General features: G+C 47.3%; 3 protein-coding genes across 8 annotated transcripts in view; 2 read left to right on the forward strand and 1 right to left on the reverse strand.

Annotated features, from left to right (window-relative positions):
- The first annotated feature begins 30,715 nt into the window (after positions 1-30,715).
- LOC144601952 (protein FAM107B-like) lies at positions 30,716-99,424 on the forward strand. Of its 3 annotated transcripts, XM_078414581.1 has the most exons (5): positions 30,716-31,094; positions 64,028-64,091; positions 88,145-88,319; positions 95,295-95,451; positions 97,019-99,424. In XM_078414581.1, exons 1-5 carry the CDS (start codon positions 31,071-31,073, stop codon positions 97,133-97,135), a joined length of 537 nt encoding a protein of 178 aa, XP_078270707.1. In that variant the 5' UTR covers positions 30,716-31,070; the 3' UTR covers positions 97,136-99,424. The 3 variants fall into 3 exon arrangements, with proteins under 3 accessions (XP_078270707.1, XP_078270704.1, XP_078270708.1); XM_078414578.1 differs by lacking the exons at positions 30,716-31,094; positions 64,028-64,091 and adding an exon at positions 64,311-64,332; XM_078414582.1 differs by lacking the exons at positions 30,716-31,094; positions 64,028-64,091 and adding an exon at positions 74,653-74,840.
- Positions 99,425-103,711: 4,287 nt separating this feature from the next.
- On the forward strand, positions 103,712-140,134 carry LOC144601953 (peroxisomal acyl-coenzyme A oxidase 2-like). Its single transcript, XM_078414583.1, has 14 exons — positions 103,712-103,916; positions 108,058-108,220; positions 109,372-109,526; positions 110,827-110,934; positions 114,955-115,074; positions 116,143-116,258; positions 117,250-117,422; positions 118,644-118,809; positions 120,851-121,041; positions 122,469-122,630; positions 124,865-124,970; positions 126,469-126,686; positions 133,220-133,352; positions 139,883-140,134. The coding sequence occupies exons 1-14, from the start codon at positions 103,745-103,747 to the stop codon at positions 139,943-139,945; spliced, it is 2,046 nt and encodes a 681-aa protein (XP_078270709.1). The 5' UTR covers positions 103,712-103,744; the 3' UTR covers positions 139,946-140,134.
- Positions 140,135-142,470: 2,336 nt separating this feature from the next.
- LOC144601664 (BTB/POZ domain-containing protein KCTD6) overlaps positions 142,471-144,179 on the reverse strand; it is a 3,531-nt gene continuing 1,822 nt past the window's right edge. For all 4 annotated transcript variants that reach the window (XM_078413903.1, XM_078413902.1, XM_078413901.1 and 1 more), the window contains one exon: positions 142,471-143,419. In XM_078413903.1, coding sequence (XP_078270029.1) covers positions 142,733-143,419 — 687 coding nt within the window. In that variant the 3' untranslated portion in view covers positions 142,471-142,732. The remainder of the gene's footprint in view (positions 143,420-144,179) is intronic.

Consider the following 144,179-nt stretch of genomic DNA (forward strand, 5'->3'; position numbering starts at 1 on the left):
TCTAGGACCAGAGGGCACGGCCTCAGAATAAACGGACATTATGGCGAGTCGTAGGCGAAGTACGTTGAGGTAGACGTTTATTGTAAGACTAACAACCGTGACAAAACCAACGCACCAAACGACAGACAACCATAAATCTTACTGTCTCTCTCGGAGTTCTAAACCAGACTGCCTTGTACCTTTACCTGCGCACCACCTCACCTCTTCTACCAATCAGAGGGTTCGATGGTCTGGACCAATCCCTGTGTCTCTACATGACCCCCCAGAACCCTCGGCGCGGTACCGGGCAGGTGCCCGGACCACCCGACTGGAGCGGGTGCGGAGAGGAGAGGGAGGCCCCACCGGGGGTGGGGACGGGGAAACCGGCACCGCGGGAGGAGGGGGAACTGACGGAGCCGGAGGCGGCAGTGGCAAGGCGACCGGGGGAAGAGGAGTCCCGAACGGGGGCAGCGAGGGGGAAAACTGCTGTTCGGGAGCCGCGGCCGGAGGGCGGCCCCGGCGAGGAGGTTGAGCCGCTGTGACGGGCTGGTCTGGGTCCAAATAGGCAGGCTTGAGGCGGGACACCGAGACGACCTCTTGTCGTGTACCCACTTCTAACGTGAAGGTGACTGTGCCTTTCTTCACTACCCTGAACGGACCCTGGTAAACCGTCCGGAATGGGGGACGGTGGGCATCGATGCGTCGGAACACAAACTCGCAGTCGCCCAAGGCCGGCGGGACATGTGAAGGGGGATCCCCGTGACGAGAAGCAGGGACCGGGGCCAGGGACCCTACCCGCGCTCGGAGTGAAGCTAAGAGTGCTGGCATGGAGGGAGGGGGGGTAGAACATTGAGGGAGAACGTCGCCTGGTACCCGCAGGGGCGAGCCATAGACCAGGTCTGCCGAGGAAGCTCCGAGATCGTGCTTCGGAGCCGTGCGGATACCCAGGAGAACCCATGGGAGCTGGTCGGCTCAGTCGGGGCCGGACAGGCGGGCAGTGAGGGACGCTTTAAGCTGCCTGTGGAACCGCTCCACCATCCCGTTGGCCTGGGGGTGATAGGCGGTGGTTTGCTGTAATCGGGACCCGCACAGCTGAGTCAGAGCCACCCACAGGGACGAGGTGAATTGGGCGCCCCGGTTGGTAGTGATGACGTCCGGGACGCCGAAACGGGCAACCCAATTTAGTGCCAGAGCCCGAGCGCAGGAGGCTGCTGAGATGTCGGACAACGGGAGCGCCTCTGGCCACCGGGTGAACCGCTCGACTACCGTGAGGAGGTGGGCGTAGCCCCTGGAGTGGGGTAACGGGCCGACGAGATCCACATGGATGTGGAGGAATCGGACTACTGGGACCGTGAACTGCTGGATGGGGGGCCGAGTGTGCCGGTGTACCTTGGAGGTTTGACACGGAATGCAGGAGCGGGACCAGGCGGCCACCTGCCTCCGCAGCCCGTGCCAGACAAAGCGAGCCGCAACCAGAGCCGAAGTGGCCCGGATGGACGGATGTGCCAGGCCGTGAATAGTATCAAAAACCTGGCGCCGCATGGAAGTGGGCACTATCGGGCTGGGCGCGTGGCAGAGAAACATCGCACCAGAGTTTGGTACGAGTGAGACCACAGGCTACCTGTGCCAACCGCAACCCCGAGGTGGTGTGGGGGTACAGGGAGGGGGTGTCTTCCAGGCGCTGAGCCTCCGCGAGCTCCTGGAAATCCACCCCGGAACTTACCTCGGCAACCGGGGAAACCGCTGGTCTGAACAGGGCATCCGCCACGGCGTTTCGTTTTCCCGCAATGTGCCGAACGTCGGTGGTAAATTCCGAAACGTAAGTGAGGTGTCTCTGCTGGCGGGCCGACCACGGATCGGAAACCTTCAAAAAAACAAACGTCAGTGGCTTGTGGTCAGTGAAAGCCACGAAAAAGCGACCCTCTAAAAAATAGCGAAAATGACGGATCGCCAGGTAGAGGGCCAGGAGTTCCCGATCAAAGGCACTGTAAGCTATCTCGGGGCAAGTGAGCTGGCGGCTGAAAAACGCCAAAGGGTGCCAGAGGCCGTTAACATGCTGTTCTAAGACGCCCCCCACCGCCACGCTGGAGGCATCGACGGTGAAGGCGGTGGGGGCAGAGGAGCGCGGGTGGACGAGCATGGTGGCGTTCGTGAGGGCCAGCTTGGCTGCCGCGAAAGCCGCGTCGGCAGCAGGGGACCACACGAGCTCGGTGGGGTTACCCGCGAGGCATTGGAAAAGGGGGCGCATGATCCGAGCTGCCGCCGGGACGAATCGGTGGTAAAAATTCACCATGCCTACAAATTCTTGTAACCCTTTGATAGTGTCGGGGCGGGGAAAAGAGCGGATAGCAGCCACCTTCTCGGGCAAGGGAACGGCACCGGCCTGTGTGATCCGATGACCCAGGAAATCGACTGAGGATAGTCCGAATTGGCATTTGGACGGGTGTAGGATCAGACCGTGGTCCTGCAACCTTTGGAATATGGAGCGCAGGTGGGACCGGTGTTCGTGAGCCGACCGACTTGCCACGAGAATATCGTCCAGATAGATGAACACAAAAGGCATACCCCGACCCACATGATCCATGAGGCGTTGAAACGCCTGGGGGGCGTTTTTGAGGCCGAAAGGCATCCACAGCCACTCAAAAAGCCCGAACGGGGTGATCGTGGCGGTCTTAGGGATGTCTGCCGGGCGAACCGGGATCTGGTGATACCCTCGGACTAAGTCCAGTTTTGAGAATACCGTGGCACCCTCTAGGCTGGCGGAAAAATCCTGAATATGCGGGATCGGGTATCAGTCAGCCGTGGTGATGGCGTTCAGACGTCGGTAATCACCACACGGTCTCCACCCCCCAGATGCTTTAGGGACCATGTGTAACGGTGAGGCCCACGGGCTGTCTGACGGGCGCACGATCCGCAGCCGTTCCAAAGTGAGGAACTCTTCGCGAGCGACTGCCAGCTTATCAGGGGGTAGGCGTCGGGCTCGGGCGAAAACAGGCGGTCCCTCCGTAGGGATGAAGTGCACGACTCCGTGCTTGGCGGCAGGTGTGTCGAAACGCTGGACTAGGTGCTCCGGGAATTCAGCGAGTATCGCAGCAAACGGGTCGGAGGTCGTGGTGACGGCCTGGACGGTCGGGCTGGATGACACGGAAACCGAAGGAGCGGGAGGGTCAACGCTACTGAACGACGGCTGCAGGCTCTTCCCGCGGACCTCAGGGATCAATGAAAAAGCCCAAAGGAAATCTGCTCCCAGGATTGCCTGGCCTACATCCGCGATGATGAAAGTCCAGTTGTAGGTCCTGGAACCAAAGGACAGGGACATGTCCCGTGTTCCGTAGGTACGGACAGGGCTGCCGTTCACCGCAATGAGTGGGGGGCCGGTCTTTCCTGATCGCGCTTCCTGGCAGGGTGGAGGCACAATGCTGACGATCGCCCCGGTGTCTACGAGGAAAACGGTACCTGTATGTTGCTCAGCGAGGTAGAGGCGATGGTTCTGGCCGATCGAGATTGCCTCTACATTTGATCGGCCGAGGCATTTCCCGAGAATGTGCAGGGGCTTCTACAGTTGCGTGCCGCTGCTCCCCACCGTTTATGAAAGAAACACCAGCCGCGCTGGTGTGTTTCTATGTCGCGGGCCTGTTTCAAAATGGCCACCGTCAACGTAGCAGCTTGGCGGGTTTTTTGAAAAGTGGCGGGCGGATGGGCGCCATCTTGGCCGCGCGGTCGGTCGCTCACCGGTGTGGAAACCCGATTTACTGAGCCGGGGCGCCTCGTCTTTGCCGCGACCAGTGCGTCCGCCTTTTCTGCGAAATCCATCGGGTCCCCGAAAGTAACGTCTGCTAGGACTACGCAGACGTCCTCTGGCAGCTTCTCGCGGAATGCCTCCTCAAACATGAGGCATTTGGTGTGCTCTCCCGCTAGAGTCATCATCTCCGTCATGAGGACCGAGGGCGGTCGGTCCCCGAGCTCAGGTAAGTGCAGGAGTGTGCTCGCCCGCTGTTGTTGGCTGCGGCCGAAGGTTTTCAGCAGCAGTGACTTGAGGCCCACATACTTGCCGGTTTCTGGCGGGTCGGTGACGTACTGCGCGACCCGTGCGGACGTCTCCGACGGCAGGACGCTCAGTAGATGGTAGAACCTGGTTTCGTCCTCCTGTACTCCCCGGAGGTGGAACTGTGCCTCCGCTTGGGCGAACCACAGGCGTGGTTGGTGGGCCCAGAACGGGGGCAGATGAACGCCGACTGCGTTCGGCGTCGATGCCTCCCGATGGGACATCTTGGTGATCTGTGATCACGTCGGGGTCACCACTATGGCGAATCGTAGGCGAAGTACGTTGAGGTAGACGTTTATTGTAATATTAACAACCGTGACAAAACCAACGCACTAAATGACAGACAACCATAAGTCTTACTGTCTCTCTCGGAGTTCTAAACCAGACTGCCTGGTTCCTTTACCTGCGCACCACCTCACCTCTTCTACCAATCAGAGGGTTCAATGGTCTGGATCAATCCCTGTGTCCCTACAACATAACCTTTAGTGAGGAGATGAGGAGGAATTTCTTTAGTCAGGGAGTGGTGAATCTGTGGAATTCTTTGCCACAGAAGGGTGTGGAGACCAAGTCAGTGGATATTTTTAAGGCGGAGATTGACAGATTATTGATTAGTGCGGGTGTCAGGGGTTATGGGGAGAAGGCAGGAGAATGGGGTTAGGGGGGAGAAATAGATCAGCCATGATTGAATGGTGGATTAGACTTGATGGGCCGAATGGCCTAATTCTGCTCCTGAAACTTATGAAGTAAGAAGGAACACATGATTCAGAGAGGGAGAAGAACAAACTTGCACCAGAATGCTCACTGGAATGGCAGGAGCATTGTGTGAAGAGAGATTTAGCCGACCAGACCTGTTGGCATTGGTTTATAACTATCACGTGCACCAAGATACATTGAAACAGTTTTATTTAGACAATAGACAATAGGTGCAGGAGTAGACCAATCGGCCCTTCGAGCCAGCACCGCCATTCACTGTGATCATGGCTAATCATCCACAGTCAGTACTCCGTTCCTGCCTTCTCCCCATACCCCCTGACTCTGCTATCTTTAAGAGCTCTATCTAACTCTCTCTTGAAAGCATTCAGAGAATTGTCCTCCACTGCCTTCTGAGGAAGAGAATTCCACAGATTCATAACTCTCTGGGTATTTGCGTGCTACCCAATTAATGCACACTGTTCATGGGTACCAACAAGCCATGAACAAGTATAACAGGTAGTCATAGAGTCATAGAGCACAGAAACGGGCCCTTCAGCCCAACTTGCCCATGCCAAACAAGATGTCCCATCGACACCATTCCAACATGCCATGTTTGGCCCACATCACTCTAAACATTTCCTGTCCACGTACCTGTCCAAACGTCTTTTAAACGGTGTTATAGGACTTCCCCCAACCACCTCCTCCAGCAGCTCGCTGGTCGGTGGGGACTTGATGGGTCGAAGGGCCTGTTGTATCTCTAAATTAAACTAAAAATAATAAATGCAGCAAGAGAGGTGTCACTTCCTGAGTAACCACGAGATGGCGCTATGATACCATGCAATAGACATTGGAACCAGGGTAATGTGTTGCTGGAGTAACTCAGCGGGTCAGCCAGCATCTGTGGAGAACATGGATAGGTGACGTTTCACAGAGTGCTGGAGTAACTCAGCGGGTCAGGCAGCATCTGTGGAGAACATGGATAGGTGACGTTTCACAGAGTGCTGGAGTAACTCAGCGGGTCAGGCAGCATCTCTGGAGGACATGGATAGGTGACGTTTCACTCCTGGACCCGTCTCCACAGATGATGCCTGACCTACTGAATTACTCCAGCACTTTGTGTCTTAGACAATAGACAATAGACAATAGGTGCAGGAAGAGGCCATTCGGCCCTTCGAGCCAGCACCACCATTCAATGTGATCATGGCTGATCATTCTCAATCAGTACCCTGTTCCTGCCTTCTCCCCATACCCCCTGACTCCGCTATCCTTAAGAGCTCTATCCAGCTCTCTCTTGAATGCATTCAGAGAATTGGCCTCCACTGCCTTCTGAGGCAGAGAATTCCACAGATTCACAACTCTCTGACTGAAAACGTTTTTCCTCATCTCAGTTCTAAATGGCCTACCCCTTATTCTTAAACTGTGGCCCCTTGTTCTGGACTCCCCCAACATTGGGAACATGTTTCCTGCCTCTAACTTGTCCAACCCCTTAATAATCTTATACGTTTCGATAAGATCTCCTCGCATCCTTCTAAATTCCAGTGTATTCAAGCCCAGTCGCTCCAGCCTTTCAACATACGACAGTCCCGCCATTCCGGGAATTAACCTAGTAAACCTACGCTGCACGCCCTCCATAGCAAGAATATCCTTCCTCAAATTTGGATTTTTTTTTTAACCCAGCATCTGAGTTCGTTGTGTATCTTATGTTTTATAAAGCTGTATCATAACATTCCTGTTCTTATACTCTGCTAATAATACATATTATATAGAGTAGATGTGGAGAGGATCTTTGCACTTATGGGAGTGGCTAGGACCAGAGGGCACAACGTTAGAATTAAAGAATGTACCTTTGGAAAGAAGATGAGGAGGAATTTCTTTAGTCAGAGGGTGGTGAATCTGTAGAATTCATTGCCGCAGGTGGCTGTGGAGGCCAATGTGTATTTTTAAAGCGGAGATTGATAGATTCCTGATTAGTACGGGTGTCGGGGGTTATGGGGAGAAGGCAGGAGAATGGGATTGAGAGGGAAGATAAATCAGCCATGATTGAATGACGGAGTAACCTCGATGGGCCGAATGGCCTAATTCTGCTCCTTTGACCTTATGAACTTATAAAGGATGGTTTCCTGTACACCATCTTCAGGCAACCTTGGATTTGTGGATCAAATCCCTCCGTTCCTTTATATTTCCGCAGCTTGTGTTAAGGATGAATTGATTAAATCCCCTTGGCAAGAAGGGTCTCGACCCGAAACTTCACCCATTCCTTCTCCCCCGAGATGCTGCCTGACCTGCTGAGTTACTCCAGCATTTTGTGAATAAATCCCCTTGGGAATCATTTTTCCACACTATCCCAAATAATGGTCTCCCCTTCTTTAAATAATGCTTACCTCCCATTCACCCGCAGTGAAGCCGAAGAAAGCCTCAACTAACGCAGCAGCTACAACATTTACAAGTACATCAGGCCCGGCCAAAAATTTGTTTAGTTTAGAGATACAGTGCGGAAACAGGCCCTTCGGCCCACCGAGTCCGCACCGACCAGCGATCCCCGCACACTGACACTATCCTACACCCACTAGGGACAATTTACACTTACACCAAGCCGATTAACCTACAAACCTGTACATCTTTGGAGAGTGGGAGGAAACCTACGCGATCCCAAGGAGAACGTTCAAACTCCGTACAGATAGCACCTGTAGTCAGGATCGAACCCGGGTCTCTGGCGCTGTAAGGTAGCAACTCTACCGCTGCGCCACCATGCCGCCTATTAAAATTGATTTTGAGTTTCTGGTGTTGAACCTAAATCCCTGTTGTTTCTCAGGCCCAAGAAGAATGAGTCTTTCTACTTTAGTTTAGTTTAGAGATACAGCGTGGAACCAGGGCATTCGGCCCACAGAGTCCTTGCCGACCAGCGATCCCCGCACATTAACGCTATCCCACACACACACACGAGGAACAATTTACACTTGTGCCAAGCCAATTAAACTACAGTCTGAAGAAGGGTTTCGACCCGATACGTCACCCATTCCTTCTCTCCTGAGATGCTGCCTGACCCGCTGAGTTACTCCAGCATTTTGTGAATAAATACCTTTGATTTGTACCAGCATCTGCAGTTATTTTCTTACACTTCGCACCCGGTAGTGCAGTGCCGGGGATATATTACCCATGAGGCTGTAGCCAGGGTGATCCTGAATTAAAATGGTTGAACCCAAGACTGGAGTGTAAAGCCTCTGTTAATTAGTTGTGTAGCTGTACTGTAGCAGGTTACAGAAAGGAAACACAATAACAAAACATGGTGTCAGATCGGGGCCTGCTTCAGGATCAATCGAAAGGACAACAGCAGACGATGTTTGTGAGTAATTACTGCTGAGAGACGACTGTGGGGTCGACATTGTTTCCATTGATAGAGGGACGGATTTATCAGGAAAATGGAGCAGCTGAAGCCCCCGAGGCAAATGAATTTTGAGGCAAGGGACCTGCCAATGGAGTGGAGACAATGGAGGGATGAGTGCAGAAATCAAGGACTTCATACAAAAATGTGAGACATGTCAAGCTCAAGGGAAAGAGCAACCAAAAGAAACGCTGCATTCCCATGAAATTCCAGAGAGACCATGGGCGAAGGTGGGTGCAGATTTGTTCCACTTGGACGGAAGGAACTATTTGATCACTGTGGACTATTTCTCAGGATATTGGGAAATAGACTATCTAGAGAAAACACTGGCAGTGAATGTCATCCATAAAATGAAAGGCCAGTTCGCAAGATATGGAATACCAGATCAGCTCATCACAGATAATGGGCCACAGTTCACAGCTGAGGAGTTCAAGAGATTTACCAAGAAGTGGCTATTATCCACAGAGTAATGGAAAGGCGGAGAGCAGTATGAAAGTTGCGAAGTCATTGCTGAGGAAGGCTAAGGCTGCCGGAGCTGACCCTTACCTGAGCCTACTAGCTTTTCGCAACACACCAACACAATAGACAATAGACAATAGACAATAGACAATAGGTGCAGGAGTAGGCCATTCAGCCCTTCGAGCCAGCACCGCCATTCAATGTGATCATGGCTGATCACTATCAATCAGTACCCCGTTCCTGCCTTCTCCCCATACCCCCTCACTCCGCTATCCTTAAGAGCTCTATCCAGCTCTCTCTTGAAAGCATCCACTGCCTTCTGAGGCAGAGAATTCCACACCTTCACCACCCTCTGACTGAAAAAGTTCTTCCTCATCTCCGTTCTAAATGGCCTACCCCTTATTCTCAAACTGTGGCCCCTTGTTCTGGACTCCCCCAACATTGGGAACATGTTATCTGCCTCTAATGTGTCCAATCCCCTAATTATCTTATATGTTTCAATAAGATCCCCCCTCATCCTTCTAAATTCCAGTGTATACAAGCCCAATCGCTCCAGCCTTTCAACATACGACAGTCCCGCCATTCCGGGAATTAATCTAGTGAACCTACGCTGCACGCCCTCCATAGCAAGAATATCCTTCCTCAAATTTGGAGACCAAAACTGCACACAGTACTCCAGGTGCGGTCTCACCAGGGCCCGGTACAACTGTAGAAGGACCTCTTTGCTCCTATACTCAACTCCTCTTGTTACGAAGGCCAACATTCCATTGGCTTTCTTCACTGCCTGCTGAACCTGCATGCTTCCTTTCATTGACTGATGCACTAGGACACCCAGATCTCGTTGAACTCCCCCTCCTCCTAACTTGACACCATTCAGATAATAATCTGCCTTTCTATTCTTACTTCCAAAGTGAATAACCTCACACTTATCTACATTAAACTGCATCTGCCATGTATCCGCCCACTCACACAACCTGTCCAGGTCACCCTGCAGCCTTATTGCATCTTCCTCACAATTCACACTACCCCCCAACTTAGTATCATCTGCAAATTTGCTAATGGTACTTTTAATCCCTTCGTCTAAGTCATTAATGTATATCGTAAATAGCTGGGGTCCCAGCACCGAACCTTGCGGTACCCCACTGGTCACTGCCTGCCATTCCGAAATGGACCCATTTATCCCCACTCTTTGCTTTCTGTCTGTTAACCAATTTTCTATCCATGTCAGTACCCTACCCCCAATACCATGTGCCCTAATTTTGCCCACTAATCTCCTATGTGGGACCTTGTCGAAGGCTTTCTGAAAGTCGAGGTACACCACATCCACTGACTCTCCCTTCTCAATTTTCCTAGTTACATCCTCAAAAAATTCCAGTAGATTTGTCAAGCATGATTTCCCCTTCGTAAATCCATGCTGACTCGGAACGATCCCGTTACTGCTATCCAAATGCTCAGCAATTTCGTCTTTTATAATTGACTCCAGCATTTTCCCCACCACTGATGTCAGACTAACTGGTCTATAATTACCCGTTTTCTCTCTCCCTCCTTTCTTAAAAAGTGGGATAACATTTGCTATTCTCCAATCCACAGGAACTGATCCTGAATCTATAGAACATTGAAAAATGATCTCCAATGCTTCCACTATTTCTAGAGCCACCTCCTTAAGTACTCTGGGATGCAGACCATCAGGCCCTGGGAATTTATCAGCCTTCAGTCCCATCAGTGTACCCAAAACCATTTCCTGCCTAATGTGGATTTCCTTCAGTTCCTCCATCACCCTAGGTTCTCCAGCCCCTAGAACATTTGGGAGATTGTGTGTATCTTCCTCAGTGAAGACAGATCCAAAGTAACGGTTTAACTCGTCTGCCATTTCTTTGTTCCCCATAATAAATTCCCCTGCTTCTGTCTTCAAGGGACCCACATTTGCCTTGACTATTTTTTTCCTCTTCACGTACCTAAAAAAACTTTTGCTATCCTCCTTTATATTATTGGCTAGTTTACCCTCGTACCTCATCTTTTCTCCTCGTATTGCCTTTTTAGTTAACTTTTGTTGCTCTTTAAAAGAGTCCCAATCCTCTGTCTTCCCACTCTTCTTTGCTATGTTATACTTCCTCTCCTTAATTTTTATGCTGTCCCTGACTTCCCTTGTCAGCCACAGGTGTCTCTTACTCCCCTTAGAGTCTTTCCACCTCTTTGGAATAAATTGATCCTGCAACCTCTGCATTATTCCCAGGAATACCTGCCATTGCTGTTCTACCGTCTTCCCTGCTAGGGCCTCCTTCCAATCAATTTTGGCCAGCTCCCGCCTCATGCCTCTGTAATCCCCTTTGCTATACTGTAATACCGACACTTCCGATTTTCCCTTCTGCCTTTCCATTTGCAGAGTAAAACTTATCATGTTGTGATCACTGCCTCCTAATGGCTCTTTTACCTCTAGTCCCCTTATCAGATCAGGATCATTACACAACACTAAATCCAGAATTGCCTTCTCCCTGGTAGGCTCCAGTACAAGCTGTTCTAAGAATCCATCTCGAAGGCACTCTACAAACTCTCTTTCCTGGGGTCCATTTCCAACCTGATTTTCCCAGTCTACCTGCATGTTGAAATCTCCCATAACCACCGTAGCATTACATTTTTGACACGCCAATTTTATCTCCTGATTTAACTTGCACCCTAAGTCGAGGCTACTGTTTGGGGGCCTATAGATAACTCCCATTAGGGTCTTTTTACCCTTACAATTTCTCATTTCTATCCATACTGATTCAACATCTCCTGATTCTATGTCACCCCTTGCAAGGGAATGAATATCATTCCTTACCATCAGAGCAACCCCACCCCCTCTGCCCACCTGTCTGTCTTTTCTATACGTTGTGTACCCCTGAATATTCAGTTCCCAGCCCTGGTCCTCTTGTAGCCATGTCTCAGTGATCCCTACAACATCATACTTGCCCATGACTAACTGAGCCTCAAACTCATCCACTTTATTTTTTATACTACGCGCATTTAAGTACAACACTTTAACTTCTGTAATTACCTCCCCTCTCACATCGTTCACAATTGGCCCTGCCCTTAATTTCTTTTCCGCTCTAGAACTTCTGTTCCCATTCTTCCGAGAGTCTTTTGCAATATCTCCTGTATTCCCTTTTACCTCATCTTCATATTCACAATTTGTTAACCCCTCCCCCCCACTACTTAGTTTAAAGCCACAGGTGTCACACTAGCAAACCTGCCTGCCAGAATGTTTGTCCCCCTGCTGTTAAGATGCAACCCGTCCCTTTTGTACAAGTCACCCCTAGCCCAGAAGAGATCCCAGTGGTCCAGAAATCTAAACACCTGGCATGAGTAGCAGTCCAGTTCAAAGATTGATGAACAGACGTACCAGGACCATTCTACCGACTACTCAGAGGCTGCTCAAACCTGAAATTCCAAAAAAAGTAAGAGATGAGTTGAGAGCAGCTAGAGACAGACAAGCAGACTACTACAACAGAGGATCTCAAGATCTGATTCCCCTGAAAGCTGGCCATCCAGTTCGAGTGAAGCCGACCGATAATCGACATCAGTCCTGGAGGAAGGCTGTGGTTGTAGGCCGTGTTGCGCAACCCAGATCTTATGAAGTCAGAACCGAGGACGGCGTCATCTATCGTCGGAATCGGCGCCATCTGAGGAAGACCAACCAGCCATTTCATCGCGTTGATGTTGACCTGGATGACCTGGTGACGTTGCCTGAACCGGAGCGAGAAAATCGACCTATGAGCCGATCACCGGTCCCCAGGGAGCATCAAACCCTGACAACAAGATCTGGTAGATGCGTTCGAAAACCACGCTATCTGCAGGATTATGTGCCCACATAAGGATAGGGCCTGTACATGTAGTTAAATATAGATGTAAAGGATATTAGGTTATGTTAAAAAAGTTAATGTTATATTTTCGGGTATAGTTTGATATGCATTGTTTTATGTAATGGCTAATAAAACTAAATAAATAAACAAACAAATTAATAGATAAAAAGGGAAAGGGAATGAGGAACCAGACATGTGTTGTTCAAAGTTTAGATAATTCCAAGCACTGAACTGTCGCAGATCCAAGGGAGGAAAATTTGGAAGCTACCACGGAAATGGATTGTCAAAGGCATGTTGGAAAATGGACTGTTGGAGACATGTTGGACAGTGAAATAAGATACCATGGAAGAATTTAATTTATGGCTATACATGTAAAGTTCCTGTACATATCTGTTATGTATATAAAGGGGGATGTTATGGGAATAGCGCACCCGGTGGTGCAGTACCGGGGATATATTACCCATGAGGCTGTATTAAAATGGCTGAACCCAAGACTCGAGTGTAAAGCCTCTGTTAATTAGTTGTGTAGCTGTACTGTAGCAGGTTACAGAAAGGAAACACAATAACAAAACACCGCACATTAACGCTATCCCACACACACACACGAGGGACAATTTACACTTGTGCCAAGCCAATTAAACTACAGTCTGAAGAAGGGTTTCGACCCGAAACGTCACCCATTCCTTCTCTCCCGAGATGCTGCCTGACCTGCTGAGTTACTCCAGCAATTTGTGAATAAATACCTTCGATTTGTACCAGCATCTGCAGTTATTTTCTTACACTTTAAACTACAAACCTGTACGTCTTTGGAATGTGGGAGGAAACCGAAGATCATGGAGAAATCCCACGCGGTCACGGGGAGAAAGTACAAACTCCGTACAGGCAAGCACCCATAGTCAGGATTGAACCCGGGTCTCTGACGCTGTAAGGCAGCAACTCTACCACTGTGCTACCCTTTAACCATCTGTCTTTGAGTTCCAGGAAAATACTTATTCCTAATTGCTACATTCAATGTGGAAAATGTACAGGGGTTGGTGGGAGTAAGAGATAGATGGCATGACAAGGCCACAGTTGGATCAGGAGGATGACATCCAAATGGCTACTATTGAAACTAAGGAGATTAATAATCCCTTTACGAGTAACATTTTCTAACAGTTCAGTTTTGCAGTTTCTTTGTGACTCAGGAACCGTGCCTTCCCTTCTGTTATCAGGTCTCTAAATAGTTCTTCCATCAACTAGGGTGTAGCCCTGATCTTCCAACCTACCTCATTGTGGACATTGGACTTTTTCTCTGAAACTGTAACATTACAATGCAGCAAAAATATATTCTGCACTCTGGTATTTTGTTTTCTACCTGCTGTACTTGTGCATGGTTTGATTGTATTTGTGTGCAGTAGGATCTGATTTATTTATATAACTACCTCTACGAATAGGGGAAAAAATACTGCAGATGCTGGTCTAAATCGAAGGTAGACACAAAATGCTGGAGTAACTCAGCGGGCCAGGCAGCATCTCTGGAGAGAAGGAATGGGTGACGTTTCGGGTCGAGACCCTTCATCAGACTGATGTCAGGGGAGGAGGGGCGGGACAAATGTCCCCTGACATCAGTCTGAAGAAGGGTCTCGACCCAAAATGTCATCCATTCCTTCTCTCCAGAGATGCCGCCTGGCCCGCTGACTGACTCCAGCATTTTGTGTCTACCTCTCTGATTAGGCAGGAAGTAGATCCTTAGTAAAAGCACACCTCCAGATTCCAGGAGAGTTTCTTCCCAACTGCTCTCAGGCAACTGGACCAGCTCGAGTGTGGTCCTGACCTCCAATCTGCCTCATTGGAGACCATTGAATTTTCTTTAATCGGACTTCGATGCTAGATCTTTGCACCAAGTGTTGTTCCCTGTGACCTTTATCTGTGCACAAAATGCTGGAGTAACTCAGCAGGTCAGGCAGCATCTCGGGAGAGAAGGAATGGGTGACGTTTCGGGTCGAGACCCTTCTTCAGACTGCATCTGCATCTGCAGTTATTTTCTTATCCTTTATCTGTGCGCTGTGGCAGGCTGGATTGTGATCGTGTACAGTCTATTCTTTGACAGGATAGCAGCCAAACAAAAGCTTTTTCTCATACCTCACTACAGTCGACGATAATAAACAAATATAAATTATTCTCACCCAGTTTGCTTTGTGTGGCAGCAACGATCCCTTATCCTCGTGACAAGGTGGCATGGTGAGAGAGGTTGAACAGTGATTCAGTCTTACTCGTTAGATTCTGCCTCCCACTGGCAAGTAGGCCCGGCCTCTGACTGTGCCCAAGTCATGCAGTGCGTCATCTTGCTGGTTTGTTCATTCTGAAGCAGATGAAAAGCAACATGGTGCTGATAGATGGTCCTAGTTTAGTTACGGTCGTAAGGAATAGGAGCAGAATTAGGCCATTTGGCCCATCAAGCCAACTCCGCCGTTCAATCATGGCTGATCTATCTCTCCCTCCTGACCCCATTCTGCCTGCCTTCTCCCCGGGGTGGCGGGACTGTCCTATGACGAAAGATTGGAAAGACTGGGCTCGTATTCACTGGAGTTTAGAAGGATGAGAGGGGGATCTTATAGAAACGTATAAAATTATAAAAGGACTGGACAAGCTAGATGCAGGAAAAATGTTCCCAATGTTGGGGGAGTCCAGAACCAGGGGCCACACAGACTAAGAATAAAGGGGAGATCATTTAAAACTGAGGTGAGAAGAAACTTTTTCACCCAGAGACTTGTGAATTTGTGGAATTCTCTGCCACAGAGGGCAGTGGAGGCCAATTCACTGGATGAATTTAAAAGAGAGTTAGATAGAGCTCTAGGGGCTAGCGGAATCAAGGGATATGGGGAGAAGGCAGGCACGGGCTACTGATTGTGGATGATCGGCCATGATCACAATGAATGGTGGTGCTGGCTCAAAGGGCCAAATGGCCTCCTCCTGCACCTATTTTCTATGTTTCTATCCCCCTTCCACCCATATCCCTCCCTCCAGCTTTACATTTCACTCTTCCTGGTCCATCCTTATCAATGGTTTAGTTAATGTCACATATACAGTGGAGTCCATTTCTCATATCCAGCTCAGCAAGACTCTACCTCCACAGAAGCACAATTATCTCACGTCCTGCTGTCTCCTTCCCACCTCTAGCCTTCTCACGCACCACCCATCCTCCTGTATCCACCTATCACTCGCCAGGCTTTGCCCCACCCCATCTCTCATTTCCACCTTTCTCCCCCCCCCCCACCCCCACCCCACTCTTAACAGAAGAAGGGTCCCAACCTGAAACGTCGTTTGTCCATGTCCTTCCACAGATGCTGCCTGACTCGCTGAGTTCCTCCAGCCCTCTGTGATTTGCTCATTAGATTTCCCATGTGGAGAGAACGTTTCAACTTGTGGTAGAATCTAGGACTAGGGGCCACAGCCTCAGAATAAAAGGCATACCTTTAGAGAGATGAGGAGGAATTTCTTTAGTCAGAGGCTGGTGAATCTGTGGAATTCAGTACCGCAGGTGGCTGTGGAGGCCACAAGTCAGTGGACATTTCTAAGGTGGAGAGTGTCATATTATAGACAATAGACAATAGGTGCAGGAGGAGGCCATTCGGCCCTTCGAGCCAGCACCGCCATTCAATGTGATCATGGCTGATCATTCTCAATCAGTACCCCGTTCCTGCCTTCTCCCCATACCCCCTGACTCCACTATCCTTAAGAGCTCTATCTAGCTCTCTCTTGAATGCATTCAGAGGACTGGCCTCTACTGCCTTCTGAGGCAGAGAATTCCACAGATTCACAACTCTCTGACTGAAAAAGTTTTTCCTCATCTCCGTTCTAAATGGCCTACCCCTTATTCTTAAACTGTGGCCCCTTGTTCTGGACTCCCCCAACATTGGGAACATGTTTCCTGCCTCTAACGTGTCCAACCCCTTAATAATCTTATACGTTTCGACAAGATCGCCTCTCATCCTTCTAAATTCCAGTGTATACAAGCCTAGTCGCTCCAGTCTTTCAACATATGATAGTCCCGCCATTCCGGGAATTAACCTAGTAAACCTACGCTGCACGCCCTCAATAGCAAGAATATCCTTCCTCAAATTTGGAAACCAAAACTGCACACAGTACACCAGGTGCGGTCTCACTAGGGCCCTGTACAACTGCAGAAGGACCTCTTTGCTCCTATACAACTCTTGTTATGAAGGCCAACATTCCATTGGCTTTCTTCACTGCCTGCTGTACTTGCATGCTTCCTTTCAATGACTTGATTAGTGCGGGTGTCGGGGGTTATGGGGAGAAGGCAGGAGAATGGGGTTAGAAGGGAGAGATAGATCAGCCATGATTGGATGGCAGAGTAGACTTGATGGGCCGAATGGCCTGATTCTGCTCCGATCACTTATGAATTTATGAAGTAAGAAGACCTTGGCTCTAAGGAACAGGAAAAGGGACCAGTCCGAGAGGAGATGAGAGATATTTCATACAGGGTATAAAAATAAACCGTGAATTAATGCACTGAGTCACTGCAATTCTCTGCGTGGAATACATTTTGTAATTTAAATCTTTAAACGGGTGGTGGGTGGGATCATTACTGAATGAATGCATGCCAGATAGAATGAATGTAGAGAGACCTTTACCCAGAGTAGGGGAATCAAGAACCAGAGAACATCGGTTTAAGGTTTAAGTTTTAAGGGATTATGGGGAGAAGGCAGGCACGGGTTACTGATTGTGGATGATCAGCCATGATCACATTGAATGGCGGTGCTGGCTCGAAGGGCCAAATGGCCTCCTCCTGCACCTATTTTCTACGTTCTTATTTTTCTAAACCGAGAGGGGAAAGATTTAATAAGGACAACTTTATCACGACGTTTAAGGTCAGGACTCCTTGTCGGACTGATTGAAAGGGGCAGTGAGAAAGCTGTGGAAATGATGGTGGGGGAAGTTGGGACAAATCTTTAGATTTAGATTTAGAGATACAGCGCGGAACAGGCCCTTCGGCCCACTGAGTCCACGCCGCCCAGCGATCCCCGCACATTAACACTATCCTACACACACTAGGGACAATTTTTACATTTACTCTGTCAATTAACCTACAAACCTGTACGTCTTTGGAGTGTGGGAGGAAACCGAAGATCTCGGAGAAAATCCACGCAGGTCACGGGGAGAACGTACAAACTCCGTACAGACGGCGCCCGTGGTCAGGATCGAACCTGAGTCTCCGGCGCAGCATTCGCTGTAAGGCAGCAACTCTACTGCTGCGCCACCGTGCCGCTACGGTGGGAGAGTCTAGGACCAGAGGGCACAGCCTCAGAATTAATCTTGGCAAGTGATAGGTGGATACAGGTGAGGCGAGAGGGGTGAGGAGGGGTCAGTCACATCAGTCTGGAAGAAGGGTCTCGACCCTAAACGTCACCCATTCATTTCTCTCCAGAGATGCTGCCTGACTCGCTGAGTTGGTCCAGCATTTTGTGAATAGCTTTGGTTTAAACCAACAACTGCAGATCCTTCCTCAACCTTGAGATCCATTGTGATCTGTGACAGGCAGACAAGGTGACCAAGGTTAGTGATGTGTAGGAAAATAACTGCAGATGCTGGTTCAAATCGAAGGTAGACACTGAATGCTGGAGTAACTCAGCGGGTCAGGCAGCATCTCAGGAGAGAAGGAATGGGTGACGTTTCAGGTCAAGGCCCTTCTTCATATTAGTGATTTAATATTTCAAAAGATTTGGCATTTATAAAGGGCAAACTAAATAGAAAAGGAAAGTGTGGGGGGAGGAAAGGGCCTGGACATTAACGGATTGGAAGCACATCGAGTGGATGTGGAGAGGATGTTTCCACTAGTGGGAGAGTCTAGGACCAGAGGGCACAGCCTCAGAATTAAAGAACGTTCCTTTGAGAAGGAGATGAAGGGGAATTTCTTTAATCAGAGGGTGGTGAATCTGTGGGATTCTTTGCCACAGAAGGCTGTGGAGGCCACATCAGTGGGTATTTTTAAGGCAGAGAATGATACAGGTGAGGTGAGACGGGAGATGGTGGAGCCAGTGACAGAGGCCAGAGGAGGCTAGGGCGGCACGGTGGCGCAGCGGTAGAGTTGCTGCCTTACAGCGAATGCTGCGCCGGAGACTCAGGTTCGATCCCGACTACGGGCGCCGTCTGTACGGAGTTTGTACGTTCTCCCCGTGACCTGCGTGGGTTTTCTCCGAGATCTTCGGTTTCCTCCCGCACTCCAAAGACGTGCAGGTTTGTAGGTTAATTGGCTGGGCAAATGTAAAAATTGTCGCTAGTGTGTGTAGGATGGTGTTAGTGTGCGGGGATCGCTGGGCGGCGCGGACCCGGTGGGCCGAAGGGCCTGTTTCCGCGCTGTATCTCTAAATCTAAAAATCTAAAAAAAAGAGACGAGGGCATCATATAAGGAGAGGAGTGAGATGCACAACCGGTGGGAAATATACAGGTGGGTTGGGGAATGGGGGAAGAGGAGAGGGCTGAGGAGGATGAAAAGGGAAGTGCAGTACTCATGACTGAACAAAGCAAGGGAAATTGTTGATTAGAACGGGTGTCAAGGGTTATGGCGAGAGTGCAGGAAAATGGGATTAGAGGTAGAGATAGATCAGCCACGGATCGAATGGCGGAGTCGACTCGATGGGCCGAATGGCCCAATTCTACTCCTATAACTTGTGAACGGAGAAGGATGACGGGATTGTGAGATTTTAGTTTAGTGTAGTTTAGTTTAGAGATACAGCGCGGCCCTTTCGGCCCACCGGGTCCGCGCCGACCAGCGATCCCTGCACACTAACACTATCCTACACCCACCGGGTCCGCGCCGACCAGCGATCCCCGCACACTAACACTATCCTACACCCACTGGGGACAATTTTTCCATTTACCAAGCCAATTAACCTACAAACCTGCACGTCTTTGGAGTGCGGGAGGAAACCGAAGATCTCGGAGCAAACGGGGCGAACGTACAAACTCTACGGGCAATTTTCTTCAGGCAGTTTACGATGGGATATAAACCCCATCGCTTATTATAATCTGCAAGATATACAGCCTGTAAATCGCAACATCACAGGCATGAATTTAATAGACAAGGATGCGGCTTATGAGTTTATTAAATAAAAATGTATAAACTAGTTAAAGAACGGATCCATTGACGCAATCTTCTGTTCCCTACAGCTGTCCTGGTAACCCGGTGGCTAAAGATATCCTGAGAATTACCAGGCAATAGATATGTTGGGACATAAATCAAGGAACAGGGTTCGGAAGCAAGAACATCATTTGCTGTGAGAACATTTATTTCCATCCACTAACAAAACAAAAAGCCAACACTAACCGGATGCAAATTATTCACAAATTCGAGTTCGTAAGTGTTAGGAGCAGAATTAGGCCATTCGGCCCATCAAGTCTACTCTGCCGTTCAATCATGGCTGATCTATGATGAGTGTGAGTATGGACATGAACTGAACGCGGGTGTGAGTGCGAACACGAGCGTGGGCGTGGGCGTGAGTGTGGGTGTGAGTGTGCGCACGAGTGTGGACACGAGTGGTTGTGGGTGTGAACGTGAGTGTGAGCACGGGTGTGGACAAGGGGGTGGACACGAGTGTGGGTGTGAGTGCGGACACGAGCGTGGGTGTGAGTGTGAACACAAGTGTGGATGTGGGTGTGAACACAAGTGGGAACACGAGTGTGGGTGTGAGTGTGGGTGTGAGTGTGAACACAAGTGTGGATGTGGGTGTGAACACAAGTGGGAACACGAGTGTGGGTGTGAGTGTGAACACGAGCGTGGGCTTGAGTGTGGGTGTGAGTGTGAGCACGAGCGTGGGCTTGAGTGTGGGTGTGAGTGTGAGCACGAGTGTGGAGACGAGTATGGGTGTGAATGTGAGTGTGAGCACGGGTGTGGACACGAGTGTGGGTGTGAGTGTGAACACGAGCGTGGGCGTGAGTGTGGGTGTGAGTGTGAACACGCGTGTGGACGTGTGTGTGAGTGTGAACACGAGTGTGGACGTGAGTGTGGCTGTGAGTGTGAACATGAGTGTGAGGATGTTTCGTGTTCCGTTGATGGGGAGGTTTGTGGTGATGTCAGTACCCAGTGGGCCGGTTGTCACGGTGATTTACTCTGTTCGTTAAAGCTATTGAGATGACTCTAATAAAGCTAAAGCTTCAGCCGTGTTGTAAGGAGCCCAACCCACATATGTTTAAGCCCACGCTCATTTACACCATTTATTAATTGATCAGAACAAGTTAACAGGGACTGTGCTTATTTTGATTAATGATTGGTTGCCAATTTTCTATATTTTCTCTTTGGATTTGAACGATCTGGCTTCTGTGAATGATCTATTTTTCCCTCTGTCTTTCAAAAATTGCAGTTAGTTGGTTCAGAGATACAGTGCGGAAACAGGCCCTTCAGCCCATCGAGTCTACACCGATCAGCGATCACCCCGTACACTAACACTATCCAACACACTAGGGGCAATTTATAAATTTTTTCCAGCCAATTAACCTCTCAAACCTGCACATGTTTGACAGTAGACAATAGACAATAAGTGCAGGAGGAGGCCATTCGGCCCTTCGAGCCAGCACCGCCATTCAATGTGATCATAGCTGATCATTCTCAATCGGTACCCCGTTCCTGCCTTCTCCCCATAACCCCTGACTCCGCTATCCTTAAGAGCTCTATCTAGCTCTCTCTTGAATGTAATCAGAGAATTGGCCTCCACTGCCTTCTAGACAATAGACAATAGACAATAGACAATAGGTGCAGGAGTAGGCCATTCAGCCCTTCGAGCCAGCACCGCCATTCAATGCGATCATGGCTGATCACTATCAATCAGTACCCCGTTCCTGCCTTCTCCCCATACCCCCTCACTCCGCTATCCTTAAGAGCTCTATCCAGCTCTCTCTTGAAAGCATCCAACGAACTGGCCTCCACTGCCTTCTGAGGCAGAGAATTCCACACCTTCACCACCCTCTGACTGAAAAAGTTCTTCCTCATCTCCGTTCTAAATGGCCTACCCCTTATTCTCAAACTGTGGCCCCTTGTTCTGGACTCCCCCAACATTGGGAACATGTTATCTGCCTCTAATGTGTCCAATCCCCTAATTATCTTATATGTTTCAATAAGATCCCCCCTCATCCTTCTAAATTCCAGTGTATACAAGCCCAATCGCTCCAGCCTTTCAACATACGACAGTCCCGCCATTCCGGGAATTAATCTAGTGAACCTACGCTGCACGCCCTCCATAGCAAGAATATCCTTCCTCAAATTTGGAGACCAAAACTGCACACAGTACTCCAGGTGCGGTCTCACCAGGGCCCGGTACAACTGTAGAAGGACCTCTTTGCTCCTATACTCAACTCCTCTTGTTACGAAGGCCAACATTCCATTGGCTTTCTTCACTGCCTGCTGAACCTGCATGCTTCCTTTCATTGACTGATGCACTAGGACACCCAGATCTCGTTGAACTCCCCCTCCTCCTAACTTGACACCATTCAGATAATAATCTGCCTTTCTATTCTTACTTCCAAAGTGAATAACCTCACACTTATCTACTTCTGAGGCAGAGAATTCCACAGATTCACCGACCAGCCCACCGAGTCCGCGCCGACCAGCGATCCCCGCACACTAACACTATCCTATGCATGCTAGGGACAATTTACAATTATACCAAGCCGACTAACTGAGAAATCTGTACGTCTTTGGAGTGTGGGAGGAAACCGAAGATCTCGGAGAAAATCCACGCGGGTCACGGGGAGAACGTACAAACTCTGTACAGATGGCACCCGTAGTCAGGATCGTACCCGGGTCTCTGGCGCTGAGAGGCAGCAACTCTACCGCTGCGCCACCGTGCCACCTTGTTGTTTGGGCTCCAATGTCCCTGGCATCTGAGAGAATGGCACGTCTTGTGCATGCAGGGTGAGACAACTTGGTGTATGCGATGAGTAATAGGTGGGGCTTTGCAGGACACATTCACATGGATTGGCAGTCGCGTTCATCTGCAGTACATCAGCACAGAGAGGCCTTGCCCGCACTATCAAACCGTTGTGTGCGTGTCAGCCAAAATCTATTTTTAAAAGTCTCATGAAGACCAAACCTTCTAACGCATACCTCGAATAGTGTGTGGGAAGGGATGGCAGATGCTGGTTTAAACCGTAAAATAGACACAAAATGCTGGAGTGACTCAGTGGGTCAGGCAGCATCTCTAGAGAAAAGGAATGGGTGACGTTTCGGGTCGAGACCCTTGTTCTCGCCCCGAAATGTCACCCATTCCTTCTCTCCCGAGATGCTGCCTGACCCGCTGAGTTACTCCAGCATTTTGTGTTTATCCTCGAATATTGTTGGTCGGCTGCCCTGTGTATAGACAATAGACAATAGACAATAGACAATAGGTGCAGGAGGAGGCCATTCGGCCCTTCGAGCCAGCACCACCATTCAATGTGATCATGGCTGATCATTCTCAATCAGTACCCCATTCCTGCCTTCTCCCCATACCCCCTGACTCCGCTATCCTTAAGAGCTCTATCTAGCTCTCTCCTGAATGCATTCAGAGAATTGACCTCCACCTCCTTCTGAGGCAGAGAATTCCACAGATTCACAACTCTCTGACTGAAAAGGTTTTTCCTCATCTCAGTTCTGAATGGCCTACCCCTTATTCTTAAACTGTGGCCCCTTGTTCTGGAGTCCCCCAACATTGGGAACATGTTTCCTGCCTCTAACGTGTCCAACCCCTTAATAATCTTATGTTTCAATAAGATCCCCTCTCAATATCCCTTGATTCCGTTAGCCCCAAGAGCTAAATCTGACTCTCTCTTGAATACATCTTGAATATAATGGCGTAGGCTTAAACGCTATCAAGTCAGTGGATATTTTTAAGGCAGAGATAGATAGATTCTTGATTAGTACGGGTGTCAGGATAAGATCCCCTCTCATCCTTCTAAATTCCAGTGTATACAAGCCTAGTCGCTCCAGTCTTTCAACATACGACAGTCCCGCCATTCTGGGAATTAACCTAGTAAACCTACGCTGCACGCCCTCAATAGCAAGAATATCCTTCCTCAAATTTGGAGAGCAAAACTGCACACAGTACTCCAGGTGTGGTCTCACTAGGGCCCTGTACAACTGCAGAAGGACCTCTTTGCTCCTGTACTCAACTCCCCTTGTTGTGAAGGCCAACATTCCATTGGCTTTCTTCACTGCCTGTTTAAGGCCGCACCATGATGGTTTCTTAGTGTGATCCAGAGTATTGAACAATGAAGGAATCTTAACATCTCCCAGCTGTGGCCCGGGGGGTCTGCACCCCGAGAAACATCATCAGGACAGTGGGCGGCACAAGTAAGGGTGATGTCACCGCCCCGCACGCCCCACGTGACCTCACCCAGCCAGCGGCCACGTGCTCCCGCTCCACCAATGGCGGCCGCCATTGGTGGAGCGGGAGCACGTGGCCGCTGGCTGGGTGAGATCACGTGGGGCGCGGGCCGGTGACATCACCCTTTGCCCCTTATTTGGGAGTGAGGAAGTTGGCAACCCCTACTGTTCACAGCAACTAATTTATTGCCTTAAAAAACGTAGCATCTGAACGAGAATGCTCCACCTTAAACAAAATCTGTAATCGCACAAAAGATTCGCAAAACACTACGGGACACAAATGTAACGCAAAAGTGACAATTAACTAAACTTGACCTTGGAGTCGTCTGGTGCTGACGATTATCAGTGTTGCTTCCTGCTCTTAACTTGAACTTGTAAAGTTTTATCAACTTTTACTGCCAATTTACACTCCTCCTCTCACCCCCCCCTCCCCTACCCCCTTTCTCAACTTCCCCTGCCCTTGAATTCAGAGTTCCCATGAGGATGTTGCCAGGACTCGAGGGCCTGAGCTCCAGGGAGAGGTTGGGGCAGGCGCAGGAGGATGGTGTATAAAATCACCTACTTTTACCCAGAGTAGGTGAATCAAGAGCCAGGGAGGGGACTTCAAGTCAATGAAGGATCCTCAGAGACTTCAAGTCAAGTCAAGTCAATTCAAGTCAAGTTTATTTGTCACATAATCTTGCTTGCTCTGGATCTGCACCTCCTGATGTATAGGTCCTGCAGGGGGACGAGTGTAGTTCCCATGGTGCGTTCTGCCGAACGCACTACTCTCTGCAGGGCCATCCTGTCCTGGGCAGAGCTGTTCCCAAACCAGACTGTGATGTTGCCGGACAGGATGCTCTCTACAGCCCCAGAGTGGAAGCACTGAAGGATCCTCAGAGACACTCTGAATTTCCTCAGCTGTCTAAGGTGGTAAAGGCGCTGCTTTGCCTTACCCACCAGTGCGGCAATGTGCGTTGCCCACGTCAGTTTAAGGTGAGAGGGGAAAGATTCAATAGGTACCCAAGGGACAAATGGTTTTCCACACGGAAGATGGTGGGTGTGAGGAACAGGCTGCCGGAGGGGGTATTTGAGGCAGGGACTATCACAACATTTAGAATACACTTGGACAGGTACACGGATAGGACAGGTTTAGAGGGATATGGGCCAAACTCGAGACGCTGGGTTGCCATCTTGCTTGGCATGAACAAGTTGGGCCGAAGGGCCTGTTCCTGCGATGTATGGCTTGATTAATTTAGTTTAGTTTGGAGGGACAGCATGGAAACAGGCCCATCAAGAGACATATGGACTGCCACGTGGATATGCAGGGAATGGAGGGCAATGGACCACGTGCAGGCAGATGAGATCAGTTTAACGTGGGCATCACGTTCAACACAAACATTGTGGGTCGAAGGGCCCGCTCCTGTGCAGTACTGTTGTACGTACATGGACAGCATCACAGCAGGTGCAGCTGCTGCCTAACAGCGCCAGAAACCCTGTCCCATCCTCCCCTCGGGCACTGTCTGTGTGGAGTTTGCACGTTCTCCCCGTGACCGAGTGGGTTTCCTCTGGGTGCTCCGGTTCCCCCCCACACCCCAAAGACTGGCAGATTTATTGGTTAATTGGCCCTCTGAAAATTGACCCAAGTGTGCAGGGAGTGGATGTGAAAGTGGGTTAACATAGAACTAGTGTGTGAACGGCAGATTGATGGTCAGCACGGACCCAATGGGCCAAGAGGTCTGTTTGCGTGCTGTATCTAGGGTCGCCAACTGTCCCGTATGAGCCGGGACACCCCGTATTTTGGGCTAAATTGGTTTGTCCCGTACGGGACCGCCCTTGTCTCATATTAGGCCCAGGGGCCGCTGTAGGCCGGGACACTGTAGGCTGCCAGAGTGTGTTCGGGGAGCAGGGCCAAGTTTGTTCGCCTGACGGAGGTTGCATAGCAACCCGCCTCCCGGCCCGGGTGGCCGCCATTTGGTGGAACGGGAGCACGTGGCCGCTGTCTGGGTGAGGTCACGTGGGGGGCGGGGCGGTGGCGTCACCTTGTCCCGTATTTGGGAGTGAGATAGTTGACAACCCCTAGCTGTATCTCTAAACTAATCCTCTGCCACAGAAGGTAGTTGAGGCCAGTTCATTGGCTATATTTAAGAGGGAGTTAGATGTGGCCCTTGTGGCTAAAGGGATCAGGGGGTATGGAGAGAAGGCAGGTACAGGATACTGAGTTGGATGATCAGCCATGATCATATTGAATGGCGGTGCAGACTCGAAGGGCCGAATGGCCTACTCCTGCACCTATTTTCTATGTTTCTATGTTTCTATGTAATCCAAACTGCATTCTAAATCTCAACCAAGGTCTGCTCGATAAACGGGACAATTGGACTCGGTTTTTGTCCTTTGCTGCTTTTTGCTATTTGCCTTTTGCTTCGAGTTTCTTCAGATTTGTGTGAGCCCTTCCTCAGAATGACGTAGCAACCTTGGACATGTCCCTCTTGTGTTCAAACTGCTGCAGTTGAGTCATCAGTACGTTTAACTCCCACTCCTTTGATACCACCAGCTGCAATGTCCAGGCAGAATAATCAGTTGGAAACCTCTGCAGGTCAAAGTCCAAGAATGTTGTTCTCTGACCAGCCTTTGAACACTCAGCCAGCATTTTAAAGAGATGAATGTTTCAAAGCACTTCAGGGGAAATGTGTAAGAGCACTCTGATTGTTTACCTGGTAACCAGGAATGCGCGTGTTAGGATATATCAATGCACCAAAATACACAGGAAATGTTTTACAGACCCACGATTGACAACCCCCCCACCAACCCCCCGGAGGTCCCCCCGAAAATGTGGTGCCCAGGCCAGGCCAGGCGGCCGATCTCGACCTCATCGGGACTTCCGCGATACAGCGCGGAAACAGGCCCTTCGGCCCACCGAGTCCGCGCCGCCCAGCGATCCCCGCACATCAACACTATCCCACACACTAGGGGCAATTTTTACATTTTACCCAGCCAATTAACCTACAGACCTGCACGTCTTTGGAGTGTGGGAGGAAACCGAAGATCTCGGAGAAAACCCACGCAGGTCACGGGGAGAACGTACAAACTCCGTACTGACGGCGCCTGTAGTCAGGATCGAACCTGAGTCTCCGGCGCTGCATTCGCTGTAAGGCAGCAAGTCTACCGCTGTGCCACCGTGCCACAGATAATCCAGCAAGGCTCTGGAACCAAGGTTGCGGGGAGACCCAGCAGTGGACCTCTGACCGTATCAATCTGTTGCCACAGATAGGCTCCAAAGTGCTGGGATTTGTGCCACTTTTTCCATCCACTGCAAACATACTCACTTATTGTTTACCAGTGGAGAAAATGACATCAAAGGTTTCAGAAGAGATATACGGGGCGGAACAGTGGTGCAGCGGGTTGCACTGCTGCCTCATACCACCAGGAACCCAGGTTTAGTCCTGACCCCGAGCGCTGTCTGTGTGGAGTTGGCACGTTCTTCGTGTGACCGCGTGGGTTTCCTCCGGGTGCTCCGGTTTCCTCCCACATCCCCAAGACGTGCAGGTTTGCAGGTTAATTGGTCTCTGTGAATTATCCATGGTGTGCAGGCAATGGATGCAAAAAGCAGGAATATCAAAAGTGGATTAACATGCAACCAGGTGCTGGCTGCACAGAGTTTGCACGCTCTCCCCGTGACCACGTGGGTTTTCTCCGGGTGCTCCGGTTTCCAGCCACACTCCAAAGACGGACAGGGTTTGTAGGTTAATTGGCTTTGATTTTTAGATTTAGAGATACAGCGCGGAAACAGGCCCTTCGGCCCACCGGGTCCGCGCCGCCCAGCGATCCCCGCACATTAACACTATCCTGCACACACTAGGGACAATTTTTACATTTTACCCAGCCAATTAACCTACAAGCCTGTACGTCTTTGGAGTGTGGGAGGAAACCGAAGATCTCGGAGAAAACCCACGCAGGTCACGGGGAGAACGTACAAACTCCGTACAGACGGCGCCCGTAGTCAGGATCGAACCTGAGTCACCGGCGTTGCATTGGCTGTAAGGCAGCAACTCTACCGCTGTGCCACCGTGCCAGGTCGTTGGCCTCTGCAAGATCCCTCACAGTGCGTGTGTCAAGCAGCATGTCACAGCTCAGGAGATGTTCCGTAGTCTGGAGGCCCCGTCTGCAATCGCCGTCTGTCGCATCTTCAGTGTACCACACCACCACACACTGTGTCACCTACTGAATCACCTGTCTGAAGCTCCTAGCAAACTTGGAGTTTAACCTATTCGTATAAAAATGAATGATTTTCATATTGCCACAATTAAACAGATAGCATGACCTTCACTGTGTTGGCAATGACAGAGAGGGGGAATCTGGCACAGAGAGACTTGTAAGAATGGCTATTCTGTTAGCTATTCCTCTTGTAACTTTGTTTAGTTTATCACTGACCAAACAGACTTGACTTAAGTCAAGGATCTGATGTGTAGCCATGAACTGCAGATGCCGGTTTACACCGAAGACAGACACAAAATGCTGGAGTAACTCAGTGGGACAGGCAGCATCTCTGGAGTAAAGGAATGGGCGACGTTTTGGGTCGAGACCCTTCTTCAGACCAAGAGTCAGGGGAGAGGGAGTCTCATAGAGATATGTGGAAAGGTAAGGTGTGAAAACGACAGATCACATCTCCAGATTCAGGGACAGTTTCTTCCCAGCTGTTATCAGGCAACTGAACCATCCTACCACAACCAGAGAGCAGTGCTGAACTACTATCTACCTCATTGGTGACCCTCGGACTATCCTTGATTGGACTTTGCTGGCTTTACTTTGTACTAAACATTATTCCCTTATCATGTATCTACACACAGTGAATGGATCGATTGTGATTATGTATTGTCTTTCCGCTGACTGGTTAGCACGCAAAAAAAAGGAGAGGGGTTGAGTATAGGAGCAAAGAGGTCCTTCTGCAGTTGTACAGGGCCCTAGTGAGACCGCACCTGGAGTACTGTGTGCAGTTTTGGTCTCCAAATTTGAGGAAGGATATTCTTGCTATTGAGGGCGTGCAGCGTAGGTTTACTAGGTTAATTCCCGGAATGGCGGGACTGTCGTATGTTGAAAGACTGGAGCGACTAGGCTTGTATACACTGGAATTTAGAAGGATGAGAGGGGATCTTATCGAAACGTATAAGATTATTAAGGGGTTGGACACGTTAGAGGCAGGAAACATGTTCCCAATGTTGGGGGAGTTCAGAACAAGGGGCCACAGTTTAAGAATAAGGGGTAGGCCATTTAGAACTGAGATGAGGAAAAACTTTTTCAGTCAGAGAGTTGTGAATCTGTGGAATTCTCTGCCTCAGAAGGCAGTGGAGGCCAATTCTCTGAATGCATTCAAGAGAGAGCTGGATAGAGCTCTTAAGGATAGCGGAGTCAGGGGGTATGAGGAGAAGGCAGGAACAGGGTACTGATTGAGAATGATCAGCCATGATCACATTGAATGGCGGTGCTGGCTCGAAGGGCCGAATGGCCTCCTCCTGCACCTATTGTCTATTGTCTAAACGCTATTCCCTTATCATGTATTTACACACTGTGAATGGATCGATTGTGATCATGTATTGTCTTTCTGCTGACTGGTTAGCACGCAACAAAAGCTTTTCACTGTACCTCAGTACACGTGACAATAAACTAAACTCAACTAAACTGAACTGAACCGAAGTGTTATGTTATTGCACCAGAGGATGTGTTTAAGGTGAAGGGGGAAAGATTTAAATAGGAATCTGAGGGGTAACTTTTTCACACAAAGGGTGGTGAGTGTATGGAACGAGCTGCCGGAGGAGGTGGCCGAGGCTGGTATTATTGCAACTTTTTAAAAAGATTTAAGTTAAGAAAGATACAAAATCATGAGAGGAATAGATCGGGTAGATGCACAGTCTTTTACCCAGAGCAGGGGAATCGAGGACCAGAGGACATGGGTTCAAGGTGAAGGGGAAAAGATTTAATAGGAATCTGAGCAGGATCGGGGTACTGATTGAGAATGATCAGCCATGATCACATTGATTGGCGGTGCTGGCTCGAAGGGCCGAATGGCCTCCTCCTGCACCTATTGTCTATTGTCTATTGTCTGAGAGGTAACTTTTTCACACAGAGGGTGGTGGGTGGATGGAACGAGCTGCCAGAGGAGGTAGTTGAGACTGGGACTATCCCATCGTTTAAAAAACAGTTGGACCGATACGTGGTTAGGACAGGTTTGGAGGGATATGTGCCAAGCGCAGTCAAATGGGACTAGGGTAGCTGGGACATTGTTGGCCGGTGTGGGCGAGTTGGGCCGAAGGGCCTGTTTCTGCACTGTATCAATCTGTGATTCTATGCCTCTATTCAGACAGGTAGTCTAACTTCAGTCTGAAGAAGGGTCTCGACCCGAAACGCCACCCATTCCTTCTCTCCTGAGATGCTGCCTGACCCGCTGAGTTACTCCAGCATTTTGTGAATAAATACCTATTTAGACAGGTACATGGATAGGATGGGTTTAGAGGGATGTGGGCCAAACGCAGGCAGACGGGACTAGGGTAGCTGGGACATCGTTGGCCGATGTGGGCAAGTTAGGCCGAAGGGTCTGTTTCTGCACTATATCACTCTGTGACTCTATGACTCTATTTAGACAGGTACATGGATAGGATGGGTTTAGAGGGATATGTGCCAAACGCAGGCAGGCGGGACTAGTGCAGGTGGGACGCGTGGGCAGGTTGGGCCGAAAGGGCCTGTTTCCGCGCTGTGTGACTGTATGAATACAAGGGCTGGCAACAGCAGCTGATTACCAGCCCACGTGTGCACCAGAGCCCCCCTGTGTATGTGGGGTAACAGACAAGCAGCCTCCTCTCACACCCATGTGCTGTAGCCATCATCACACTGTGTCACCAGCAATTAACATAATCTTCACTCCGCACTAAAGCTTCACAGAGCACACACTCCAGCCTGCAGACAAGCTGTTCACCTCTGAGAGAGAGAGGGAGGGAGAGAGAGAGAGAGAGAGAGAGAGACTGCTGCGTTAGCAGTGATTTCATTCTTGTCGGTTTTGATCTTGTAAATTGTTTGAGCTCTGCCAAATACTTTCCCCTGTTGTTTTATTTGTGGGTTCCCTTGCTGCTGGTCTCTGCGGAGCTGCGGATCGAGTCAGCCCAGGGTTGTGTGCATAACGGCTGACCTGTCAGGGTGCCAGGCTGCGTGATTTCACGTCTCCTGCCTTCTACAAGGCAGCGTGCAGGCTGTGCAGCCAGCTCCTCTTGCTGGAAGAGAGAGGCACCGTGCGGTGCCCAGCCTTGGAGGGGCATTGTTCAGCAGGTACCGAGGAGGCAAAGCTACGACATGGGAACGGCGCATGGCAAAAAGGTAGAGTGCTTTGTTCTTAAAGTAATGATGTGCGTCGCGTTGCAAAGAGAAGGGGCCAGTTGTGGGCGGCTGGCAACTCCACAAACACGCCTAACTTAGTTGTACGTTCTGTATGAACATGCAAAACATTCAAGAAGGGGCTCGACCCCAAACGTCACCCATTCCTTCTCTCCCGAGATGCTGCCTGACCTGCTGAGTTACTCCAGCATTTTGTGAATAAATACCTTCGATTTGTACCAGCATCTGCAGTTATCTTCTTATAATACCTGAACTATGAACTGTGGACAGTCTTTGACAATAGACAATAGGTGCAGGAGGAGGCCATTCAGCCCTTCGAGCCAGCACTGCCATTCAATGTGATCATGGCTGATCATTCTCAATCAGTACCCCGTTCCTGCCTTCTCCCCATACCCCCTGACTCCGCTGTCATTAAGAGCTCTCTCTTGAAAGCATCCAGAGAATTGGCCTCCACTGGCCTCCGCTTTGGTGGCACTAAGGACTAGCGTTTTATTTCACTAGTATCGTGGTTATTAATGTATTTATTTATTTATTTGTTCAGCATGTTATCCATGAATTGGAAAGAACTGCAGGTGCTGGCTTAAATCGAAGGTAGACACAAAATGCTGGAGTAACTCAGCGGGACAGGCAGCATCTCTGGAGAGAAGGAATGGGTGACGTTTCGGGTCTTGACCTTTCTTCAGACTGAAGTCAACCCGCTGGAATTTCTTAGCATTATCTACGGCAAGATAGACTTGCTCTTGAGCTTAAGTTAGTTTAGAGATACAGCGCGGAAAAAGGCCCCTTCGACCCACTGAGTCGGCACCGACCAGCGATCCCCGCACACTAACACTATCCTACACGCACTGGGGATAGAAACATAGGTGCAGGAGGAGGAGGCCATTTGGCCCTTCGAGCTAGCACCGCCATTCATTGTGATGCATCTGCCCATTCACCCAACCAGATTATTTATAATTTTGATCAGTCTGAGGAAGGGTTTCGACCCGAAACGTCACCCATTCCTTCAATCCAGAGATGCTGCCTGTCCCGCTGAGTTACTCCAGCATTTTGTGTCGACCTGTTATCTGTGAACATTGTGTTTACAGGCCTGTTGCAAGGAATGTTCTCATTGTTCCGCTGTCAGTACAAATGACAACTAAACGCCTGACTCCTGATGGTACCGCTGTGTATATAATTACCTCTTTTAAAGTTGTGTCACCTACTGACAAATACTGGCATCCCCAAAACTGATTACTGTCCAGCAGACAGGTAACTTCAAACGGCACTCCAGTTACAGTTCAGTTTATTGTCCCGTGTACCGAGGTACAGTGGAAAGCTTTTGCTGCGTGCTAACCAGTCAGCGGAAAGACAATACAGAGTCATAGAGTCATAGAGTGATACAGCGTGGAAACAGGCCCTTCGGCCCAACTTGCCCACAATGCCCCAGCTACACTAGTCCCACCTGCCAACGTTTGGTCCATATCCCTCCAAACCCGTCCTATCCATGTACCTGTCTAACTGTTTCTTAAACGTTGGGATAGTCCCAGCCTCAACTACCTCCTGTGGCAGCTCGTTCCGTACACCCACCACCCTCTGTGTGGAAAAAGTTACCCCTCAGATTCGTATTAAATCTTTTCCATTCCACCTTAAACCTATGTCCTCTGGTCCTCGATTCCCCTACTCCGGGCAAGAGACTCTGTGCATCTACCCGATCTATTCCTCTCATGATTTTATACATGATTACAATCGAGCCATTTACAGTGTACAGATACGTGGTAAGGGAATAACGTTTAGTGCAAGGTAAAGCCAGCAAAGTCATAATCAAGGATAGTCCGAGGGTCACCATTGAGGTGGATAGTAGTTCAGCCCTGCTCTCTGGTTGTGTTAGGATGGTTCAGTTGCCTGCTTTGTATTGAATATCCTGTTCTTGTATTGGGCATTTCATTTCAGGAGCATGCTTTGAGTTTAAGTTTATTATTGTCATGTGTACTGATGTGCAGTGAGAAGCTTTGTTATGCAAGCTCTCCAATCAAATCAGAATAAGGTATACATACATACAATCAAGAGCAATGGGTCGACCAAAGGGGGAGATTCAGAGTGCAGAGTATAGTTGTTTATGCTGTTAGATACAAAATGCTGGAGTAACTCAGCGGGACAGGCAGCATCTCTGGAGAGAAGGCATGGGTGACGTTTCGGGTCCAGACCCTCCTTCAGACTGACGATGCTGTTAAATGCCAAAGGGTGGGATGAATTACAGACTATGTTTGCCAGTCCAGTTGGTCATTCTTTCTTCCTGACCTATTTTTGCTGCACTTTCATTTTCCTCAAGGCGGGTCCACTTTTACCCAAAGTGCCAGGTTTGACAGAACGTAATGTGTGTTGATAAATAGACAAGAGGTGCAGGAGGAGGCCAATCGGCCCTTCGAGCCAGCACCGCCATTCAATGTGATCATGGCTGATAAAGAGTCATACAGCGTGGAAACAGGCCCTTCGGCCCACCTTCCCCATGTTGACCACCATGTCCCATCTGCACCTTGGCCTGTAGGATAGTGTTAATGTACGGGGATCGCTGGTCGGTGCGGACTCAGTGGGTCAAAAGGCCTTTTTCCGCACTGTATCTCTAAACTAAATTAAACCAAAGGGCAAGCCTATCTTGCCATCGATAATGCTAAGAAATTCCAACGGTTGACTTCAGTCTGAAGAAAGGTCTCGCCCCGGAACATCACCCGTTCCTTCTCTCCAGAGACGCTGCTTGTCCCGTTGAGTTACTCCAGCATTTGCTGTCTATGTTCGATTTAAAGCAGCATCTGCAGTGCCTTCCTGCACCTTGGGAATGTTCTGCTCCGTCTCCAGCTCCCACCATGAGACCACCCACAATCAGGAACCACCCCACTGGTCTCCTGCTTCTAGTCCACAACTTCACATCATCGAGTTTGAACAAGGGCCCTGACACAAAACCTCATCTGTCCATTCCTTCCACGGATGCTGCCGGTCCCACTGAGTCCCTCCAGCACTGTGTGTTTCACCCCACTACACTCACCCACTGCCACCAAGCAAGGCCATTCATCGTCACTGAGCCCAGACAAAAAACAACGCACATACGTCGAGGGGCAGTGGAGGCCGATCCACTGGATGAATTTAAAAGAGAGTTCGATAGAGCTCTAGGGGCTAGTGGAATCAATGGATATGGGGAGAAGGCAGGCACGGGTTACTGATTGTGGATGATCAGCCATGATCACAATGAATGGCTGTGCTGGCTCAAAGGGCCGAATGGCCTCCTCCTGCACCTATTTTTTCCATGTTTCGCCCGTGATTGAATGGCAGAGTAGATTTGATGGACCGAACGGCCTAATTCTGCTCCTATCACTTATGGCCTAAAACACAGGCGGTCACGGGGAGAACATGCAAATCCGCACAGACAGACAGCGCCCGTAGTCGGGATGGAACCCGGGTCTCTGGTGCTGCCAGGCAGCAGCTCTACCCGCTCGCACCACCGCGCGGAACTGGAAAGCAGAGTGGAATTTGGATATTCAGTGGAATTAAAATTAATTTGGACAGCTCAGAGGGAATTTAAAGGGAACTGGGTTGGGAGGTCAGGCACTGTGAGTGTGCTGGTGAAGCTGTGACCATTCGGTCAGGGTAATCTAAGCCCCATGCTGTTGCTGCTGCCTCTGGCTGCCTCCATGTTAACCTTGCTTTTAGTTTAGAGATACAGCGCGGAAACAGGCCCTTCGGCCCACCGGGTCCGCGCCGACCAGCGATCCCCGCACATTAACGCTATCCCACACCCACTTGGGACAATTTTTACCAAGCCAATTTACCCACAAACCTGTACGTCTTTGGAGCGTGGGAGGAAACCGAAGATCTCGGAGAAAACCCAAGCAGGTCACGGGGAGAACGTACAAACTCCGTACAGACGGCGCCCGTAGTCAGGATGAAACCCGGGTCTCCGGCGCTGCGTGCGCTGTAAGGCAGCAACTCTACCGCTGCGCCACCGTGCCCGCCCGCGGAAGCCTTTATTCAGGGCCTCAAATCCAGCACCAGCCGGGAGCAGAAATACAGTCGAGAGGGACATTTTAAAAAGGAACAAAATGTGGGATGAAACTATCCCAACGTTTAAGAAACAGTTAGACAGGTACATGGATAGGACAGGTTAGGATGGGTATGGACCAAACGCGGGCAGGTAGGACTCGTGTAGCTGGGGCATGTCGGTCGGCGTGGGCACATTGGGCCGAATGGCCTGTTTCCACGCTGTGTCACTCTGTGACTATTTCATCTTGAAATAAAAATGAGACAGATCAGGGAATATTTGTATTATAGAGTACACAGGTTCACTAGTGATAGGAGTAGAATTAGGCCATTTGGCCCATCGAGTCTACTCTGCCATTCAATCATGGCTGATCTATCTCTCCCACCTAACCCCATTCACCTGCCTTCTCTCATAATCTGTGACACCTGTACTAATGAAGAATCTACCTATCTCTGCCTTTAAAATAGCCATTGACGGCCTCCACAGCCTTCTGCGGCAAAGAATTCCACAGATTCACCACCCTCTGACGAAATAAATTCCTCCTCATCTCCTCCTTAAAAGAACGTCCTTTAATTCTGAGGCTGTGGCCTCTGGTCCTAGACTCTCCCACTAGTGGAAACATCCTCCCCACATCCACTCTATCCAGGTCTTTCACTATTTGGTAATAATTTTATGGACCTCTATAAGATCACATCTCAACCTCATTGGCTCCAAGGAATAAAGTCCTAGCCCGTCCAACCTCTTCCTGAAGCTCAGGCCCCTCGAGTCCTGGCAACATCCTTGTAAATCTTCTCAAGTCAAGTCAAGTTTATTTGTCACATCCATATACAAGATGTGCAGTGAAATGAAAGTGGCCACGCCTGCGGATTGTGCTAAACTATAAAACACAATAGAAAAAACAAATTTAACACAAAAAATAAATTAATACAGTAAATTAAATTAGTCCCTGGTGATATGAAAGTTAACAGTCCTGATGGCCTGTGGGAAGAAACTCCGTCTCATCCTCTTTGTTTTCACAGCGTGACAGTGGAGGCGTTTGCCTGACCGTAGCAGCTGGAACAGTCCGTTGCTGGGGTGGTAGGGGTCCCTCATAATGTTGCTGGCTCTGGATCTGCACCTCCTGATGTATAGGTCCTGCAGGGGGACGAGTGTAGTTCCCATGGTGCGTTCAGCCGAACGCACTACTCTCTGCAGGGCCATCCTGTCCTGGGCAGAGCTGTTCCCAAACCAGATTGAGATGTTCCCGGACAAGATGCTTTCTACAGCCCCAAAGTAGAAGCACTGAAGGATCCTCAGAGAGACTCTAAATTTCCTCAACTGTCTGAGGTGGTAAAGGCGCTGCCTTGCCTTACTCACCAGTGCGGCGGCAATGTGTGTTGTCCATGTCAGATCCTCTGTGTTGTGGACTGACTCCCAGGTATTTAAAGCTGCTCACCCTATCCACAGTCTCTGCTCTCTTTCCAGCTTCATTACATCATTCTTTTAGGGTGACCAAATCTGAATATAACACTAAGAAATGCAGCCTCACCAACGTCCTAGGCAACTGTGCCATCACATCCCAACTTCTTTACCCAATACCCCGAGTGATAAAAGCCAATGTACCAAAAGGGGGATCTTATCGAAACGTATAAGATTAGTAAGGGGTTGGACACGTTAGAGGCAGGAAACATGTTCCCAATGTTGGGGGAGTCCAGAACAAGGGGCCACAGTTTAAGAATAAGGGGTAGGCCATTTAGAACTGAGATGAGGAAAAACGTTTTCAGTCAGAGAGTTGTGAATCTGTGGAATTCTCTGCCTCAGAAGGCAGTGGAGGCCAATTCTCTGAATGCATTCAAGAGAGAGCTAGATAGAGCTCTTAAGGATGGCGGAGTCAGGGGGTATGGGGAGAAGGCAGGAACGGGGTACTGATTGAGATTGATCAGCCATGATATCATTGAATGGCGGTGCTGGCTCAAAGGACCGAATGGCCTCCTCCTGCACCTATTGTCTATTGTAAAAGGCATCCACAACACCCCATCTACCTGTTATGCCACCTTCAGGGAACTATGTACAAAATCTCTCTTAGACCCCCTTTCCTAGATGCACAGAGTCTCTTGCCCAGAGCGGGTGAATCGAGGACCAGAGGACATGGGTTCAAGGCGAAGGGGAAAAGATTTAATAGGAATCTGAGGGGTAACTTTTCCACACAAAGGGTGGTGGGTGTATGGGACAAGCTGCCAGAGGAGGTAGTTGAGGCTGGGACTATCGCAACGTTTCAGAAACAGTTCGACAGGTACATGGTATAGACTGGTTTGGAGGGAGATGGGCCAAACACGGGGCAGATACCATCTCAGACAGTTGAGGAAATTCAGAGTGTCTTTGAGGATCCTTCAGTGCTTCTACTCTGGGGCTGTAGAGAGCATCCTGCCCGGCAACATCTCAATCTGGTTTGGGAACAGCTCTGCCCAGGACAGGAAGGCCCTGCAGAGAGTAGTGCGTTCGGCTGAACGCACCATGGGAACTACACTCGTCCCCCTGCAGGACCTATACATCAGGAGGTGCAGATCGAGAGCCAGCAACATTATGGGGGACCCCTACCACCCCAGCAACAGACTGTTCCAGGTGCTACGGTCAGGCAAACGCCTCCGTTGTCACGCTGTGAAAACAGAGAGGATGAGACGGAGTTTCTTCCCACAGGCCTTCAGGACTGTTAATTCTCATATCACCAGGGACTAATTTAATTTACTGTATTAATTTATTTTTTGTGTTAAAATTAGTTTTTTCTATTGTGTTTTGTAGTTTAGCACAATCCGCAGGCATTGCCACTTTCATTTCACTGCACATCTTGTATTTGACTGAAGTTGAAGTTGACTTGACTTTACTTGAGATTGGACTAGTGTAACTGGGACATTGTTGGCCTGTTTCCACACTGTATCACTTTGTGACTATGACTCTATGTCTCTAAATCTTTCTGCTCAACACCACACCTCAAGGCCCTGCCATTCACCGTGAGGATGCTGCTCTGGTCTATCTTCTACACGAGCCTGACCTCGAAGTAAATGGAGGATTTCAAGATTCACAAGCTTTGTTGACGAGGGTATTTTCAGATGCGGATGCTCCATTGCAGATGGTGTTCACGGCTAGCTGTGATAGTGGGCTCCTTTTAGGTTTCAGCATGTGCTAATTCATCACATTGCTATTCTCAGTCTGAATCTGAATTTATAATTAATGCCAGAATTAATTGCAGTACATTCATAACGCAAGAAGCAGCCGCCCACTCTCACATCCTGAAGGCAATCAGATATTCCTCAACGTTGGGTGGGAAATAAGGTTTTAGAAATGAATGAGGTGAAGCCATCGTCCTTGTCTTATCTCCAGTTCCTCTCCAGAGGCACCGAGCCTCTCTCGTGTTTGTTAGTCATAGAAATATAGAAACATAGAAAATAGGTGCAGGAGGAGGCCATTCGGCCCTTCGAGCCAGCACCGCCATTCATTGTGATCATGGCTGATCATCCACAATCAGTAACCCGTGCCTGCCTTCTCCCCATATCCCTTGATTCCACTAGCCCCTAGAGCTCGATCTAGCTCTCTTTTAAATTCATCCAGTGAATTGGCCTCCACTGCCCTCTGTGGCAGAGAATTCCACAAATTCACAACTGAAAAAGTTTCTTCTCACCTCAGGTCTCCCCTTTATTCTTAGACTGTGTGGCCCTTGGTTCTGGACTTCCCCAACATTGGGAACATTCTTCCTTCTGGCTTATCAATGTAAAAGGAAAATAAGTTGAAAGCTATTTAATGATCAGTGTAAGAACTGCACTGAAATTTCAGATTATCTTTCAATGCAAGGAACATACAGTGAAACAGCATGGAAACAGGCCCTTCAGCCCAACTTGCCCACACTGACCAACATGCCCCATCTACACTAGTCCCTCTTGCCTGCATTTGACCCTCTAAACCTGCCCGATCCATGTACCTGTCTAATTGCTGCTTATTCAAAATGTGCTTATACAAGAACTGACTTTATATCTGCACATATTCTTTTTGATTTTTCATTGTAAATCAGAGTCAAGAAGTGACACAAGGAACTGCAGATGCAGACGTCCTTAGTAACACACAAAGTGCTGGAGTAACTCAGCGGGTCAGGCAGCATCTGTGGAGAACAAGGATAGGTGACGTTTCACAGTGTGCTGGAGTAATCAGCGGGTCAGGCAGCATCTCTGGAGAACATGGATAGGTGACGTTTTAGGTCAGGACCCTTCTTCAGACAATCTGAAGAAGTGGCCTGAAACATCACCTGCCCATTCCTTCCAGAGATGTTGCCTGACCCGCTGAGTTACTCCAGCACTTTGTGTTTTAAACTAATATTTAAGTTTGAGCAAACTGGAGAAACACCAGCACAGTGGCAGAGCAATAGAGTTGCTGCCTTACAGAGCTTACAGTGCGAGAGACCCGGGTTCAATCTTGGCTACGGCTACTGTCTTTACGTTCTCCCTGTGATCTCGTGAGTTTTCTCCGAGAACTTCAGTTTCCTCCCAAACTCCAAAGACGTACAGGTTTGTTGGCTTGGTATAAATGTAAAAATTGTCCCTAGTGTACAGTGTTAATGTGCGGGGATCACCGGTCAGTGGGCTTGTTTCCACGCTGTGTCTCCAAACCCTCTACAATAATTCTCAACAATGTAGTTTAGTTTAGAGATACAACTTGGAAACAGGCCCTTCGGTCCATCGAACCCAGGCCGACCGTCGATCATCTGTTCGCACTAGTCCTATGTTATCCCACTTTCCCATCCACTCCCGACACACTAGGGAGAACTTATAGAGGGCCGATTAACCTACAAACCCGCACGTCTGTGGGGTGTGGGAGATTTTAGATTTAGATTTAGAGATACAGCGCAGAAACAAGCCCTTCGGCCCACTGGGTCCGCGCCGCCCAGCGATCCCCGCACACTAACACTATCCTACACCCACTAGGGACAATTTTTACATTTGCCCAGTCAATTAACCTACATACCTGTACGTCTTTGGAGTGTGGGAGGAAACCGAAGATCTCGGAGAAAACCCACGCAGGTCACGGGGAGAATGTACAAACTCCGTACAGACGGCGCCCGTAGCCGAGTCTCTGGCGCTGCATTCGCTTTAAGGCAGCAACTCTACCGCTGCGCCACCGTGCCGCCTCACGGAGGAAACCGGAGCACCCGGAGGAAACCCGCGCGGTCACAGGGAGAACGTGCAAACTCCACACAGACAGCGCCGAACCCAGGTAGTCAGGATCGAGCCTGGGTCTCTGACGATGTGAGGAATCAACTCTTCCCGCTGCACCACCGTGTCAAAGCTTTAGATACCTTTGCGCAATTTTCTTATTTATAATCTTCTTTCAATATTATAATGGGATTAGTGTGCGCAATATTATTATCTGCAGATGACTAAACAAAAAATTTGGAGTTTCAATTTGCAGTGTGGAACCTTTTGTTCCACCCAAGTGGTTAACTGCGGGCAGCACTGGGTGTCAACTGCGTGTTTGTTACTGTGCGAACTCGGCCAGTTTTGTGATAATGCGATTATCATTCCAACTGCCTTTTCAAATGCAAACTTCGCCGCACGATTTTCTTTGCCTTAATTGAAGGGTTTGCCACAATTGAGATAAGCAATTTTAAAAGAAAACTTGTTTGGTATTTCAGCACAGTGCGACTTCTGAAAACATATCTCTGGTGACTGCCAGAGACCTGGCCTTGCGAGCTTTCCTGTCAGCAGTTTTAATAGAGGGTAGACACAAAATGCTGGAGTAACTCAGCGGGTCAGGCAGCATCTCGGGAGAGAAGGAATGGGTGACGTTTCCGAAACGTCACCCATTCCTTCTCCCCCGAGATGCTGCCTGACCCTCTGAGTTACTCCAGCATTTTGTGTCTACCTTCCATTTAAACCGGCATCTGCAGTTCTTTCCTACACGGTTTTAATAGAGCATCTGAATTTCCCACAGTTTGCTAAAACCGGTATTTGATTAATACCACCGCACAAACAGTAAAGGTTTTTGAAGTAATACAATTTTGTTTTGTCACGTAACATTAGTTTGGATTATATTGGTTATTGTTGGACTGTGATGCAATTGTGACTTGTATAGAGTCATAGAGTCGTGCAGCACGGAAGCAGGCCCTTCGGCCCAACATGTCCATGCCAACCATCATGCCCCATCTACTTGCCCACATTTGGTCCGTATCGCTCTGAAAGACATTTAGACAGAGATATGGATAGGAAGGGTTTGGAGGGCCATGGGCCAAATGCAGGCAAATGGGACTATCCCAATATGCCAACGTGGTCGGCAAGGAGAGGATGGGTCGAAGGGCCTGTTTCTGTAACTCTATATCAAAGAAGGTTCCAGCCCGCGTTGCGATGAGCTTTCATTTTAAGTGCTGGCAGATTGGCTCAGAGTATTTTTAACTAAGTGTTATTGGGAATAGACAATAGACAATAGACAATAGGTGCAGGAGGAGGCCATTCGGCCCTACGAGCCAGCACCACCATTCAATGTGATCATGGCTGATCATTCTCAATCAGTACCCCGTTCCTGCCTTCTCCCCCTGACTCCACTATCCTTAAGAGCTCTATCTAGCTCTCTCTTGAATGCATTCAGAGAATTGGCCTCCACTGCCCTCTGAGGCAGAGAAGGCATGAAGAGTGAGCATAGACTCAATAGAAACACACTCGGGACAATTTACAGAAGCCAATTAACCAACAAACTGTGGAGTGTGGGAGGAAACCGGGAAGCACGCGGTCACAGGGAGAACGTACAAACTCTGTACAGACAGCACCTGGGGTCAGAATCAAACCCGGGTCCCTGTCGCTGTGAGGCAGCAACTCTGTCGCTGCATCACTGTGCTGCCCGATAAAGCCTCCGCATCACATCCCTGCTTTCATCTTCTATATTGGTGACCCTCGGACTATCCTTGTTCGGACTTTGCTGGCTTTTTCTTGCACTAAACGTTATTCCCCTTGTCCAGTATCTTTACACTGTGAACGGCTCAATTGTAATCATGTATTGTCTTACCGTTGACTGGTAACAACAGCTTTTCACTGTACCTCGGTACACGTGACAATAAACTAAACTGGAACAAAGTGCTGTGGAAATGAATGCTAACACTGCATTTGCCTTCCTCACTGCTGATTCAGCCTGCCATTTGTTACTTTGGTTGGGGTCTGTACATTTAGTGTGGCCATTTTTCAGAGACTCATCAACACGAAGCCAAACGGTGGTGTCATAGTATGGTGCTTTCTTGCAGCTGTAGGTCTAAAAATATCACACTGCAGATAAGTGCTTCTGCAACAAACGTCACAGAATTGGTTTTTTTTACATCCTCATTAAATGTTGTTGTGGAATTTTATCACAGGTATCTCAGAAATAAAATCATGAGAGGAATAGATCGGGTAGATGCACAGAGTCTCTTGCCCAGAGTAGGGAAATCGAGGACCAGAGGACATGGGTTCAAGGTGAAGGGGAAAAGATTTAATAGGAATCTGAGGGGTAACATTTTCACACAAAGGGTGGTGGGCGTGTGGAACGAGCTGCCATAGGATGTAGTTGTGGCTGGATCAATTGCAATGTTTAAGAAACAGTTTGACAGGTACATGCATAGGACAGGTTTGGAGGGATATGGACCAAACACAGGCAGGTGGGACTTGTGCGGATGGGACATTGGTGAGGCTGTACTTGGAATAGTGTGTTCAATTTTGGTCAACCTGCTTTAGGAAAGATGCCATCACGCTGGAAAGAGAAGATTTAGGATGATGTTGGCAGGACTCAAGAGCCTGAGCTGTCGGGAAGAGGCTGGACAGGTTAGGACTTTATTCCGTGGAATAGTGATCATTTAGAGGTGTATAAAATCACAAGGAGGAGAGATAGATTCTTGCCCAGAGTACAGGAATGAAGAACCAGGAGTTTAAGGTGAGAGGGGAAAGATTTAATAGGAACCTGAGGAATAGGGTTACCAACTGTCCCGTATTAGCCGGGACATCCCGTATATTGGGCTAAATTGGGTTGTTCCTTACGGGACCGCCCTTGTCCCGTATTAGGCCCGGGAGGGTGCTGTCGGCCCGGACACTGTAGGCCCGGACAGTGTAGGCCCGGACAGTGTAGGCCCGGACACTGTAGGCCCGGACACTGTAGGCCCAGACACTGTAGGCCCGGACACTGTAGGCCCGGACAGTGTAGGCCCGGACAGTGTAGGCCCGGACACTGTAGGCCCGGACACTGTAGGCCCGGACACTGTAGGCCCGGACACTGTAGGCCAGGACACTGTAGGCCCGGACACTGTAGGCCCGGACACTGTAGGCCTGGGGGCCGTTGTAGGCCCGGAGGTCCGGGCGCCGCCTAACGAAAATTGTGTAGCAACCCGCCTCCCGGCCCGGGCGGACGCCATTGGTGGAGCGGGAGCACGTGGCCGCTGGCTGGGCGAGGTCAAGTGGGGCGGTGACGTCACCTTTTGTCCCTTATTTGGGTGTGAGATTGCGTAGCAACCCTACTGAGGGGCAACTTTTCCACACAGAGGGTGGTGGGTACATGGAGCAAGCTGCTAGAGGAGATAGTTGAGGCAGGTACTATAACAAAACTTAAAAGACGTTTGGACAGGTACATGGACAGGAAACGTTAAGCATGTTAAGGGGTGGTTATGAGCTGTTATCAGGCAACTGAATCATCCCTGACAACCAGAGAGCAGTCCTGAACTACCATCTACCTCATTGGTGACCCTCGGACTATCCTTGATCGGACTTTGCTGGCTTTACCTTGCACTAAACGTTATTCCCTTATCATGTATCTGTACACTGTTTATGACTGGATAGCGCGCAACAAAAGCTTTTCACTGTACCTCGGTACACGTGACAATAGTAAACTAAGCTGAACTAAATAATGCATCTTGGTCAGCATGGATGAGTTGGGACGAAGGGCCTGTTTCCGTGCTGGAAGAATCTTTGATTCTATTTGGAATTTTACACACTTTTAATTTGGGTTTTCAACCGTGTATACGGGAAAGTACGGTAGTGGCGTTTATGAGACTTTTGGACAGGCACGTGGAATGCAGGGAGCGGAGGGATATGGATCACGTGCAGGCTGAGGGGATTAGTTTAACGTGCCATCATGTTCAGCACGGACGTTGTGGGCTGAAGGGCCTGATCCTGTGCCCACTGCACCATCCTATATTTCATTTGATTGTTTTTGAAGGTTTGGAATGTAGGGAGAGGTTGGAAATAGTTATGCAGCGGATTATATCACAATCATCTTATCTTCTGGCCTCTGGACTTTGATCCATTTCTGTACGCTGTAGCTAATACCTTCAGTCTCCTGCCTGTGGGACTGATTTTGAATGGACACTGCAGCAGGCAGTGAAGAAAGCAAATGGTATGTTGGCATTCATAGCGAGGGATTTGAGTATAGGAGCAGGGAGGTTCTGCTGCAGTTGTACAGGGCCTTGGTGAGACCACACCTGGAGTATTGCGTACAGTTTTGGTCTCCTAATCTGAGGAAAGACATTCTTGCCATAGAGGGAGTACAGAGAAGGTTCACCAGATTGATCCCTGGGATGGCAGGACTTTCATACGAAGAAAGACTGGATAGACTCAGCTTGTACTCGCTAGAATTTAGAAGATTGAGGGGGGATCTTATAGAAACTTACAAAATTATTAAGGGGTTGGACAGGCTAGATGCAGGAAGATTGTTCCCGATGTTGGGGAAGTCCAGAACAAGGGGTCACAGTTTAAGGATAAGGGGGAAGTCTTTTAGGACCGAGATGAGAACGTTTTTTTTCACACAGAGAGTGGTGAATCTGTGGAATTCTCTGCCACAGAAGGTAGTTGAGGCCAGTTCATTGGCTATATTTAAGAGGGAGATAGATGTGGCCCTTGTGGCTAAAGGGATCAGGGGGTATGGAGAGAAGGCAGGTACGGGATACTGAGTTGGATGATCAGCCATGATCATATTGAATGGCGGTGCAGGCTCGAAGGGCCGAATGGCCTACTCCTGCACCTATTTTCTATGTTTCTATGTCTATGTTTCCATCTACAGCACAACCTCCTCCCCGTCCCGCCTGGTAACCTACTAGCAACAACAGTAAGATGGCAACGAGACGCAAACTGGAAGTGTACACCAATTAGCCACAACATTATGACCACCTGCCTAATATGCTGTTGGTCCTCCGTGTGCAGCCCCATACGCAGCAGGGTGCGATGCACTGTGTATTGTGACACATTCCTCCCGTGACCACCATTAACATTTTCTGTGACTTGTGCCACAGTCGACCTTGTGTCAATAGACAATAGACAATAGGTGCAGGAGTAGGCCATTCAGCCCTTCGAGCCAGCACCGCCATTCAATGCGATCATGGCTGATCACTCTCAATCAGTACCCCGTTCCTGCCTTCTCCCCATACCCCCTCACTCCGCTATCCTTAAGAGCTCTATCCAGCTCTCTCTTGAATGCATTCAGAGAATTGGCCTCCGGTTTGTGGTTTGTCCCTCCTCGGACCACTGTCGGTCGGTACTCACCACTGCTGACCGGGAGCACCCCACAATCCTTGCCGTTTCAGAGATGCTCTGACCCAGTCGTCTGCCCATAACAATTTGGCCCTTGTCAAAGTCGCTCAGGTCTTTACTCCTGCCCATTTCTCCTGCATCCAACACATCAAGAACTGACTGTTCACTTGCTGCCTAATATATCCCACCCCTTGACAGGTGCCATTGTAACAAGATAACCAATGTTATTCATTTTGCCTGTCGGTGGTCATAATGTTTTGGCTGATCGGTGTAAGGACCTGTATTAAGATTAAAGTCCATTGAAGCACAACAATATTCTGTGCCCACCAAGATGAGTGGAACATCACACCTAATCTAAGGCTTTATCTTCAGAAAAACATCTTTCAGGAGAAGAGTCTATTCTGCAGCTCAGCAGACCTTTTTCAATAGACAATAGGCAATAGGTGCAGGAGGAGGCCATTCGGCCCTTCGAGCCAGCACCGCCATTCAATGTGATCATGGCTGATCATTCTCAATCAGTACCCCGTTCCTGCCTTCTCCCCATACCCCCTGACTCCGCTATCCTTAAGAGCTTCCTCATCTCAGTTCTAAATGGCCTACCCCTTATTCTTAAACTGTGGCCTCTGGTTCTGGACTCCCCCAACATTGGGAACATGTTTCCTGCCTCTAACGTGTCCAACCCCTTAATAATCTTATACGTTTCGATAAGATCCCCTCTTTTCCTTCTAAATTCCAGTGTATACAAGCCTAGTCGCTCCAGTCTTTCAACATATGACAGTCCCGCCATTCCGGGAATTAACCTAGTAAACCTACGCTGCATGCCCTCAATAGCAAGAATATCCTTCCTCAAAGTTGGAGACCAAAACTGCACACAGTACTCCAGGTGCGGTCTCACTAGGGCCCTGTACAACTGCAGAAGGACCTCCTTGCTCCAATACTCAACTCCCCTTACACGACACACTGTTTCATTTTTAATACTATTTCATCACCTCACAGAGTCGTGGCACAGCGGGTAGAGCTGCTGCCTCCCAGTGGCAGAGACCCGGGTTCGATCCTGACCTCAGCTGCTGTCTGTGTGGAATGTGCACGTTCTACTTGTGACCGCGTGGGTTTCCTCCGGGTGCTCCGGTTTCCTCACACATCCCAGAGACGTGCGGGTTCGTAGGTTAATTGGCCCTCTGTAAATTACCCCCTAGTGTGGATGAGAAAGTGGGATAATGTAGAACTAGTGTGAGTGGGCGATCGATGGTCGGCGTGGACCCAGTGGACCGAAGAGTCTGTTTCCATGCTGTATCTCTATGCTAAACTGAGGAGAATGATTCAATAGGAAAATGAGGGATGTCCTTTCTAGTTTAGTTTTAGTTTAGAGATACAGCGCGGAAACAGGCCCTTCGGCCCACCGGGTCCGCGCCGACCAGCGATCCCCGCACATTAACACTATCCTATACCCACTAGGGACAATTTTTACATTTGCCAAGTCAATAACCTACCCACCTGTAACGTCTTAATTCAGTAAGAAGTACGTCTTAATTCAGTAATTCAGTAACCTACACACCTGTACGAAGAGTGTGGGAGGAAACCGAAGATCTCGGAGAAAACCCACGCAGGTCACGGGGAGAACGTACAAACTCCGTACAGGCAGCACCCGTAGTCGGGATCGAACCCGGGTCTCCGGCGCTGCATTCGCTGCAAGGCAGCAACTCTACCGCTGCGCCACCGTGACCGCCCACTCTATTTTCACACAGAGTGCGGTGTGTGTATATGGGACGAGCTTGCAAGGGGAGATAGTTGAGGTAGGTGTCATGACAATATTTAAAAGACATTTGAACGGGTACATGGATAGGAAGGGTTTGGAGCGTTATGGACAAGTCCTGGGCAATGGGACTTGCTTCAATGGGGCATCTTGGTCGGCAAGGACTGACCAGTTGGGCTGAAGGGCCTGTCCATGCGGAATGACTGTGTCTTTGACTCTGTGGCTCCACAATGCATCTGGTTAACATCTCCAGGCAAAGTTGATAGAATATGAAGTCATCTTATTAACTATCGATGAGCAATTTAGAAGTAAATGAGAAACAGACCACAAAAACTGAACAGAAATAGAATGATCAAATCATACAATAACATCGGCATATGAGGAGGTTATTGAATTGCGTTTCAGATGATGTAAGTAGTTCACATCCATATCCTGCCTTTTTATTTAAGAAAAAACTAAAATGTTTAATTACAATTTGGCTGCCAGAGGAGGTAGTTGAGGCATGTAATATAAGAACATTTAAAATCCATTTGGACAGGCTTGTGGATAGGAAAGGTTTAGAAGGAGGCATAGATACATAGATGCATAAATAGTGCAGGAAAATAACTGCAGATGCTGGTACAAATCACAAGTATTTATTCACAAAATGCTGGAGTAACTCAGCATGTCAGGCAGCATCTGAATAGATACATAAATAGGTGCAGGAGTAGGCCATTCGGCCCTTCGAGCCAGCCTTCTCCCCATATCCCTTGATTCCACTAGCCCCTAGAGCTCTATCTAACTCTCTTTTAAATCCATCCAGTGAATTGGCCTCCACTGCCCTCTGTGGCAGAGAATTCCACAGATTCACAACTCTCTGGGTGAAAAAAATTCTTCTCACCTCAGTTTTTAATGGCCTCCCCTTTATTCTTAGACTGTGTGGCCCCTGATTCTGGACTCCCCCCAACATTGGGAACATTTTTCCTGCATCTAGCTTGTCCAGTCCTTTTATAATTTTATATGTTGGAGCATCTTAGTCAGCCATGGACAAGTTGGGCCGAAGGGCCTGTTTCTCTGCTGTTTGACTCTATGACTCTAAGTCGACTGTTCATCGATAATTATTGAATCAGATTCAAAAGACGTTGCCATAAGCAGGCAGACTGGCTGCTTGATTGTCTTGAATTAAATTTTAAGTATCAGTGAAAATGAATGGAATAATAACACTGTCATTAACTGATTGTGTCTCTGCTGACATCGAGTTTTAATTTGATCAGTGTCCTTGTGAATCTGGAGAAAGATCCCGACCGGAAACATAAGAATAAGGGGTAGGCCATTTAGAACGGAGATGAGAAAAAACTTTTTCAGTCAGAGAGTTGTGAATCTGTGGAATTCTCTGCCTCAGAAGGCAGTGGAGGCCAATTCTCTGAATGCATTCAAGAGAGAGCTAGGTAGAACTCTTAAGGATAGTGGAGTCAGGGGGTATGGGGAGAAGGCAGGAACGGGGTACTGATTGAGAATGATCAGCCATGATCACATTGAATGGCGGTGCTGGCTCGAAGGGCCGATTGGCCTCCTCCTGCACCTATTGTCTATTGTCTATTGCCTGCCCATTCCCTCCACAGATGCTGCCCGACCCGCTGGGTTACTCCAGCACTTTGTGTTTTGCTCAAGATTCCTGCAGTTCCTTGTGCTTCACGAAACTTGAATGAACGATTCTTTAGTATCACATGTGACATGCCACAGTGAAATTATTTGTTTTGCTTATTGTGTACATTTCCGAAGAAGGGTCTCGACCCGAAACGTTTCCCATTCCTTCTCTCCAGAGATGCCGCCTGTCCCGCTGAGTTACTCCAGCATTTTGTGTCTACCTAATGCTATTCTTATTAGTTTCTATGCTGGAGTTCAAAAAGATCAGAGTCAAGCTCAATCTCCCAATTTACCAGCAGGGGGAATTGTATACAAAGCTAAACACTGGAACCGACTCTGGATTGAACAGTGATTCAGTGGAACCTGTTCATTGCTGTAGTTATTCACAAAAATCCTCAAAGATTTCATCATTTACATGGAACATCAAACAGTACGGATAGAGTGGATGTGGAGAGGGTTTCCACTGGTGGGAGAGTCTAGGACCAGAGGGCACAGCCTCAGAATTAAAGGTGGTACTTTTACAATGGAGATGAGGAGGAATTTCTTTGGCAAAGACGAATAGGTTTGTAGGTTAGAAACATAGAAAATAGGTGCAGGAGGAGGCCATTTGGCCCTTCGAGCCAGCACCGCCATTCATTGTAATCATGCCTGATCATCCACAATCAGTAACCCGTGCCTGCCTTCTCCCCATATCCCTTGATTCCGCTAGCCCCTAGAGCTCTATCTAACTCTCTTTTAAATTCATCCAGTGAATTGGCCTCCACTGCCTTTTCAGAGTTCACAACTCTCTGGGTGAAAAAGATTTTTCTCACCTCAGTTTTAAATGGCCTCCCCTTTATTCTTAGACTGTGGCCCCTGGTTCTGGACTCCCCCAACATTGGGAACATTTTTCCTGCAAGGTTAATTGGCTTCAGTGAGAATTGTAAATTGTCCTTGGTGTGTAGGATAGACAATAGACAATAGGTGCAGGAGGAGGCCATTCGGCCCTTCGAGCCAGCACCGCCATTCAACGTGATCATGGCTGATCATTCTCAATCAGTACCCCGTTCCTGCCTTCTCCCCATACCCCCTGACTCCGCTATCCTTAAGAGCTCTATCCAGCTCTCTCTTGAATGCATTCAGAGACTTGGCCTCCACTGCCTTCTGAGGCAGAGAATTCCACAGATTCACAACTCTCTGACTGAAAAAGTTTTTCCTCATCTCAGTTCTAAATGGCCTACCCCTTATTCTTAAACTGTGGCCCCTTGTTCTGGACTCCCCCAACATTGGGAACATGTTTCCTGCCTCTAACGTGTCCAACCCCTTAATAATCTTATACGTTTCGATAAGATCTCCTCTCATCCTTCTAAATCCCAGTGTATACAAGCCTAGTCGCTCCAGTCTTTCAACATATGATCGTCCTGCCTTTCCGGGAATTAACCTAGTAAACCTACGCTGCATGCCCTCAATAGCAAGAATATCCTTCCTCAAATTTGGAGACCAAAACTGCACACAGTACTCCAGGTGCGGTCTCACTAGGGCCCTGTACAACTGCAGAAGGACCTCTTTGCTCCTATACTCAACTCCTCTTGTTATGAAGGCCAACATTCCATTGGCTTTCTTCACTGCCTGCTGTACCTGCATGCTTCCTTTCAGCGACTGATGCACTAGGACACCCAGATCTCGTTGCACATCCCCTATTCCTAACTTGACACCATTCAGATAATAATCTGCGGCCTTATTCTTACCACCAAAGTGGATAACCTCACACTTATCCACATTAAACTGCATCTGCCATGCATCCGCCCACTCACACAACCTGTCCAAGTCACCCTGCAACCTCATAGCATCTTCCTCACAGTTCACACTACCACCCAGCTTTGTATCATCTGCAAATTTGCTAATGGTACTTTTAATCCCTTCATCCAAGTCATTAATGTATAATAGTGCTAGGTGTACGATCGCTGGTCGGCGTGGACTCCACGGGCCGGGAGGGCCTGTTTCCGCGCTCTATCTCGAAAAGTAAACTAAAAGAAAAGAAGCAAGCAACATTAACACCGCAGAGCTGGCAGCCAATCGCCCATCTTCAACGCGGGAGAGTCCAAACACCTTTCCCTCAGTTTCAGTTTAGTTTATCGTCACGTGTACCGAGGTACAGTGAAAAGCTTTTGTTGCGTGCTGTCCGGTCAGTGGAAAGGCAACACATGATCACAATCGGCCAATTCACAGTGTACAGATCCATGATAAGGGAATAACGTTTATTGCAAGGCAAAGCCAGCATAGTCCAATCAAGGATAGTCCGAGGGTCACCAATGAGGTAGATAGTAGTTCAGCACTGCTCTCTGGTTGTGGTAGGATGGTTCAGTTGCTTGATATAACCTATAGCATCAACGTTGACCAGAATCAGGGGCAGCACAGTGGCACAGTGGGTAGAGCCACAGCCTCACAATGCCAGATCGATCCCCGGTTCGATCCCCACCTCTGTGGATAAAGAAAGCAGATTCCAGACTGCAAATTGAAACTCTGAATTTTGACTCGTCATCTGTAGATAATAATATTGCACACACTAATCCCATTACAAAGTTTAAAGAAGATTATAAACAAGAAAATTAAGCTAATGCATCCAAAGCTTTAACGCTGCTGTACAACGGGTAGAGCTGCTGCCTCAGAGACCCGGGTCCCATCCTGACCTTGGTAACTGTCTGTGTGGAGTTTGCAGGTTCTTCCCTGTGACCTTGCGGGTTTGCTCCACCCGCCGTTGTGTTTGGCTGCCTGCCACTGTATGTTTCTTTTTTTTCCTAGTCAGATGTGCAGCACTTTGGACAACGTGGGTTGTTTTTAAATGTGCTATACAAATAAATTGACTTGACTTGACTTGACTTGACCTCCCATAGCCCAAAGACGCGCAGGCTTGTAGGTTAATTGGGAGTGGACCAGAAAGTGGGATAGCACAGAACTAGTGTGATTGATGTTCAATAGACAATAGATAATAGGTGTAGGAGTAGGCCATTCGGCCCTTCAAGCCAGCACCACCATATAACCATATAACCATATAACAATTACAGCACGGAAACAGGCCTGTCCGGCCCTACCAGTCCACGCCGACCACTTTCTCTGACCTAGTCTCATCTACCTGGTCTCAGACCATAACCCTCCAATCCCTTCCTATCCATATACCTATCCAATTTACTCTTAAATAATAAAATCGAGCCTGCCTTCACCACTTCCACCGGAAGCTCATTCCACACAGCCACCACCCTCTGAGTAAAGAAGTTACCCCTCATGTTACCCCTAAACTTTTGTCCCTTAAATCTGAAGTTATGTCCCCTTGTTGGAATCTTCCCCACTCTCAAAGGGAAAAGCCTACCCACGTCAACTCTGTCCGTCCCTCTTAAAATTTAAAAAACCTCTATCAAGTCCCCCCTCAACCTTTCAATGTGATCATGGCTGATCAGAGAGCTAGATAGAGCTATTAAGGATAGCGGAGTCAGGGGGTATGGGGCAAAGGCAGGAACGGGGTACTGATTGAGAATGATCAGCCATGATCACATTGAATGGCGGTGCTGGCTCGAAGGGCCGAATGGCGCCTCCTGCACCTATTGTCTATTGTCTATTGTCTATAACCAGTACCCCGTTCCTGCCTTCTCCCCATACCCCCTGACTCTGCTATCCTTAATAGCTTTATCTAGCTCTCTCTTGAATGCATTCAGAGAATTGGCCTCCACTGCCTTCTGAGGCAGAGAATTCCACAGATTCACAACTCTCTGACTGAAAATGTTTTTCCTCATCTCCATTCTAAATGGACTACCCCTTATTCTTAAACTGTGGCCCCTTGTTCTGGACTCCCCCAACATCGGGAACATGTTTCCTGCCTCTAACGTGTCCAACCCCTTAATAATCTTATACGTTTCGATAAGATCCCCTCTCATCCTTCTAAATTCCAGTGTATACAAGCCTAGTCGCTCCAGTCTTTCAACATATGACAGTCCCACCATTCCGTGAATTAACCGAGTGAACCTACGCTGCACGCCCTCAATAGCAAGAATATCCTTCCTCAAATTTGGAGACCAAAACTGCACACAGTACTCCAGTGGGCTGAAGGGCCTGTTTCCACGATGTATCTTTCAATGAATCAATGAGAAGCTCAGTGAAGCAGCAAGATTAATACTACAGTTACACAAACCCATCAGATGCAGGGCATTCCTGCAATAAATAACTCATTTACCAGACTCAGGAACAGCTCCTTCCCCAGGGTCGTCTGACCTCCACAAACTAAGGTACAGTCCTGATCTTCCAACCTACCTCATTGCCGACTTTGGACTTTTTCTCTGGAACTGTTACACTGCAGTGCTCCGAAACTCCATTCTGCATTCCGGTATCTTTCTCTTCGCTCTACTTTTAGTTTAGAGATACAGCGCGGAAACAGGCCCTTCGGCCCACCCGGTCCGCGCCGACCAGCGATCCCCGCACGTTAACACTATCCTACACCTACTAGGGACAATTTTTACATTTATACCAAGCCAATCAACCTACAAACCTGCACGTCTTTGGAATGTGGGAGGAAACCGAAGATATCGGAGAAAACCCACGCAGGTCACGGGGAGAACGTACAAACTCCGTACAGACAGCGCCCGTAGTCGGGATTGAACCCGGGTCTCCGGCGCTGCATTCGTTGTAGCACCGTGACTGCCCTTAATTACCTGTTGTATTTGTGTGTGACTTGCTTGTCAGCGTGTATAGTATTATTTAATTAGACTGGGTAACATGCAAACAAAGCCTTGTCACTGTACCACAATAAAAGGCCAATACCGACACAACCACGATCTACGAGGGGCAAGATAAGGTCTGGAATAAACACTTGGCATTTACCTGGACGAGTGTCATCCCCAGAGGAAGCAGAGAGGATTTACAAGGATGTGGACAGGACTCGAGGGTCTGAGAGATATGGGCAGGCTGGGATTTCACTCCTTAAAATAGGAGACGAGGGTGATCTTATCGAGGTGCACAAGATCATGAGGGGAATAGATATGGTGAATGTACAGAGTCTTTTACCTAGAATCGGGGTATCGAGAACTAGAGGACACAGGTTTAAGGTGAGGTGGGGAAGATCTAATAGGAACCTTAGGGACAACCATTTCACACAAAGGGTGTTGGGCGTATGGAACGAGCTGCTGGAGGAAGTAGTTGAAGCAGGGACTATCACAACACATATGGAAACATTTAGACAGGTACATGGATGGGTCAGGTTTAGAGGGATATGGGCCAAGTGCTGGCAGGTGGGACTAACGTAGATGGGGCATTTATTCACAAAATGCTGGAGTAACTCAGCAGGTCAGGCAGCATCTCGGGAGAGAAGGAATGGGTGACGTTTCGGGTCGAGACCCTTCTTCAGATGGGGCATGTTGGCCAGTGTGGGCAAGTTGGGCCGAAGAGCCTGTTTCCATGCTGTGTGACTCTAGGACTCTATAGCACTAAAGAATGTCTAGACCATCCAAGAAACCAACCTGTTTTATTGGTAACTCATCGACCACCTGACACATTCATTCCCAATCCTTCAATCTCTTAGATTATAGAGTCATAGAGTGATTTAGTTATTCCTTTGTTTCTGTATCTTGGTGTCCTGTAAAGGCTGAAGACTTTGCCCAAGGCTCCTTCGTCCCCCTCTCCTCCAACGACACGTTTTTTGTCCACTCAGGCAGAATTAATTTCCGGTGTGAGACAGTAACATGAGAATAGGCTGGTAATCGGATATTTCCCAATACTTGGACTGATGGGACAGGGTGTTCAAAATGCATCAAGTCCTTTATGTCCCTGACACAACGATGATGAGGAAAGTTGATAGTCCAATAGGTTAATGAGATGAAGCAAGTGGAAGCTGGTTTGAATGTACTGGCGTGTTAAGAATGTCATGTTCACAAGCTCAAGGGCTGATTGAAGGAATTCTGAACCAAACATAGGCATTTTGCCAGTTGTTAATGTCACATTATTCACTGCCGTATCAGGGGCATATTTATCTGTCTACAGACAATTAGAAAACATAGCTTAATTCATTTGCATTATTTTCAACAAATATCCGCTCTTTAAATTTTAGTTTCATTTAGAGATACAGCACGGAAACAGGCCCTTCGGCCCACCGAGTCCGTGCCGACCAGAGGCTACTTCGTACACTAGCACTATCCTACACACACTAGGGACAATTTACAATCTTTACCGCAGCTGATTAATCTACAGACCTGCACGTCTTTGGACTGTGGGAGGAAACCGGAGCACCCGGAGAAAACCCACGCAGGTCACGGGGAGAACGTACAAACTCTGTACAGACAGCGCCCGTAGTCAGGATGGAACCCGGGTCTCTGGCGCTGCCAGGCAGCAACTCTACCGCTGAGCCACATTGTGCCAATGTTATTGGATAGACCAGAGTTCCCCTAACCAAGCCGACTATCTCCCAAAGTGGATCAAACATGGACTGGGTGATGCCAGGGGAAACGGGGGCCTATAAGATTACTTATAAGAAACGTATAAGATTATTAAGGGGTTGGACACGTTAGAGGCAGGAAACATGTTCCCAATGTTGGGGGAGTCCAGAAACAGGGGCCACAGTTAAGAATAAGGGGTAGGCCATTTAGAACTGAGATGAGGAAAAACTTTTTCAGTCAGAGAGTTGTGAATCTGTGGAATTCTCTGCCTCAGAAGGCAGTGGAGGCCAATTCTCTGAATGCATTCAAGAGAGAGCTAGATAGAGCTCTTAAGGATAGCGGAGTCAGGGGGTATGGGGAGAAGGCAGGAACGGGGTACTGATTGAGAATGATCAGCCATGATCACATTGAATGGCGGTGCTGGCTCGAAGTTGCTGCATCACAGCTCTTGCAGCGCCGGAGACCAGGGTTCGATCCCAACTACGGGCGCCGTCCGTACGGAGTTTGTACGTTCTCCCCGTGACCCCGTGTGAATTTTCTCCAAGATCTTCAGTTTCCTCCGACACTCCAAAGACGTGCAGGTTTGCAGGTTAATTGGCTTGGTATAAGAGTAAATTATCCCGTGTGTGTGTGTGTAAGATAGTGGTAATGTTCGGGGATCGCTGGTCGGTGTGGACTTGGTGGGCCGAAGGGCCTGTTTCTGTGCTGTATCTCTAAACTAAACTAAACTAAACTAAACATACAGAAGGGCTCAAAGTGCTGGAGTAACTCAACACGTCAGGCAGCAACTCTGGGGAACGTGGATGGGTGACGTTTCGGATCCGAAGAAGAATCTTGACTGAAACGTCACCTATGAAAGAGTGCATTTTGAGTCCTTTTGTGTATTAGCCAGCATCCATAGTTCCTTGTTTCAGGTCGAGACCCTTCTTCAGTCTGAAGAAACCTCACCCATTCCTTCTCCCAGAGATGCTGCCTGACCTGCTGAGTTACTCCAGCATTTTGTGTCTACCTTCGGTTTAAACCAGCATCTGCAGTTCTTTCCTACACTTCTTCAAAGTAGACATACTGTACCTTGAGGTGATTTATACAAGTGTCAGAGGTTATGGGGAGAAGGCAGGAGAATGGGGTTAGGGGGAGAGATAGATCAGCCCTGATTGAATGGCGGAATAAACCTGATGGGCCAAATGGCCTAATTCTACTCCTATTTCTTATGACCTTATGAGATTTTGCAGTGGAGCAGGCGAAATGGACTGAACTAACACATTTACAGCCACAAACTGAATCAAACTATCAACAAATGGCAGCCTTTGGAAGTAGGGTTGCCAACTGTCCCGTATTTGCCGGGACATCCTGTATTTTGGGCTAAATTTGCTTGTCCCATATGGGACTGCCCTTGTCCCGTATTAGTCCCGGACGCTGTGGGCCCCGACACTGTAGGCCCCTTAGGCCCCGACACTGCAGGCCCCGACACTGTAGATCCCGACACTGTAGGCCCCGATGCTGTAGGCCCCGACACTGTAGATCCCGACACTGTAGGCCCCGACGCTGTAGGCCCCGACACTGTAGGCCCCGACACTGTAGGCCCCGACACTGTAGGCCCCACAGTTTAGGTCCCGACACTCTAGGTTTCCGACATTTTAGCTCCGGACAATCTAGGTCCAGAGGCCCGGGCGCCACTGAATGAGTTTAATTTTGTCTGTGTGCAATGGGTCAGAACACAGAGCTATTTCTATGCACTAACGGAGGATGCGTAGCAACCCGCCTCCCGGCCAGGCCAGCCGCCATTGGTGGAGTAGGAGCACGTGGCCGCTGGCTGGGTGAGGTCACATGGGGCGCGGGGCAGTGACGTCACCTTGTCCCGTATTTGGGAGTGAGATAGTTGGCAATCCTACTTGGAAGTCACATACACCTTGGGGAAGAGGCCATGCAGGGGTAATGAATGTGCTTATTTCTAAGAGATTCAATGGGTCTTAATTTACTTTTAGAAAGTCACGTACATAAAATAATGAGCCGTTACCATTGGACTTTCCATGATTGTAACTTGCAATTGGTTGTTCATTGTTAACCTTGCCTTGCTGCTAATATGAATGAGTTTAATTTTGTCTGTGTGCATTGGGTCAGAACACAGGGCTATTTCTATGCACTCATTCATTTCACCTGTGTTAATAATTGATCAGTTTTTATTCTATAATAAGTAAATGTATTTTGTAGCCAGAATATGAACCCTGTGGAATTAAATATCCCTTTGTGTTTCCTATATTAGCTGAGATCAGCTCAGAGCCATGGCAGCCTTTAAACTTCTTACATGATGTTATTTGGATGAGAACGTCAACATGACAGAAATTCCATAGTAGCTCTGCTGGTTTCTGTGGTCATTATAGAGTCATAGAGTCTTACAATGTGGAAACAGGCCCTTCGGCCCAACTTGTTCACATCGACAAACATGTCCCATCTACACCAGTCCCACCTGCCTACATTCGGCCCATGTCCCTCTAAACCTGTCCTATCCATGTACCAGTCTAAATGTTTCTTAAACATTGGGACAGTCCCTGCCTCGACTACCTCCTCCGGCAGCTTGTTCCACACACCCACCACCCTTTGTGTGAAAACGTTACCCCTCAGATTCCTGTTCGATTTTCTCACTATAGCTCAGACACCTCTAGCCCTGGCAACATCCTCATAAATCGTCTCTATACCCTTTCCAGCTTGACAACATCTTTCCTATAACACAGACAATAGACAATAGATAATAGGTGCAGGAGTAGGCCATTCGGCCCCTCGAGCCAGCACCGCCATTCAATGTGATCATGGCTGATCATTCTCAATCACAGTGCTCAGAACCGAACACAATACTCTACATGAGGCCTCACCAATGTCTTAGACAACTGCAACATGACCTCCCAACTTCTATGCTCAATACTCTGACTGATGAAGGCCAATGTGCCGAACGCCTTTTAGAATACTCAATCTATTCTTCTCATGATCTTGTTAAAGCACTTGGAAAAAGTTAGTATAGCTAAATAAGGTAACAGCCTTCTTACTGAATTAATTTCACATCTGACTGAAGTATATAAAATGATGAGAGGCATGGATAGTGTGGACAGTCCAGACTTTTATCCGCAAGGTGGAAATGTCGTAGGGCATAGTTTTAAGGTGAGAGGGGCAAAGTTTGAAAGAGATGAGGGGGGCAAGTTTTTTTTACACAGAGGGTGGTGGGGGCCTGGAACGCGCTGCCAGGGGTAGTGGTGGGGGCAGATAAGATAGTGGCGGACAAGAGGCTTTTAGATAGGTGCATAGATGTACAGGGAATGGAGGGATGTGGACCACGTGCTGGCAGAGGAGATTAGTTTAATTTGGCAGAATGTTCGGCACGGACATTGTGGGCCGAAGGGCCTGTTCCCGTGCTGTGCTGTTCTGTGCTCTAGATTCTACATGTGAGACATCACTGTGTTTTGACGTCTTAAGCTGTCTCCAGAAACTCCACTGGGGAATGTGGTGGGGGCCGTTTCTATGTTTGCTTCAGATTCCTAGCGCTCTCTTGCAGTGGAGAAGAAACCACAATCAGCACAATGATCTTAGTTTCGTTTAGTTTAGAGATACAGCGCAGAAACAGGCCCTTCGGCCCACTGAGTCCGTGCCGACCAGCGATCCCCGCACGTTAACACTATCCTACTACACCCACTGGGGGCAGTGTATACATACACCAAGCCAATTATCCAACAAAGCTGCACGTCTTTGGAGCGTGGGAGGAAACCGAAGATCTCAAAGAAAACCCACGCAGGTCACGGGGGAGAACATACAAACTCCGTACAGACAGCACCCATAGTCGGGATCGAACCCGGGTCTCCGGCGCGGCATTCGCTGTAAGGCAGCAACTCTACCGCTGCGCCACCGTGACCCCCCTGATATGGAAGGGTCAGGTCTTGAAGAATATTTTTCATTTGCCAGTCTCCCTGAGATGTTTATCGGGGCATATTTCCAGGGTAAAGCGGCCCATTTATCTAACTGAATTACTCATCCCGGTATCTGTTGGTTGAATACCAAGCGCGGTGCCAATGACTTTGTGCAGGAGAGGGAGACAGGGTCATGCCGTCTGAAAAGAAACCGATTCCGAGACCGCGTCGCCCAGCAACCATGGAGTTGACACAATACCCTCACATTGAAAAATGGTAAGACACAAAAACTCTTTTGTCCCTTTGCTTTGTACAGTCACTCTGAATTACGTAGTAATTCCGCAAAGCTAAAGCAACTTCTTTCTTAACTCTGCATTCACACTGGCTGCCTTATTGTTTGTACCATGCCCGTAATAGATAAGTATTCTTCAGATTAACTTTAACAGCAAAAAACTTATTTGTGACAGGCATTCAGACACTGGAAAGATAAACCTGGGGCAACGTAATCTGATCATTTTATTCAGCAAATCTGCCATTCTGGAATTACAAATAACATTCAATTATCTTGCATTGCGCTGAAGTTCAAAGATAGAGCACAGAAACAGGCCCTTCGGCCCACCGAGTCCGCGCCGACCATCGGCCACCCGTTCACACTCGTTCTATGCTATCCCACTTTCTCATCCACTCCCTGCACACTGAGGGGGCAATTTACAGAAGCCAATTAACTTACAAACCCACAAGTCTTTGGGATGTGAGAGGAAACTTGAGCACCCGGAGGAAACCCATACGTTCTCCCTGTGACCACGTGGGTTTCCTCCGGGTGCTCCGGTTTCCTCCCATATCTCAAAGACGTGCGGGTTTGTAGGTAAATTGGCCTCTGCAACTTGCCCCCCCCAGTGTGTGAGAAAGTGGGGATAACATGGAACTAGTGTGAACGGGTGATCGATAGGCAGCATGGACTCGCTGGGCTGAAGGTGGAATTGGAGCTGAATTTGGATCTACAGTAAATGAGTGTAAAGGGAGACACTTGACTGGGTCTCTCAAGCAAAGTTACTGTTCTGTCAAGGTAGCACCATCAACAGAAAGGGCTCGCTCGGTTAGATCTCTGAACTGTGCAAACGTGCACCACTAATGTTAGGAAACGTCTGGGCGTGTAAGATGATTTCTATTTGGTCAGAGTTAAAAGGAATGTACGATTTGTACGTTCTCCCTGTGAATACTTGGGTTCCCACCCACAGTCCAAAGACATACAGGTTTGCAGGTTCATTGACTTCAGTAAATATTGTAAACTGTGCTTATTCACAAAATGCTGGAGTAACTCAGCAGGTCAGGCAGCATCTCAGGAGAGATGGAATGGGTGACGTTTCGGGTCGAGACCCTTCTTCAGACTGATGTCAGGGGGGCGGGACAAAGGAAGGATATAGGTGGAGACAGGAAGATAGAGGGAGAACTGGGAAGGGGGAGGGGAAGAGAGGGACAGAGGAACTATCTAAAGTTGGAGAAGTCAATGTTCATACCGCTGGGCTGCCAGCTGCCCAGGCGAAATATGAGGTGCTGTTCCTCCAATTTCCGGTGGGCCTCACTATGGCACTGGAGAAATTGTGCTAGTGTGTGTAGGATCGTGCCAGTGTACGGGGTGATCGCTGGACAGCATGGACTCGGTGGGCTGAAGGGCCTGTTTCTAAGCTGTATCTCTAGTCTAAAGGAAAAGAACAAGAATGTGATTCTGTGAATTGTAGATAGAAGCTCAGAGGATGTGAAATACTCAACATTTACATCAGGTGTAAAAGGTGTAGATGGACACAAATTAACTCTGGAGAGAAGGAACGGGTGACAATAGACAATAGGTGCAGGAGGAGGCCATTCGGCCCTTCGAGCCAGCACCGCCATTTAATGTGATCATGGTTGATCATTCTCAATCAGTACCCCGTTCCTGCCTTCTCCCCATACCCCCTGACTCCGCTACCCTTAAGAGCTCTATCTAGCTCTCTCTTGAATGCATTCATAGAATTGGCCTCCACTGCCTTCTGAGGCAGAGAATTCCACAGATTAACTCTCTGACTGAAAAAGTTTTTCCTCATCTCAGTTCTAAATGGCCTACCCCTTATTCTTAAACTGTGGCCCCTGTTTCTGGACTCCCCCAACATTGGGAAACTGTTTCTTGCCTCTAACGTGTCCAACCCCTTAATAATCTTATACGTTTCGATGAGATCCCCTCTCATCCTTCTAAATTCCAGTGTATACAAGCCTAGTCGCTCCAGTCTTTCAACATATGACAGTCCCGCCATTCCGGGAATTAACCTAGTAAACCTACGCTGCACGCCCTCAAAAGCAAGAATATCCTTCCTCAAATTTGGAGACCAAAACTGCACACAGTACTCCAGGTGCGGTCTCACTAGGGCCCTGTACAACTGCAGAAGGACCTCTTTGCTCCTATACTCAACTCCTCTTGTTATGAAGGCCAACATTCCATTGGCTTTCTTCACTGCCTGCTGCACCTGCATACTTCCTTTCAGTGACTGATGCACTAGGACACCCAGATCTCGTTGTACGTCCCCTTTTCCTAACTTGACACCATTCAGATAATACTCTGCCTTCCTATTCTTACCACCAAAGTGGATAACCTCACACTTATCCACATTAAACTGCATCCGCCATGCATCCGCCCACTCACACAACCTGTCCAAGTCACCCTACAACCTCATAGCATCTTCCTCACAGTTCACACTGCCACCTAGCTTTGTATCATCTGCAAATTTCGGGTGGAGACCCTTCTTCAGACTGAGAGTCAGGGGAGAGGGAGACACAGAGATATGGGAAACCCCATTGTTTTCACACCTCATCCTTCCACATCTCTGTGCCTCCCTGTCCCCTGACTCTCAGTCTGAAGAAGGGTCTCGACCCGAAACGTCACCCATTCCTTCTCTCTCTCGAGAGATGCTGCCACCTGCCCCGCTGAGTTACTCCAGCATTTTGTGTCTATCATTGGTTGAAGATGGTTGTTCCATCCTATTGAAGCAATGATACTCATTGTGAGTGACCATTGTATTGTAATTTTCTCTGACTAGGAAGACAGTGGTGACTCATTGGAACCGGCAGTCCACTGTAGGCTGGGTGGAGATGTGTACATAGAGTACAGAACAGTACGGCATCAGGAACAGGCTGTTCTGCCCACAAGGTCCATGCCGAACAAGGTGCCAAGATAAACTGATCTCCGCTGCCTGCATGTGACCCATTCCCTGCATATCCTGCATATCTAGAGGCCTCTTCAATACCACTATCGTACCTGCCTCCACCACCACCTCGATTAGTTGCTGCTGTTATTCACAAAAGAACCTCAAAGATTTCATCATTTATATAGAAAAATAACCGCAGATGCTGGTACAAATCGAAGGTATCACAAAATGCTGGAGTAACTCAGCGGGTCAGGCAGCATCTCGGGAGAGAAGGAATGGGTGACGTTTCGGGTCGAGACCCTTCTTCAGACTGCTTTCTCATCATTTATATTGATGAATCTTCATCATTTATATAGAACAGCAAACAAAACAGTTAAAGAGGATCGCTTCCATTAGTGGGAGAGTCTAGGACCAGAGGCCGTAGCCTCAGAATAAAAGGACGCACCTTCAGAATAGAGAAGCAGAGGTGTTTCTTTAACCAGAGGGTGGTGAATCTGTGGAATTCAGCAGTGGAGAGTAAGTCATTGGGGATTTTTAAAGTAGAGGTTGAGAGTTGAGAGATTATTAATTAGTAACGACATCAAAGGTTATGGGGAGAAGGCAGGAGAATGGGGTTGAGGGGGAAAAAGAGATCAACCATGATTGAATGATTGGGTAGACTCGATGGGCCAAATGGCCTAATTCTATTCCTCTGTCTTATGGGCTTATGGTCTAATGACTAATGATCTTAGTTTGTTTTTATTACACTTTTCTTTTTTTCACTTCTTTATTTACTGTGTGAGTTTTAGTCTTAACCCATGTCGATGATTCTTGATTTGAATCATTTCTTGATTAGTGCGGGTGTCAGGGGTTATGGGGAGAAGGCAGGAGAATGGGGTTAGGAGGGAGAGATAGATCAACCATGATTGAATGGTGGAGTAGACTTGATGGGCCGAATGGCCTAATGATGCTCCTGCCACATATGACCTTCTGATCTTATGATGACAAAACAAGGAGATTTTCTTTGGTAATCCTGATGTCACTTCCTTGTGAATTCCACAGATTTACAACTCTGACTGAAAAGGTTTTTCCTCATCTCCATTCTAAATGGCCTACCCCTTATTCTTAAACTGTGGCTCCTGGTTCTGGACTCCTCCAACATTGGGAACATGTTCCCTGCCTCTAACGTGTCCAACCCCTTAATAATCTTATATGTTTCGATAAGATCCCCTCTCATCCTTCTAAATTCCAGTGTATAGACACGATATGTTGGAGTAACTCTGCGGGACAGGCAGCATCGCTGGAGAGAAGGAATAGGTGGCGTTCTGGGTCAAGGCCCTTCTTCAGACTGAGAGTCAGGAGACACAGAGATAAGGAAGGATGAGGTGTGAAAACGAGAGATCAACAGGGATCGAGACCCTTCTTCAGTTCAGATGCAAAAACCTTCTTGTGGAAAGATACATTATTTCCTGTCATGGAGATAAGAGGTTATAAAAAGGGGTTAAAGATACATTATAGCTGTCATTGAGATAAGAGGTTAAAAAAAAAAGAGATCCCATCAATATGTTTTCACTTTTTTGTTTTGCAGAAGGAATACTCTCTGCAAACCAAGTCAAACAATGAAAATAGACAGCATTTACTGAATGGCTCGGGTAAGACCTCCTTCTAAGTTCTTATCTCAAAGTTAAGACTAGAAGTTCTACATGTAACTCTCAAATTGATTTTTGGATTTGCATTGGAAATCGTATCTTCTTCCCAACAACCATCAGGCTCTTGAACACTACACACACAGGGCGGCACGGTGGCGCAGCGGTAGAGTTGCTGCATTACAGCGAATGCAGCGCCGGAGACCCGGGTTCCATCCCGACTACGGGCGCCGTCTGTACGGAGTTTGTAAGTTCACCCCGTGACCTGCGTAGGTTTTCTACGAGATCTTCGGTTTCCTCCCACAGTCCAAAGACGTACAGGTTTGTAGGTTAATTGGTTTGGTAAATGTAAAAATTGTCCCTAGTGTGTATAGGATAGTGTGTATAGGATGTGTGGGGTGGGCCGAAAGGCCCTGTTTCCACGCTGTATATCTAAACTAAACACCAACTCAACTACAAACTATAAACTATGCAGGAAGGAACTGCAGATGCTGGTTTACACCAAAGATAGACACAAAATGCCGGAGTAACTCAGCGGGACAGGCAGCATCTCTGGAGAGAAGGAATGGGTGATGTTTCGGGCCAAGACCCTTCTTCAGATCAATAAGCTATGAACTGGCTTGATTAGCTAATGTTAATGTAGCTAATGTTAACCCACTGAGAATCTATGCTATTTTTAAGAAAGGAGAGAGAGAGAAAACAGGAAATTATAGACCAGTTAGTCTGACATCAGTGGTGGGGAAGATGCTGGAGTCAATTATAAAAGACGAAATTGCAGAGCATTTGGATCGCAGTAACAGGATCGTTCCGAGTCAGCATGGATTTACGAAGGGGAAATCATGCTTGACTAATCTTCTGGAATTTTTTGAGGATGTAACTAGGAAAATTGTCAGGGGAGAGCTGGTGGATGTGGTGTACCTCGACTTTCAGAAAGCCTTCGACAAGGTCCCACATAGGAGATTAGTGGGCAAACTTAGAGCACATGGTATTGGGGGTAGGGTACTGACATGGATAGAAAGTTGGTTGGCAGACAGAAAGCAAAGAGTGGGGATAAATGGGTCCCTTTCAGAATGGCAGGCAGTGACTTGTGGGGTACCGCAAGGCTCGGTGCTGGGACCGCAGCTATTTACAATATACATTAATGACTTGGATGAAGGGATTACAAGAAACATTAGCAAATTTGCCGATGATACAAAGCTGGGTGGTAGTGTGAACTGTGAGGAAGATGCTATGAGGTTGCAAGGTGACTTGGACAGGTTGTGTGAGTGGGCGGATGCATGGCAGATGCAGTTTAATGTGGATATGTGTGAGGTTATTCACTTTGGTGGAAAGAATAGGAAGGCAGATTATTATCTGAATGGTGTCAAGTTAGGAAAAGGGGACATACAATGAGATCTGGGTGTCCTAGTGCATCAGTCACTGAAAGGAATCATGCAGGTACAGCAGGCAGTGAAGAAAGCCAATGGAATGTTGGCCTTCATAACAAGAGGAGTTGAGTATAGGAGCAAAGAGGTCCTTCTGCAGTTGTACAGGGCCCTAGTGAGACCGCACCTGGAGTACTGTGTGCAGTTTTAGTCTCCAAAGTTGAGGAAGGATATTCTTGCTATTGAGGGCGTGCAACGTAGGTTTACTAGGTTAATTCCTGGAATGGCGGGACTGTCGTATGTTGAAAGCCTGGAGCGACTAGGCTTGTATACACTGGAATTTAGAAGGATGAGAGGGGCTTATTGAAACATATAAGATTATTAAGGGGTTGGACACGTTAGAGGCAGGAAACATGTTCCCAATGTTGGGGGAGTCCAGAACCAGGGGCCGCAGTTTAAGAATAAGGGGTTAGGCCATTTAGAACAGAGATGAGGAAAAACTTTTTCAGTCAGAGAGTTGTAAATCTGTGGAATTCTGCCTCAGAAGGCAGTGGAGGCCAATTCTCTGAATGCATTCAAGAGAGAGCTAGATAGAGCTCTTAAGGATAGCGGAGTCAGGGGGTATGGGGAGAAGGCAGGAACGGGGTACTGATTGAGAATGATCAGCCATGATCACATTGAATGGTGGTGCTGGCTCGAAGGGCCGAATGGCCTCCTCCTGCACCTATTGTCTATTGTCTATTGATTGCACTAGGGTTTTTTTCAATAATTTTGGTTTTCTTTTAATTTTCAGGGCATCACAGTGGCGCAGCGGGTAGAGCTGCTGCCTCTCAGTGCCAGGCACCCGGGTTCAAGCCCGACCTCGGGTACTGTCTGTGTGGAGTTTGTACGTTCTCCCTGTGACCATGAGGGCTTCCTCCCGGTGCTCCAGTATATTCCTACCCTCTAAAGACGTGCGGGTTTGTAGGTTAATAGGTCCTCTGTAAACTGCCCCCTAGTGTGTAGGGAGCGGATGAGAAAGTGGGATCACATAGACCTAGAGTGAACAGGTGATCGATGGTCGGCACGGACACAGTGGGCTGAAGGGCCTGCTTCCGTGCTGTGTCTCCAAACTATTGAACTTTGTTTGTTTATCGTGTTATCTATGAGTACTGTTTGCAGACCTGTTACGCAAGCAAGAATGGAATGATTCTGTTTTCGGCACAGGATGCCACATCAGAGTGAAGAAGCGTCCTTACTCGAAACGTCGTCTCTCCGCGTCTGATCCCCCTGCACCCCATGGAATAATGTCCAAGTTTGCCTGACCTCTCCTTCACCCCACTCCCACTCCCTCCAGAACCCTCAGTGCGCCTTGCTTTAGCATGCACAGCATTTTGGAGAACAATACCAAAGGTCGGCACGGTGGCGCGGCGGTAGAGTTGCTGCCTCACAGCGCCAGAGACCCGGGTTCGATCCCGACTTCACAGGTACTGTCTGTACAGAGTTTATACGTTCACCCTGTGACCTCGTGGGTTTTCTCTGGGTGCTCAGGTTTCCTCACACACTCCAAAGAAATGCGGGTTTGTAAGCCAATTAAGGTCATAAGGAATAGGAGCAGAATTAGGCCTTTCGGCCCATCAAGTCTACTCCGCCATTCAGTCATGGCTGATCTATCTTTCCCTCCTAACCCCATTCTCCTGCCTTCTCCCCATAACCCCTGACACCTGCACTGATCAAGAAATTGGCCTCTGTAAATTGTCCCTGGTGTGCAGGGAGTGGATGAGAAAGTGGATTAAGATACTATACGATACGATATGATATATAGAAACATAGAAAATAGGTGCAGAAGTAGGCCATTCGGCCCTTCGAGCCTGCACCGCCATTCAATATGATCATGGCTGATCATCCAGCTCAGTAACCTGTACCTGCCATCTCTCCATACCCCCTGATCCCTTTAGCCACAAGGGCCACATCTAACTCCCTCTTAAATATAGCCAATGAACTGGCCTCAACTACCTTCTGTGGCAGAGAATTCCACAGACTCACCACTCTCTGTGTGAAGAAATGTTTTCTCATCTCGGTCCTAAAAGACTTCCCCCTTATCCTTAAGCTGTGACCCCTGGTTCTGGACTTCCCCAACATCGGGAACAATCTTCCCGCATCTAGCCTCTCCAACCCCTTAAGAATTTTATATGTTTCAATAAGATCCCCCCTCAGTCTTCTAAATTCCAGCGAGTATAAGCCTAGTCTATCCAGTCTTTCTTCATATGAAAGTCCTGCCATCCCAGGGATGCGATAAAACTTTATTCATCCCCGGAGGGATATTGTTGCCCAGGGTAGTGCCTCCTGCAGCCGATATAGCGGGCATAGAAGGTAATACCCCCTGGTTCTCTCAGTGAAACTTACCGAATAGTGAAAGGCTTGGACAGAGTGGATGTGGAGAGGATGTTTCCACCAGTGGGAGAGTCTAGGACCAGAGATCACAGCCTCAGAATTAAAGGATGTTCCTTTGGGACAGAGATGAGGAGGAATTTTTTTAGACAGAGGGTGGTGAATCTGTGGAATTCTTTGCCTGGGGAGGCCAAGTCAGTGGATATATTTAAGGCAGAGATGGATAGATTCTTGATTAGTGCGGGTGTCAGGGGAGAATGGGGTTGGGAGGGAGAGACTGATTAGCCATGATTGAATGGCGGAGTAGACCTAAAGGGCAAAATGGCCTAATTCTACTCCTATCACGTGATCTTAGGATCTTACGGGGAGAAGGCAGGAGAATGGGGTTGGGAGGGAGAGATAGATCAGCCATGATTGAATGGCGTACTAGTCTTGATGGGCTGGATGGCCTAATTCTGTTCCTATCACTTATGAACTTATGACCTTAAAAGTGTGCAGTACCTGAACTAAAACCCATCTAGGGATTTATATTTACCAAGTCTTACAGTACCTGCAATCTCTGCAAACTCTGAATGAACCTCAGTTCATATTTCACTTGACTTGAAGAACATCCATTGATCATGACCCTATTTCCTAATCATTAGCCAATTATCTAACCAAGTCACCACTGACCCTTATATGACCATGTGCTTTTATTTTCCAGACAATTATTCCATGGTGCATTTTATCAATTACTTTGTAAGAATAAAACACACAACATCTCTGGAACTTCATCAAAGAACCCAATCAGATTCACATGTGACTTGCCTTAAGCAAATAAGTGCTGTTTGCCTTTTAATTAGCCGATTTTCTCCAACTAAAAACGAATTTAGTTTTCAGATCTTTTTGATCGTAGATTGGTTGTCCAAGATTTCCCTCTGCCCTTCATTCAAACAGTAGAGTTCTGGTCCTCTGGTAGCACTTTCTAAAGACACCAATTGCTGGAGTAACTGAAGGGGTCTGGCATCATCTGTGGAGTGAATGGACAGATGGCTGGATAGACTGGGCTTGTACTCGCTGGAATGTAGAAGATTGAGGGGGGATCTTATAGAAACTTACAAAATTCTTAAGGGGTTGGACAGGCTAGATGCAGGAAGATTGTTCCCGATGTTGGGGAAGTCCAGAACAAGGGGGTCACAGTTTAAGGATAAGGGGGAAGTCTTTTAGGACCGAGATGAGAACGTTTTTTTTCACACAGAGAGTGGTGAATCTGTGGAATTCTCTGCCACAGAAGGTAGTTGAGGCCAGTTCATTGGCTATATTTAAGAGGGAGTTAGATGTGGCCCTTGTGGCTAAAGGGATCAGGGAGTATGGAGAGAAGGCAGGTACGGGATACTGAGTTGGATGATCAGCCATGATCATATTGAATGGCGGTGCAGCTCGAAGGGCCGAATGGCCTACTCCTGCACCTATTTTCTATGTTTCTATGTTTCTATGACATTTCGGGTCAAAACCTGTCTTCAGAGTGATTGTGGCAGGGGGGAGAAAGGTGGAAAAGAGGTGGGGGCAGGACAAAGCCTGGCACATTGGCACGGTGGCACAGGTGGTAGAACTGCTGCCTCACAGCGCCAGAGACCCGAGAGTTTGGTGTTTTCAGTGGTCTTGGAGGAGAAGGCAGGAGAATGGGGTTAGGAGGGAAAGCTAGATCAACCATGATTGAATGGTGGAGCAGACGTTTAGTTTAGAGTTTAGTTTAGAGATACAGCGCGGAAACAGGCCCTTCGGCCCACCAGATCTGCACCGACCAGCGATCCCCGCACACTAACACTATCCTACACCCACAAGGGACAATTTTTTACATTTACCAAGCCAATTAACCTACAAACCTGCACGCCTTTGGAGTGTGGGAGGAAACTGAAGATCTCGGAGAAAACCCACGCAGGTCACGGGGAGAACGTACAAACTCCGTACAGACAGCACCCGTAGTCGGGATGGAACCCGGGTCTCCGACGCTGCATTCGCTGTAAGGCAGCAACTCTACCGCAGCACCACCGTGCCCGGAGTAGACTTGATGGGCCAAATGGCCTAATTCTGCTCCTATCACTTATGACTTGATGTCAATCTCTGTGTGACTGTGTGGGTTTTCTCTGAAAGAACTCTGAAGGAGGGTCCTGACCTGAAACATCACCTTGTCTATTCCCTCCACAGATGCTGCCTGACCCGCTGAGTTCCTCCAAAGTTTACTTCTCTTGAACCAATGTGTGTGATATTTCTTTGATGCCTGGTGGCCTCTCAGGGTGAGCTTTGCCAATGCAAACTCATTGAATTTACGACCATTTAATGAGGTCGTTAGCCAGTTTACCTTTGGTAGACGCTGGCCTGATCACTATTGTACTGGCCCTGCTTTAGTTTCGGAGACTCGAGGAACTGCAGGTGCTGAAATCGTGGGCAAACAGCGAGTGTGGGTTGGAACGGTGGGAGAGCAGGACAGGATCAGGAATCATGGAGTGGGAGCAGTGGGAGAGGGTCTCACAGAACTAGGGTTGCCAACTTCCTCACTCCCAAATACGGGACAAGGTGACGTCACCGCCCCGCGCCCCACGTGACCTCACCCAGCCAGCGGCCACGTTCTACCACTCCACCAATGGCGGCCGCCCGGCCCCGCCACCACCTAACGGAGGTTGCCTAGCAACCCGCCTCCCGGCCCGGGCGGCCGCCATTGGTGGAGCGGGAGCACGTGGCCGCTGGGTGGGTGAGGTCACGTGGGGCGCGGGGCGGTGACGTCACCCTTTGTCCCTTATTTGGGAGTGAGGAAGTTGGCAACCCCACTAACACGGGACGAGGGCGGTCCCGTACGGGACAAACTAATTTAGCCCAAAATGCGGGATGTCCCGGCTAATACGGGACAGTTGGCGACCCTACTTACACACGTGAAAATGCGAGGATGTTCACACTCTCCTGCTGCTTGTGCCTCCTCACAATAAACGTGCAACTCCAGATGATCAGAGCTGCAAGATCGAAACCCAACCATGGCTTTGCCAGCAGCTGAGGAATACACAGGGCAGCACGGTGGCACAGCGGGTAGAGCTGCCGCCTTACAGCGCCAGAGACCCAGGTTCAATCCTGACCACGACTGCTTGTCTGTATGGGTTTTCTCCGGACGCTCCAGTTTCCTCCCATGCTCTTAACTCCGCAGGTTGGTAGGCTTCTGTAAATTGTAAGTTGTCCCTGGTGTGTAGGATAGTGCGCGGGCATCGCTGGTCGGCACGGACTCAGCGGGTCGAAGGGTCCATTTCCACACTGTACTTCTCAAGTATTAATTTGAGGAAGGGCGTCCTTGCTATTGAGGCAGTGCAGCGTAGGTTCACCAGGTTAATCCCTGGGATGGCGGGACTGTCATATGAGGAAAGATTGGAAAGACTGGGCTTGTATTCACTGGAGATTAGAAGGATGAGAGGGGATCTCATAGAGACGTATAAAATTATGGAACGACTGGACAAGCTAGATGCAGGAAAATGTTCCCAATGTTGGGGGAGTCCAGAACCAGGGGCCACACAGTCTAAGAATAAAGGGGAGGCCATTTAAAACTGAGGTGAGAAGAAACATTTTCACGCAGAGAGTTGTGAATTTGTGGAATTCTCTGCCACAGAAGGCAGTGGAGGCCAATTCACTGGATGGATTTAAAAGAGAGTTAGATAGAGCTCTGGGGGCTAGTGGAATCAAGGGATATGGGGAGAAGGCAGGCACGGGTTACTGATTGTGGATGATCAGCTATGATCACAATGAATGGCGGTGCTGGCTCGAAGGGCCAAGTGGCCTCCTCCTGCACCTATTTTCTATGCTTCTAAGTAAAGTAAAACACGTTAATTGTTGGTGTACCTGAGCTTTAAGGTGGATAGGCGTGTGTTTTAATCTTGTGTTTGCTGCAGCCATATAATTAATTTGCAATTCAGAAAAAATAAAGTATTTGAGAATATAATTCATCAAAGCAGTTGTGAAAAACAACACCACCAAATCCACCTCAAACTTGCCCTGGCAGCTGGGTATTTGTTACACAAATCTCTCTACATTTTGCTGTGTATCTCCCCCACTTTAGTTTCCCGGTGGTTTGGTTTAAAAATAACCCGGTTTTATCTTAGTCTTTGTCTGCTTTCGCTCAGTCTCCCTCCTGCTCCTGTCAAATGATTTCCGTTGTTTGAACAGTGGGTGTCCCGGCAGGAGGTGAAGAGTTGAATGAAGCCTCTCCCGCCCCCCCCATCCACCAAGGTTTTTGCGCTTCACGTTTTACAGTCTCGCCCTCTCTCCATCGCTCTGTGAGCAGCCAGCGGTCTGACTCACCTCCGGAGCCTCAAGGACGAAAGGGGGGGAAACGATTATTGCTTCCAAGAGGCTGGCAGCACTCCAAGAGACCAAATCTGAAATCTGGAGGCCAGGCTTTGAAAGAGGGCAAGGCTGCATGTTCAGTAATGTGGAACAGTGCAGCCCCAACACATTCCCCAGGGCTAGGACAGCCTCAGACTTCAAAGCACAGTGATCTCTCACATACAGAATGTAGAATGCAGTACAGCACAGGAACAGGACCTTCGGCCCACAATGTCCATGCCGAACACAACATTAGATAGTTAGATTTCGCCTGGGCAGCTTGCAGCCCAGTGGTATGAACATCGACTTCTCCAACTTTAGATAGTTCCTCTGTCCCTCTCTTCCCCTCCTCCTTCCCAGATCTCCCTCTATCTTCCTGTCTCCACCTATATCCTTCCTTTGTCCCACCCCCCTGACATCAGTCTGAAGAAGGGTCTCGACCCGAAATGTCACCCATTCCTTCTCTCCTGAGATGCTGCCTGACCTGCTGAGTTACTCCAGCATTTTGTGAATAAATACCTTTGATTTGTACCAGCATCTGCAGTTATTTTCTTATATTAGAAAGGGCTCTAGGGGCTAGCGGAATCAAGGGATATGGGGAGAAGGCAGGCACGGGTTACTGATTGTGGATGATCAGCCATGATCACAATGAATGGCGGTGCTGGCTCGAAGGGCCGAATGGCCTCCTCCTGCACCTATTTTCTATGTTTTTAATGCCAAGTTACACTATTCTCCACTGCCTGCACGTGATCCATTCCCTGCATATCCATGCACCTATCCAAAAGACTCTTAAACACCACTATCGTATCTGCCCTCACCACCACCCCTGGCAACCATCACCCTCTGTGTAATGAAAAACACCCCACACATCTCTTTTAAACCTTGCCCCTCTCACCTTAAAGCTACGCCCTCTAATCTTTGACACCCTGGAGGAAATTGGTTTAGACTGTCTACCCAGTCAAAGCCTCTCATAACTTCACACACTTCTGACACTCAACTAATTAATACTAAATTAAAAAAATTAAAATAAATAGAACTAACTCTAAAGTTAATACTTAACTAACTGCGCATACAAGTCAAAGGAAGCCTAATTTAGACAATTAGAAGAGTATTAACTCTCTTAATTTTAGTTTTAAATTAGCTTTTACTTTAAAGTTTTAATATTATTTAAAGTTTTGTGTACATTACACAGTAATGTATAAAGTAATGTTTAAAGTTAGTATAAAGTTTAGTTTTAATGTTAAACGTTTTGTTTTAAATTTAGTTTAAAGTTTGGTTTTAATGTTAAACATCTTGTTTTAAATTTGGTTTTAATGTTAGGTTACAGTTTCGTTTCAATCTTATTAAAGTTGAAACAGTTATTTTGTTCTTTCAAGTCCCTACAATGAGAGAAATCTGCTGGAAAACATGTTAAATATCAATTGTGCTTTTTAAAAGAAAAAAACATATTTTTAATGTAATTGTTTTATTTGTTATTGAAGGAGTTGGCAAGCCCAAGTCATTAACACATGAGACTGCACTGCAGGAAGATAATATTGTATTTTTCTTCCCAAAGATGAGTTTTTCTTTTCATGAAAGGTGTGTTTCCAGAAGGGGTGGAAGTCCTCATTGCTGTTGCTCGTGTTGAAACATTGTGCATGGGCAGTCTGCGTTTAAACAAGTGTGTGGCCGGAACTGTGTCTACTATTATTTGTTGGAGTAACAGCAGTCATGTGACTGATTATCCCAGCCCTGTCTGAACTCTTGTGAAGACTTGAGTCTGGCAGAGAGAGAGGACAGAGAGAGAGGACAGAGACAGAGAGAGAGAGAGGACAGAGAGAGAGAGGACAGAGACAGAGAGAGAGAGGGAGAGGACAGAGAGGGAGAGGACAGAACAGAGAGGACAGAGAGAGAGGGAGAGGACAGAGAGAGAGGGGGAGGACAGAGAGAGGGAGAGGACAGAACAGAGAGGACAGAGAGAGAGGGAGAGGACAGAGAGAGAGGGGGAGGACAGAGAGAGAGGGGGAGGACAGAGAGAGGGAGAGGACAGAACAGAGAGGACAGAGAGAGAGGGGGAGAGGACAGAGAGAGAGGGAGAGGACAGAGAGGACAGAGAGAGAGAGGGAGAGGACAGAGAGAGAGAGGACAGAACAGAGAGGACAGAGAGAGAGGGAGAGGACAGAACAGAGAGAGGGAGAGGACAGAGAGGGAGAGGACAGAACAGAGAGGACAGAGAGAGAGGGAGAGGACAGAGAAAGAGGGAGAGGACAGAGAGGACAGAGAGGGGACAGAGAGAGAGGGAGAGGATAGGGAGAGAGGGTGAGGACAGAGGGAGGGAGGGAGGGAGGGAGGGAGGGGAGAGGGAAAGAGAGAGGGAGGGAGAGAGTGAGAGACAGAGGGAGGGATAGAGAGAGGGGGAGTGAGGAAGAGAGGGAGGGAGGGAGTGGGAGAGAAAGAAAGAGAGAGGAGGAGTGAGGGAGAGAGGGAGGGAGGGAGGGAGGGAGGGAGGGGGTGTGAGAGAAAGCAAGCACACAGTGAATCTATGCAAGTATTCACTGGAAAACAAAGCATGCAGCGTGTCAGCTTCATTACTTTCAGTGAAGGGAGAGAGGAAAGCGTTTGAGCAAGAAAGCTCTACTGAAATCCGCCAGGGAAATGTGGATGTAGGCAGGTGTTCACAGTGCCCCGGTTACAAGTCCAGGTAAGTTTGCACAAGTCTGCATGATTTGTTAGCAATCTATCCTCCTCTGCTTTAAACAACACGGCAGGGCTTGCTGAATGCAACTTTACTTTTCTTCCTGGTGCAAGTTTCCAAAGCCAGCTGATAAACAAATGATTTTTTTAAAAGTGCGACGTATTGAACTTTAAAGAGAAATAAAAAACAAGGGTTGAACGTAAGTATTTACTGGGGGAAAGTAACTGGTTTAACCTGTACCGTGGAATGTCATGTTATGTACGGTCAGGTAGTTTTACAAACATCCAAACCATTTCTGATCATGAGGCTCAAACTTTTTTTTTACAGATTTAAAATGCTTTTTTGTTCCATTTCTGGATCAAAGTAGCCAGGACAGGTTACTGCTTCTTCCATCCATGTATATAAATGCAACACCTTGCAGGGAAGTGGAGACACAAGGAACTGCAGATGCTGGTTTCCCCCCCCCCCCCCAAAAAAAAAAGACACAATGTGCTGGAGTAACTCAGCGGGTCAGGCAGCATCTCCGGTGGAAAAAGGATGGGTGACATTTCATAGAAACAGAGAATAGATGCTGGAGGAGACCATTTGGCCCTTCGTACCAGCACCGCCATTCATTGTGATCATGGTTGATCGTCCCCAATTAATAACCAGTGCCTGCCTTCTCCCCATATCCCTCGATTCCGCTCGCCCCTAGTTCCCCTATCTAACTCTCTCTTAAATCCATCCAGTGATTTGGCCTCCACTGCCCTCTGTGGCAGAGAATTCCACAAATTCACAACTCTCTGGGTGAAAACGTTTTTTCTCACCTCAGTTTTAAATGGCCTCCCCTTTAGTCTAAGACTGTGGCCCCTGGTTCTGGTCTCGCCCAACATTGGGAACATTTTTCCTGCATCTAGCTTGTCCAGTCCATTTATAATTTTATATGTTCCTACAAGATCTCCTCTCATCCTTCTAAACTCCAGTGAATACGAGCCCAGTCTTTTCAATCTTTCCTCATATGTCAGTCCCGCCATCCCAGGGATCAATCTCATGAACCTACGCTGCACAGACTCAATCGCAAGGATGTCCTTCCTCAAATTAGGAGACCAAAACTGTACACAATACTCCAGAAGTGGTCTTACCAGGTCGGGACCCTTCTTCAGATGGTAGGAGGATACTCCAATAGGCGATGTTTCAGGGTCAGGATCCTCCTTCAGATTGATTGTGATAACGTGGAGCAAGTTGGAAGAGAGGTGGGGGGTGGGATAAAGTGTGGAGCACGGTGGGAGAAGAGCAGGGGTCACACAGGGAGGGAGCAGTGAGAGAGGGTCTCACAGATGCACAGAGACTCCTGCCCAGAGTAGGGGAATCCAGGACATCTCAATAGAGTTAGGTTAGGTAAGGGGGAGGTGCAGCGAGACCTGGGTATCCTTGTACACCAGTCACTGAAAGTTGGCGTGCAGATACAGCAGGCAGTGAAGAAAGCTAATGGAATTGTTGGTCTTCATAACAAGAGGATTTCAGTATAGGAGTAAAGAGGTTCTTCTGCAGTTGTATAGGGCCCTGGTAATGTTCTATAACATGAGGACATAGGTTTACGGTGAAGGGGAAAAAATTAATAGGAATCCGAGGGGTAACTTTTTCACACAAAGGGTGGTGGGTGCATGTAACGAGCTGCCGGAGGAGGTAGTTGAGGCGGGGACTATCCCAACACTTAGATAGGTACATGGATAGGACGGGTTTGGAGGGATATGGACAAAAGGCTGGCAGGTGGGACTAGTGTAGCTGGGACATGTCGTCTGGGACAAGCCGAAGGGCCTGTTTCAACAGTATCACTCGGTAACTTTATGACTCTATGAGAAGTCCTATCGGAGAGAGGCGGGGAACTCCAAAGTAGGCACAGCTTGAGGAGATCTCGTGGTGGAGCGGTCAAATTGAGACACGCAAGACAACAGGTGTGAAGCGAGAGGGCAGCAGGAATCAAGATGTAGAAACAAGGAATGCAGATGTTGACTTACTCCAGCATTTTGTGTCTATCTTCAATGTAGATGCTGTTTGTACCAAAGATAGACACAGATTGCTGGAGTAACTCAGCGGGTCAGGCAGCGTCTCTGGAGAACGTGGATAGGTGACGTTTCACAGAGTGCTGGAGTAACTCAGCGGGTCAGGCAGCGTCTCTGGAGAACATGGATAGGTGACGTTTCACAGAGTGCTGGAGTAACTCAGCGGGTCAGGCAGCATCTGTGGAGAAAAAGGATGGGCGGACCCTTCTCCTGACCTAACGAGTCAAGAGTGTTATTGACATACAACCCAGATAGAACAATGGTGTTCTTACTTGCAGAAACGTCACCCGTCTTTTCTCTCCAGAGATGCTGCCTGACCCGCTGAGTTACTCCAGCACTCTGTGAAATGTCACCTATCCATGTTCTCCACAGATGCTGCCTGACCCGCTGAGTTACTCCAGCACTCTGTGAAACGTCACCTATCCATGTTCTCCACAGATGCTGCCTGACCCGCTGAGTTACTCCAGCACTCTGTGTCCTTTTTATTTCATCTGACAGCGGGTGTTTGAGCTAAGGCTGGGTTGCGAGGCAAACAAGTACTAGTGTGATTCGTGCTGGTACGGGGGGGGGGGGGCATTCTGGGATACACTAGCGGGGGAGATCAGCTGTGTAAAGCTTCCCTTCAGTAACCTCAGCCACCTTTTGGTGTGCAGCGAACAGTTTCAATACGACAATAGACAATAGGTGCAGGAGGAGGCCATTTGGCCCTTCGAGCCAGCACCGCCATTCAATGTGATCATGGCTGATCATCCACAATCAGTACCCCGTTCCTGCCTTCTCCCCATACCCCCTGACTCCACTATCATTAAGCGCTCTCTCTTGAAAGCATCCAGAGAATTGGCCTCCACTGCCTTCTGAGGCAGAGAATTCCACAGATTCACAACTCTCTGACTGAAAAAGATTTTACTCATCTCCGTCCTAAATGGCCTACCCCTTATTCTTAAACTGTGGCCCCTGGTTCTGGACTTCCCCAATATCGGGAACGTGTTTCCTGCCTCTAGCGTGTCCAACCCCTTAATAATCTTATATGTTTCAATAAGATCCCCTCTCATCCTTCTAAATTCCAGTGTGTACAAGCCTAGTCGCTCCAGTCTTTCAACATACGACGGTCCCGCCATCCTGAGAACCTACGCTGCACTCCCTCAGTGAAACTTTCAGTGAAAGTCCCACCACTCTGGAATTGAAGTTCTCATCTTTTGCCATTTTTGATGGAGGAACCAACTTTCTTGTCTGTACGGAATGCCGGTGAGCCAGTTAGTTCACCACAGATCGACGGGAGCGTGTCAACACCGAGAGGAACTTAGCACAGAGCCAGGCTGTATCTGGCATTTGGAGTAAAACAAGTTTAGAATGTTTAATTTAGCGACTGAATAATAGGGAATGAATGCATATTCATGAAGCGTGAGGAGTTTTTATTTCACTTTGAAAGTTGTTTTTTTTTAAAAGTTTTTTTCACAGGGTGACCTGATTATCCCTTTTAGTTTTTTCAAAAGGCAATTCTTTTGACAGAGAGTGCTGTTGAATGGAAGGACAAGTTTAAACCAGATGAAGCAGGATTTTTGTTCTTTGCTTTTTATGGAGTTGACATCAGTTTGGTTGGCAATCATCTCCAGATTTGTATAAATTTGGAATTACTTTTGAGAGTAGGGGGGGGAGGGGGGAGGAGATTTTTCCCGAGTGTTCCTGTCATTCATTGCCCTAGGGATCGTTAGCAATGACGGGAGGCAGTGGTGAAAGCCCGCTCGTTGCCGTGGCAACCGTTGATATATTTTGAGTTCTTGGAGACCAAGAGCCCTTTTTCTTTCAGCTGTCATGTATTTGTTCTGTCAATTCAGTCACACGCCAGAGTTTTTGGTGAGGAAGCATTTGCCTGCTGTTGTTGACACCCTTAAGTTGTCCAGCGGGGCTGCAAGATATGTTTCAATAACATCCCCTCTCATCCTTCTAAATTCCACCCAAATCAGCGGCCGAACCCTGTTCCAACCTCCCATTGTTGTGCTCCCAGCCCAGAAATAGAAGGGAGTCGATGTAAGTGCATGAGTCACAGCACCACGATGGCCTGTTTAACCATGGAAACAACACCCGATTTTAACCCTTCCTTGGCTTTCCTTCCGAAACCAAAAACCAATCCCTTCTCAACGAGTTGAAGGCGGACAGCTGGAGGAACTCAGCAAGTCACGGAGTCGTACGGATGGTGCAGAAACAGGCCCTTCGGCCCATCTTGCCCACGCCGACCAAGATGCCCCATCTAAGCCGGTCCCATTTGGCCCCATATCCCTCCAATCATTTCCTATCAACGTGTCTTCTAAATGCTGTTATAATAACTACCAACTCACCCACGCCAGCTAAGCTAGTTCCACTTGCCCGCGTTTGGCCCATAATCCATCCATACCATTCCTATCCAGTTATCTGCCCAAGTGTCTTCTACATGCTGTTATAGTGACTACCTCCTCTGGCAGCTCGTTCCATATACCCACCACCCTCTGAGGCAAGACGTGTGTGTGTACATATGTGTTACGCGTAGGTATGTGTGTCACGTGTACATGTGTGTGCAGTTCCCGGTATTCATGGCAAAGACTCTACACTTCATTAAGATGGCCAGATGATCTCTGTTTGGACTTTAGAGACAGTGCAGAAACAGGCCCTTCAGCCCACCGAGTCCACGCCAACCAGCAATCACCCCCAACACTAGCACTATCACGGGAAGAACGTAGAAACTCTGTTCAGACAGCAACCGAGGTCAGGATGGAACCCAGGTATCTGGTGCTGTGAGGTAGCAACTCTACCACTGCGCCACCGTACCACCCAGATGTGCCAATATCTAGATCTTTGGTGAACTCCAGATGGGTGGATCTCTATAAGAAGTGTGTCGGCACCACAGGTGGAGAGGAGGTTCGAAGTAATGGACTTCCTGAAGAACAAAACTCAGCCCTGACTTTGCTTTGTACGTTGAACTATAATGCCTGATATATTGTGGTTGCATTTAAATGTTACAAGTCACACCATTAAGGCAATTAATGCAAAACAAATGAGCCTGCCTGTAATTACACTGAGTTGTAATATTTAGAGTAATGTATTTTTGACAACTGCATGAATTAATGAAGACCATGTTGATGGTATCTGTGCGGGTGTCAGGGGTAATGGGGAGAAGGCGGGAGAATGGGGTTAGGCGGGAGAGATAGATCAGCCACGATTGAATGGTGGAGTAGACTTGATGGGCCGAATGGCCTAATTCTGCTCCTTTGACTTATGAACTAATCTAGACACAAAATGCTGGAGTAACTCAGCGGGACAAGCAGCATCTCTGGAGAGAAGGAATGGTGACGTTTCGGGTCGAGACCCTTCTTCAGACTTAAACTATCTTATTTTGGTTATAATCACGGATATCAAGCAACCCAAAAGATTCTGCCCAGCATCTTCAGCTGTTCTTAGTTGGAATGCCATCCATATAAACAGATGCTCCTTGAGTTATGATATTTGGACTTTACAATGGTGCAAAAGTGATATACATTCAGGAGAAACTGTACTTTGAATTTTGATCTTTTCCCGGGCTGGCGATATGTGGTGCGATACTCACCTTTATTCCTTTATTCATCCCACACCGGGGAAATTTACAATTTCTCGTGATGCTACGATGTTGGGTAGGTTAGGTGGCTATGATGATCGGTTGGTTAGGTGGCTATGATGATCGGTAGGTTAGGTGGCTATGATGATTGGTAGGTTAGGTGGCTATGATGATCGGTAGGTTAGGTGGTTATGATGATCGGTAGGTTAGGTGGCTATGATGATCGGTAGGTTAGGTGCTATGATGTTCGGTAGGTTAGGTGGCTATGATGATCGGTAGGTTAGGTGGCTATGATGTTGGGTAGGTTAGGTGGCTATGATGATCAGTAGGTTAGGTGGCTATGATGTTAGGTGGCTATGATGATTGGTAGGTTAGGTGGCTATGATGTTAGGTAGGTTAGGTGGCTATGATGATCGCTAGGTTAGGTGGCTATGTCGTTGGGTAGGTTAGGTGGCTATGATGATCGGTAGGTTAGGTGGCTATGATGATCGGCAGGTTAGGTGGCTATGATGATCGGCAGGTTAGGTGGCTATGATGTTGGGTAGGTTAGGTGGCTATGATGATCGGTAGGTTAGGTGGCTATGATGTTGGGTAGGTTAGGTGTATTAAATGCATTTTCAACTTGTGATATTTACGATCGGTTTATCGAAACGTAACCCCATCGTAAGTCAGGGAGCCATCTGTACTTAGGATTGAAAATTGTAACCGTATGCCAAAATTAAAATAGGTTTATTTATTGAAAGACGCTAAGAATCGGGCAGGCCTGTTGGACGTCTATAAAATTATGGGAGGCATAGATAGGGTAGACAGCCAAAACCTTTTTCCCAGGGTGCAAATGTTAAAGACTAGCGTGCACAGCTTTAAGATGAGAGGGGCAAAGTTTAAAAGAGATGTGCGGGACGTTTATCTTTACGCTGAGGGTGGTGGGTGCCTGGAACGCGCTGCCAGGGGTGGTGGTGGAGTCAGGTACCATAGTGTGTCTGTCCGTGGGTGCGGGGGAGAGGAGAGGGGAAGTTTGTTGCCTCCATCACAGTGAGGGGGTGTTTGGAGTCACTGTGATGGATGTTTGTGTTGGGGTCGGGTGTCCTGTGTTTTTTTTCTTTTTTTGCTGCGTTTTGTGACTGCTGAAATTTCGTTCGGTGTTGTGCCGAGTGACAATAAAGTTTTGTTGATGTTGTTGATGTTGATGTTGTTGATGTGTGTTTGAGAGACTTTTGGATGGACACGTGGATATGCAGGGAATGGAAGGGGTGTGGATCATGTGCAGGCAGACACCCGCATCTTGGCATCAGCTACAGCACAAACACTGTGGGCTGAAGGGCCTGATCCTGTTCTGTACAGTTCTACTGTAAGTTCTGTGAATCATTTTAATTTGTCCATCTACCCAAATATTTCCCTGATCTCTCACTGATCTTTGGCTGATTTGATGGAACCTTTCCCAGGACGAGACAAAACTACTCATCCTCCCCAAATATACGGCACTCGCAAAGACTTTTACATAACTAGCAAAGCACCAAGGCAAATCCCTTGTACGTATACGTTAACATGTATATGTAAATGAGGCCATTTAAAACTGAGTTAGAAGAAACCTTTCCACCCAGAGAGTTGTGAATCTGTGGAATTCTCTGCCACAGAGGGCAGTGGAGGCCAATTCACTGGATGAATTAAAAAGAGAGTTAGATAGAGCTCTAGGGGCTAGTGGAATCAAGGGATATGGGGAGAAGGCAGGCTGGTTTTACTGATTGTGGATGATCAGGCATGATCACGATGAATGGCGGTGCTGGCTCGAAGGTCCAAATGGCCTCCTCCTGCACCTGTTTTCAACGTTTCTATGTTATACATACCTGGCTAATAGAATTTATTCAATTCAAATTAAACTAGTTTTGACAGATGTCAGAAGCTGGCTAACCTGTTTCAGCAGGTTTTTATGAGTTGGTGACTCAATAAATCATACCTTTTGTATGAAGTGGAAAACTTTGAAAACTACTTTATTCCCCAGTCATGCTCAGTGAATCACTTTAAGGATTTTTTAAAATATCATAACCCTTTCAAAACTGTTCTCTCTTCCTAATTTAGTTACTCCTGTACCTGGTTTACATTCATCAGTCTATTTGTCTCTCATTTCTCTGTTTGACATTGCCTGTCTGCTTGGTTTAATGTCTACTTAAGGAGCTGGTTTTCGAAGGTAAGGATGTAGGTGTGTTTTTGCCTCAGGGGATTACCTGGCTGGGATGTCAGGTTGTGTCGCTGGATGTATTAAATATCAGTGCAAGTGTTTCCTCTTCCTTTTGGCCAGGTTGTTAAACATGGGGATAAATTGTAACATTAATTGAATAATTGTAAATGCATGAAGTATTGTGGTTTGATCAGTGCAATCAGAAACCTAGGATGTAGACTTTAGAGATACAACGCGGAAACAGGCCCTTCGGCCCACCGAGTCCGCGACGACCAGCGATCGCCTAACACTAACACTATCCTACACATACTGGGGACAATTTTTACAACTCACCAAGCTAATTAACCTACTGATCTGGAGAGGGGTCTCGACCCAAAACGTCACCCATTCCTCTCCAGAGACGCTGCCTGACTGTCCCGCTGAGTTACTCCAGCATTTTGTGTATAAACCAGCAGTTCCTTCCCACACAAGCCCTGTACGTCTTTGGAGTGCGGGAGGAAACCAGAGCACCTGGAGAAAACCCACGGGGAGATTGTACAGTACAAACCCTGTACAGACAGCACCCGTGGTCAGGATCGAACCCGGGTCTCTGGGGTTGCAAGGCAGCAACTCTACCGCTGCGCCACCGTGCTGCCCCTTGTCGGCTGGAAACAAGCAAGATAGATTTTAGTTTAGTTTAGAGATACAGCGCGGAAACAGGCCCTTTCGGCCCACCGGGTCCGCGCCGCCCAGCGATCCCCGCACACTAACACTATCCTACACCCACTAGGGACAATTTTTACATTTACCAAGCCAATTAACTTACAAACCTGTACGTCTTTGGAGTGTGGGAGGAAACCGAAGATCTCGGAGAAAACCCACGCAGGTCACGGGGAGAACGTACAAACTCCGTACAGACAGCACCCGTAGTCGGGATCGAACCCGGGTCTCCGGCGCTGCATTCGCTGTAAGGCAGCAACTCTACCGCTGCGCCACCATGCCACACGATCTGTTCCTCTCATGACTTTATGCATCTCTATAAGATATTATGCTATGATTATTCTCTTGCCGGTGTGAATCCCACCCTCTGTGTGGTGCTGAGGGTGGGATACACATCCCACCTTTAAGGATAAGGGGGAAGTCTTTTAGGACCGAGATGAGAAAACATTTCTTCACACAGAGAGTGGTGAGTCTGTGGAATTCTCTGCCACAGAAGGTAGTTGAGGCCAGTTCATTGGCTATATTTAAGAGGGAGTTAGATGTAGCCCTTGTGGCTAAAGGGATCAGGGGGTATGGAGAGAAGGCAGGTACGGGATACTGAGTTGGATGATCAACCATGATCATATTGAATGGCGGTGCAGGCTCGAAGGGCCGATTGGCCTACTCCTGCACCTATTTTCTATGTTTCAAAGGTGTTCTATTTTGATCGGGCAGGTAACCTGAGATCACTGTCACGCATTGTTTTAGACGGACAATAAAAGATCGGCCCTCTCCTGGGGAAGATTCTGAGTAGTGTACCGTCATGTACTTCAGGGTACAATGAACTCCTCGCGTGAATTCCACATACCTTGAATGGTGTTCTCGTTATAATTGTGTAGGAAGGAGCTGAAGATGCTGGTTTACACAGAAGATGGACACAAAATGCTGGACAGGCAGCATCTGTGGAGAGAAGGAACGGGTGACGTTTCAGGTCAGGACCCTTCTTCGGACTGAGAGTTTCTGAAGAAGGGTCTTGACCCAAAATAGAAACATAGAAAATAGGTGCAGAAGGAGGCCATTCGGCCCTTCGAGCCAGCACCGTCATTCATTGTGATCATGGCTGATCACAACGTCACCCATTCCTTCTCTCCGGAGATGCTGCCTGTCCCGCCAAGTGACTCCGGTATCTTGTGTCGGTTTCTTGATACAAGTGTCGTTGACTCTACATTTCTGAGCTCACTCGGTTTATAAGCTCACAATCTGCCTTAGCTAATCATGAGGGGCTTTTTCACACTTTGTGTCTATTTTTATAAACCAACAGCTGCTGTTCCTTGTGTTCACTTTTCACTGGAAAAGTTCTGCCTTCGGTTTAATGTTCACTTTTCTATCAGATCTGTGTCGCGCTCTACTACATAGAGTCATATGTGGTTCTCGACTCCCCTACTCTGGTCAAGAGACTCTGGGCGTCTACCCAATCTATACCTCTCATGATTTTATACGCCTCTATAAGATCACCCCGCATCCTCCTGCGCTCCAGGGAATGGAGTCCTGATTGCACCTATAAACTCAGACCCTCTAGTCCTGGCAACATCCTCGTAAATCTTTCCAGCTTGACAACATCGTTCCGAAAACACAATACTCCAAATGTGGCCTCACCAACGTCTTGTACAACTGCAACATGACCTCCCAACTTCTATACTCATGTGGGCCAGCCCATCACACAAACCTTTTATTCCCAGAGAAAGCACACCATGTTTTTCCTGATGTGTTCCATAGAAACATAGAAAATAGGTGCAGGAGGAGGCCATTTGGCCCTTCGAGCCAACACCGCCATTCATTGTGATCATGGCAGATCATCCACAATCAGTAACCCATGCCTGCCTTCTCCCCATATCCCTTGATTCCACTAGCCCTGAGAGCTCTATCTAACTCTCTTTTAAATTCATCCAGTGAATTGGCCTCCACTGCCCTCTGTGGCAGAGAATTCCACAAATTCACAACTCTCTGGGTGAAAAAGTTTTTTTCTCATCTCAGTTTTAAATGGCCTCCCCTTTATTCTTAGACTGTGTGGCCCCTGGTTCTGAACTCCCCCAACATTGGGAACATTTTTCCTGCACCTAGTTTGTCCAGTCCTTTTATAATTTTATACGTTTCTATAAGAGTCCATGTATAATTTTATACGTTCTCTCCCCTTTGGCGAAGCGTTTTACTGGGCGAGTCTCCAACTGGGGTGGTGATGGTGTGAGAAGCGCTGGACCCAGGACTTTTATCTAGGGAAGTGATAACAACTCGTGTTCCCACCTGTTTGTGGCTGACCTCAAGTCAAGTCAAGTCAAGTTTATTTGTCACATACACAACACGGTGTGCAGTGAAATGAAAGTGGCAATGCCTGCGGATTGTGCAAAAAAAGAATTACAATTACAGCATTTAAATTAAAGTTAATACAGAAAAGAAAAATGTAGTCCCTGGAGTTATAATAGTTAACTGTCCTGATGGCCTGTGGGAAGAAACTCCGCCTCATCATCTCGGTTTTCACAGCGTGACAGCGGAGGCGTTTGCCTGACCGTAGTAGCTGTATTGACTACAAAATGGACGGCACGCCGGACTCTCCACCGTTGACTCCATCTACACTTCACGCAGCCCTGGGAAAGCAGCCAACATAATCAAAGACGTCCCACCCCAGTCCTCCTCCCCGCTCCCATTGGGTGGAAGCTTCAAGCCATGCACCCCCACACTCGGGAAGAGCTTCTTCCCAACATTATCAGACGACTGAACGCTCCTCCCATTAGCCAGGGTACTGCCCCGATCTTCCAACCTACCTCATTGTAGACATTAGACTTTTTAGACTTTAGAAACACAGCGTGGAAATGGGGGCCTTCGGTCCACTGAGCCCGCGCCGACAAGCGATCGTCCCGTATCCTAACGCACGAGGGACAGTTTACAATTTCACAATTAACCTACGACTTGCACGTCTTTGGAGTATGGGAGGAAACTGGAGCATGTGGAGAAAGCGCATGTGGAGAAAGCACATGTGGTCACACGGGGAACGTACAAAGTCCACGCGGACAGCACCCGTAGTCAGGATTGAACCCGGGTCTCTGGCGCTGTAAGGCAGCAACTCTACTGCTGTGCCGCCTGCTTTCTCTGGCACCGTTAGGTTACAATGCTGCTACACTATATTCTGCACTCTGGTATTTCTGCCTTTGCTGTACCTGTGGTATTTGTGTACAGCCTGATTGTACTCGTGTGTTGGGAAACAAAAACTGCAGATGCTGGTTAAAATCGAAGGTAGACACAAAATGCCGGAGTAACTCAGCGGGTCAGGCAGCATCTCGTGGGAGAAGGAATGGGTGACGTTTCGGGCCGAGACCCTTCTTCAGACTGATGTCAGGGGAGGGGGCGGGACAAAGATAGAATGTAGTCGAACACAGGAAGACTAGTGGGAGAACTGGGAAGGGGGAGGGGATGGAGAGAGAGGGAAAGCAGGGACTATCTGAAGTTAGAGAAATCAATGTAGGAAAATAACTGCAGATGATGGTAAGAAATGAAAAAAGAAAGGTGTAATAAAAACAAACTGATCAATAGTCATTAGACCATAAGCCCATAAGACAAAGGAATAGAATTAGGCCATTTGGCCCATCGAGTCTACCCAGTCATTCAATCATGGTTGATCTATTTTTCCCCCTCAACCCCATTCTCCTGCCTTCTCCCCATAACCTTTGATGTCGTTACTAATCAATAATCTCTCAACCTCTACTTTAAAAATCCCCAATGACTTGCTCTCCACTGCTGAATTCCACAGATTCACCACCCTCTGGCTAAAGAAACACCTCCGCTTCTCTATTCTGAAGGTGCGTCCTTTTATTCTGAGGCTGCGGCCTCTGGTCCTAGACTCTCCCACTAATGGAAGCGATCCTCTTTAACTGTTTTGTTTGCTGTTCTATATAAATGATGAAGATTCATCAATATAAATGATGAGAAACCAGTCTGAAGAAGGGTCTCGACACGAAACGTCACCCATTCCTTCTCTCCCGAGATGCTGCCTGACCCGCTGAGTTACTCCAGGATTTTGTGTGTGCTCATGTACAGTATTATCTGTTCCAATTGAATAGCATGCAAACAAAAACTGTTCACTGTTTCTCGGTACACGTGACAATGGTAAACAAATGCCTCAGCCTGCAGCTCATTTATAACTTGCGCTTTACAATTGTAATTGAATGTGGCTAAACCTTCCACAAACTATTGTGCAGGACAGGAGAAATGCAATTGACATTTGTCAACACAGCAGTATAATGTAATGGACTTACGGCTCGGCCCCTAGATATGCAGGGATTGGAGGGATCAGGATTGTGTGCAGGCAGATAAGGGTTGGTCTTGGCGTTATGCTCAGCACAGACATTGTGGGCCGAAGGGCCTGTTCTTGTGTTGCACTATTTAGTTTAGAGATACAGCGAGGAAACAGGCCCTTCAGTCCACCGAGTCCGCACCGACCAGCGATCCCCGCACATTAACACTATCCTACACGCACAAGAGACACTTTACATTTAAACCAAGCCAATTAACCTACAAACCTGTACGTCTTTGGAGTGTGGGAGGAAACTGAAGATCTCGGAGGTCACGGGGAGAACGTGCAAACTCCGTACAGACAGCACCCATAGTGGGGATGGAACCCGGGTCTCTGGCGCTGTGAGGCAGCAACTCTACCGCTGCACCGCCGTGCCGCCCTACTGTTCTGTGTTCTCTTTCCTTCTGTGTTCAGACCGGGTGCGGTTAATTAATATTGTTTCTAAACGTAAAGTTCACCTTGAGGTTTGGACTGATGATGTGACAATGGCCTTCTTCTCTGCAGCCTCCATGTATTCAGAAAGGCACAGCGATCCCTCGGAGATCAGATGTCTGGTGCCCGAGCCCGATTATTTTGATAGCAACCCTGACCTCATCAGGCCTAAGAAGCTCCTGAATCCAGTCAAAGCCTCCAGAAGTCACCAAGAACTCCACCGAGAGCTGCTGATGAACCAGAAACGGTGAGGAAACTACTGACCACTCCCGTTGTCCTGCACCTACACTCTGTCGTAGAGTTAAACGCCACAGAAACAGGCCCTTCGGCCCCACTCTTCCCTGCTGACCTCAGCATCTAACCGCGCTGGTCCCAATTCCCCAAGAGTCTAGGACTCGAGGTCACAGCCTCGGAATCAAAGGACGTTCTTTTAGGAAAGAGACCAGGAGAAATTTATTTCATCAGAGGGTGGTGAATCTGTGGAATTCTTTGCCACACAAGGCTGTGGAGGCCACGCCAATGGATATTTTTAAGGCAGAGATAGATAGATTCTTGATGAGTATGGGTGTCAGGGGTTGTGGGGAGGAGGCATTAGAATGGGGTTAGGAGGGAGAGATAGATCAGCCATGATTGAATGGCGGAGTAGGCTTAATGGGCCAAATGGCCAAGTTCTACTCCTATCACTTATGACCTTTGCCCATGTCCTTCCAAACCTTTCCTATCCACAGGCCTGTCCGAGTGTCTTTTAAATAGGATGGTACAGCTGGTAGAGCCGCTGGCTCACAGTGCCAGAGTCCTGGGCACCATCCTGACCTCTGTTGCTGTCTGTGTGGAGGTTGCATCTTCTCCCTGTGGCCACGTGGGTTTCCTCCGGGTGCTCCGGTTTTCGCCCTCATCCCAAAGGCGTGTGGGTTTGTAGATTAATTGGCCCTCTGTAAAATGTGTAGGGAGTGGATGCAAAAGTGGGATCACATTGAATTAGTAATGGATGGTTGGATTTTTTAGATTTAGAGATACAGCACGGAAACAGGCCCTTCGGCCCACCGAGTCCGCGCCGCCCAGCGATCCCCGCACATTAACACTATCCTACACACACTAGGGACAATTTTTACATTTACCCAGTCAATTAACCTACATACCTGTACATCTTTGGAGTGTGGGAGGAAACCGAAAATTTCGGTGAAAACCCACGCAGGTCACGGGGAGAACGTACAAACTCCGTACAGACGGCACGGACTCGGTGGGCCGAATGTGCTGTTTCCATGCTGTATCTCTCCATCAGCCGATCAAATGTTTAGATCCTTCCTCTGTGCAGCTCATCCCATACACACACACCCCTCGGTGGGAAAAAGTTGCCCCTCGAGTCCCTTTTTAAAACTTTCCCCTCTCATCTTAAACCTATGTCCTGAACGGGGGTTATGGAGAGAAGGCAGAAGAATGGGGTTAGGAGGGAGAGATGGATCAGCCACGATTGAATGGCAGAGTAGACTTGATGGGCCGAATGGCCTAATTCTGCTCTTATCACTTATGATCTGATGACCGCATGGTTTTAAATGGTTTGTCCAACATTTTCACATGTACATGCAGGATAGAGAGAAGGTAGTGAATGAGATTGAGATTTCCAGTAGTTTTTACCGGCATCCTGCTGCACTGTGAAGTAGCGCTGATATGTAAGAAAATAACTGCAGATGCTGGTACAAATCGAAGGTATTTATTCACAAAATGCTGGAGTAACTCAGCAGGACAGGCAGCATCTCAGGAGAGAAGGAATGGGTGACGTTTCGGGTCGAGAACCTTCTTCAGACTGATATGTTATTACTAGACATTCCAAACAATGAAAATATTAATGAGTTTATGTGGATTCTGGGCTTTACAACATGCATTTAAAATGACAGTCCATCAATCAAAGGAGAATTAGGCCATTCGGCCCTTCGAGTCTACTCCGCCATTCAATCACGGCTGATCTATCTCTCCCTCTCAACCCCATTCTCCTGCCTTCTCCCCATAGCCCCTGACACCCGCACTAATCAATAATCTGTCAATCTCTGCTTTAAAAATGCCAATGCCTTGGCCTCCACAGTCATCCGGGACAAAGAATTCCACAGATTCACCACCCTCTGGTTAAAGAAATTCCTCCTCATCATCTTTCTAAAGGCAGGCCCTGTCGTTCTGAGGCTGTGCCCTCTGGTCCTACACTTTCCCACTGGTGGAAACATCCTCTCCACATCCACTCGATCCAGGTGCTTTCACCATTCGGTACGTTTCAATGAGGTCCCCCCTCATCCTTCAAAGCTCCAACGAGTACAGGCCCAGTGCTGTCAAACGCTCTTCATATGTTAGTACCGGCCCTGAGTCATCAAACGCTCTTCATAAAACAGCCTGCTTACTTTGAACTTCCCTCGACTTTGATTTCTAATAATTTACATTCTCTTTTCTAAGTAAGAATCTGAAATGCATGATCATCAATCTGATAATCTCATTCCTTTTATCATAATCTTTATTGGCTCCTACCATTAGGCCTGGATAGTGTGAATGTGGAGAGGATGTTTCCACTAGTGGGAGAGTCTAGGACCAGAGGGCACAGCCTCAGAATTAAAGGACATTCCTTTAGGAAGGAGACGAGCAGGAATTTCTTTAGTCAGAGGGTGGTGAATCTGTGGAATTCATTACCGCAGAAGGCTGTGGAGGCCAAGCTAGTGGATATTTTTAAGGCAGACAATAGACAATAGATAATAGGTGCAGGAGGAGGCCATTCGGCCCTTCGAGCCAGCACCGCCATTCAATGTGATCATGGTTGATCATTCTCAATCAGTACCCCGTTCCTGCCTTCTCCCCATACCCCCTGACTCCGCTATCCTTGAGAGCTCTATCTAGCTCTCCCTTGAATGCATTCAGAGAATTGGCCTCCACTGCCTTCTGAGGCAGAGAATTCCACAGATTCACAACTCTCTGACTGAAAAAGATTTTTCTCATATCCGTTCTAAATGACCTACCCCTTATTCTTAAACTGTGGCCCCTTGTTCTGGACTCCCCCAACATTGGGAACATGTTTCCTGCCTCTAACATGTCCAACCCCTTAATAATCTTATACGTTTCGATAAGATCTCATCTCATCCTTCTAAATTCCAGTGTATACAAGCCTAGTCGCTCCAGTCTTTCAACATATGACAGTCCCGCCATTCCGGGAATTAACCTAGTAAACCTATGCTGCATGCCCTCAATAGCAAATTGCTTCTTGATTAGTGCGGGTGTCAGAGGTTATGGGGAGAAGGCAGGAGAATGGAGTCCGGAGGGAGAGATAGATCAGGCATGATGGGCCAAATGGCCTAATTCTGCTCCTATCACTTATGAACTTATAAACGTGTGAAAATAAATTCTAAATTGCCTAATATCACAAGGAAAATATGGAAAACGTTGAATGTTTTTATTTCCCTTGGATTTTGATTATTTAGTGATAGTTTTGGAATGGGTAGCAGGTTCTGTTTGACATTTTGCCAGTCCTGCTCACCAGAAGTATAAAGTCCCATGGACGAAGCAAAGATAAGCTGGGCTGGAAAGTGTCTGGTAAATTACCTGTAGTGAATTCCAGCTGGCAAAGTGAATTTAGATGCCTGTATTTTTCTCTTTAAATTTTCGAAAGTCGAGCTGTTTACAGAAGGCCATGTGCCAAGCAGTTTTCACCGAGTCTGTGCTGACCAACAATCACCCGTACTCTAGCTCTACCCTGCACACACTGGGGACAATTTACAGAGACCAATTGACCTACAAACCTGTACGCCTTTTGGAGTGCGAGAGGAAACCGGAGAAAACCCACACAGGTCACGGGGAGAACTTGCAAACTCCGTACAGACAGCGCCCGCAGTCAGGATCGAACCCGGATCTCGGGCGCTGTGAGGCAACAACTCTACCGCCGCGCCACTGGTGGCAAACATTTCTACCCGTTGTACAGTTTGTTTTGCAGGGACTTCGTTAAGTCTTTTTATTCACAAAATGCTGGAGTAACTCAGCAGGTCAGGCAGCATCTCGGGAGAGAAGGAATGGGCGACGTTTCGGGTCGAGACCCTTCTTCAGAGATGCTGCCTGACCTGCTGGGTTACTCCAGCATTTTGTGAATAAATTGATTTGTACCAGCATCTGCAGTTATTTTCTTATACCCCATTAAATCTTTTCTTGGGTTCCCTTTAAATCACAGAAACAAACGTCAAAAGATATAAAAAAGGAATGGGTCATCTCATTGTAGCCAAAAGCACACTCCCACTATAAGAAACATTCCAAAGCGATATTAAAAACAGGAGGCAACAAATAACTATGGCAACTCAACTTGAAAACAAAAACTTTGCATGTTCAATCTATGAATCACGGCTAACTTGCTCCCCTTTAACATGTAGTCGTGAATATGCTGCTTATCACCACTTGCCTTTGAAGTATACAAGAACTCTGAGTTTTGCCAAGAGTTTAGGCAGTCATGCAACCAGCTCAAAGATTACAATTGGGTCATTGACTGATGAAATGGGCAGTGGTTATTTTGGATCTGGATGGTTTGAGCTCACAATGAACCTTAAATCAGGAGAGACAAAGAAAGACAGACAGACAGAGAGAGAGAGGTTCCTATTACATTTTTCCCCATCTCACCTTAAACTGATATCCTCTGGTTTGTGATTCCCCTATCCTGAGTAATTGTCTCTGTGCATTCACCCCATCAATAGCCCTCATGATTTTATACGTATTCAAGGGAGTGTTAGATTGAGCTCTTAGGGCTAATGGAATCAAGGAATATGGGGAGACAGCAGGAACGGGGTACTGATTTTGGATGATCACAATGAATGGTGGTGCTGGCTCGAAGGGCTGAATGGCCTACTCCTGCACCTATTTTCTATGTTTATATTCACCTCTACATCATTCCTCGGCCTCCTGTGCTCCATGGAATAAAGTCCTAGCCTGCCCAATCTCTCCCTGGAGCTCAGGCCCTCGAGTCCTGGCAACATCTTCGTAAATCTTCTCTGCATTCTTTCCAGCTGCCTGACCCGCTGAGTTCCCCCGGCACTTTGTGCTTTGAGTTTAGTATCATCTTTGCACAGTAGTAGTTGTAGCAGTTAGATTCTGTAATGAAACCCAAGCTGTAAGGCAGCAACCAGCCTTGGAGATGGTACAGGTCACTGCATTTTGGAAACGCAGTGGAATGTTTGGTATGCTGGTAGCAAAGTTAAATGTTTGTGTCAAATACTGCTATGGAGATCTGTTGGGGAGCTTTGTTGATGTGGACAATGCATTAACAAGCAGTGCCAAAGGAGAAAGGTTTAGAGTTATATTAGTGCAGAGAAGTCTGTGAAGCATTGTTCCCATTTGAAAGTTTAGTTTAGAGATACAGCTTTGGAAACAGGCCCTTCGGCCCACCATGTCCGCACTGTCCAGCGATCCCCCCCACACACACTAACAGCATCGTACACAGAGTAGGGACGAATTTACATTTGTACCAGGCTAATTAACTTACGAACCTGGACGTCTTTGGAGTGTGGAGTTCAGGTTTACCAGGTTTCTTCCAGTTGCTCCGGTTTCCTCCCACCCTCCAAAGACATACAGGTTTTAAGGTTAATTGGCTTCTGTAAATTGTACATTGTCCCCAGTGTGTGGGATAGTGCTCGTGTATGGGGTGATTGTTGATCGGTGCAGATCGATGGGCTGAAGGGCCTGTTTCAATTTTGGTCTCCAAATTTGAGGAAGGATATTCTTGCTATTGAGGGCGTGCAGCGTAGGTTCACTCGGTTAATTTCCCGGAATGGCGGGACTGTCGTATGTTGAAAGACTGGAGCGACTAGGCTTGTATACACTGGAATTTAGAAGGATGAGAGGGGATCTTATTGAAACATATAAGATTATTAAGGGGTTGGACACGTTAGAGGCAGGAAACATGTTCCCAATGTTGGGGGAGTCCAGAACCAGAGGCCACAGTTTAAGAATAATGGGCAGGCCATTTAGAACGGAGATTGAGGAAAAACTATTTCAGTCAGTGTTGTAAATCTGTGGATAGAACGGTGTTTGGGTGATCGCTGGTTATCACAGACTCAGTGGGCCGAAGGGCCTGTTTCCATGCTGTATCTCTAACCAAAACTAAACTAGACACAACCAAGAGAAACATAATCCCCATTCCTGAACCTTTCTGATCTTCTGTCAGCATTTCCATTCCCTCCACGGATGCTGCCTGACCCGCTGAGTTGCTCCAGCACTCTGTGAAACGTCACCTCTCCATGTTCTCCACAGATGCTGCCTGACCCGCTGAGTTGCTCCAGCACTCTGTGTCTGTACTGTTCCATGTTCTATGGTAGACACAAAATGCTGGAGTAAATCAGCGGAGCAAGCAGCATCTCTGGAGAGAAGGAATGTAACCCATTCCTTCATTCCAGAGATGCTGCCTGTCCCGCTGAGTTATTCCAGCTTTTTGTGTCTATCTTCGGCATAAGCCAACGTCTGCAGGAAAAATGTTCCCGATGTCGGGAAAAGTCCAGAACGAGGGGTCGCAGTTTAAGAATAAGGGGTCGGCCATTTAGGACTGAGAATGATTGAGAATGGTCAGCCATGATCACATTGAATGGTGGTGTTGGCTCGAAGGGCCGAATGGCCTGCACCTATTGTCTATTGACTGAGATGAGGAAAAACCTTTTCACCCAGAGAGTTGTGAATCTGTGGAATTCTCTGCCACAGAAGGCAGTGGAGGCCAATTCACTGGATGTTTTCAAGAGAGAGTTAGATAGAGCTCTTCGGGCTAACGGAATCAAGGGATATGGGGAGAAAGCAGGAACGGGGTATATCACAAAATGCTGGAGTAATTCAGCGGGTCAGGCAGCATCTAGGAGAGAAGGAATGGGTGACGCTTTGGGTCGAGACCCTTCTTCAGACGGAACGGGGTACATGATTCTGGATGATCACGTTGAATGGCGGTGATGGCTCGAAGGGACGGGTGGCCTCCTCCTGCACCTTTTGTCCATGTTTCTCCCTGCACCATGTTGTCTGGTATAAGAAAATAACTGCAGATGCTGATACGTGTTGTCTGGTGTTGTCTGGTGTTGTCTGGTGTTGTCTGGTGTTGTCTGGTGTTGTCTGGCGTTGTCTGGCGTTGTCTGGTGTTGGGGACTGTGGCTGCATGTTGACCACAGGCTTGCACTTTGCTGCCATCTGCTGAGCAAGACGGGTGCAGCAGGACTGACCGCTGTTGCTTCCCATGCAGGGGCGTGGGAGCTGAGAACAAGCCCGAGCTACAGCGAGTGCTGGAGTACCGGCGGCGAGACCAGCTGATCCGACAACGGAAGGAGGAAGAGGAGGCGCAGAAGATCAGATCTCCCTTCGAACTGCAGCTCCAGAAGAGGCAGCAGAGGCTGGAAGAGGTTTGAGTTTTAATTTAGTTTATTTAGAGATGCCGCGCGGAAACAGGCCCTTCGGCCCACCAGGTCCGCGATGACCAGCGATCACCCCGCACGTTAGCGCTATCCCACGCACACCAGGGACAATTTACACATACACCAAGCCAATTTACCTACAAACCTGCACGTCTTTGGAGAGTGGGAGGAAACCGAAGCACCCGGAGAAAACCCAAGTGGTCACGGAGAGCATACAAACACCGTATAGACAGCACCCAGAGTCGGGATCGAACCGGGGTCTCTGGCGCTGTGAGGCAGCAACTCTACCGCAGTGCCACTGTGCCGCGATCATTAATCTAACATGCATCCTCAGTTCCTCAATTACTTGTCACTGCAAGTGTCGAAACCATTGTGGAAATACACTGCAAGGGCCAAGATCATCTCTGACCCCTCTCACCCTGGCCACAAACTCTTTGAAGCACTTCCCTCTGGAAGGCGACTCCGGACTGTCAAAGCAGCCACAGCCAGACATAAAAACAGCTTTTTTTCCGCGAGCAGTAGCTCTACTCAACAACCAAAAGTCTGTAGTCTCTTTTTGCTCTGGTTTATTTCACTCACATGTTTAAACCGTAATGTTGTATCCTTATTGTTTTAATTGTTTTATGCTTCATTCTTAATTGTTTACTGTATGCAGGCATGTGAATTATCCGCGGATTTCCGCGTTTTTAAAATCCATTTTCCGCGCTTTTTGCACGGTTTCCGCGTTTTTCACTTTGCCAAATAAACTGAGAAATCGGATCGAAAAAAAAGAAAGAGGAAAAAGAAACGATGTGTAGACTTGTAATGAACACTAGGTTCCGCTAGAGGTTCCGTGAGAAATCCCCCCGAGCGCCCTGGAAGTCTCCCCGAAAATGTGGCACCTAGACTGGGCAAGGCAGCCAATCTCGACCTCATCGGGACTTCCACGGCCGATCGGTGGGATGAATTTGCAACCTGCGGCCGGGACTCTGGAACTCCAGCCCAGCTGGAGCCAGCAAATCTATCGCCATAGCCGACTTCCTTGGCCGGCTGGATAAACCAGCAAAGCTCTGGAACCTGGAGTGCCAGAAAATCAGTGGTGGAACTGTAATGAGTAAATATTAAATTTAAGTGCAAGATTATTTAACTAAATTAATTAAGACTGGGTAAAAATATAAAACACAGCAGAAAAGCCAATCACCACCTTTTTGGGCTGATTACCAATTAATGGGCAAATTTACTTCAAAATGTTATTAATGTACAGTGACATATTCACATTATTTTGTAATGTCTGTTTACTTTGAAATGCACTAAAAGAGGCTTGAAACTGGTAATTTTGTGTGTAAATCTTCAAAATTTTCTAGTATTTTGACCCCCATGGGTCAAAGCGTTGGCCCTTTTCCTCTCTTTTTTTTACCTCACCCGCATGTTTGTGTATGTTGATGTTGCTACTTGCGAGCGGAGCACCAAGGCACATTCCTTGTACGTATACATACTTGGCCAATAAACTTATTCATTCATTCATTCATTCAAGAAATCTTTCCCGTGTACTAAATGGTGCAACTGTGTCTTTCAGTTGGAGAGAGAACAGGAGAGAGGTGGAGAGGAACAAGAGAATGCTCCCGAGTTCATCAAAGTCAGAGAAAACTTGAGGCGAACTTCCACGTTCAGCATTGAGAAGCAGGCCGGTTAGTGTGGAGACCACCCTCCCCATTCATCTTCAACTGGTCGATGTTGTTCTGGACCAGTTCAACTTCACTGACTCGCCCTGCCTTCACTGTAGAGTTCATCTCATGTTCTTGTCTATCTTCAGTGGAAAATGAAACGCCCAGTGGTTTGTTCTGCTTACTTGCGATCGAATAAGCCAGTCTTTTCCGGACAGCAGGAATGTTTGTGGGACTCTCCGAACCTGGTCAGCTGGTGAGGATTTTTAAAAAGTGCTACTTAAGGTGAAGATTTGACCGGTTTGACCAGAAGCAAAAGCTGACATGAATCCAGGATGAAGGCTCGTGCTGAGCAAGTGAGCCATCAACGTAGCGTACTCCATCCGCACTAAACCTGAAGATTGAGCTAGTTATTCTTGCAAACGTTCCCTGTGATGGAGCAAAACGTTTTTTGTTTTTTTTAAACAGTGTTTGGTGGTAAGGGTTTTGTGCAAAAAGACTCTTCTGCTTTTAACATCAACAGTGACTCTTGATAATTTAATGGGCGTATAAGTGAATATCTCCCTCTGACAGGTGAGGCGGGACCCTTAAGTTCATGTGATATTTGTTGGCGTTCATGCCGGAGGACAAGCCTTTTTTGCTTGCGCTTGGTCAGTCTTTTTGATTTTTGGTTACAGTTCCAGTTGAATTAAAAGACCGCTAATGGAAGATTATTGTTGTAAATTCTGCATTGATATTATTACCTGTAACCTGCAGATCTTAACAGAGAAATAAGGTGTGGGTGTTGGTATTTTATGGATACGTGATACATGTACAGTCAGCAACTGTATTAGTCAGAATCTGCTGGGAAGATTTGGAAATACTGGCTGCTGTTTTCTTTTAGGGATTTAATTTAGATTGCACTATACCTCACTATATGGAAACATGTATCCTGATTTTTTAATACATTTATTATCTACCCATAATAATAGATGTCAGCATTGAGAATCCTGGTATATATTTTCCTGATGGATAACATGGCATAAAGTAATGAATAGGGTTTGCACAATTAATACTTTGGCAGGAAATGATGAAAGAACTGACCGAAACCATTAAGAATTGTAGATAGACACAAATTGCTGCAGTAACTCAGCGGGACAGGCAGCATCTCCAGAGAGAAGCAATGGGCGACGTTTCGGTTCGAGACCCTTCTTCAGAACCGAATCGTCACCCATTCCTTCTCTCCAGAGATACTGCCTGTCCCGCTGAGTTACTCCAGCATTTTGTGTCTTATCTTCGGTGTAAACCAGCATCTGCAGGTCACTTCCTTCACCTTTAAGAATTGTGATCTGCCTTCTTGACATCACAGTTAAAGAAGGGCCTCGACCCGAAATGTCACCCATTCCTTCTCTCCAGAGATGCTGCCTGTCCCGCTGAGTTACTCCAGCTTTTATGTGTCTATCTTACAGTTAAATTGTAGTCTAATTCAACTAAGGGTTATTAAACTTATTATTAATTGCATATATTTTGAAAAAGTTACCAAGCCGTAGGCTTAGGAACTCACAATAACTAGTCTTACAGGTTGCAAACGGTATGTTGGGATGAGAAGTCTGTGCAGAACAAGAACTGTAATGGCTACTCCATCAAAGATCAAGGCTCTTTAAACAAAAGAGTCAATTCATGGTTGATATTTTTATGCTCATTCTGTCATTTAGACTTCACAATGCTGACATTGTTTGGTGGTCCAGTTGTGTTCGGGTCACCAATGCCGTGCCGACTGCAAAAGAACATGGTCGATTATGAATGTACTGCTGAATGCTTTTAACATAAATTTAAAAGAGCTGTCCCCACCCTTTTAATTTTGTTTGCTTTGAATTCAATTCACTGGGTGTTGGAATGAAAGACACTCTTGTGTTTTTGTGACCAGAAATATGGGACAAGATTTGAAAATTGGCTGTTAAAATGACAAGTCGTGTTGTTGTTTATAATGATTGCAGCTGTCTGTCTATGTTTTGGAAATATTGCCTTTGAAATGTTACTGAATAGGTATTGACTGTTGGGTAAGTTATACCTATCCATTCCACATCACCGCATCGGATTAGAGCTCGTGCTGGATTAGAGTTCGTTCTCTCACTTTTACTTATCTTTTGGGGAATTTGTTATTTTTCTATGTGCACTAAGTCTGCACATAACATTCGAGCTACGGTCTGTGAATCTGTGATTATCGTTTCTCAGTTTAATAATGGACAAGTAGGGGGATAACATTCATTTGGATTGTTGCCATCTATCGGTTTGTGTCATTGTAACTTAACTTTGAAATAAAAGAAATGCATATTTTACTTTGTGGCAACTTTAAATGCATCAAATATTGCTTAGATTTCACATTTGTGTAGTCAGTCATAGAGTTATACAGTGTTCAAAATAGGCCCTACGGCCCAACATGTTCCAGCTACACTAGTCCCACCTGCCCGCGTTTGCCCATATCCCACACCCCCCCCAAACCTGTCCTATCCATGTACCTGTCTGTTTCTTAAACATTGTGATAGTCCCTGCCTCAACTACCTCCTCTAGTAGCTTGTTCCATGCACCCACCACCCTTTGTGTGAAAAGGCTACCCCTCAGATTCCTATTAAATCATTTCCTCTTCATCTTAAACCTATGTCCTCTGATCCTCGATTCACCTACTCATGGCAAGAGACTCTGTGCATCTGCCCGATCTATTCCTCTCATGATTTTGTACACCTCTATAAGATCACCCCTCATCCTCCTGCGCTCCATGGAATAGAGTCCCAGCCTACTCAACCTCTCCCTGTAGCTCACACCCTCCAGTCCTGGCAACATCCTCGTAAATCTTCTCTGGACCATTTCCAGCTTGACAACATCTTTCCTATAACACGGTGCCCAGAAATATGTTGTCAAGCTGGAAAGGGAACAGAGAAGATTTATGAGGATGTTGCCAGGACTCGAGGGTCGTTCAAATACTTTAAAGTTTTGTCCAGTCCAAACATTATTTTTCGTTTGCCATTTATTTTATGATATTAATACAACTTATTTTAACAATTTCAAAGTAGCTGAGGAAAATGTTTAATGAAATGTTGAATTTGCTATTTGATCATTCTAAGCACCCCAACAATGTATAATTCATGGGTGCAGTCAATGTAGAAGCCAATGCCCGGAGCAAAGAAACAATATGCAGATGCTGGAAATCTGAAATAAAGCAGGCATGGTTGGAAATACTCAGCAGGTAAGGCAGCATCTGTAGAGAGAGGGAGATAATGTTACAGACTGATGATGTTGCATGAGAATTGGCCAGTCTGAAAACGAGGAAGGCTGGCTCTCTGAGATCAAGGAACTCAAATTTTTATCCCAAGGATTGTAGACACAGGTTGAATCCTTGTTCCGTGAACTTTTCCAGAAGCATTGACAAGCATTTGGGAAAGAATAGGCGACAGTGAAATCAGTGACTGAGTGGGAAATACACCGATCAACCAAAACATTATGACCTGGTGAGCTAAAACATTATGACCACCTGCCTAATATGCTGTTGGTCCTCCGTGTGCAGCCCCATACGCAGCAGGGTGCGATGCACTGTGTATTGTGACACATTCCTCCCGTGACCACCATTAAAGTTTTCTGTGACTTGTGCCACAGTAGACCTTCTGTCGGTTCGGACCAGACAGGATAGCCTTTGTTGCCCTCGCGCATCGATGAGCCTTGGGCGCCCAACACCCTGTCGCCGGTTTGTGGTTTGTCCCTCCTCAGACCACTGTCGGTCGGTACTCACCACTGCTGACCGGGAACACCCCACAAGCCTTGCCATTTCAGAGATGCTCTGACCCAGTCATCTGGCCATAACAATTTGGCCCTTGTCAAAGTCGCTCAGGTCTTTACTCCTGCCCATTTCTCCTGCATCCAACACATCTACTTCAAGAACGGACTGTTCACTTGCTGCCTAATATATCCCACCCCTTGACAAGTGTCATTGTAACAAGATAATCAATGTTATTCACTTCGCCTGTCAGTGGTTATAATGTTTTGGCTGATCAGTGTATTAGTAGAGGTAGTTCTGCTGTAATGTGTATTTCCATAATACAAGTTGGATATAACATGAGCGATTAATTGGGAAATGCTAGTTGCGTTAGACTTGGTTTCTAATGTAATTACCATTGGGAATTAGAGAACCACTTAAAAGTTACTTTTCGAAATTGACAAGCAGAAAAAAAGCTGTCTTAGATTTTAAACAGTATAGAGGGGGAAAACTGTTTCCATATTTCCACTCCCTGCAGTAATCATTCATGTTTGTGCCTTAAGAACACAACTGCTCCTTTAACCACAACGGCATTGTGATTGAACAAGTGATCACTTCTATTGACGGTTATGCAATGATAGGCTACTCTTACTAAACAATCTAACATACAACCTTTGGTACTTGTAGCTTGCAATAACAAAAATTATCTTACTGCTTTTAAAAAAATGCCTTTAACTTTGAAATTCCTACAGGAAAAATAACTTTTGTGAGTCTAAAACTCTCCAGCTCCTAACTCTCTTATCCACATTGAAACAGGGCGGCACGGTGGCACAGCAGTAGAGATGCTGCCTTACAGCACCAGAGATCTGGGGTTGATCCTGACTACGGGTGCTTGTCTGTACGGAGTTTGCACGTTCTCCCTGTGACCTGGGTGGGTTTTCTCCGGGACCTCTGGTTCCCTCCCACACTCCAAAGAAGTACAGGTTTGAAGGTTAATCGGCTTGGTATAATTGTAAATTGTTCCTAGTGTGTGTAGGATAGTGTTACTATGCGGGGATCGCTGGTCGGCGCAGACTCGGTGGGCCGAAGGGCCTGCTTCCGCGCTGTATCTCTAAACTAAACTAAACATTGGCACAATTTTCTTTATAATGCGATTTTGTAGATTTTGTAAGGTTTCTTAAAGAGTGCAAAGACTGGGCTTGTATTCACTGGAGTTTAGAAGGATGAGAGGGGACCTTATAGAGACGTATAAATTATAAAAGGACTGGACAAGCTAGATGCAGGAAAAATGTTCCCAATGTTGGGGGAGTCCAGAACCAGGGGTCACACAGTCTAAGAATAAAGGGGAGGCCATTTAAAACTGAGGTGAGAAGAAACTTTTTCACCCAGAGAGTTGTGAAATTGTAGAATTCTCTGCCACAGAAGGCAGTGGAGGCCAATTCACTGGATGAATTTAAAAGAGAGTTAGATTAAGCTCTAGGGGCTAGCGGAATCAAGAGATATGGGGAGAAGGCAGGCACAGGTTACTGATTGTGGATGATCAGCTGTGATCACAATGAATGGCGGTGCGTACAGGCTTGAAGGGCCGAATGGCCTCCTCCTGCACCTATTATCTATGTTTAACCACTGTGTTATAACTACCTGTGTCCACAGGGACCAGGCATTCATTCTATGGGCCAAATGGCTTCTTGCGTCCTATTGCAAGAAAATAAATATAAGGAACTACTTGGGGAGGGTTCACAGCTGTGCACTCCTCTTGAAGGGAGAAGGCCTCTTGTTTCTTAGAAACGGTGCGAGTGGAAATGTAACAATACCGCACCCAATGATTAAAAAAAACTGCAAATTTGTTTTGGTGCAATCTTTGATAATGCCAAGTCTAAAAGCAAAGAAACAAAAATCCAGCTGCTGGAAATCTGAAATAAAACTGATAACGCTGGAAAACTCAGCGAATGAGGCGACAAAGATAAATATTTGCAAATTGGCAGCAATCTTCAGCTTAAAGCCACTGGACCATTTTCACCGATGGTCACAGCGAGCAACAAGCCAATGTTTAGAAAGATCGCTGTGCTCTGCCTAAACATTTCTTCCAACCACTGTGGGATTATTTTCAGGGATGATGATGCATTTTGAAGTCCACGTTATTTTATAACGTTTGGATTTGTTATAGGAGAGTGATCTTTTACTCCCTTCAAAAATGACACTTGGCATCACATCCCAGATCACAGGTTACACTGGCAGACAATGAAGGCACAGGTCAGGGCTGGTGCCGGGGGGGCGGGGCTGGTGCCGGGGGGGGGGGGGGGGGGGGGGGGGGGGCGGGGCTGGTGCCGGGGGGGGGGGGCTGGTGCCGGGGGGGGGGGGGGGGGGGGCGGGGCTGGTGCCGGGGGGGGGGGGGGGGGGGCTGGTGCCGGGGGGGCGGGGCTGGTGCCGGGGGGGGGGGGGGGGGGCTGGTGCCGGGGGGGGGGGGGGGGGGGGCGGGGCTGGTGCCGGGGGGGGGGGGGGGGGGGGGGCTGGTGCCGGGGGGGCGGGGCTGGTGCCGGGGGGCGGGGCTGGTGCCGGGGGGCGGGGCTGGTGCCGGGGGGCGGGGCTGGTGCCGGGGGGGCGGGGCTGGTGCCGGGGGGCGGGGCTGGTACCGGGGGCGCGGGGCTGGTACCGGGGGCGCGGGGCTGGTGCCGGGGGGGCGGGGCTGGTGCCGGGGGGGCGGGGCTGGTGCCGGGGGGGCGGGGCTGGTGCCGGGGGCGCGGGGCTGGTACCGGGGGGGCGGGGCTGGTGCCGGGGGGGCGGGGCTGGTGCCGGGGGGGGGGGGGGGGGGGCTGGTGCCGGGGGGCGGGGCTGGTGCCGGGGGCGCGGGGCTGGTGCCGGGGGGCGGGGCTGGTGCCGGGGGGCGGGAGCGAGCGAGCGGGCGTCGTCGATGCCAATGATGCCGGTGCCGGCAGTCGACATGAAGGGCCCGCTGGTGCCAGCGTCCCCCGCCACCAACCCCGACATCGACAACGAGAGGAGAGCGGCGTCTTTCGACGTGGAGCAGCTGGTGAACGTTTGGGACGGAGGAGCGGAGAGGACGCGCCTGAGGAGAGCCGTGGGTGAGTGTGGGCCGGGGGTCGGGGCCTGGCCGGGCGGGGTGAGGGCCCCTGTGCTGTGAGCCGGGGGGGGTGGGGGTGGTTAACCTGGGTCCCGGGATGAAGGGGTGACCCCAGGGCTGAGCCTCCTCAAGCGGCCCGGACTCGCGCTGCCCCCCCCCCCCCAGGGTAGGGGAATCAAGAACCAAAGGGTCTAGGTTTAAGGTGAGAGGGGAAAGATTCAATAACAATCTGAGGGACAACTTTTTCCACACTGAGGGTGGTGGGTGTATGGAACGAGCTGCCAGAGAGAGTAGGTAGTTTTAAGGCAGATATAATAACAACATTTAAAGGACACAGGTACATGGATAGGAAAGGTTTAGAGGAATATATATATATGAGAGAGATACAGTCATAGGAAAGGGATATGGGCCAAATGGGACAAGCTGAGATGGGGCATCTTGGTCGGCATAGGCAAGTTGGGCTGAAGGACCTGTTTGTGTGATGGACCCTCCTGTGCCTCAAGAAGGAAAAGAGTCCTGACCTGCCCAGTCTCCCTGTAGTTGAGGCCCTCAAGTCCTGGCAACCTCCTCCGAAATCTTCTCTGCACAACTCTTCTTTTCTATCCCTAGACCTCCTCCAGGATTATTGCTAATCTTTACCTCAAACTCCATTTTCCAGCCCACTCCTCGGATCTCTTGATCCCCAACATATCCAGAGGTTCATCTATCTCTAGTTGTTCTCCTTCTGAGGAAGGGTCCTAACCTGAAACATCACCTATTCATGTTCTCCAGAGATGCTGCTTGACTGCTGATTAACTCCAGCACCTAGTGTCTTTTATTGTAAACCAGCATCAGGAGTTCCCTATCTCTGAATTTCATGGCACCCTGGTGTATGTGACAATAACAATCTGAATCTGAGGGGAATAATCTTGTGACATTTCAGTCCTTTTAGAGTTTAATAATTTTCAATAAGGGCTCTGAATTGTAGAGAATTGGCCAAGCCGCCTTAATTTCTTCTCTTGACACATCTGCCATTCCTGGAATCAGTGTGCTGAATTATCGATCCATTGTTTGTAAAACAAGTAAATATTTTTTTGGAGAGGTAGACCAAATTCCAATGGTTATTAGTGCCACGTGTACTGAGTTGCAGTGAAACACCTTGTTTTGCAAGTTGTTCAGGCAATCATACTATCATAGTACAAAAGAGATGATACTTGGCTAATATGATTATGATAAACATTGTGTAGACAAGAGTTGCAGCAATAGAGAAAATCCAGATTGCAAAAAAGTCCTTGGGCAAAAAGTAGAGTCAAGGAACTTCATATTCTGTTTTACAAAATGCAGATAAGTGCGAGATGTTGCATTTTGGGTCAAACCAGGACAAGACTCTGGGATTCGTTGTAGAGCAGAGGGATTAAGGAGTGCAAGTACATATTGCCTGGAACGTGACGTCACAATTAGATAGGGTGGTCAAGAAGGCTTTCAGCACATTTGCCTTCAACAGTATAGAAGTCGAGATGTTATGTTACAGTTGTACAAGTTGCAGAGGCCACATTTGTAGTCTGGTGTTTTGATTTTGAAGTTGGTGGATTTGCCAGTGCTCTCGCTGCCTTTATCGTTCTTGCAGTACAAGAGGCAGTGTGCAAAGTGGCAAGCGCTGGATTCTGCACTCTGGGATTTTTCTCGTCCTACTTTGCCTATGGGTTGATTGTACTCATGAATATTATAGTATGATTTGATTGGATGACACACACCAAAGCTCTTCACGGTATCTTGGTACACGTGACGATAATGAGCCCAAGCCAAGGACACGATGGGTAGCTGGCAGGAATCTCGCATGCTTTGTGCTGGATGTGTACATTCTTAAATAGGTTTATTATTGTCACATGTACTGAGGTGAAAAGTGTTTGTTTTGCTTGCTATTCAATTGGATCAGGTACTGTACAGCGATTTGTATAATAGAAGAGTTACTTATTTAAATAAATGTGGCACGGTGGTGCAGCGGTGGAGTTGCTGCCTTACAGCACCAGTACAATCCTGACTACGGGTGCTGTCTGTGCAGAGTCTGTACCTTCTCCCCAGCACCTGCGTGGGTTTTCTTGGGATCTCTGGTTTCCTCCCACACTCCAGACATACAGGTTAATTGGCTTTGTATAATTGTAAAATTGTCACATTGTCTCTAGTGTGTGCAGGATAGCGTTAGTGTGCGGGGACGCTGGTCGGTGCGGATTCAGTGGGCCGAAGGGCCTGTTTCCGCACAGTACCTCTAAACTAAACAATTCACGATAGGTGGTCCCGTTTCCTGACTCACGTGTGTTATTGAATGGGAGGATGGGGAGAGCTTTAGCTTAGTTTAGTTTTCCCGTCCCCATCATAGATATAAAACATTACCCGGGCTCCCTGCTCTTCCACCAACACTGGGAAGGTGAGTGAGAATGAGGGAGGCAGCGGAGAGCTACTCTTGGTGGAGTCACGACATCTTCCACAAGGTGCACCAGAGAGCCCCTCCTCACCAGCTGCTGCACCATCCTGTTAACACTGGCTGTTGTTGCGGCTCACGTTGTAGACCCTGGCCAACAGCGGCAACATGGAAGGACATAGATAGTCTGAAACATAAAAAAGTAGGTGCAGGAGCAGGCCATTTGGCTGATCATCTAAAATCAGTACCCTATTCCTGCTTTTTCCCCATATCCCTCGATTCCTTTAGCCCTAAGAGCTAAATCTAACACTCTCTTGAAAATATCCAGTGAATTGGCTTCCACTGCCTTCTGTGGCAGAGAATTCCACAGATTCACAACTCTCTGGGTGAAAAAGCTTGTCCTCATCTCAGTCCTAAATGACCTACTCCTTACTTTTAAACTGTGACCCCTGGTTCTGGACTCCCCCAACATCGGGAAATGTTTTCCTGCATCTAGCCTATCCAATACTTTAAGAATTTTATATGTTTCTATAAGATCCCCTCTCATCCTAAATTCCAGTGAATACAAGCCCAGTCGACCCATTCTTTCATGAAGAAGGATCCTGACCCGAAACATCACCTATGCATGTTCTCCAGAGGTGCTGTCTGACCTGCTGAGTTACTCTAGCACTCTGTGTTTTGCTCAAGATTCCAGCATCTGCGATTCCTTCGTTTCTCCATTGTCGTTGACACTTTGACTTCAGTTATTTTATCTAATCTGCAATCCTTTTTTTTTTTTATAATATAATTTTTTATTGGAGATAGGTACATAACCTGTTTACATCTTTACAGTCATACATTTTTAAATTGATAATATTGTCAATTATTATTATATTGTCTCCAATACCTTTTACCCCTTTTTTTTTTTTTAAACAAGATAGAACTAAAGAAATAGATGAAGTAAAGAAAGAAAAGAGAGAGAAGAAAAATAAAAACAAAAACAAATTTAAAAAAAAATAAATAAATAAAATAAAATAAAAAAAATAAGGAAAAAGTTAGTTAAAGAAGAATGGAAAAATTTATTAAAATAACAAAAACTTCATTCGAGATATATTCGTACATTTCAAAGTATAGCATTTCATCCATTCTTTAGTCCGAGTGCTAGTCAGGTTCCTGTGCTGAACTATTCTGACCCTTTAAGTAATCAATAAAAGGAGACCATGTTCCAATGAATAATTCCTGTTTGTCCAACAGGGAAAATCTGATTCTTTCCACGTTTAAGGTCTCCGTCATTTCTATAATCCACATTTTGATTGTGGGGGCCGTAGTGCCTTTCCAAAATTTTAGAATTAATTTTTTTCCTGTTATTAAACTATAATTAATAAAGTTTCTTTGTGTTGTTCTAAATGTTTGATTTAATTCTAATATTCCGAGTATAATTAATTTTGGATCTGGGTCCAATTGTGTGCTGGTTACTTTAGATATTATGCTAAAAATATTTACCCAGAATTTTTTAATTTTTATACAGTTTGCAAACATATGAAATAATGTAGCTTCTAATGTAGCTGCAATCCTTATCACTTACAAAGCACTATTTTTTTTTTCTTTTAATCTGAATCTCAGCTGTCTGCTCCTAAAAAGTGAATTTCTCTACTTGCATTGCCAGTGGTGTCTGATGCAAAATATTATACAAATTAAATAAGGAACTGCAAAACTGGTAAAATGACGTGTGTTAATTCCACAATATTTTGCTTTGCTTCATTAGAACATGTCATTAACAGTGATCCCGTTTTTAGTCGAGAGAATCAGTACTTCTTGACCCCAATTGAGAGATATGAAGCTGCTGTAAAAAAATCTGTGCACCTACGCCAGAGGATTAAGGATTTGGGCTGGACTGACAATGGCCCCGAAGTCCTGTTTGCTTTCAGGTAACCTTTTATATATTTTGGGCCTACTGTGTGGTTTTGGCAAGAGTTCTTTTGCAGAAGTTACATTTTAATCCCTCCACATGTACGTACTCTATATATAATCAGGCCCACACCAATTCCAGAGGAAATGAAAATCAAACAAACATTAACGATTTCAGAGTCTGGAAATCTGAAATTAAAAAACAGAAAATGCTGGAGATGCTCATCAGATCAGGTAACAACTGTGGAAAGAGAGAAATCGATTTAATCCTCAAACTCTCTTCAATACATTGTAGGCTAGTTATGCTGCTGAAGGATCAAATATTCTCCTCTTGTACAAAATCATACTGCGGCATTTTTACATCCATCCCAAAGATCTGCTTTTGGCATGATTTAGTGTCTCCTTTGACACACCTTAAAGTGCAGCAGAAATCTACTAAGGAATCAACCTTTTGGACTCGAGGAGCAGCAGTAGTTTCATGCTTTAATGATGTGATACATGCAATAATGATATGATTCTACCTAGTCAGCAGTCAGAACATAGCACAAGCCAAGTATCGATTCCACAGTGGGCCAGCTCATTTGCTTATGGCATTAACCTTCTAGGTTAATTTTTAACTTGAATCTGACTTGTGTTCTCAGCCTGTGATTACTTTGTGATCACTTACACTGTCGCAGGTACCATCACAATGTTTAAGAAGCACTTAGACAAGTACACGTATGGGATAGGTTTAGAGGGATATGGGCCAAACACAGGCAGGTGGGACTGGTGTAGATGGGACATGTTGGTCGGCATGGGTAAGTTGGGCCAATGGGCCTGTTACCATACTGTATGACTTCTCAGTTCTCAATTTTAAATGCTTTTATTCTCTGCTGACGTTGTTTTTTCGAAGAAGAGGGACACCTTGTGCAGACTTTTCGCAACAAACCTTTAAGTCAAAATGATGACCAATGGTAAAATCAGCACTGTTCAAACAATCCAGGGAACTGCTGATGTGTAAAAAGGCAATGGATTATATGTATGTGATATAACATGAGCTAACAATAAATGGTGATTTTAGAATATAATGTGTACTCATGGTGTGTAATGTGATGCCTTTGGTTTTTACACTGTAAAGTAATATTAAGCCCTTGTCCTTGCCACTCAATATGTGTTTTTCCCTGGGCTCTAGGGCTCTGGGAACTGAGCTTGCATTTGGAGTCCACAATGCGGTTTTTATACCAACCATTATTGGATTGGGAACTGATGCACAGATCGCTAAGTGGGTTCCACTTGCTAAGGATTACTACATTATTGGAACATATGCTCAGACAGAGCTAGGACATGGTAAATCTGCAATTTGCTTTTCTAGTACATTTCTAACACTGTTGCTTTCCATGATGAAATCCAGCTTCAGGACATGCTGGTATTTAAATATAACAAAAAGGAACTGCTGATGCTGGTTTGTAACAAAGATGGATACAAAATGCTGGAGTAACTCGGTGGATCATGCAGCATCTCTGGATAAAATGAATGGGTGACGTTTTGGGTTGGGACTCTTCATCAAACTGATTGCAGCAGGACAGGGAAAGAAAGCTGGAAGCTGTGTTTTTTTTTTAGTTAGTTACATGTATTTTGGAGATGGCCTTCCATGGTATCACTTGTCAGCATTCAGATCTAAACCTGCCATGGTTTGCCCAGCCCCTCCACTCTTCTAACTTTGTTTCACCCCACCCCTGCAATCAGTCTGAAGAAGGGTCCCAACCCCAAACATCACCTATCCATTTTCTTCAGAGGCGCTGTCTGACCCGCTGAGTTACTCCAGCATGTTGTGTCTATACCTGGTATTAATTAAGCTGTTCTTTTTATAAAGGCTTTTAAGTGCTAAAGAGTCCCTTTGCTGTACAGATGCAAGTGAAGTATTTGTACGTTCTAGTACAAGCAGATTATATTGTATTCTCATCTTCATTGTTTTGGCATCCAATCAATTCACTTTTTTGGTAGAGTGTTTGGAAACTGGTCATGATTTGGGAACAATTTACAAGCTAGTTCAAAGGTATTCTGCACCAGACATAGTACAGTACAGGAACAGGCCCTTCGGCCCACAATGTCTGTGCCGAACATGACGTCAAACGAAACTAATCTCATCTGCCTGCAGGTGATTCATAACACCCCAGTCATTACACAAAACTGCAGGTGGTCTAAACTTGAGAAAACAATGCTGGGGGACTCAGCAGGTCAGACGGTATCTGTGGAGGGAAATGGACAGATGAACCTTTGGGTCGGGATCTTTCCTCAGACTCGTCTATGGTGTTTCCCTCCACAGATGCTGCCTCGGCTGCAGAACTCCTGCAGCACTTTGTTTTTTGGTTCATTTGAGATTTGCCTGATTAATATATTAATCGAGGAAGCTGGGTTATTAACCTGCGTGAGTTTTGTAAGTACAGCTTCTGTTGCAGGGTGTTTGAATGATCAAAGCCTCTAGATGTATTGTTATTAACTGAATGCAACATTGCAAACTAGCGAATGGTGCAGTACAATATGCACTGTGTTTGCATGCAAAACAGTTGAAACGAGAAATTGTTAATCTTTTGTGCAGTCATTCATACTTTTACATTCTCTGTCTGAATACTCCGTTTCCTTCAAGGCACAAATCTGAGAGCTCTGGAAACAACGGCAACCTTTGACGCTGGCAGCCAGGACTTTGTGCTGAACACGCCCAAAGTGTCCTCAATCAAGTGGTGGCCTGGCGACTGTAAGCCTCTCAAACACTCACCCACTGTTGCATGTTATTTGCTTCTACCGTTTGATAAAGTAACTCAAATTTTATATATATTTTAATCTCCAGTCATTTACTGTATTCCTGAATTGAGTTTTGGGCAGGTTTATAGCATTAAGGATGTTATTTTGTTGCATTCAAATTAGTTTCGTTTTTTATTGTCATGTGCACAGAGATACAGTGAAATGCTTGTTGTGATGCTGTAAAGTCAAATCAGACCGCGGGTGCTCCTCAACTTATGATGGGGTTACATTCCGAGAAACCCATCTTAAACCACAAATATCGTCCGTCGAAATGCATTTAATGCACGTGATCACGTGGCGAGAAGTGAGCTGCGGCGAGCTGCCGTTTGCACCATGGCAAAGTCGAAATATCGCGAGTCAAAGGCGGGGAGCATCTGTAAACGTGAATGCAATCTTCTCGAACAGTACGCAGAGTTGCCACGTTCCAGTGCCATCTTGCAATTTCCAAGCGTCTGAAAAGTCTGATCTTGGCCCAAGCAAGGAGAGGTGCAGTTTCTCACCTTGTGGCCCGGGTAAGGTGGCAGCACTGGATGGGTGAAGTAGGGGTGGGTCTGGCCCAGCACGATGCCGTCGGCTCCTTCCACCGCCGCCCCCTGCAGCTGCCGCTGGCTGCGCTCGATCCGCTCACTCACCCGCCTGCTGTCGGACCTCCCGCTGAGAGGGGGTCTCGCTCAACCTGCAGTCATTTTGATTTTGTACCGTAGGCCTCAACTAAATATTCTGGACCGTAACAGGGCCATCTATAATTGCAAGGGGAATGAGGGCCATGGGACTGAAACCACCAGTGTATCTTATCAAATAATATTTAACATCAAACAAAGAAACAGCAGAAAAGGAGGGTGAATTGCATTCTAGTTCCGTTAAGAAAGTGGGGGAAAGTAAGATTGAACTGACAGAGGAGTCCAAGCAAAATAATTTAAAATGTAGAGTATTTTTAAAAGCCTTTTTAGAACACTTGACTTGGGTTTAGGTGCATTAGTGTCAAATGTACAGAAGTACAGTGATAAGATTTGTTACGCATGCTATCTGATCAGATCAGACATATCATACATAGATACAATCAGTTCAAACTCGAGTACAATAGGTTAGGCAAAGGGGAAGGTACAGAGTGCAGAATATAGTTCTCAGCAATGTAGCACATCAGTTACAGAGACAAAGTCCAATGTCCACACTGGGGTAGAGGGGAATCGGACAGTAGCTTGTGGAAGGACTGTTCAGAAGCCTGATAATGGAGTGCAGGAATGGGATTTAATCATTTAAGCTGTTTCCTTTCTGATCGAACCAGGCAAGTTGATCAGTACTGATGAAAGGACATGCATGCTCTCAGTCAAATGACGTAACACTCTGCAGGGCATTTATTGGGCAATTAACATGTAAATACATAACTGTGGCGGATCAGGCCACTCCTTGGGTCAGCCCCCTCGTTACGTGACGGACAGGCGAAAGGGGTTAAAAGCCAGACCAAGGGAAGGCGTATCTTATCCCTAGGAGAACTACGCTGTGGGCAGGAGCTCACAGCCTAATAAAAGAATCTTACTAAACACTGCCTGGCGTCTTGCCTTTTCTCTGGCCTCCGCCAGGCCACTACATTGGTGACCTCGACGGACATCACACGTAGTGATGTCAAACGATAATGTGCAACCCGGTCCTGCCGCCCTCGTGCAACCCGGTCCTGCCGACCTCGAGGCCGTCTCCCTCAAACTCCCGACCCTGTGGACCGAAGAGCCTGAGGTCTGGTTTCAGCAGGCAGAGGCACAGTTTGCTGTGCGAGGGGTAACCGTCGACTTGACGAAGTACTTTTATGTCGTCGGCGCCCTGGACCAGGCACCTCAGCGGGGCCCAACGGCATTACAGCGCGTTCGACCGGGAGCTCCTCGCCCTCTACCTCGCGGTACGCCACTTTCGGTACTTCCTAGAGGGGAGACCCTTCACCGCGTTCACAGACCACAAGCCACTCACCTTTGCGTTCGCCAAGGTTTCGGATCCGTGGTCTGCGCGGCAACAGAGACAATTGGCTTATGTGTCGGAATACACCACCTCAATTCGGTTCGTGGAGGGAAAAAACAACAGGGTGGCCGACGCCCTGTCTAGACCCGCGATCCACGCCGTCCTACAAATGGCCGGGGGGATCGACTATTCCGCCCTAGCAGCCGCACAGCTAGGGGACGAGGAGATGGCCGCCTATCGTACAGCCGTGTCCGGCCTGCAGCTGGAGGACATTGTCTGTGGCCCCGGGGATACAACACTGTTGTGCGACACCTCCACTGGCCTGCCTCGGCCCATCGTCCCTGTCGTCTGGCGTCGCAGGGTATTCGAGGTGCTCCACGGGCTGTCTCACCCCTCCATTCAGGCGACGGTGGCCCTTGTATCCTCCCATTTCATGTGGCACGGGCTGCGTAAGCAGGTCGCACACTGGGCACGCACCTGCATCCCGTGCCAAACTTCAAAAATCCAGCGACACGTGCGTGCGCCTCTGCAAGAGTTTCGTGTCCCTCGGCAGCGCTTCGACCACATTCATGTGGACATCGTGGGGCCGCTGCCGCCGTCCCGGGGCATGACCCACCTCTTCACTGTGGTAGATCGCTTCACGCGGTGGCCGGAGGCCATTCCGCTGGCAGACACCTCGACGGCCACCTGCGCGCGGGCCTTGGCGGCGCACTGGATCGCCCGGTTCGGGGTGCCACTGGACATTACATCCGACCGGGGGCCACAGTTCACTTCGGAACTGTGGTCGGCCATGGCAAGACTCTTGGGTGTCAGCCTACACCACACTACGGCGTACCATCCACAGTCGAACGGGTTGGTGGAACGCTTTCACCACCAGCTGAAAGCTGCCCTGAAGGCTCGGCTCACGGGCCCAGACTGGGTGGACGCCCTGCCGTGGGTTTTGCTGGGGATCCGCACCGCACCCAAGGAGGACTTGGCCTCCTCCTCCGCCGAGTTGGTGTACGGGGCCCCCTTGACGGTTCCCGGGGAGTTCATCCCACCAGCGCAGGGTCGAGTGGAGCAGCCTTCTGACGCCCTGCAACGTCTTCGGCAGACGATGGGCAGGCTGGCACCTGTGCCCACGTCACGTCATGGGACATTCCAGCCACACGTCCCTGCCGCTCTGGAGGACTGCCAGTTTGTGTTCCTACGCAGGGACGCACACCGATCACTTCTCCAGCGGCCGTACGAGGGCCACTTCCGGGTCCTGCAACACGGCTCGGCCACATTCGTTCTGGACATGGGGGGTCGCAGAGAGACTGTTTCGGTCGCACGGCTGAAGCCGGCACACGTGGACATTGATCGGCCGGTGCCGGTTGCACAGCCCCGCCCGCGCGGTCGCCCCCCGTCCAAGCTACCCCCTCCAGTGTCTGCTACGACCCCTCCACCTGTCGGTCAGTCGCCGGTCCCTGCGCCGGTCATGGTGCGCACCCGGGCTGGTCGCCTTGTGCGCCCTCCTGTCCATTTTGTACCTCCGGTTCTTGGGGGGGGTCCTGTGGCGGATCAGGCCACTCCTTGGGTCAGCCCCCTCGTTACGTGACGGACAGGCGAAAGGGGTTAAAAGCCAGACCAAGGGAAGGCGTATCTTATCCCTAGGAGAACTACGCTGTGGGCAGGAGCTCACAGCCTAATAAAAGGATCTTACTAAACACTGCCTGGCGTCTTGCCTTTTCTCTGGCCTCCGCCAGGCCACTACATTACCTTCATTAACTAACACTCAAGGAATTGCAAATGTTGGAATCTTGAGTAAAACACAAGTTGAGGAGGAACTCAGCAGGTCAGGCAACGTCTGTGGAAGGAGTGGGTGGTTGAAGTTTTGGGTCGGGACCCTGCTTCAAACGAGAAGAGTTGCTGCGTTCCTCCATGACTTTCTGGGTTTTGTTCCAGTCGTAAACATAATGGGAAGGCGAGCGGTGGAGGCATTAATTAGTCGTGTGGTTATAGGGTAAATGTGAAGTTGACGTGGAAAGTCTTTCTGTGCTTTCAGTGGGGAGGTCGGCCACCCATGCGGTGGTGCTGGCTCAGCTCTACACCCAGGGAGAGTGCCACGGAATGCATGCCTTCATCGTGCAGATCCGCAGCCTGCTCGACCACGCCGCTCTGCCAGGTAGAGTAAAGCTCGCTTTCCTCGTAATGTGAAGGTTTTGCAGCACAATGATAATGAAGCACTGTTATCATTTGACCAACACGTGTGGGACGTGGTAAACATGGTACACAGTTTACATGGAACAAAAGTACAGGTGCTCTTCAACTTATGATAGGGTTGGGTTACGTTCCGAGATACCCTTCGCAAACCGAAAATATCGTAAGTCGAAATGCATTGAATACACGTGACCGGAAGCGAGCTGCGGCTCGCTACGGCGAGCTGCCGTTTGCACCATCGCAAAATCGAAATATCATAAGTCAAAGCATCGGAAGCCGGGGAGCACCTGTAAAGTAATACAGAGACACAAAGTAGTGGAAGAGCTCAACAGACCAGGCAGAATCTGTGGAGGGGATGGGCAGACGAGGTTCATTCATTTGTTGCCTGTACATTTCCTCCAGAGATGCTGCCTGACCTGCTGAGTTACTCCAACACGTTTTTTTTGCAGTATTTTAATACATGTGTACCTGTTCTTTTTTTTTTTGTAATTCTTTATAATATGTTTTAAGCTTGCTCAAGTTAGGAAAGTGAATATCCACTGGGTCCTTTATATAATGCACGTTGACACACAGAAGATAGACACAACATGCTGGAGTAACTCTGCGGGTCAGACAGCATCTCTAGAGAAAAGGAATAGGTGACGTTTTGGGTTGAGACCCTTCCTCAGACTGACGCACAGATCTCTATCTGCACTTCAGCAAAAAATACAATCTGTCCTTGGGCACTCACTTGTTTTGAATTGCTTATAAGCGCACCAACTTTCACGTTTCTTAAAGAACTACAACTTTTGCTAATTATGAAATTGTCAAGGCTTTTGTCAGGAATATTTTTTTCTCCTTTGTAGCCGGACTGTGGAGTCGGTGCCCAAAACACCCGACTCCGACTCCTTGATCTCCTGTGTATGCAACTCTAGCTCCAGCAACACCAAAATTGCCCTGACTCTGACTCCACAGCCCTGCTTTGTAGGAGAGATTTATTATCGTGCTGCAAGTGAAAGGAATCTATTGCTAATGTATTTTTATGTGGTTTCAGGTATCAGTGTGGGGGATATTGGTCCAAAATTGGCCTTTGAACAGGTTGACAATGGATATTTAATGATGCAAAATGTCCATATTCCCTGGGAAAATATGCTGAGCAGATACAGCAGGGTAAACCGTTAACGTTCTTTGTAATTCTTAACCGAGCCATTAATAATCCTTGTGCATAAAAATATGTTTAAATTTTATTATTTCTGAATAACAAAATTGTACAATAGATATCTGTAAGCACTGGTATTTATTCACAAAATGCTGGAGTAACTCAGCAAGTCAGGCAGCATCTCGGGAGAGAAGGAATGGGTGACACTTTGGGTCGAGACCCTTCTTCAGACTTGTACCAGCATCTGTAAGCACTGGGATTTTTCTGCAGATAGTGTTTCCCAGAGAGCTGAAAGCAGAGTCAACAGTTTAAAGCTTCACAAAATGAAACACAGATTGGATTGAATAGAATGATACAGCATGGAAACAGGCCGTTTCCGCCCACCAAGTCCACGCCGACCATCGATCACGCGTTCACAATAGTTCCATGTTATCCCTCTTTTGCATCCACTACACATTACGGTGGCCAACGAACCTACAAACCTGCGTGTCTTTGGGATTTGGGAGGAAACCGGAACACCCCGAAGAAACCCATAGGGTCACAGGGAGAACATGAAAACTCCACACAGACAGTACACAAGGTCAGGACCGAACTTAGGTCTCTGGTGCTGTGAGGCAGCGTCTCTACCAGCTGTGCCACCATGTGCTGCCCCAAATAGTTACTGATGCACCTCAACAGGTTGCCATGGTGATGATGTGCATCTTTAAAAGTTGGTTACATTTTTTTTTCTCTCTTATGAAAAGTGAAAGGCAGGATCATGTTTTCGATATTACCCTGAACTAGTACAGATGGGGAACCCTGCATTTGCTGCTGCATGTGCAGATAATACAAGCGGCCCTAACATATTATCATCCAAATAATGGATCTGTATAGATAAGCCAGCCCCAGAACTGTAGAATGTAAATAGAGTTGTTTCAGTCAGTGGAATTTTCCTAGGAGCTTGTTTTACACTTTAGTAACTTAGAAATGCAGCGTTTTCATTACAGCATCTTGCCATTACAGGTTGCTTCAGATGGCAGCTATATTAAACAAGGATCTGACAGAATCAACTATATCAGTATGGTGTTTACTCGTGTGGGGATATTGGCCATGGAAATAATACCTGCTCTCGCTAAAGCCTGTGTTATCGCTGTTCGATATTCTGTGGTGAGACGCCAGTCAGAATTAAAGCCTGGGTAGGTTCAAAGAGTGAGTTCAGTCTAATTTAATAAAATGGTAAAGAAATGAATGGATTTGCTATTTTTAGCTTTATATTGTGTTTTGTCATTTCCATAGGTTTTGTTTTCAAACTAAAAGTAGCACAAATATAGGAATTTGATTTTTGTTCTGAAATATGAGAGTCTTTTTCTCAGGGTGGAAATGTCAAAGACCAGAGGGCATGGCTTTAAGGTGAAAATGGCGAAGTTTAAAGGAGATGTGTGGGACAGGTTTTTTTCCACAGAGGATGGTGTGGTGCCTGGATCACGCTGCCATGGGTGGTGGTGGAGGCTGATGTGATGGTGGTGTGAAAGAGGCATTTAGATAGGCACATGGATGTACAGGGATATGGATCACGTGCAGGCATAGAAGGTTGGTTAAACTTGGCATGATGTTTGGCACGATGCGCCCACAGGCTTGTTCCTGTGCCAAGAGACCATTGGGTCATAAGGTCCTAAGTGATGGGAGTAGAATTAGGCCATTCGGCCCATCAAGTCTACTTCGCCATTTAATCATGGCTGATCTATCTCTCCCTCCTCACCCCATTCTGTCTTCTCCCCATAACCTCTAACACCTATACTAATCAAGAATCTATCTATCTCTGCCGTAAAAAATATCCACTGACTTGGCCTACTGGGGCAAAGAATTCCACAGATTCACCACTGAAGACATTTCTCCTCACCTTCTTCCTGAAAGAACGTCCTTTAATTCTGAGGCTGTGCCCTCTAGTCCTGGACTCTCCCACTATGGCAGAGCAACATGCGATGGTTCACATGGCCGATTCCTGCTGTTTGTGAATCTATAAACTGAGTTGTTGTAAAATACTGCTCTATTTTCACACGAAGCACGCTTCTTTTGTGAACATTTCTACTAGTTAGAAATACTAATTAAATACCAATGAAAATGACAGGTGATGTCATTACAGACAGTTGATGTGGAATTCTTTTCCACAGATGGCTGTGGAGGTCAAGTCATTGGGTTTTTTAAAGCGGAGATTGACAGGTTCTTGTCAAAGGTTATGGGTAGAAGGCAGGAGAATGGGGTTGAGCGTGGAAGATAGATCGGCCATGATTGAATGACCATGTCCACTCAATGGACCAAATGGCTTAATCCTCCTCCAATGGCTTATCAACTTAGACTCACTGCGTTTAATCAATTAGCTTTTTATATATAATTTTGAAATTATGTCTCCCCTTTAGTGAAAAGGAGGCCAAAATTCTAGACTACCAGACCCAGCAACTGAAACTTCTTCCCCAGATCGCCACTACTTTTGCTTTTCATCTTATGGGTTCGTCCTTGGAAGCATTTTGCAAAGAAGTGAACTTGCAGATCAAAACTGAGGGAAACATCTCCTCTCTGCCTGAGGTAAGGCAAGTCATCTTAAATCCACGGGACAATCTCAGATCTTGCACAGCAATATCACCCAAACAGTAATAGACACTTAAATGATACTCCGCCTGCATCTGCAACATTGTGGAATTGACAGGACGTACAAACTGTGCTTGTATCAACATCTGGCTATTTTCCTTAGACATTGTTTGAGATGCATTAGAATCCAGATGTTTATCTTATAGGTGCAAGAGGAGGGCATTTGGCCCTTCGAGCCAGCACCGCCATTCACTGTGATCATGGCAGATCATCCACAATCAGTACCCCGTTCCTGCCTTCTCCCCATATCCCTTGACTCTGCTATCTTTAAGAGCTCTATCTAACTCTCTTGAAAGCATCCAGAGAATTGGCCTCCACTGCCTTCTGAAGCAGAGAATTCCACAGATTCACAATCTTGCAACTAAGTGGGCCAGGCAGCATCTTTGGAGGGAAATGGACAGATGACATTTCGGGCTGTGACCGAGCTTCAGACTCCAACTGCATTCCCTGGGGAAATGTTGTTCTGGAGACCGTTTTCTAAGTCTCTTCGTGTAGGTAAAGATAAAAGTGACGAGCATCTGGTCAAGGGAGATGCACAAAGGTTAATTGGCATATGGTGCGTCAGAGGAACTTGCATGGAGGGGCAAGTTCTGTTTACAATCTGGTAATATTTTCTTGGCTGGGAGAACAGGCGGCACGGTAGCGCAGCGGTAGAGTTGCTGCTTTACAGCGAATGCAACGCCGGAGACTCAGGTTCGATCCTGACTACGGGTGCTGCACTGTAAGGAGTTTGTACGTTCTCCCCGTGACCTGCGTGGGTTTTCTCCGAGATCTTCGGTTTCCTCCCAGACTCCAAAGACGTACAGGTATGTAGGTTAATTGGCTGGGTAAATGTAAAAATTGTCCCTAGTGGGTGTAGGATAGTGTTAATGTGCGGGGATCACTGGGCGGCACGGACTTGGAGGGCCGAAAAGGCCTGTTTCCGGCTGTATATATATGATATGATATGATAACAGGGTTAGGAGATGGGAAGCAGGATTTTATCTGAACATCATGTGTTGTGAATATTGTGGTAGTTATGTCTAATGGGTTAAAGGAATTGAGGGCTGCATCAGTGTGTGGCTGAGTGATATCTCAGAATGGGAACGGCAACATTACATTCTTCACCAACATTGCCTCGCCAACAGTCTGTCTGTCCCTTTCTTTGTTGTTTGTCTTTAGTTTTCTCTAGCTTGTTATGTGGGGGAAGGGGTTTTGGGAAACCTTTTCTAATATCTTACCTCGACGGAGATGCGATTTATTTTTCCCCCTTTTTTTTCCTTATCGTATCGGTCCGCACTGCGGCCTAACATCGAGGTGTTGGTGGCCTTTGCTGGAGACCGACTTTGAGAGCTCCAGCACGGGTGCCTGCGGCTACTTTAACATTGCGGAGCTCGCGATCCCTTTGCCAGGGATCGACCTCTTTGAGTTCCACCGCAAGTGCCTGTGGACTTTAACATCGTGGAGCTCGCGGTCTCTAGTTAGAGACCGACATCGGGAACCCCAAGCCGCCGGAGCTTCGATCGCCCCAACGCGGGTGCTTCGACCGCCGGCTGCAGGAGCTTTGATCGCCCCGACTGCGGATGGTTCAACAGCCTCGACCGTGGGAGAAAAATGAGGGAAGAAGATTAGACTTTATTGCCTTCCATCACAGTGAGGAATCCGCTGTGGTGGGTGTTTATGGTAACTTTAATGTAGTTGTGTGTCTTGTTGCTTTTTTAGTATGGCTGTATGGTATTTCGCATATCACTGTACCCTTAATTGGGGCACGTGACAATAAAAGTCCTTTGAACATTACATAATCACTGGTCTTGCTGTTTGCGAGGTGTTGCCTTGCCCAATTAACCACTGTTTCCTGCACGACCTCACAAGGAGTTAACTCCCTGTGAAGCATAAACATTGGTCAATGAAAGACTTTCTGGAGAAAAGGCAAGAGCTTGCTGTAGGATATATTTGTGCCTTGGATTCAGGAGTGTGTGTGCACCTTGTTTTGCTGCAGCTCCATGCCTTGTCGGCAGGCATGAAAGCGTTGATATCAGCCAGGTGTACTGCCGGCGTGGAGACGTGTCGCAGGGCCTGCGGGGGCCACGGCTACTCCATGCTCAGCGGTTTACCATCGCTCTACGGCCGGGTGGTCGCCTCATGTACCTACGAAGGAGAAAACACCGTGATGCTCCTGCAGACTGCTCGGTAAGCGGAAACCTAAGTGTTATATTGCGGCGTGAAGTCTGTTTCAAGTCTTCTGCCTATCTGCGTCATCCTCGTGTGGCTGTGCGCTGTGAATTTGCGGTGAAGTACACCCATCAGCAAAAGCATAATGACCACTGACAGGCGAAATGAATAACATTATCTTGTTACAATGGCACCTGTCAAGGGGTGGGATATATTAGGCAGCAAGTGAACAGTCAGTTCTTGAAGTTGATGTGTTTTATGCAGGAGAAATGGGCAGGAGTAAAGACCTGAGTGACTTTGACAAGGGCCAAATTGTTATGGCCAGACAAACCGGCGACAGACAGGGTGTTGGGCGCCCAAGGCTCATCGATGTGCGAGGGCAACGAAGGCTATCCCATCTGGTCCGAACCGACAGAAGGTCTACTGTGGCACAAGTCACAGAAAATGTTAATGGTGGTCACAGGAGAAATGTGTCACAATACACAGTGCATCGCACCCTGCTGCGTATGGGGCTGCACACGGAGGACCAACAGCATATAAGGCAGGTGGTCATAATGTTTTGGCTCATCAGGTCATAATGTTTTGGCTCATCAGTGTATATTAAATGTTTGTAAACACCAAACATTAATGCCTTGTTTAAGGCATTGATATATTAGGGCGGCACTGGTACAGCAGTAGAGCTACTGCCTTACAGCGCCAGAGACCCGGGGTTCAGTCCTGGCAATGGGTGCTGAATGTGCAGAGTTTGTACGTTCTCCCTATGACCGTGTGGGGTTTCTCTGGGTGCTGCGGTTTCCTCCCACACTCCAAAGATGTGCAGGTTTGTAGGTTAATTGGCTTTGGTAAGATTATCCCTTGTGTTGCCCCTAGTATAGTGATATTGTACAGGGTGAACGTACAAACACCGTACATACAGCAGCTGTAGTCAGGATCGAGCCCGGGTCTCTGGCGGTGTGATGCAGCAACCCTACCGCTGTGCCACCGTGCCGCCCTGTTATCTGGTTATAGTCAATTGTCACTGATTTAAAGTTTTATAGGGACAGTCACTGTTAGGTTATAACTATCAAACATTGACTCATTCGATGTATTTACCTGAATGGCTAAATATTTTTAATGACCAGACTTAAAAATTATAAAATCATGTTAGAAACAAGGAACTGCAGGTGCTGGTTTCAAGGAAAGACATAAAGTGCTGGAAAGCTTTTAAACAAAATCTATTCCTTAACAAACTGTATTTCAGTTGGAAAATCAGTTTTTCTTAAGTAAAGGAGAATACCACTGCAAAACAGTTTAGTAGAAGAATAACTTAAATTGGGGTCATAATATGTATGTTGTGTGCATACTAAAAGTACCCTTTGTCAAGCATGACTAAAATAATTATTCTACAAAGCAAAGTTAATTTTGAATCTCTAGAACTGATGAGATTTTTATCGTATGCATTTTAGGTTTCTAATGAAGTGCCTAGCTCGACTAGATCGTGGCGAGCCTTTGCCCCAGTCCGTCTCGTACCTGTCTGAACCCACCTCACGCTATTGTTCTGCAAAGGAGAAAACTGATTTCTTCAACCCATGCCTGTACACAGAGGCATACAAACACAGGGCACAAAGGTCAGTGAATATACATTTCTGAACTCGGATGTTGAGATAGACTGACGGTGAAATGCACCAAAAATGAGCAGGAGAGAAAATGGATGCAAGGAATATTTTCATTCATTTGCACGTCCTCCCTGTGACCGCGTGGGTTTTCTCCGGGTGCTCCGCTTTCCTCCCACATTGCAAAGACGTGCTGGTTTGTAGATCTTGGGCAGTTCAGTCACAATCGTACTGAAAGGCGGAGCAGGCTTGAGGGGTCAGACGGATGTTTTCAAGAGAGAGTTAGAAATCATTCTTCGGGCTAACGGAATCAAGGGATCTGGGGAGAAAGCAGGAATTGGGTACTGATTTTGGATGATCTGCCATGATCATATTGAATGGCAGTGCTGGTTCGAAGGACCGAATGGCCTACTCCTGCGTTTATTTTCTTTGTTTCTATGTTTTTTGAATATAGTGCTTTACAAATGACATCTGAGTTGTGAAAAAGAACCCATGTCAGGGACCCATTGGTAACGTACAAGTAGCTTCAAACAGGAGCTTTTCAGGAACAAGGAGTTTACAAAAACAGACCCAATGTGCTGGAGTAACTCAGGGGTCCGGCAGCATCCCTGGAGAACATGGAGAGGTGGTGTTTTGCGACCCTTCAGACTGTCTGAAGAAAGGTCCCGACCAGAAATGTCACCTGTCCATGTTCTCTAGAAATGCTGCCTGAGCTGCTGAGATACTCCAGCACTTGGTGACTTTTTTGTTTTGGTGATTTTCAGAGACAGTTGAACAAAACAACATAACTGTGATGTTTAAATGGTTAAAAGTGTGAACTTAAATGGATGAACAATTGCATTGGAGCAGGGAGCAAGTTGATCAAATAGATGAGTCCAGATCTTTAAGCTGCAGCAACACTGAAAAGGAAAATATTAATCACCCAATGTTGCAGTGGAAGTAACAGATTTTTCCCATCTGTTACAGTGATTAACAGAAAATCTTCTTCTCGATGATATAAAGCATGTCTGGTTCTGGACTCCCTCAACATCGGGGATTTTTGTCCTGCATCTAGCCTGTCCAATCCTTTAAGAATTTTATATGTTTCTATATAAGATCCCCTCTCATCCATCTAAATTTCAGTGAATACAAGCCCAGTCGACCCAATATTTAGTTAAGAAAAAGGGTCCCGACCTGAAACATCGCCTATCCATGTTCTCCAGAGGTGCTGTCTGACCTGCTGAGTTACTCCAGCACTCTGTGTTTTGATCAAGATTCCAGCATCTACAATTCCTTCGTTTCTCCATTTTAGTTGACACTTTGACTTCAGTTCTTTTATCTAATCTGCAGTCCTGATCATTTACTGTGGATATTGAACATGGTTACTCAATAATGAGGGATAATATTTGTCAATTTCAAAACCATTCAATAGATCATTAACATGACTTATTTGAGGTGTCTTTACATCATGGTAATATTTGCTAACAAGTGAAATATACTCCCAATTAAATACAAAAGCCAATTATTCCAATGAATATCGCATCATGGTTGGTGGCTGATGCCACAAATTACTGGAAGTTACAATAAAGAATAGAAGAACAATGTGGTTATCTATGTGTAGGAAGGAACTGCAGATGCTGATTTAAACCGAAGATAGACACAAAAAGCTGGAGTAACTCAGCGGGTCAGACACCATCTCTGAAGAAAAGGAATGGGTGACGTTTCGGGTCGAGACCCTTCTTCATACTTAATTATCTAGTTATACTCACTTAGCCCTGATTTAAACTTTTGTAGGGACAGCAACTATAAATTATTGACTTTTCGCGATTAGTGCGGGTGTCAGGGGTTATGGGGGGAAGGCAGGAGACTGGGGTCGAGAGGGAAAGATAGATCAGCCATTGTTGAATGGCGGAGTAGACTTGATGTGCTGAACAGCCTATTTCTCCTATGACTTGTGAACTTATAAAAATGCATAGTTAAATGTTATCCTTCTGGAATTCTGGTTGATTTGATCCATGCTCGTCTATTCCAGATAGTCTATGCTATGTATAAATTATGCTGCATAAACGGGTCAATATCACAGATGACAGACAATAGTAAATTATAACAGAAAATGCTGGGGATACTCAGCAGGCAGACGGCATCGTGGGAGAGAGTAGTGCAGAATAATCTTTTTGCAATAAGACCACAACCACCACAATGCAGAGGCCATTTTGCATCTGATGTTAGCCATCTTTTAATTTTATTTACGTGCAATTTTAACTCCACAGGTTGATTAAGGATTCTGGGGACAAATTGCAGTCTCTTCTTCAGTCTGGATTTGAGCAGTATGTTGCCTGGAATGTTACTTCTGCACAGCTTGCAAAGACTGCAATTGTAAGATCATGATTCTCATTCTCATTTCCTTGTTCTGTAATCAATACCAATCTAATAATGACATTCAACTAAATTATCAGATTTACTTCAATTTCTGGTATGTAATAGGTGATTTCTGATCATGATTGCAAATTGATTTCACTGAAAGAACAATAAGTAATGAAAAATGTTGCATTTTGAAAGGGAAATTGCAGATTTTACAAAGGTCTGCTACTGTGATTTGTTCGAGTAATAATGAAACATATATTTAAAGTTTCATGCAATACTTGAAGTCCCAGATGACATTGAGAGTTTCATAAGCAGATAAAATGATGCGTAGAAGAATTCTGTTTCAGTTAACTGTGGTTGAGTTAAAATACAGGTGTTGAAATTCAATACATTTAGCCTGACATGTAGCATTGGGGTCTAGTAAGCATACTGTAACATTAGTGTCTCATTTTAAAAATTTGCATTAATTTTATATTGTTCAGTGATGGAGTCAGAAATTCAACACTGAATCAGGTCCTTCAGCTCATTGAGTCTATGCCAACCACCAACCACCCTTTTCTTTAAACAAGCTCGTCCCCAGCCTAAACCATTTTATTCTCCCCACAATCCAATGGACTCTGGTCCCCCCCCCCCCCCCCCCCCCCAGATTCTGCCAGTAAGCACCAGGCGGCTGCAGGGCCTCCAGCTGTCGCCTTCCTTGTACGTGTGGATTGACCAGCAAACCGACGTCCCTCTCCTCACCCGTCCATCTTTGTGCCCCCGGGGGAGGGAAAAACTGCAGATGCTGGTTTAAATCGAAGGTTTAAATGCTGGAGTAACCATTCCTTCTCTCCCGAGATGCTACCTGACCCGCCGAGTTACTCCAGCATTTTGTGTCTACCTATGGGCGAGAAGAGGGATGAGTGTGGCAAGTAAACTCCATGGTGCACTCCGTGTCACTCGCTGATCTTTGTGTGGGACATGGAGTGCCAGCCCAAAAACGAACACAGCATTTGAGAGAAAACTCAGCATTGTAGCGCATCAGTTCCACAAAGTCCAATGTCCGCAATGGGGTAGAAGTGAATCGGACAGCACCCTAGTTTATGGAAGAACCATTCAGAAATCTGATAACAGAGGGGAAGAAACTTGTCCTGAGTCTGGTGGTGTACGCTTTCAAGCTTCTGTACCTTCTGCCCATTGGAAATGGGGAGAAAGAAAGGGAAACAACAGAAACACACAACAACCTCTTAAAATGGTCCTCCGAATGCAGGAATAGCCACTGCTTAGTTGCCAGATGGGAGCAGGGAGGTGGAGGAGTGACTGGGATGAGACAAGTCTTTGATTATGTGGGCTGCTTTTCCGAGGCAGCATTAAATGTAGATGGAGTCAATGGTGAGAAGTCTGGTCTGTGTGAAGGACTTGGGGGTTACATCTACAACTCTCTACAATATCTTGCTATCTTGGGCAGAGTTGTGAGTCTTGTGGGTTCAATATTTCAGTTTGATTATTCAGCCTCTTTTTAATTTACCAGGCCCACTGTCAATATACAGTTGTGAAGAACTTTGTGGAAATAATGGATGGATTGAAGCTAGAAACTGAGGTCCAGCAAGTGATCAAGAGATTGTGTGATCTTCATGCACTGTCAGGCATTCTGTCCAATGCTGGGGATTTTCTGTACGATGGCTATCTAACCGGAAAGCAACTCGACTTGGTGACCTCTTCTCATCTGGATCTTCTAGCTCTTATCCGGTAATTTACTTGTAAATAAATGCAAAGGAATAAAGAAAAATATTTGAACGTGCCAATTAGTTTATCCAAGTCAAATGCTCTTGTTGGTTTTAGTTTAAAGTTGAAGGGAAAATCATGTACCACAGCAGACAATGGCTTTATCACCATAAAGTTCATGCTTTTTTTGTCTGCATGAGTGTAGATCAGTGCATGTTCCTTTAACATAGTGACCTCACCACTACTAACCACTCCCCATTGTCTCTGGTATAATTGTAACTTCCCCACCTCCAGCTCGCTCTCTAGTGCCAGTGATGACCACGGACAGCTAGGGCATAATGTATGTGTAGTGTCATTAATAAACTTATATAGTAAAAGACTCTGCCTACGAGTGGCATCCTTTTACATGGTGTCAGATCGGTAGACTTGCGTCTCCTGTTTATCGGTTTTTAGTTTATCATTTGTTTCTCCCAATTGTGTCCCCTCCTTCCACTTTGCCATGTCTTCCTCGTGTCGTCGTCCGGACACGCTCGTTTTCGATGAGGACATAGTGCACCGCTGGACTGTCTTCCAGCGGGACTACGAACACTATATAGCGATTGCCTATCCTGATGCAACTGCTGCGATAAGAGCTCACCTGCTCCTCAACCTGGCTGGTCCGGAGGCAATGGAACGCTATGCGTCGTTCCAATTCGTCCCTCCGGAGGACCGCAACGACCCGGTATGTCTCATGGCTAAGTTCACTGCCCTGTGCGATATACCCACCAATAACATTATCGAACGTTTCAAATTTTTCTCGCGGCGTCAGACTCCAGGGGAGCACGTTGACGCCTTCATTGCATCTTTAAGACATATGGCTCGGCGGTGCCGCCTTCAAACGATTACACCCGACGAGATGATCAGGGACGTCCTGGTCAACGGTCTCCTAAACTCTAAGCTGCGGGATGAGCTCCTGATGAAGCCTGACCTGTCGCTGACGGACGCCATACATGCCGCACGCATGGCCTCTGCTGTTGGCTCAGTATCTCGGCCGGCGCCCCAGGACATAAATTTCACCGGCCGCCGGCGATTGAATGACCCGCAGACCCGGGTCGCCCCCTCCGCGCCCGCTATGGTCACCCCTCGCAGATGCCCAAACTGCAACTTCTCGTCACACAGGTATAACGTTTGCCCAGCGCAGGGCAAGACTTGTAATTCCTGCGGGAAGCAGAACCATTTTTCTGCAGCTTGTCGTTCTCGTGGGAGACCTGTCCCTGCTCCTAGAGGGAGTCTAAACAACCTTGCCAACGATGATAGCGAAACCGGTTCCCGGAACCAACATGAGGTACTCCATGGCTCAGATACGACTTCCTCCCATGGAGACTCTCTGGTGTTTTCGCTCTTGGGAGCACCTGCATTGATAACGGATCCATCCGTGCATGTTACAGTCAATGGACACTCCTTCCCTGCCAAGGTCGATACTGGGGCGTTTGCAAATGTTATGTCTGTGCGCCTCTTCAAGCAGATAAGTTCGGGGGAGAGGGTTACTCCTGACAACTCCCGCCTCCATGCCTATGGGGGAGGCGTTCTGATTGCCGTGGGAAAGGCAACGGTTATCTGTACTGTTCTGGAGACCTCTCGGCCCCTCACGTTCCTCCTGCTAGCATCTGAAAACGTCACCCTGCTGGGCGCCCGTGCATGCCAGGACTTTGGTTTGGTCTCATTTCACCGCGACATCTACCTGGTGCAGGCCCCCATGGACCCCCTGATCGAGTACCCTGACCGATTTGATGACGTCCTGGGGAAGCTGCCCTGTGCCTACAAGATCGTTGTGGACCCGGGGGTCGACCCAGTGGTCAGACCGGCCCACCGTGTGTCTTTTGCCATGAAGGGCCGCGTGGAGTCCACACTACGTGGCATGGTGGACATGGGCATCCTCAAGGAGGTGAGTGCCCCCACCCAGTGGGTCTCCACCATGGTGGTCGCTGCCAAGAAGGACGCGAGCGAGATCAGGATCTGCATCAACCCCAAGGACCTGAACCTGGCTATTAAACGCCCGCACTACCCCATGCGGACGGTGGAGGACGTCGCGGCACAGGTCGGTCCAGCCACGGTTTTCTCGGTCCTGGATGCCAAGAGCTCCTTTTGGCAGATACCGCTGGATGCACGTTCCTCCTTCCTGACCACCTTCAGCACACCGTTCGGCAGGTTCCGTTTCCTCCGCATGCCTTTTGGGATCAACTCGGCAAGCGAGGTTTTTCAGCGTACGATGGAGCAGCTGTTTGCTGGGTTGCCATGCGCCATCATCGTGGATGACATCTTGGTGTACGGGAGGGACGTCGCTGAGCATGACCGACACCTCCGCCAGGTCCTGGACAAGGCTCGTGAGATCAACCTCAAGCTTAATCGAAGGAAGTGTCGGTTCCGCGTTGAGGAAGTCACCTACGTCGGCCACGTTTTCACGGCGGGTGGCCTGAAGCCAGACCCCGCGAAGACGGCGGCGATCACCAAAATGCCCGCTCCCACTGACGTGCCCGGCCTGCAGCGCTTCCTGGGCATGGTCAACTACTTGGGTAAGTTCATACCCGACCTCAGCGAACTGAGTGCCCCCCTGAGGGAGCTGACCAAGAAGGACAATGCCTGGGTCTGGCTCCCGCACCACCAGTCGGCCTTCGTGGCCCTGAGGTCCAGACTCGCACGGACCCCGACTTTGCAGTTTTTCGACCTGAACAGGCCAATTGTCCTCACCTGCGATGCATCTCGGTTCGGCCTTGGTGCTGCCTGCCTGCAGCTCTACGACGACCGACAGCTGCCCGTCTCCTATGCCTCTCGCACAATGACCCCTGCTGAACAGCGCTACGCGCAGATTGAAAAGGAGCTCCTTGCCGTGGTGTTCGCGTGCTCCAAATTCAGAGACTACGTTCTGGGAAAAACTTTCACCATCGAAACAGACCACCAGCCGCTGGTCTCTATTTTAAACAAGCCCATCCACGCAGCCTCGTCCCGCTTGCAGCGAATGATGCTGCAGCTGCAGCGTTTTACATTCGAAATCGTGTACCGCAAAGGCAAGGAGATGTTCGTGGCAGACACTTTGTCCCGTGCCCCACTACCTTCCATTTCCCGCCATCCGTACGAATCGGCTGACCTGATGGTGTTGAACGTCAACATCGTTCCATCTTGGCAGATGCAGTCCCTGGTCACACACACTGCCGCTGATCCGACCCTTCAACAGCTTAAGGGCGTCATCCGCCGTGGCTGGCCTGAACGACGGTCTTCCCTGCCGGCTGGTGCCGTGCCCTACTTCCTGGTTCGGGATGAACTGGTGCTGCACGCGGGCGTGGTGGTGAAGGGTCACAAGGTTGTGGTGCCGGCTGCGCTGCGAGATCACTACTTCCACACTGCCCACAACGGACACCCAGGGGTGGAGGCCACGTTATCCCAGGCCCAAGCACAGTTTTACTGGCCTGGCATGGTCAAGGAGATCCGGGACAGGGTCTCCGCCTGCGCTGCCTGCAACAGCCTATTACCTCATCAGCAGCGCCAGCCTCTCCTGCAGCAGCCGGCTCCCGAGTTGCCATGGATGGCTGTTGCCGCCGATATTTTCGAGTGGCGTGGCAAACACTACCTGGTATTGGTGGACTCCTACTCCAGCTGGTTCGAGGTGGACCTGCTGCCGTCCCTCACGTCTGCTGCCGTCATCGGGAAGCTTCGCCGCCACTTCTCTACCTTTGGTTCCCCGGCATCTCTCCAGTCCGACAACGGCAGCCAGTTTACCAGCGCGGAGTTTGCTGTTTTCGCAAATCGGTGGAACTTCCGCCACATCACCAGCAGCCCCGAGTACCCGCAAAGCAATGGACTTGCAGAGCGCGCTGTCCGCAGCGCTAAGGAACTGATGGAACGTTGCCGGCTTGACAGTTCGGACTTGTACCTTGCCCTCCTCAACCTCCGCAACATCTCCCGGGACCCCGCGCTCGGTTCCCCTGCACAGCGCCTCATGTCCCGCACCACTAGACCCCCTATCCCCGTCTCCCAGCAATCCCTGCAACCCACGGCTCGGAGCCCTGCCGCTGTCAGGGAGCGCATCACTGAAAAGCAGCTCATTCAGAAGCGCTCCTTTGACAGGTCGTCCCGTCCCCTTCCACCTTTGTTCGCTGGCCAGGTTGTCCGGATGGAGTCGACCTCCGGTCACCACCGGCTGGCCGTGGTCGTCGGCAATGCTGACTCTCCACGGTCGTACCTGGTCAACTTCGAGGGCACCGTGTACCGTCGTACCCGCCAGCACCTGATGCTGGTAAACGAGCCTGCACCGCCTCCCGCGATCCCGTATTCACCTCCCGTCCAGTCCGCGGTGCCTGATGTGCCTCCTGCTCCGGTACATCCGCAGTCGCCCCAGCAACCTTCCCCTCCCTCGCCTGCGCGTGCATCGCTTCCCAGTCCTCCTCCTTCCCCTGGTTCCCCAGCCTCTGTACCCGCACCCGTTCATGCTGCTCCTTCGACCGGAGGGGATGGTGGGTTGCGCACCCGCTCTGGGAGAGTGGTCAGGCCGCCTGTCCGGTACGGTGTGTACGAGTAGTCTGCTTGTAGTTTGAGCCTAGCGCATGAGCCGTGGTCACTTTGTTTCCAAGAGGAAGGATGTAGATCAGTGCATGTTCCTTTAACATAGTGACCTCACCACTACTAACCACTCCCCATTGTCTCTGGTATAATTGTAACTTCCCCACCTCCAGCTCGCTCTCTAGTGCCAGTGATGACCACGGACAGCTAGGGCATAATGTATGTGTAGTGTCATTAATAAACTTATATAGTAAAAGACTCTGCCTACGAGTGGCATCCTTTTACAATGAGCGACCACGTTTATTCTTCGGCACATGATGCAGAGTCCACAATTGCATCGTACACTATCTTGGAGTGTGTGGAACAATAGCTGTCTCTGTTTGTCCTTTTTGATCACGTGTCGGTAAACCAAGGTAACCACAGAAGATGCCATAAGCGACAACTTGTAAAGTTCGATATAACATGCAGAAATTATAAAGTGGGCAGTTGTTCAGTCGTGCCACAGGGAAACAGACCCTCTGACGCAACTGGTCCATGCTAAACAAGATTCCCTATCTAAGCTAAGGTGCCTCATCTAAGTTAATATAACAACTAAGGGTGGCACGGTGGCGCAGCGGTAGAGTTGCTGCCTTACAGCATCGGAGACCCGGGTTCAATCCTGACAATGGGTGCTGTCTGTACGGAGTTTGTACATTCTCCCCGTGACCTGCTTGTGTTTTCTCCGAGATCTTCAGTTTCCTCCCACACTCCAAAGACGAACAGGTTTGTAGGTTGATTGACTTGGTATGAATATAAAATGTAAAATTGTCCCTAGTGTGTGTAGGGTAGTGTTAGTGTGCGGGGATTGCTGGTCGGTGTGGACTCGGTGGCCGAAGGGCCTGTTTCTGCACTGTATCTCCAAACTCATTGCAACTTATCCCTCTATCTTCCTGTCTCCACCTATATCCTTCCTTTGTCCCGCCCCCCTGACATCAGTCTGAAGAAGGGTCTCGACCCGAAACGTCACCCATTCCTTCTCTCCCGAGATGCTGCCTGACCTGCTGAGTTACTCCAGCATTTTGTGAATAAATACCTTCGATTTGTACCAGCATCTGCAGTTACCTTCTTGTATCATTTCCTGAAGTATTGAGTCAGGCCGATTAAACTGTTTGGCCCAATCCAGTATTACGGATGTTAGTAGGTCCAATAGTACTTTGTCTTTTACTTCACCACAGTGCACAGATGCTGGATGTCGACACATTTGACCTTCCAAAGGACTGCTGAGGTTGCTGATCCAGCAGCAGTTCCATAATGTACTGAGACGGGGTCCTAATCTGCCCCATTCCTTGGCAAAGTGCAGGCACTACCTCTGTAACCCAATAAATGCAGAGGATTCAGCTGCAGATTAATTTCATATTTGGCAACAAAAACTATTTCTGCCATTCTTGTTGGGCGATGTGGAAGGTAACATATTAAAGATGAATAATTGTGGAGGAAACTTATAGAAAGGAACTGCAGATGCTGGTTTATACCGAAGGAAGACACAAAGTGCTGGAGTAACTCAGCGGGTCATGCAGCATCTCTGGAGAAAAAGGATGGGTGACGTTTCAGGTCGGAACCCTTCTTCAGACTTCAGTAAATGTTGTGTATTTCAGTGGTGTGTAAATTATTGCCATTGGCTCACAGTGGTGAGAAATGTCACTTGAGGTCTCATCATTCCTGAGGAATGTCAAATGATGAAGGCGTTGCAAACTCAACCAATTGACGGTCACTATTGGCATCAATGTCTCAAGCTGCCGCAGTCCAAATGTTGAGTTACTGTGCTCCCACTAACTCACTCTGTCATTTGTTGCTTAAAATCTCTCTGTTTAATCAAGCTTTGATCGCTGTCTGAAAATTGCCATGTAATTTGGTATTGATTTTTGTTTTGCAAAACTCCAGTGAATTGCTTCTGGATGTCGTATTACCTTGAAATGCCGTACAAGTTGCTGTGTGCTGTGACTGGAGTCAGTTTAGGTAACAATGTTTTGCCGTTACTGTTTTAGGACAGATGCTGTATCGATAGTGGATGCATTTGATTACTCCGACCAACAACTGAATTCTGCCATTGGTAATTATGATGGCAATGCTTACCAACACCTCTTTGAATGGGCTCAGAAAAGCCCCTCACATGCAAAGGTACCTTCAGTTTTGTTTGTTTGAGAATCATTGTCCCACTTCTTCTTTCGTGTCCATCATCCATGTTTCAAATGTCACATCACTGTCATCGTCTGTCCCGAAAAGGGGTGCAAGCTTCCGGCGATAATCAGTGGGAGCCATCACTTGTACAATAGATGATGGTGGTAGCAGAATTAGCTCAGGACACTTCCAGTTTCCAGCCCCGCGACGTGGACACCTGCTATGGGGCCACTGTCCCACTTGGAAGATTGGATTCCTGCTTCAATTGTAGCAAAATTGTATTTGATGAGACAGTTTTACTGCAAGCAGACAGACATATCTGCATTTCCTCCTGCTCTCATTCCTGGGTCTTTATGCTTAACAAACTGCAGCTGTGAATGAATGTTAACAGCTGGTACTTGCCTCTTTGATTCAAGTATTGATCAGGCCTTTCCTATTAGCATTTGTCACACATATTTGGACATTTCTTAAGTACCTCTCCTCTTTGGGACAAGAGAAACAAATGTCATTCATTTTTAATTATTGATAATATAATGAAAAGGATTGAAGCTTGTATCGGGTCCAACTCTTAATTCAAAAATAGATGCAAATTGCTGGAGTAACTCAGCAGGTCAGGCAACAATTCTGGAGAACACAGATGGGTGATGTTTCGGGTCGGGACCCTTCAGTCTGATTGTAGGGCGGAGGGAAGAAAAGCCTAGAGTGGATGTGGAGAGGATGTTTCCAGTAGTGGGAGAGGCTAGGAACAGAGGGCACAGCCTCAGAATAAAAGAATGTACGTTTAGAAATGGCAATGAGGAATTTCTTCAGCCAGTGGGTAGTCTGTGGAATTCATTGCCACAGATATCCATGCAGGCCAAGTCATTGGGTATTATTAAAGCAGAGATTGATAGGTTCATGATTAGTAATGGCGTCAATGGTTACGGGGAGAAGGCAGGAAAATGGTATGGATAGAGAAAAATAATTGGCCATGATCAAATGGTGGAGCAGAACCAATGAGCCAAATGGCCCGATTCTGCTCCTGTGTCTCGTGATCTGCTGGGAATGCATTTAATACCTTAATTACACCAGCAACAGCACAGCACTACCTTGGGACTGAACTCCGAGCACCTAAGTCTGAAGAAGGGTCTCGACCCGAAACGTCACCCATTCCTTCCATCCAGAGATCCCGCCCGTCCCTCTGAGTTACTCCATCATTTTGTGTCTGTCTTCGGTGTAAAACGGCATCTGCAGTTCCTTTCTGCACCTTAGATTACACGGGCATGTGTGGGAATTGGTGATTTTCTGCCTCGATTGGCTGAGTTGAAGTGTGACCACAATTTAACAGGAAGGGGATTGCGAGTCTGGGTTAAAACATGGCCGGAGAGTCGGAGGGCAGGATAGTTAAAGTGTCTGCCTTTAACAGGAAGGGAACCGTTTATGTTTACATCAAGGGAGCGAGGCGCGTGAGACCAAACCCCAAGCATCAGAGTGCTTTGGAGATCTAATTCAATAAAACGTTGCTTCATGGCCCTGTGATCCAATTCTCCCCTGCTCCTGGTATTTTGATGTTTTTCCAAAATGTCTCATTTTGTAATTGTATTGCTCTCCTTAATAGCCTTGTTAATTACATTTCCGTTCCACAAATATAATTTCTTGCATTTATGTTGCATAGTTGTCAAGGCGAGAACGATCGTTAGCTGGACGGTGAGTCACAGGTAGAGCAGGTATAAAAAGGGTGCAAACGGCACTTTAGCGGTCTTTGAGTGCAGGTCGGGCAAAGCAGCAGCGAGAACGACCGTTGGCTGGACTTAGTGAGTCTTGAGTGCAGGTTTAAAAAGAGGGCAAACAGCAGGTTAGCAGTCTTTGAGTGCTGGTCGGGCAAAGCACATACCTTCAAGCTCATCAGAGAAAGGAAGCTTAGGAGTGAGTGTGGGGATTGGCTGAACAATTAGATTGGAAGATTGGTAAATTGGACAATAAGTCAATTTAGCATCTGATATAAGCAAGGCTTGCTCAAGGGATGAGGCCCTGTCAAGGGAAGTGCCCTGTGAGAAAAGTGTGAGTCTTTGGCAGCGAGTCTTTGGCGAGGAGGCTGAGGAGGCCACACCTAACGCTGCAGAGGGTGAGACGCAAAAAGGAAATGCCAAGCAAGCTGATTCAATGTGATGCTTGCAGGATGTGGGAGGTCAGGGACACTGCTGGTGCCTCTGGCTGCTACAAATGCGAGAAGTGTATCCAGGTACAGCTCCTGAAGGACCGTGTTGGGGAACTGGAGAAGCAAGTGGATGACCTCAGGTTCATCCGAGAAACGGAGTCGTTCCTCGACAAGTCCTACAGTGAGATTGTTACACCAAAGGTACTGGAAGAGAGAAGGTGGGTGACAGTGAGAAATGGAAGGAAACAAGGAATCCAAAGGTCCCCGGGTGTTGTGCCTCGAGAACAGGTTCACCCACTTGGAAGCTGTCAGGGAAGAAGACGTTGCCACACTGAGCGGCAGACTGGTTTGCGAAACAAAAAGTGCTGTTGAGCCAAAACCAAAGAGGCCGACGTCAGGCAACGCCGTGGTAGTAGGAGACTCCATTGTGAGAGGCTCGGACAGGGGTTTCTGCGGCAACAGACGGGATTTGAGGATGGTGTGCTGCCTCCCTGGTGCCAGGATCCAGGATATCACGGACAGAGTGCAGAAAATCCTCAAGGGCGAAGGTGAACAGCCGGAAGTGATAGTGCATGTTGGCACAAACGATGTCGGACAGAAGGGGATGAATATTCTGCAGTGTGAGTTTAGAGAGCTCGGAAAAATGCTGAAAAGCAGGACCTCCAGGGTGGTTATCTCCGGTTGTACAAAAGGGACGGATTGCACCTTAACAGGTGGGGGACCAGCATTCTGGCAGGCAGGTTTGCCACTGCTACACGGGTCGTTTTTAATTAAATAAGGTGGGGGGGGGGGGGGTCAAATGGGATAGTTAAGGATGGAGTTAAAGGGAAAGAGAGTAAAGGGATAGTTAATGACCCCCAGAATTAATGGGAAAGAAAGCTCACAAAGGGATAGGAGAGTATGGCCAAGTGTAATAGGGATCGATGTGAAGGGTGAGATGAGTAAGGAATTAAAAGTATTGTATATGAATGTGCGAAGTATAAGAAGTAAAGTAGGTGAACTTGAGGCTCAGTTAGAGATTGGCAGATATGACATTGTGGGGATTACAGAAACGTGGCTGCAGGAGGATTGGGCCTGGGAACTGAATATTCAGGGTTATACATCCTATAGAAAGGACAGGCAGGTGGGCAGAGGCGGTGGGGTAGCTCTGCTGGTAAGGGACGAAATTCAGTCCCTTGCAAAAACGACATAGGGACTGACGAGGTAGAGTCACTGTGGATTGAGTTGAGGAATTGTAAAGGCGAGAAGACACTAATTGGTGTTATCTACAGACCCCCAAATAGTAGCCTGGATGTAGGGTGTAAGATGCAGCAGGAGTTAAAACTGACTTGTAAGAAAGGTAATGCCACTGAGGTGATGGGCGATTTCAATATGCAGGTAGACTGGGAAAATCAGGTTGGTTCTGGACCCCAAGAAAGAGAGTTTGTAGAGTGCCTCCGAGATGGATTCTTAGAGCAGCTTGTAATGGAGCCTACCAGAGAAAAGGCAATTCTGGATTTAGTGTTGTCCAATGAACCAGATTTTATAATATGATTAGTTTTAATCTGAAATGTCAGTGTTGCAGTTGAACAAAGGGGACTATGAAGGCATGAGAGAGGAGCTGGCCATGGTAGACTGGAAAGGGATCATATCATATCATATCATATATGTACAGCCGGAAACAGGCCTTTTCGGCCCTCCAAGTCCGTGCCGCCCAGCGATCCCCGTACATTAACACTATCCTACACCCACTAGGGACAATTTTTACTTTTTTTTTATTTTATTTTTTTTACATTTACCCAGCCAATTAACCTACATACCTGTACGTCTTTGGAGTGTGGGAGGAAACCGACGGTGGAACAGCAATGGCAGGAATTTCTGGGCATAATCCGGAAGACGCAGGATAATTTCATTCCAAAAAGGAAGAAAGATTCTAAGGGGAGTAGGACAAGGGATGGAATAAAATTAAAAGAAAAGATGTATAACACAGCAAAGAGTAGCTGGAAGCCAGAGGATTGGGAAACCTTCATAAGAAACAGAAGGTAACAAAACGGGCAATACGGGCTGAAAAGATTAAATACGAGGGGAAGCTGGCCAAGAATATAAAGAAGGACAGTAAAAGCTTCTTTAGATATGTTAAGAGAAAAAGAGTAGCAAAGACAAATGTGGGTCCCTTGAAGGCAGACACGGGTGAAATTATTATGGGTAACAAGAAAATGGCAGAAGAGTTGAACAGTCTTCGCTAAGGAAGACACAAACAAGCTCCCATATGTATTGGAGGACAGAGGATCTAGGGGGGTAGAGGAACTGAAAGAAATTTTCATTAGGCGAGAAATAGTATTGGGTAGACTAATAGGACTGATGGATAATGAGTCCCCTGGGCCTGATGGTCTGCATCCCAGGGTCCTCAGGGAGGTGGCTCTAGAAATAGTGGACGCATTGGTGATCATTTTCCAATGTTCAATATATTCAGGATCAATTCCTGTGGATTGGAGGATAGCTAATGTTATCCCACTTTTCAAGAAAGGAGCGAGAGAGAGAAAACGGGGAATTACAAACCAGTTGGCCTGACTGGGAAAGATGCTGGAGTCAATTATTAAAGAAGTAATAACGGTACATTTGGATAGCAGTAAAAGGATAAGTCCAAGTCAGCATGGATTTATGAAAGGGAAATCATGCTTGACTAATCTTCTGGAATTTTTTGAGGATGTGACAAGTAAAATGGATGAAGGGGTGCCAGTGGATGTAGTGTATCTAGACTTTCAGAAAGCCTTTGATAAGGTCCCGCATGGGCGATTGGTGACTAAAATTAGAGCACATGGTATTGGGGGTAGGGTGTTGACATGGATAGAAAATTGGTTGGCAGACAAGAAGCAAAGAGTAGGAGTAAACGGGTCCTTTTCAGAATGGCAGGCAGTGGCGAGTGGAGTGCCGCAAGGCTGGATGTTGGGGCCGCAGCTGTTTACCATATATATTAATGATTTGGAAGAGGGAATTAGAAGCAACACTAGCAAGTTTGCAGATTACACAAAGCTGGGTGGCAGTGTAAACTGTGAAGAGGATGTTAGGAGGTTGCAGGGTGACCTGGACAGGTTGAATGAGTGGGCAGATGCATGGCAGATGCAATATAATATAGATAAATGTGAGGTTATCCACTTTGGCGGCAAAAACAAGGAGGCAGATTATTATCTCAATGGAGTTAGGTTAGGTAAGGGGAAGGTGCAGCGAGACCTGGGTGTCCTTGTACACCAATCACTGAAATTTGGCGTGCAGGTACAGCAGGCAGTGAAGAAAGCTAATGGGATGTTGGCCTTCATAACAAGAGGATTTCAGTATAGGAGTAAAGAGGTTCTTCTGCTAAGACCACATCTGGAGTATTGTGTACAGTTTTGGTCTCCTAATTTGAGGAAGGACATCCTTGTAATTGAGGCAGTTCAGCGTAGGTTCACGAGATTGATCCCTGGGATGGCGGGACTGACATATGAGGAAAGATTTAAAAGACTTGGCATATATTCACTGGTGTTTAGAAGGATGAGAGGGGATCTTATAGAAACATATAAAATTATAAAAGGACTGGAAAAATGTTCCCAATGTTGGGCGAGTTCAGAACCAGGGGCTACAGTCTTAGAGTAAAGGGGAGGCCATTTAAAACTGAGGTGAGAAAAAAACTTTTTCACCCAGAGAGTTGTGAATTTGTGGAATTCTCTGCCACAGAGGGCAGTGGAGGCCAAATCACTGGACGGATTTAAGAGAGAGTTAGATAGAGCACTAGGGGCTAGTGGAATCAAGGGATATGGGGAAAAGGCAGGCACGGGTTATTGATTGGGGACGATCAGCCATGATCACAATGAATGGCTGTGCTGGCTCGAAGGGCCGAATGGCCTCCTCCTGTACCTATTTTCTGTGATAATCCACTTAACTTAATGTGATGTCTGATAATCCACTTAACTTTGGGTTTAGAAAATCTTATTAAAACCAAGTCATGTGTATATTTTCATGCCACATAAAACAAAGAAAAATCAACAAAAAAGGTGGTGCTCGAAATCTGAGGGTAGAATCACAGGCATCCAGTAAATGTTTTGTGTTCAAATGTAGGAGTATAAGAAATTGGGTAGACAAAAGGAGGTGTTGCCAAACATCAGACTGTAATTTCTACATGGTGAAACCAAAATGTATAAAAATGGCCTTTATTAAAATCTGACAATGTGCACTTTAATTGATTTTTTTTTTTCTATCACAAATCTCAAATTTGTACAGAGGCAAATAAATAAATGATGGGTCTTTGTCCCAAACATTATGGAGGGCACTGTATTGGAACGTTCTGTTTCCTTGAAAGTGCATGGGAAAGATGGTCCGAGTGTTTATTCTGGTTATCATTTTACGTAGCTAATTGACTGGGTTTTTATTTCTGCAGGTGACTCTTGCGTATGAGAAGTATCTGAGGCCTCGGTTTCAGGCAGCGCAGTCCAAACTGTGATGCAACCTTCTCCATCTCTATCCATGTTCATCTCATCAAGTTAAAGCTTTTAACAGCCTCGATGCCAAATACAAGTTGGTCACATTAAATATTAACAAAATTAGTTTATTTTCTGACTTAATAAAGAGTTTATTTGAATAACTGAAAATTATTGTACTATGTTTTTAATAAATTGCTCAAGGTTTTAAGTACATTTTCTTAAAGCTGCACCTCTATTACGAAACATCTGAAGTGTCTGAATATTTTGCTAACTGCAGCCTTTTTACTGTTTTATGGGTTAGTTTAATTAAGTTTAACACACTTAATTCCCAGAAAAATGATTAGCTATCAAATGTTAACGGGTTGTTCATCCCCTGCAGTTATGCTGATGCGTATTGGTCTGCAGATGTGACAGATTTTGAAGATTAATGACCACCTATTCAAAATTTCACTTTAGACAAAATTAGAAAACGTTGAAAACCTGTCTGATTGATCTGCCGATATTTTCAGGAAGCCACCAGAAAACCATTTCTAAAAGGATCAAACATCAATAATTTGAAATCGGGCACACCTTAAAATCAGTCATGTCATAATCTTTGCAGTTAGCAATGCTGTTCTCAAAATGTTTTAATTTTGGAGATTAAAAAGATAATAGTACTTAACAGCTGCATATAGTTTTCACACAGGTTTGCCAGATTATGCCCTCAATGGGTTCCATCTAGTTATAGTCATACAACACGGACACAGGCCCTTCTGCCCAACTCATCCGTGCCGACCAGATGCCTATCTAAGGTAGTCCAGTTTGCCCTATGAAGTCCAATGTACCTTCTTAACTGCTTCCATCACCTGCCGGTAGTAACTGGTGTACAAAGACTCCCAGAACCCTTCAGTTATCATCAACGCCCTTTCAACAACTTTCTCTAACCTTCCTCACTCCTCTGATTCACTCTTAGTCTCTATGTTCCCACATCACCCATCAATCTGCTCCAATCTTCCCCATCTCCAGCACAATAATGGTAGAGGAGTTTAGTACACTGTGATATGTAAAACCGATAAAGGTGGATTTCATATACTTAATACTAGTTGTGGTCTAAAGTCATAATTTAGACAATAGGTGCAGGAGTAGGCCATTCAGCCCTTCGAGCCAGCACCGCCATTCAATGCGATCATGGCTGATCACTCTCAATCAGTACCCCGTTCCTGCCTTCTCCCCATACCTCCTCACTCCGCTATCCTTAAGAGCTCTATCCAGCTCTCTCTTGAAAGCATCCAACGAACTGGCCTCCACTGCCTTCTGAGGCAGAGAATTCCACACCTTCACCACTCTCTGAATGAAAAAGTTCTTCCTCATCTCCGTTCTAAATGGCCTGCCCCTTATTCTTAAACTGTGGCCCCTTGTTCTGGACTCCCCCAACATTGGGAACATGTTTCCTGCCTCTAATGTGTCCAATCCCCTAATTATCTTATATGTTTTAATTATTTAAAGGTCTCGACCCGAAACGTCACCCATTCCTTCTCGCCAGAGATGCTGCCTGTCCCGCTGAGTTACTCCAGCATTTTGTGTCTATCTTCGGTTTAAAACAACATCTGCAGTTCTTTCCTAAACAAATTGTCAACCAATTTATGCAAAAGTTCAAGATTGATATATTAATATACTAGCAAAACTGTTTTGAACAGCTAGGTTCATTCCCCTAGTTTATCTAAAATCCTTGATCTTTTCATTGACAACTATGGTACCATGGGAATCTTTAGCATTGTTCAACTGTGCTGTGCAATGTAAGTAGAGGCACATCTCTCAATGCACCCCGATACAGCTCTTGGTCAAACAATGTATATATTTTATAAACTCCAGTAAACGCTGCTCTGAAAAGGCTGTTGCGGAAAGAAAAATTCAAGTAACATCACACGAGAAATCCCTGCTTCAATGAGCTGAATCCTGCAACCACTTACTAGAACATTAAAGGCTCAACCTTTTATATAAAATGTAGACCAACTTCCAAATGTCTGTGGAAGTGGATGCACACATCTGTAAATCAGTATTTTGTAAAGATCGTGTAAACAATATGAAGTATGCATGATAGACACAAAATGCTGGAGTAACTCAGCGGCACAGGCAGCATCTCTGGATGGGAATAGGTGATGTTTCAGGTCGATGCCCTACTTCAGACTGAGACACTGAGGAAGGGTCTCGACCCGAAATGTCACCCATTTCTTTTATCGAATCTGAAGAAGAGTCTCGACCATATACGTCATCCATTTTTTTAACCAGAGATGCTGCCTGCCCCGCTGAGTTACTCCAGCATTTTGTCTATCTTCGGTGTAAACCAGCATCTGCAGTTGCTTCCTATACATGAAGTATGGTTGTGTTCATTCAGACTAAATCTAACATGTACTGAAAGCCACAAGCACATTAGCAATCATATTCATCTGGACTCACACTTTACAAGCTTAAAACACTTTGGGGTACTTTTTATAGACCCAACCCTCCATTTGTTTAATAGTCGAGTCGTACTTTTCAAACTATTTATTTCATAAGCACATGGGGAGAACCAACCAAAAGTACAAATATAAAACAAAACTAACAGGTACAGTCTAAAAAAAGTTAATCAAGGTTTCAATATTAAAAGGATATACATCCTACACTACCTCATTTCAAAAGCATTTGGTTAATGTATAGAAATATGTATAATATACAAAAGATTACTTGAGCTGCAGAACATGGTTACCTGGGTAGTCAAACAAATTCTTCTGTACACAGAGATCCATTAATGTTCATGGTGGTGTAAGCATTTGGTGCGGCACGGGTGTTCATTCATCTGTTTTCCGAGCCAGTCTACAAAGGGTCCAGTTGTGTTCCACAGTGTTCTCGTTTGCCCTCTCGCTCATGTGATGTACCCTGGTCATTCTGATCTTAAAGCCCTGCTTGGCAATGTACTCCATCAGGTGGACACGGAGAGACACCTCCTGGTGGTAATCACAGGGGCCGAAGGTGAAGGACACCTGAAAGTCTCTGGTGTCCATCATGTGCTTATTCCACTTTGTGAAATAGTTTGAGATGCCCTCCAGCAGAGCGTGCACTTTTGTGGTGATCGTCAGTTGTGTTATTATAACGGCCACTGGATTGGAATATTTGGAAAGTTTGCGTGTGCTGGACAGTTCCACCACCTCCTCAAAGTTATCTAACGAATAAAGGGGCTTGGGGTCGTTCAGACAATGAATCAATGGTTCTATCTGATAAAAGTCAGCCTCTTTCCTGAGGAGATCTATCTCTTTAAAGCCATGCGGTAGAGTTAGATCTGCTGTTCGTAAAAAATTCAAGATGTATCTGAAGAGCGGTCCATCTCTATCAATGAAATAATTTCCCTGGTTGTCTTTGGCCGTGGGGAAATCTCCTCTGAACATCACACCTAACATGGAGTCTGGATACCTTGTTAGTGTGGAGATTGATGTTGAATACAAATGTCCTCCCACATTCAGAGTGACTGGGTCACCCATCTGAAAAAACAGAAGCAAAACGAGAACATGATAGAACAAAAGCCTGAAAGGAGGCCATTCAGCCCATTACATACATGCATCACAGCAACCCAGCTAGTCCCAAACTCGCATTACACTTGCAACTTCTATCCTTACAGATATATATCCAGCTCCACTTAACGATGCTTTATCACAATCCCAAATGATCCATTGTATAAACATAATTGTCCCATTAGCGATTGCATAAAATTTTTCAACTATAAAAAATGTAACTTAATATGAAAAGTTTCACAATTCATTCAGTAATTATCCAAGCCTGAAAGACAGGAAACGAGTTTTAAAGCCTTTACCGTAGGGCGTATAAATTCAAATACATTTACTCTAGATCTAATTGTGGATTAGAATTTCAAGGAATTATTTTTTGTTTCCTAAATTAAATACTGCTTCAGCATTCATTATTATATTGACTAATTCACTTGACACCACCAGGCTTTTACATTAACCAACCACTGTATGGGTTATTTTTAAACCAGCACAGAAAATACAATAAGGACTCCCAGTAGAACAAACATTCTGGCAATCATTAAAGCACATGGCCTGTTCCTTTCACTGATTTTATCTTTAAATATCAATGGATTCAAAAGCCACCCTATGAACCAACATAAGAAGCATAAAGGCAGCAATCGAAGACCCATATTATCCTGGACATGTTCTCATTTCACTCCTGCCATCAGGAAGGTACAGGAACCTGAAAACCATGACTACCAGGTTGCCAACCATC

This window comes from Rhinoraja longicauda, chromosome 17, assembly GCF_053455715.1.
Source record: "Rhinoraja longicauda isolate Sanriku21f chromosome 17, sRhiLon1.1, whole genome shotgun sequence".
Taxonomy (NCBI): domain Eukaryota; kingdom Metazoa; phylum Chordata; class Chondrichthyes; order Rajiformes; family Arhynchobatidae; genus Rhinoraja; species Rhinoraja longicauda.

What these genes read in the sequence shown, in the direction of transcription:
- LOC144601952 (XM_078414581.1), top strand. Translation starts at nt 31,071, where the DNA reads ATGGGAACGGCGCATGGCAAAAAG. An exon ending in GAACGGCGCATGGCAAAAAG is followed by an intron (nt 31,095 to 64,027) that starts GTAGAGTGCTTT and finishes TTTGTTTTGCAG; the next exon opens with AAGGAATACTCTCTGCAAAC. An exon ending in CTGCTGATGAACCAGAAACG is followed by an intron (nt 88,320 to 95,294) that starts GTGAGGAAACTA and finishes CTTCCCATGCAG; the next exon opens with GGGCGTGGGAGCTGAGAACA.
- LOC144601953 (XM_078414583.1), top strand. Translation starts at nt 103,745, where the DNA reads ATGCCAATGATGCCGGTGCCGGCAGTCGACATGAAGGGCCCGCTGGTG. An exon ending in TGCTGAGCAGATACAGCAGG is followed by an intron (nt 116,259 to 117,249) that starts GTAAACCGTTAA and finishes TTGCCATTACAG; the next exon opens with GTTGCTTCAGATGGCAGCTA. An exon ending in TACAAACACAGGGCACAAAG is followed by an intron (nt 122,631 to 124,864) that starts GTCAGTGAATAT and finishes TTAACTCCACAG; the next exon opens with GTTGATTAAGGATTCTGGGG.